This window comes from Aotus nancymaae, unplaced genomic scaffold (assembly GCF_030222135.1).
Source record: "Aotus nancymaae isolate 86718 unplaced genomic scaffold, 86718_ANA_hifiasm-v0.15.2.pri h1tg000011l, whole genome shotgun sequence".
In the NCBI taxonomy this organism is placed as follows: domain Eukaryota; kingdom Metazoa; phylum Chordata; class Mammalia; order Primates; family Aotidae; genus Aotus; species Aotus nancymaae.
The window spans coordinates 88,471,896-88,585,871 of NW_026988422.1; the positions used below are offsets into that span (position 1 = coordinate 88,471,896).

Sequence of the window (113,976 nt, forward strand, 5' to 3'; positions counted from 1 at the left end):
GACCCAACCCCGGGCTCTGGGCGTTGTGGGCGGGGCCGGGGCAGCTGAGCAGGAGGCCTGGCCGCGCAGGTGGAGACTCCAGCCCGGGACCACCCTGCTCCACCCTCCGCATTTGCGGCGCGGGCCCGGCGGTTCGCCTGGGTTCCGGAACCTCCCTGTGTGTCCCGCTGTTTCCCGTTGTCTGTTCCCCTAAAACTCCCACTTTTGTCAGTCATTCCTGGCCACCTGTGATTTCCCGTGAGTCACCTCGCTGTGCTCGCTGCCCAGAGCGGGGACCCTGGCTGCGCACGCCCTCAAATATCTGCAGAAGCCATTCACAGTCACGACAGGGCCCGTGACATACCTATCCAGGAATGAGACTAAAAAGAAATGCGCGACCAGCCGGGTGGCTCACGCCTGTAATCTCAGCACTTTGGGAGACCAAGGCGGGAGGATCACTTGAGGTCACGAGTTCGAGACCAGCCTGGCCAACATGGTGAAACCCCATCTCACTAAAAATACAAAAAAATTAGCCAGGCGTGGTGATGGGTGCCTGTAGTTCCAGCTACTCGAGAGGCTGAGACAGGAGAATGGCTTGAACCCGAGAGGCGGAGGTTGCAGTGAGCCAAGATCGCCATTGCACTCCCGCTTGGGTGACTGGTGACAAGAGTGAAACTCCGTCTCAAAAAAAAAAAAAAAAGAAAGAAATGTACAAGACCCCTCCCCCGACACACACACCCCTTATTTTTTTTTGAGACGAAGTCTCTGCTCTGTCGCCCAGGCTGGATTACAGTCGCGCGATTTTGGCTCACTGAACCTCCACCTCCCAGATTCAAGCGATTATACTGCCTCAGCTTCCCCGGTAGCTGGCATTACAGGCTTTTGCCACCACACCCAATTCGTGTTTGTATTGTCAGTAAAGACGGGATTTCGCTATGTTGCCCAGGCTGGTCTTGAACTCCTGACATCAAGTGATCCATCCACCTCAGACTCCCAAAGTGCTGGGACGTAAGCCACCGCGCCCAGCCAAGATCCTGTTTTTTAAAAACTCTAAACCTTGACTGTAGGACCTAAAAGGAGCTCAAACTAAATTTAAAATAAAAATAAAAATAAACCACCCCATTCCCACATGGAAGCAAAGTTGTGAATACGTAAATTATTCACAAGTCAGTGAGTAAAATTATGTAATCCCAATCAAAACGTCAACAGGGTCTGTGGGAGGCGGAGGAAGGAGGCTTTCTTGAGCCCCAAGGTGGAGGCTGCAGTGAGTCGTCCACTTCTGCCTGGGCCATAGAGGGAGACCTTGTCTCTAAAATAAATAAATAAATAAATAAATAAAGTCAACAGGATTTTTCAGAGAATTTGATAAGCTGATCCTAAAGTCATCTGGAAGAGATAATCCACAGGAATAGTAAATAAAAATTCTAAAAAGAAAAAACTCAGTTGAACACGGTGATTCACATCTGTAATCCCAGCATTTTGGGAGGTTGAGGCAGGTGGATCACCTGAGGTCAGGAATTCGAGACCAGCCTGGCCAACATGGTGAAACCCTGTCTTTACAAAAAATACAAAAATTAGGCCAGGCGTGGTGGCTTATGCCTGTAATCCCAGCACTATAGGAGGCCAAGGCAGGTGGATCATGAGGTAAGGAGTTTGAGACCAGCCTGGCCAAAACAGCAAAACCCAATCTCTACTAAAAGTATAAAAATTAGCTGGGTGTGGTGATGTGCATCTGTAATCCCAGCTACTGAGGGGACTAAGGCAGGAGAATTGCTTGAACCCTGGAGGCAGAGGTGGCAGTGAGCCAAGATGGCGCCACTGCACCCCAGCCTGGGCGACAGAGTGAGACTCCATCTAAAAAAAAAAAAATTAGCTGGGTGTGGTGGCAGGCCCCTATAATCCCAACTACTCCTGAGGCTGAGGCAGGAGAATCAATTGAACCCAGAATCGGAGGTTGCAGTGAGCCAAGATTGCACCACTGCACTCCAGCCTGGGCAATAGAACAAGAGCTTGTCAAAAAAAAAAAAAAAAAAAAAAAACAAAGAGGGCTGAATTGCCCTTCTGTTTATCAAAAAATTATATCAAATTCTAGCCATTAACCCGGGGAGTATTTGCGCAGGAACAAGTGGAGTAAGTCCAGGAGTCCAGAAACAAACCCAGGGATACAGGAAGTTTAGGGACCTCAGACCAGTGAGGAAAAAGATAGACTCCTCAGTAAGGCTGGGATTTCCATGTCTATGAGGAAATGGGTAAAGTGAACCCAGACTTCACACTGTTCTAAAACCAAATTCCAAGCAGCATTCAGGGCTAACAGTAAAAACAAAACCACAAGACTATTGGAATCAAATAGAAAAGAATATTTTAAAATTCCAGCAAATATCTGTCACGGGAGGAGGGGTGCTGGCATCTGAGCCCCTCCTCAGGGTGGCACCTCCTTCCCCTCCCGCAGCCGCCAGTGCCAGCCCGACACCCCCACTGCGTGGATGGGTCATGGGAACACGCAAAATATCCTAGAGGCTCAAGCCAGAAGAATTTCTCTGTTCCAAAAGGCCTAAGCTAGTGGCTTTTCTTCTTATTCTTCCTCTTTTTAAAATATATTTTAGTAAGATTTGTTTTTTTTGTTTGTTTTTGGTTTTTTTGAGACGGAGTCTGACTCTCGCCCAGGCTGGAGTGCAGTGGCGCGATCTCAGCTGACTACAACCTCCACCTCCCAGGTTCGAGCGAGTCTCCTGCCTCAGCCTCCCGAGTAGCTGTGATTACAGGTGGGTACCACCATGCCTGGCTAATTTTTGTATTTTCAGTAGAGACGGGGTTTCACCATGCTGGTCAGGCTGGGCTGGAACTCCTGACCTCGAGTGATCCGCCTGCCTTGGCCTCCCAAAGTGCTGGGATTACAGGTGTGAGCCACCGCGCCCGGCCCCCTTGGTTTTTTGATACCTGTCATCTGGACGACAGCAAGGATGAAGCTAGGGTGTGGAATGGGACTCCCCTCTACCTGAAGCCCCAGAGCTAGGAACAGGTGGCTTTCAGTTTCCCCACTCTGGAGAGGGAGCCACTGAGCAGGCCTGGTCCCTGGCACTCCCCCCGAAGAGCAGTAGACTGGCGCCACACCTCCCCAGCCCTCCGGGGTGAGACAGGCGGGAGCTGTGCCAGCCTGCGTTGTGTTCTTGGGAGCAGTGACAACTTTGGATTTTATCTTCCCCATCCCTTTGGAGAGAAGTGGGTGTCTTCCCAGATGGGCCTTGTGCAAGGAAGCCCAAGGAAGCGCCCTAGAAAACAGCTGCCTGGCCAGGGAGCCTGCCCTCTCGGCCCCTGCGGAGGGACCTGCCGTGTTGTAGAAACCTATAGTGCCAACAGCTGCCTCCTGGACGGCCGGGGGTGCAGAGTGTGGGGTGTGCCGGGGAGATAGCAGCCTGGTGAGGGCAGCTGCTGGAGCAGCCAGGGCGGCTAGAGGAGAGAAGGCCAGAGGAGGGGCCTGCACTGCCCACGCCCAGCACAGAACTGAGGTTGGTGCTGTTTGTTTTCAGCATCTTCAAGACATCATTCCGTGATCTTCTCACCTCCATCATCTCTGCTGGAAAAGTCCACCTGATAACGGTGTGGACCTTCATCCTTAGCCAAATCGCAAGAGGAATGTAATCCCCAATACGGGAGGTGGGCTTGGCAGGAGGTGACTGGATCACGGGTGTGGGTCCTTCATGAATGGCTTAGCACCACCCCTTGGTGCTGTCCGGATAGAGTTCTCAGGAGTCTGGTTGTTTAAAAGTGTGTGACAAGGCTGGGCGCGGTGGCTCACACCGGTAATCCCAGCACTTTGGGAGGCCGAGGCGGGTGGATCACTAGATCAGGAGATTGAGACCATCCCGGCCAACATGGCAAAACCTCATCTCTACTAAAAATACAAAAATTAGCTGGGTGTGGTGGTGCATGCCTGTAATCCCAGCTACTCGGGAGGCTGGGGCAGGAGAATCACTTGAACGCGGGAGGCGGAGGTTGCAGAGTCAAGATGGCACCACTGCACTCCAGCCTGCCGACAGAGCCAGACTCCATCTCAAAAAAAAGAAAAAAACCATCAGATCTTGTGAGACTTTTTCACAATCACAACAACAGCCCGATAAAGACCAGCCCCCATGATTCAATGACCTCCCACAACACATGGGAACTCGAGAAGAGATCTGGGTGGGGACATCGGGCCACATTGTGTCATGTGTGTCCCCTGAGTCCATGTGTTGAAGTCCTTGCCCCAAGGTGGTGGTTTTAGAGAGGTGGGGCCTTTGGGAGATGAGGTCATGAGGGCTGATTCCCTCATGAGTGGGATTAATGGCCTCATAAAAGTGGCTGGCTGGGCACAGTGGCTCACACCTGTGATCTCAGCACTTTGGGAGGCCGAGGAGGGAGGATCGCTTGAGTCCACCAGCCTGGGAAATATGGCAAAACTCTGACTCTACACAAACTTAGCTGGTTGTGGTGGCCACTCTCTGTAGTCCCAGCTACTTGGGAGGCTGAGGCAGGGGGATTGCTTGAGCCCAGGAGGTTGAGGCTGCAGTGAGCTGAGATTACGCCCCTGCACTCCGGCCTGGGTGACAGAGTGAGACCTTGTCTCAAAGTAAAAAGAAACAAGAAAAAAGACAAAACGTGGCGGGAGGGAGCTTGCCTGCCGTTTCCCCCATGTGAGGATGCTGGGAGAAGGTGCCGCCTATGAACCGAGAAGTGGCCCTCGCCAGACACCGACTTCGTGGGTTATAAGCCACTTGGACGGTGGTGGTTTGCCATTGCAGTGTGAACCGACTGAGGCAGGGAGTAGGGCTCCCCACGTGACATGAAGGCATAAAGAACGGAGCCAGCCGAGAGAGGGGAAGAATGCAGGGAACCGGCCTGGGCAACGCTGCCCGGTGAGGTGCCCCCAGCCGCGAGCGCCCCGGGAAGCCTGGCGAACGTTTAGGACTGACTGACAAGCGTGAGCCCAGACTGACAAGCTCAGAGTCAGGTGAGGGCAGCTGAGGGGCACCAGCGCCCTCAGAGCACCCTCAGTGGGCACCCAGCACCGGTTCCCCGTGCCCAGGGTCCTCTCTACTCCTCACCCAGCCCTGCAGGGCAGGACCCTCGCCTGCACCTCGCTGAAGAGGACGCAGGAAACCTGCAGTGATTTGATCTCTGCTCTGGCTGTAAACAGAGACTGTGGCTCCCCAGACCTGACTCCAGCACACAGCAGCAGAGCGGGCCCAGCCTGGGGACGTGGGGCAGGGACATTCCTTCGAGGGGGCCCCAGAGAGCTGGAGAGTCCTGTGGGTGTTGCACTAAAACGAGATAATTACTTTCATCTGAACGGAACATGCTCGTGAAACGTAGCCCAGGAAGGGTTTCCTTTGTCAGGGCCTGAGGAAAATGAGCTGAGCAGCGGTGAGAGTCCCGAGGGACGCGCCTGGCGCCTGCACACGGCCCTTCCTGGGGGCTTTCTTCATTCGTCGACTTTTTTTACTTTCTCTAGGTCTGTGGTGCTTGGATATCTTGGGGCCTTACGGACCTGGAGAGGGACTGCCCTCCCAGGGTCAGCTAATTCCTAGAGATAGTGACCACTTGTCTCCAAGTATCTCTTATTTATTTATTTTTATTTTTATTTTTTGAAACGGAGTTTTATTCTTGTTGCCCAGGCTGGAGTGCAATGGTGTGATATCAGCTCACTGCAATCTCTGCCTCCCAGGTTCAAGCCATTCTCCTGCCTCCGCCTCCCAAGTAGCTGGGATTACAGGTGCCCACCACCATGCCTGGCTAATTTTTTGTATTTTTAGTAGAGACGGGTTTTGCCATGTTGGCCAGGCTGGTCTTGAACTCCTGACCTCGGGTGATCCACCTGCCTCAGTCTCCCAAAGTGCTGGTATTGAAGGCGTGAACCACCATGCCCGGCCTCAACTCTTCTTTCAAAGGCAGTTGTCTCTGTGTCTGTCATCTTACCACACCTGATTAAAACAACTCCTGGGTACTCTGAACAGCACTGTCCCCCACGCAGCAGTCAGCAGGGGGAACAAGCAGGGCGGGGTGTGCGCGCTACTGTGGACTTCTCACCTTCTCTGCTGCCTGGCCTTGGGCAAGTGCTTCAGTCTAAGTTTCTATTACCTTGTCTGTGTAACAGGCATAAGCGGAGGCCACTCTGGCACTGCAGGGCATGCCGGAGGACACGCGTCTGCTGGACAGACGGCTAAGAAGGCAAGCCCATGTTCCTGTCTGTTCCCCGCAACTCAAGTGAGACGTCGTGAGGCTCCAGTCCACCTTCCACCACAGAAATCAAGGGCCAGGCAGGGACGGTGGCTCATGCCTGCCATCCCAGCACTTTGGGAGGCAGAGGCAGGAGGACAGCTTGAGCCCAGGAGTTCCAGACCAGCCTGGGCAACAGAGTGAGTTCCCTGTTTTTTGTCTGTACAAAAAATTTAAAAGTTAGCTGTGCATGGTAGTGTGTGACTGTGGTTCAGCTACTTGGGAGGCTGAGGCAGGAGGATCCCTTGAGCCCAGGTGGTTGAGGCTGCAGTGACTTATGATCACACCACTGTACTTCAGCCTGGGCCACAGAGTGAGACTGTCTTAAAAAAAAATATATTAGGCCAGGCACAGTGGCTCATACCTGTAATCCCAGCACTTTGGGAGGCTGAAGTGGGAGGATTGCTTGAGCCCAGAGGTTCAAGACCAGCCTGGGAAACATGGCAAAACACCATCTGCGACAAAAATACACAAATTAGCCAGGCATGGTGGTGAACGCCCACGGTCTCAGCTACTGGGGAGGCTGAGGAGGGAAGATCACTCGAGCCCAGGAGATGGAAATTGCAGTGAGCTGAGATGGCACCATTGCACTCCAGCCTGGGCAACAGGGATGGACTCTGTCTCTCTCTCTCTCTCTTATTTTGAGACAGTTTTTGCTTTTGTTGTCCAGGATGGAGTGCAATGGCACGATCTCGGCTCACTGCAAACTTCACCTCCCGGGTTCAAGTGATTCTCCTGCGTAAGTCCCTGAGTAGCTGGGATTACAGGCATGTGCCACCACGCCCGGCTAATTTTATATTTTTAGTAGAGATGGGGTTTCTCCATGTTGGTCAGGCTGGTCTTGAACTCCTGACCTCAGATGATCCACCCACCTCGTCCTCCCAAAGTGCTGAGATTACAGGCATGAGCTTTAATCTCATCACACCTGGCTTTTTTTTTTTTTTTTTTTTTGAGAGGGAGTCTCACTTTGTTGCCCAATCTGGAGTGCAGTGGTGTGATCTCGGCTCACTGCAACCTCCACCTCGAAGGTTCAAGCGATTCTCCTGAATTACAGACACGCACCACCATGCCCAGCTAATTTTTGTATTTTTAGTAGAGATGGGGGTTTATGTTAGTCAGGCTGGTCTTGAACTCCTGACCTTGTGATCTGCCTGCCTCGGCCTCCCAAAGTGCTGGGATTACAGGCATGAGCCACTGTGCCCAGCTGAGACTCTGTCTCTAAATAAATAAATAATTAATTAATAATTTTTAAAAAAACCCTTAGGGGCCCAGCACAGTGGCTCACACTTGTAATCCCAGAACTTTGAGAGGCTGAGGCAGGAGGATGGTTTGAGTCCACGAGATCCAGGCTGTAGTGAACCATGATGGCACCACTGGACTCCAGCCTGGTTAACAGAGTAAAACCCTATCAAGAAAAGAAAAGAAAAACAACACCTAACGAACCCAGAAATCCACCTGCTCGAACAGCACCGTGGTTGAGCGTCGGTTGACACGTGTTGCAGTAATTGTTTTGTGTCTGTGAATGTCCTTGGCTGATTTGTGCATTAGGGCCAGGGTGATTTCCTTTCCTTTCCAATATTTAAGTTATGTCCTGGTTTACTGTGACACCGTTTCTATTGTGAGAAACACAGAAGCATTAACATGTACGCACCAAGGTCCCTCTTATTGTTGGGGCTCAGGATAATCAGTCAAGAGGGGAGAGTTTTACACCTGAATCCAGGTCATGCTGTGTGGTCAACTTCACACCCTGGTTTGTCACACAATGGCCTATCCTGAGAATTACCCCACGCTGCTGAAACCGACGCAGCGTTCCATTTTGCTGTGATTTCACGTCCCATGGGGTGGATGTGCCAGGGTGCGTTTTGTCATTTCCCAGGACCGGACATTCCTTTCTGTAAGTGTTGCTGTTTGAAATATCTCACACACCTGTACCTGCGTCCTGTTGACATTTCCAGCGTCATCTGCAGGATGCCATGGGACACCCATGAGCCCCGGCGTATCTCCCAACACCACTGCCATGCTGCTCTCCAGGTCCTGCCCCAGGTGCCCCTGCGTCCAACCCAGGACGGGAGCAGCACGGAGGACACTGAGGATGTCATCACGACCCTAGGTCTGCGTTAGGTCTAGATTAGCCTACATTGAGGGGCAGGTGATGTCTGCGTTTTTTTTTTTTGAAACAGAGTCTGGCTCTGTCGCCCAGGCTGGAGTGCAGTGGCACAATCTTAGCTCACTGCAACCTCTGCCTCCTGGGTTCAAGTGATTCTCCTTCCTCAGTCTCCTGAGTAGTTAGGATTATAGGCGTGCACCACCATACCCAGGTAATTTTTGTATTTTTAGTAAAGACGGGTTTTCACCATGTTAGCCAGGATGGTCTTGATCTCCTGACCCTGTGGTCTGCCTGCCCTGGCCTCCCAAAGTGCTGGGATTACAGGCGTGAGCCACCGCGCCCGGCCTGGTGCATCTCTTTATAACTCACAATTCCTCATGGTAGTGACAACTGTCTCACTTATCCTTTAGGGAATGTTCGGTAGCTTCTCTAACCATTTTCCACTGGATCTTTTAAATGGTCTTATGGACTTGTGTGATTTCCTTTGACACTGAGAATGTTACCCTAGTGAAACAGTCAGTATTCTTACAAAGATCATCCTCGGTTTGTTGCGTGGGGTGAGGGTTCCCTTCGTACATTTGGTTTTTTGGGACAGGGTGCAGCCCCAGCCAGACGGCGCCCAACTCTCCAGCCGGTGGCAGCTTGCCCTGCTGTGGTTTGATTTTCTCTACACAATTAATATGTGTTCATCCTGGAGAAAACAGGAGGTAAAGAAAAGCAAAAGGGAGAAGCCAAGTCAAGGACTACCTGCCACAGAGATACTTCCTTAACACTTTGGATTAATATGTATCCTGTCAATATTTTTCTATACCTGAAAATAGATGTTTTACACGTATAACCACGAACATGTAAATACATACTTCACATGGACGTGCATTTTCACACAGATTTTCCTTTTTTGAGACAGAGGTTTGTTACCGTTGTCCAGTCTGGAGTGCAGCGGCGCAATCTTGGCTCAATGCAACCTCCGCCTCCTGGGTTCAAGCAATTCTCCTGCCTCAGTCTCAAGAAGAGCTGGGATTGGCTGGGCACGGTGGCTCACATCTGTAATCCCAGCACTTCCGGGGGCTGGGCACGGTGGCTCACATCTGTAATCCCAGCACTTTGGGAGGCCGAGGCAGGCAGATCACGAGATCAGGAGATCGAGACCATCCAGGCCAACATGGTGAAACCCCGTCTCTACTAAAAATACAAAAAATTAGCTGGGCGTGGTGGTGCACGCCTGTAGTCCCAGCTACTCTGGAGCCTGAGGCAGGAGAATTGCTTGAACCCAGGAGGCAGAGATTGCAGTGAGCCAAGATCGCACCACTGCACTACAGCCTGGGCAACACTGCGAGACTCCGTCTCAAAAAAAAAAAAAAAAAAAAAAAGAGTAGCTGGGATTACAGGTGCCCACCACCACGTCTGGCTAATTTTTTGTATTTTTAGTAGAGACAGCGTTTCACCATGTTTCTTGGCCTGGCTGGTCTCGAACTCCTGACCTCAGGTGATCCGCCGCCTCAGCCTCCCAAACTGTTCGGATTACAGGTGTGAGCCACCACGCCCGGCCTTTTTCCTTTTTTTTGAGATGGAGTCTGGCTCTATTGCTCAGGCTGGAGTGCAGTGGTGTGATCCTGGTTCACTGCAACCACCACCTCCCGGGTTCAAGTGATTCTTCCACCTCAGCCTCCCAAGTTGCTGGAATCACAGACACGTATCACCACGTCCAGCTACATTTTTGTATTTTTGTTAGAGATGGGGCTTTGCCATGTTGCCCAGGCTGGTCTCGAACTCCTCAGCTCAAAGGATCTGTAAGCTTTGGCCTCCCAAAGTGCTGGGAGCCCCTGTGCCTGGCCTGTTTTCAGCTACTTTTTTTTTCTTTGAGATGGAGTCTTGCTCTGTCACCCAGGCTGGAGTACAGTGGTGCAATCTCAGATCACTGGCAACCTCTGCCTCCCGGGTTCAAGTAATTCTCCTGCCTCAGCCTCCTGAGTAGCTGGGACTACAGGCACATGCCACCATGCCTGGCTAATTTTTTGTATTTTTAATAGAGACGGGGTTTCACCATGTTAGCCAGGCTCGATTCTCTGACCTTGTGATCTGCCCACCTCGGCCTCCCAAAGCGCTGGGATTACAGGTGTGAGCCACCATGCTCGGCCTCAGCTACTTTTAATTCACTATTTCTGCCAGCTGTAGAAGATCCTAAGATTCTATCACGGCTCATCTAACCCTGTTTGACTCTACAACCCTGGGGTTGATTCCAGGTCTTGCTCTCAGAAGTGATCTCAGCGGTCTGAGAGCTCCTGACCATCCCCGACACGGCTCCCCAGAAAGTGCCTCCAGGAGGAAGGCCCTGCTGTATCTTCTGTGTGATGTTTCCTCCCCAGCCTCAGGGATGGCCACGTGCTCCAGCCCTTGGAGTGGACTCGGCAGGGCCCATCTAGGTGTTCGGCAGCTTTGTCCCTCTGCCACAGCATGGGCTGGGCAGGGGCCTGGACGCCCAGGGCTGCTTCCTCAGCCCAGCTCCTGGCGAGAAGAGCAGGGCGCTGTGGGCTGGAGTCACCAACGGCCCAGTGCTGGCCCTGGAGAAGGCCCTTGCCACTCGCCTGATTGGGCTCTCACCCACTCCCGACTTCGGCAGGGCCTGCTGTGTGTCCGTGTCATCTTAGCCCAGGCTGAGGAGATGAATGCTTTTCCAAGGAGCCTGTGGTCCTGGCACCCGACTGGAAACCCCCGAGCCTTCACCCCAGGTGACGGAGGAAAGGCCTCGGCCCATCCTGTCCCATGGCCGGGGGTTGGGGCTTCCTCTCTTTAATACCACTGGAGTCCTGTCCAAGCATTTGGAACCTCGAGGCTTTAACTTATTAAATAATAATATCCCCCACAACCTCCGCGGGCCCCTGGGCCGCACGTGGTAGGACCTTGGCAGTGGCTTCCAGGTATCCTCCTGCGACCCCAGGGCGCTGAAGGACCCTCTTCTGGGACCTCCTTCCCAACTGTGCCCAGCCGCCCCAGTCACCGAGAGAGGTTTCTATTAACCCAAGCTCCTGCTTTAAAGAAAAAGTTACCAGAAAAACCACCTGTGCTCCAAACATGGGGGCGTGCTCACACCACGCCAGGGCCGTGGGGTCACGGGGAGGGGCGCTTCCCAGCCGTCCGGGATCTCCTCCTGTGACCCACAGCCCGCAGAGAAGCACCAGCACAGCATCGTCTTCCAACACAGGAGGGCAGTGCAAATAACGGGTTCTGGCTGAAAGAGGCTCCGATCACCCAAGGGACATCTGTCCGCTTGGAAAATACAGAAGAGCACAGTCCCATCGCCACCATCCCACCTTAAGAACAACGAACGCGTGGTGCACGGCATGTTTCGTGCCCCCGCCTTCCTGCCTGGCAGAAGCATTCATGCAGACCCACTGTACGGGTACTTGGGGCCAGTCTGGTACAGAATGTGTGGGTCACATCCTGACCCCTGGCAGCTGCAAAACCTCACAGGCCACCCTCTCCTCTTCCGTCACTTGGGATGGGACAGAGCTGTCATGTCCGTTAAGGGCTCACAACGGTGCCTGGCACAGAGGAGGGGCGAAGCTCAATGGTGGCAGCTGGTGCCAAGCTCCACTGTGCATGGCTTCGTCACCCCGCGTCTCCTCACTTGACCCCCCGTCATACTCCCCGCCTGACTTAGATGCTGGCGCACACAGGCACGATGCGTCAGGCGGCCCATCCGTCTGACAACAAGTGCACAGTCGCCAGGTCCAGCAGCTCTGTACACCCAGTTCTGGGGTCAATGTGTACCTGCCTCCTGCCCTCCCATCACAGACAGCCTGTCCCCCTGGGGTACAGCTACCCACTCTCTGGACACGGTCACTTCTACCCCTACCCTGTCTCAAAGGTGTGAGATCCACAGGCCCTCAGCCCACAGAGCAGCCATGTAAGACAATACCCCAGTCAGCGGGCCAGGGTCAGACAGACCCTCACGGCTCTCAGCATACCACCCCAGAGGAGGCGGGAGCATGCGGGAGACACAGACTCCCTTGTACTCTCCGAAGTGGGACCCTGGCTTTAAGCAGTCGCCGCTGTTCGTAGCTGTAGATACAGGAGTTACAGCTGGAGGCTGAGCTCTCTCAAGGGAGGAAGCACTGGCATGAGGGCCGTTGCAGAAGGAGCTGACGGGGCACTGGGCTGGCAAGTCCCTTGGGCCAGGGAAGACAAACTGTGAAACAAGGAAACAGAGAGGTGCCAGAAAAGCGTTTCCTAAACCCTGGCGCAGCATCTGTTGCCTCTGAGCAGAGCCACTGCCAAACAGATGGGGGAGGCACCCTCCCCGAGCACCGGAGCCTGGACGCCGGGCCCGGCGGCTCTAGCGACTGCCTCCTCTTTGCTTGGGTCACCAAGTTCACTGCGAACCCAGGGCCGGGACCCGGCCTTGGCCCCAGACTCTTGTTCTCCACCGTCCCGAGTAAAACTCTCAACAGCGGCGCCGACCGAGGCGGCTCGGACGCGAAGAGGGCGCCGCGGGCGTCCGGGAGCCCTGGGGGCTGAGCTCGGGAGCCCGGCCACCTCCCTGCCACCTCCCGGCCTCCCCGGGAACCGGCGCGGGGGAGGGGCTCGGGGACGGGCGGGGACGGGCGGGGACGGGGGCGCCGGGGGCAGCGGGGCGGGGAGCCTCGGGGCGTGGCGGGCTGCAGGCGGGAAGGCGTCGAGGCAGGGGATTCCGCACGTGGGCAGGCGGGCATCGCCAGGGAGACGATGAGCGTTCCTTAGGGGGCCGCGCGGGCTGCCCGGGGGTCGGGGGCGGCGCCCCAGGCTGGCCGGGACCCGGTGGACTCGCGCGTCTCTCCTGGCTCTTGCCAGCTGCTCCCGGGGGGCGGGGCGGGGCGCACCGGGCGGGGCCTGTGCGCAGGCGCGTCAGTGCGCGCTCCCGCGCGCCGGCGGGCGTGGACGCCCCGCCAGGCGCCGCAGGAGGAAGCGCGCGCGCACCTCACTTCCGGCGAGCGCTGCGCCGGCGGCGATTGGCCCCGAGGCGGCGAGCTCGCGCCTCGCCCAGCCAATCGGCGGCCTCGGCGCGGGTCGGAGGGCGCCGGGCGCGCGCGGGGCGGCCGGGGGCGCGCGGGGCGCGGGCGGGGCGCCGGGCGGGGCGGGGCGGAGCGGCCGCAGCTCGTCGCCGCCCGCGGGCCTGTCCGACGCCCGGGCCCGGCCCGTCCCCTCCGCCGCCCGCCAGCCATGTGACCGCGCCGCCGCCCTCCGCGCGCCCCGCCCGCCCGCCGCGCGTCCGCGGCTCGGCCGCAGCCCCAGGCCGCCGAGGGAGCGGCGGGGCCGGCGCCATGGCCGAGCGAGGCCGCCTCGGCCTCCCCGGCGCGCCCGGCGCGCTCAACACGCCCGTGCCCATGAACCTGTTCGCCACCTGGGAGGTGGACGGCTCCAGCCCCAGCTGCGTGCCCAGGTACGCGCCGCCTGCCGCGCTTTGTTCCCGCCCGGCACCTGCCGGGGGTGTCCAGGCCGCGGCCTCCGCGCGCCCCCCCGGCCCAGGCCGCCCAGCGGAGCCCCCGCCGCCCCCCGCGGCCCCGCCCGGACCCCGCCCGCCCGCTGGCCGGACGCGCGCAGCCGCCGCCCCCCGCAGCGCCAGTGAACGCGGCCCGGGCCCCCCAGGTCCCAAGCGCCCGGGCCCGGTGCCGCGCTCAGCTTCCGAGGTCCCCGTGGTGCTCAGGCCCGGCGGGACCTCGGGGCTCCCGGGCGGCGCTCACCTGGCTCGCCGCAGCCGCACCTGCACACCTGCCTCAGTGCAGCGCCGGCCGGGGCCGCGAGGGCGCTTCCTCTCCCGGGTACCACACGCCTCCTTTCGCGTCCGGCGACACTGTCAGACCCCAGCCTGGGAGCCAGCCCCGGCGCACGGGGCGCGCAGGTCTCGGTTGTATGGTCCGTGCAGCGCGCGGTGGAGATGCCCCGTCGTGCGGGGCGGGGTCGTCCTCGCCGGTACCTGGTTGGCGCTGTCTCTCATATGGAGACGTCGCCAAGTCAGTACTGCCCTTTGCGCCCCCCGTTGATCTTGCCCTTGCGTGAGGGCTGGCTCCTCTGCACTTCGTAGGGGGGCGCCCCGTCGCCCAGCGGTAACGACTGGACAGGGTTTACACTCCGGCCATAGCCCAGCCTCCTTTGGACTTGTAGGCTCCCTGTTTCTCCCGCTCAGTTGGAAACTTGTGTGATTTCTTCATCAAAGTGGTAGTTCCTGCTCAGGACGCTCCCGGGCTAAGGAGGAGAGAGTCACACTCTCCGGAAGAGTTCTGGTTCTAGAGTAGACAGCAGGCTGGAAGAGGAGGCAGGTGGGGATGGTGAGAGCTCTCCCCGGGGACCTCCCACACACTGGAAATGGCCAGTGTGCCTTGCGGGGGCGCCCACGTGGCATTGAGTTGTTCCACCGCTAGCTAGTCTGCTGCAGGTTGCTCTGGTGCTCTGCCGTGGCTCCCACAACCTGCATTTCCGAGCGTGGTGTTAGAGTTGCCCTCCTGCACTGCAGGGCTGGGACCTCGGGGCATTGGTTATGCTGAGTGGACAGGAAGGATGCCCACCCCACACGACTCTTGCACCTGGCAGGGCCTCCCGAGGGACCCAGTGTCCATGTGAGACCTAAGGGTCAGCATTTGCCCAAAGTCTAGGGCTGAGCACTGCAGATGTGCCTACTTGCACCTCCTCTGAGAAGTATCTAGTGCCTCAAAGCCAAAGCCATGAGCATGTCCCCAGGCCTGGCTGCCTCTCTCTTCCAGGCCTTGGCGATTGCCCTAGTGTCGGGTCTCACGGCCCCACAGCCCGTCTCCTCTCTGTCCCTCTGAGTCACTGCCTCACCCACAGCCCCAGGACCTTCTGCTGGCTGTGGGCCCTCTCCTGCCCCAGCACTGCAGCACACAGCCTGCCCTTGCTGAGTCTCCACAGCGGCTTCCTGGGGCTCTCCAAATGAGCAGCGAAGTCCTTAACCCAAGGGAGGTGGGGGCCTTAGCCCCACTGTGGAGCTGTCCTCTATTCTCGATGGGTCTAGAAAGCCCTCTCTGGTCTCTGTGAGGAGGGCATGGGTAGGGCAGGTGGGGGTAGGGTCGGGGCACCTGGCTGGGCAGCACTGCTAGGGGTCTGGGGCTCTGGCCTGGACAGGGCTGGGGGGAAGCGTAGGTAGGAGGACAGGGCTTGTTCTGTGGGTGTGGAGTTAGTTGATGGGCGGAGGGGCGGCTGGCGCAGCTGTCAGGTGGGAAGACAGAGTTTGTTCGTAGAACAGGCTCAGCCTCATGGTTAGCTCCTGCCCTTCCCTGTCCTCAAACACAGCCCCACAAGCCCCTTCGTGCTTGTTCACCTGTCCATGCACCCTCGGACAGTCTGCTACTTAGTTTTGCTTATTCGGGGACTCTACATAAAGGATTTCGTTCCTCCTGTGCTCTTTTGTACTCCTCACTTTGCCCAGACGTTCAGCTCTGGGCTGCGTCTGTGCTGACGGCTTCCGGTGTGTTCCCTGCTGCATACTATTCCCTGGCATGATAGCAGCTCGGCTCTGATTCTGTCAAGGGACCGTGGCTTGTTTCCAGTTTTTTGGCTAACTACAAGCCACGTGCTGCTGTGGGCATCCTTGTGCCTGTCTTCTGCCTGTGACTCTCTGGATGGCCAGGGCCTGTCTTAAGCATGTGCTACCAGCTAGCAGGATTAGGGTGGGAGTGTGCACGCGCTCAGCGCTACCGCTGGCAGCGTTCCAGAGGGATCGTGCCTGTGCCGGCCCCCACCGGCAGGGACCAGCGTCCCCACTGCTCCATATTTGTGTCAACATCTGACTTTTTAATTTTTGCCAGTCTGGTGGGTGTGAAATGGTATCGTAGTTGTAACTTGAATTTCTCTGATTACTAGTTTAGGCCATTTGTACTTCCTTGTCAGTGAAATTCCTGTTCTTTTGCCAATTTTCTTTCTCTTTTATTCTGCTTGATGAGTTTCAGCAGTTTCTTTAGGGATAGTCGTCCTTTCTTGGCTAACTGTTGAAAACGTCCCCGTCCGACTCTGAGTGTCTCTCTGCGCTCTGAGCAGCCTTTCGGTCCTCTCGGTGCACTCCCGTGTCGGCCTGGCGGAGTGTGCACACCGACCATTTGCCTGGCCGCAGTGCTGGTCTCGTTTTAGTTCTCCTGGGAGGCAGCTGGAGAGGTCTGTCCCCGGGAGCTTGTACCGGGGCACTCTGGGCTGTTGTTGGGGAGGCCTGTGAGCTGTGTTTCCTTGTGGCACTTTCGGCTCAGCCCTGTTAGAGATGGTGCTCCTAGGTGGGCCGTGGGGTAAGCGACAGTGCCCATCTGTGGCCTCCGCCAGCCGGGTTCCCAGAGCGTCTTCCTGGTGCCCGTGTCCCTGAGCGCCCCCACCTGCTCTTCAGCAGGGGCTGGGCAGCTTTGTGCCTTGCTCTTCCCACTGCATTGTCTTTTCTGTTGATGTTTATTAATTTGTTTTTATTTTATTTAATTAATTTATTTATTTCTGTAGCGACAAGGTCTTCCTATGTTGCCCAGCCTGGTCTTGAGCTCCTGGGCTCAAATGATCCTCCCACCTCGGCCTCCCAAAGTAGTGAGATTACAGGTGTGAGCCACTGTGCCTGGCCATCTTTTTGTTTTTTAGAGACAGAGCCTCACTTTGTGTCCCAGACTGGGGTGCAGTGGCTCAATCATTGCTCATTGTAACCTCTGAATCCTGGGCTCAAGCAGTCCTCCAGCATCAGCTTCCTGAGCAGCTGGGACTGAAGGTACGCCCCACCATGCTGTCTCATTTTAAAAACTGGTTTGTAGAGGCAGGGTCTAACCATGTTGCCCAGGCTGATCTCCAACTCCGGGCTTCAAAAGATCCCCCCATCTCAGTCTCCCGAAGTGCTGGGAGTACAGGCACAAACCACCGTGCATGGTCTAGAATCATCTTTAAGTTTCACGCAAAGCCACATTTGGTTTATAATTGGAAGTTCTCTGACTCTAGAGCAGGCTGGGGAGAATTGACATTCGAATGGTACTGAGTCTTCTAATTCATGAACAAGCTATCTCTCTACCTGGGTCTGTGATGTATTTTGAGAGTTTTATAAGATTCTGCTGTCATGCATATCTTTTGTTACATTTATTCCTAGATGCTTGTATTTTAGAAGTCGTTGGTAAAAGTCAGCTTTTTATTATGTTTGTTGCTAATATATAGAAATTCAGTTGATTTTTGAAATCAGTGATTTTACTGTTTTTAACCTAGTAACTTATCTATAGATTGTTTTGCATTTTCTAAGTGTGTGTTTTATCTTTTGCAAAAGACAAAGTAGTTTCTTTTCAGTTCTCATACTTTTATTTCTTTTTCTTGCCTGACTGTGCAGCGTTGAATGTGGATAATCGTACGGACACCTTGTTCTGCTCCGACCTCAAGGAAGGTCTCCAGTGTTGTACCACCAAGGGTGATGTGTGCTGCAGCCTTTTGTGGGTGCCCTTTATGTAGTGAAACGGCCCCATCCTATTCATGGCTTGCAAAGGCTTTTTAAAGAAACTGTTATGAACGAATGTTGACTATAATCAAATACTTTTATTAAGAGCATTATATAATTTTCTCATTTCATTGTTAGTGTGGTAAATTCCATAAATTGAGATGTTTTTATTTTTGAGATGGAGCCTTGCTCTGTGCCCAGGCTGGAGTGCAGTGGCGCAATCTTGGCTCACGCAACCTCTGCCTCCTAGGTTAAAATGATGCCCTGCCTCAGTCTCCTGAGTAGCTAGGACTACAGGCACGTGCCACCACGCTTGGCTAATTTTTGTATTTTCAGTAGGGATGGGGTTTCGCCACATTGTTCAGGCTGGTCTTGAACTCCTGACCTCTATATGCCCCGCCTCGGCCTCCCAAAGTGCTGGGATGACAGGCGTGAGCCACCGCGCCCGGCCCATCGGTTGATTGTCTAGCATTAACCTATTCTTGAAAAAATACCAGTTTAGTCATAATGTGTTACCCTTTTTAAAAATTGGTGGATATTTATTTATTTCTTTATTGTTTTGAAACAGGGTCTTGCTCTGTTGCCTGGGCTGGAGTGCAGTGGCCTGATCATGGCTCAAGCAATCCTCCTGCCTCAGCCTCCTGAGTAACTGACACCACAGATGCGTGCCACTGGCCCACTAATTTTAAATTTTTTGTAGAGACAGGATCTCACTATGTTGTTCAGGCCGATCTCCAACTCCTGGCCTCAAGTGATCCTCCCACTTAGGCCTCCTGAAGAGCTGAAACTCCAGCTCCGTCCACATTGGTGGGTTTAGATGATTAATATCTTGTTTAGGACTTTTGCGTCTGTGTCTGGGGTCTATACACTTCATTTCTTCTGTAGTCCTCATCAAATTTTGGTGCTAGGATTTCCTTGCAAAATGAGATGAGTATTTCCTCTTTTGCTATATCATGGTGTAGCTTATGTAAAACTGGAATCATTTGTTACTTGAATCTCAGCACTCTGGGAGGCTGAGGTGGGTGGATTACCTGGGGTTGGGAGTTCGAGACCAGCCTGGCCAACATGGTGAAACCCCATCTCTACTAAAAATGCAAAAATTATCTGGGTGTTGTGGCAGGCACCTGTAATCTAAGCTACTTGGGAGGCTGAGGCAGGAGAATTGCTTGAACCCAGGAGGTGGAGGTTTCAATGAGCTGAGATCTCACCATTACACTCCAGCCTGGGCAACGAGAGTGGCACTCCATTTCAAATAAATAAGTAAATAACCAACCTTGAATTGAAGTTTCTTTGTGGGAAATTAAGCTACTGATTCCATTTCTTTACTGTTTGTAGGACACTTCTTACTCCTTCAGTTAGTTTGAAAAGTTGAGCCGGGCGCAGTGGCTCACGCCTGTCATCCCAGCACTTTGGGAGGCTGAAGCGGTTAGATCACCTGTGGAATTAGAGACCAGCCTGACCGATATGGTGAAAGCCCATCTCTACTCAAAATACACGCTGGGCGTGGTGGCGCACACCTGTAGTCCCAGCTAGCTACTTGGGAGGCTGAGACAGGAGAATGCCTTGAACCCAGGAGGTGGAGGTTGCAGTCAGCCGAGGTTGCGCCACTGCACTCCAGCCTCAGCAACAGAGTGGGGCTCTGTCTCGGAAAATAAATAAATAAATAAAATAAAAGTTGTATTTTTCTGAATATTTGTTTCATCCATATTTTCAAGTTTATTGGCATAAAGTTGTTCATAATACTTGTTATTTTTTATATTCTTTTTAAAAATTTTAATTGATCTTTTTGAGACAGCGTTTTGTTGCCCAGGCTGGAGTGCAGCGACGCGGTTTTGGCTCACTGCAGCCCCTCGGCTTCAAGTGTTTCTCCTGCCTTGGCCTCCTGAGTAGCTGGGATTACAGGCGTGCGCCACCACGCCTGGCTAATGGTTTGTTTGTTTTGAGATGGAGTCTTGTGCAGTGGCTCAATCTCAGCTCATTGCAGCCTCCACCTTCTGGGTTCAAGCTGTTCCCCTGCCTCAGCCTTTCTAGTAGCTGGGACTACAGGCGTGCGCCACCACACCTGGCTGATTTTTGTATTTTGAGTAGAGACAGTGTTTCACCATGATGGTGAACTCCTGACCTCAAGTGATGCACTTGAGGCCTCCCAGAGTGCTGAGATTATAGGCGTGCTGAGCAACTGCGCCCGGCCAGTTTTTGTATTTTCTAATAGCAGCAGAGTTTCACCATGTTGGCCAGGCTGGTCTCGAGCTCCTGACCTCGGGTAATCCACCTGCTTGGCCTCCCGAAGTGCTAGGATTGCAGGGGCGAGCCACTGCGCCCAGCCTATTTATATTCTTCTAGAGACCAGGTCTTTCTATGTTGCCCAGGGTCGTCTCAAACTCCTGGTCTTAAGCAATCCTCCTGCCTTGGCTTCTAAGGGATTAGAGGCATGCACTACCCTGCTTGGCCATTAAAATTTTTTTTTTTAAGAAATAGGGCCTTGCTCTTGCCCAGGCTGGAGTATAGTGCTATGATCATAGCTCACTGTAACCTTGAACTCCTGGGCTCAAGTAATCTTCCTGCTTCAGCCCTCTGAGTAGGTGGGCTACAGGCATGTTCCACCATGCCCAACTATTTTTTTAAAAAAATCGTTTGTAGAGATGGGTCTCACCGTGTTGCCTGGGCTAGTCTCAAACTCTTGGCTTCAAGTGATCCTCCCCGCTCAGCCTCCCGTAGTGCTGGCCAGTTCTGTAGCGCTTTCCTCCGTTAATTCCTCGTCGTTACTGTTTGTGTGGGCTGAGATGCACCCACCTGATCTAGCTCTCCCAAGGGCTTATTCGTTTTGAAAAATGAATATTGCTGTTCTATTACAATTTCTTAAATACAATCAGCTCATTATTCTTCCTCTTAAGTAATGCTTTAGCTACATTTAATAAGCTTTTACATGTGGTATAATTCAAATACAATATTTCAAAATTTTTATTATTCCTTCTTTAACCTTGTGCAATATTTTAAAGGTTCTTACTGTCCAAATGTGTTTTTTTGAATTATTTTCTACTGCCAATTCTCTTCTGTTTTTTTCCCTACTTATTTCTAATTTAGTTACGTTGTAGTCAGAGAAGGGTGGTCAATATGACACGAAGTTTCTAACATTTTTTGGAACCTGGCTGGGTGTGGTGGCTCACTGTATCCCAGCAATTTGAGAGGCCCAGGCGGGCAGATCACCTGAGGTCAGGAGTTCAAGACCAGCCTGGAAAACATGGTGAAACCCCATCTCGACTAAAAATACAAAAATTTGCCAGACATGGTGGTGCGCACCTGTAATCCCAGCTACTTGGGAGGCTGAGGCATGAGAATCACTTGAACCCAGTAGTCAGAGGTTGCAGTGAGCCAAGATTGCGCCACTGCACTCCAGCCTGGGTGGTAGAGTGAGACTCCATCTCAAAAAGAAATTTTTTTCTGGAACTTGCTTTATGGTTCAGTATGGGGTCAATTTTCTTTTTTTTTTTTTTTTTTTTTTTTTTTTTTTTTAGAGAAAGAGAGAGAGAGAATAGGAAGGAGAAAAAAGGAAGAGAAAGAGAGAGAGAGAATGGGGAGGAGGGAGAAGGAAAAGAAAGAGGGAGAGAGAATGGGAGTACTGCTTTCTTGCCCAGGCTAGAATGCAATTTAGTAATGGGTATTGAAAACCTCTTTTATACTGATAATTATACTTAATGATGTAATCAGGAAGGAGTAAGGGAAGAAGATAACAAACAAACAGCCAACCAATATTTAATTTAAACCTATGAAATGCTATGCGATTACTGAGGAGTGATTTACTTCCAATTATATAGTCACCTTTGGAATAGGTGTGAGGTGGTAATGTATGTTTTGTGTATTTGAAGTGGAGAGTACTATAAATATTTATTAAGTTTACTTGTTCCGGGTCTGAGTTCAAGTTCTGAATATCCTTGTTAATTTTCTATCTCGTTGATCTATAGAATCGTTAGCTCTTCTTGTTGCATTGATCCTTTTGCCATTATGTAATGTCATTCCTCGCCTCTTTTGATCTTTGTTGCTTTAAAGTCTACTTTATCAGAGGTGAGAATTGCATCTGCTGCTTTTTGTTTATTAGTTTATTTTTACTCTCTGTTCAATTGGTAAATCTTCCTCCTTCTCTCTGAGTCTTTGTGTATTGTTTCATGTAAGATGGGCCCGGATGCAGCATACCGATGGGTTTTGGCTTTTTATCCAATTAAAATATATGTAAGTTTAATACCAGCATTTGATGCTAGCTGGCTGTTTTGCCCATTAGTTGATGTGAATTTTTTATTGTGTTAAAGTTCTTGCTTTTTGATATATTTTTGGAAAGGCTGATATTGGTTGTTCCTTTATATGTATAGTGCTTCTTTCAGAAGCTCTTGTAAAGCAGGCCTGGTGGTGGTGAACTCTCTAAGTACTTGTTTGTTCGCAAAAGATTTAATTTTTCCTTCGCTCATAAAGCTTAGTTTGGCTGGATAGGAAATTCTGGGTTGAAAGTTCTTTTCTTTAAGGATGTTAAATATTGGTCCCCACTCTTTTCTGGCTTGTAGGGTTTCTGCTGAGAGATCTGCTGTAAGTCTGATAGATTTCCCTTTATGGGTAACCTGAACTTTCTCTCTAGCTGCCCTTAGTATTTTCTCCTTCATTTCAACCCTAATAAATCTGGCAATTATGTGCCTTGGGGTTGGTCTTCTTGAAGAATATCTTTGTGGTGTTCTCTGTATTACCTGGAGTTGAATATTACCCTGCCTTGCCAGGTTGGGAAAATTTTCCTGAATGATATCCTGAAGAGTATTTTCCAACTTGGATTCATTCTCTTCATCACATTCAGGTACACCTATCAAACGTAAATTAGGTCTTTTCACATAGTCCCATATTTCCTGGAGACTTTGCTCATTCCTTTTCATCCTTTTTTCCGCATTCTTGTCTTCTCGTTTCATTTCACTGAGCTGGTCCTCGACTTCTGATATCCTTCCTTCCGCTTGATCAATTCGACTGTTTAAACTTGTGCATGCTTCGCGAAGTTCTCGTGTTGTGTTTTTCAGCTCCATCAATTCACTTATATTCTTCTCTAAATTGTCCATTCTCATTAACATTTCGTTAAACCTTTTTTCAAGGTTCTTAGTTTCTTTGCATTGGGTTAGAATAAGTTCTTTTAATTCACAGAAGTTTCTTATCACCCACGTTTGGAAACCTGCTTCTGTTATTGGAATACCGGTGTAATCTATTAAGCCTTGTTCCGTTACTGATGAGGAATTGCAATCCCCTGTAGAGGGAGAGGCATTCTGATTTTGAGTATTCTCTACCTTTTTACGCTGGTTTCTTCCCTTCATTATATATTTGTCCGTCTGCCGTCTTTATAATTACCGACTTTCTAACTGGGTCTCTGACGTCCAACTTGTTGATTCCCTGCGCCGAAATCTGAGCAATCCACTGAGCCGGCCAAAACAGCGGTGTTAAGATTGATGGTGCTTTTCTGCCCGGGAATATCCGGACTCTGCACCAAGAACTGGCGTGCTAAGGCACCAGCAAAACCGCCACGCCGGCCACAAGAGTCGCCCTGGCGACCCGTGGAGCTCCTCCACTGGGAATCTCGTGGTCCGTGAGCAACTAATATTCGTCTGAAAGTGTGGCGTCCTCTCGTTCTTTGCGCTTTCACTGGGAGGTACGTGCCCGAGCTGCTAATCATCAGCCATCTTGGATCTCTCTCTCTGGGGTCAATTTTCATACATGTTCTGTTTGTACTTAAAAGGGACGTGTGTTTGGCCGTGGATGGTGCAGTATTTGATGTCTGTCCATTAGATCAAGTTGGTTTTTTGTGATCTTCAAGTCTGTTCCTTTGTTGTTTTTTTTTTTTTTTGAGAGTTTTGCTCTGTTGCCAGGCTGGAGTGCAGTGGCATGATCTCGGCTCACTGCAACATCTGTCTCCCGGGTTCAAGTGATTCCCCTGCCTCAGCCTCCTGAGTAGCTGGGACTACAGGTGTGTACCAGGCTAATTTTTTGTATTTTTAGTAGCACGCTCGGCTAATTTTTTGTATTTTTAATAGAGACAGGGTTTCACCATGGCCAGGATGGTCTCGATCTCCTGACCTCATGATCCGCCTGCCTCGGCCTTCCAAAGTGCTGGGATTACAGGCATGAGCCACTGCGCCCGGCCCATTTTTTATTTCTTCAAGACAGGATCTCCCTCTGTCACCCAGGCTGGAGTGCAGTGGGGTGATCATAGCTCACTGGGCTTAATAAATTCTTTCACCCAGGTTCCCAAGTAGCTGAGACTGTAGGTGTATACCACCACACTTGGCTAAGTTTTGTATTTTTTGTAGAGACTGGGTTTTGCCATGTTGCTTGGGCTGGTCTTGAATTCCTGGGCTCAAGCAGTCTACCTGCCTCAGCCTCCCAAAGTGCTGGGATTACAGGCATGAGCCACCGTGCCCTGCCACTTCATAAATTTTTGAGGCGATGTTATTTAGTACATACATGTTTAGAATTATAATTCTAGGTGTTTTGAACTTTTTATCATTGTGTAACAGCTTTTCTATCTAGAAATGCTTTTTGTCTTAGTGTTGACTTTGATGTCAGCATTCTTTTGGATAATTTTTCCCTGTTATCTATTTTTCTACCCTTTTTAAAAACCTTAAAAATGTATATTCTTACATGTGAGGTGTGTCTTTGGTTATACAGGATGTGTCTAGATTTCATTTTCATTCACTCTGACCATGTTTGTTTTTAACTGGAACATTAATTTCATTGACCTTCATCTAAATTGCTGCTATTTGGATTCGTGTCTACTGTTCTGTTTTGTGCTTTTTGTTGTCATGTATTTTTGTTTGTATTTCTTTTGTGTTACCTTATTTTGCATTAATTTTTAAATTTCATTCCCCCCCATTATTAATGAAATTTATCATTACTTTTATTTCTTTAGTAGTTATCCTGTAAATTTTTTTTTTTTTGAGACAGAGAGCGAGATTTTTTTTGAGAGTGAGACTCCGTCTCAGTGAGCCGAGATCGCGCCACCGCCTCCACTCCACAGGCGGGAGCACAGTGGTGCGATCTCGGTTCACTGCAACTGCCGCCTCCCAGGTCAGGTGATTCTCCTGCCTCAGCCTCCCAAGTAGCTGGGACTGCAGGCCTGTGCCACCACACTCGGCTAATTTTTTTTGCATTTTTAGTAGAGACGAGGTTGCTCCATGTTGGCTAGACTGGTCTTGAACTCCTGAGCTAAAATGATCTGCCCACGTGGGCCTTTCAAAGTGCTGGCATTACAGGAGTGAGCCACCGTGCCTGGCTGACCCTGTCAATTTTAACGTGCGTAGTTAATTGTATCTTTACTTTCCTGCTGATGTACATTGGATCTTAGAGCACCTTATTCTAATTCGGCCCTTTCGTATGTAGATGCTTTTGTTAGGTGTATTTTAATTGTTTTCTTAAGAAGCCCACAAGATGTTGTTACTGCTTTATACTGTGAATATTTGCAGAGCTTCAAAACTCACCACTTCCTTTGTTCCTCATTCCTCTTGCAGCTCAGAAATCATTTTCCTCCTGTTGGAAATTTGTTATTGGGATTTCCTTTAGTGAGGATCTGCTGATAACTAACTAGCTTCTCTTTCTGTTTGTCTGAGGATGTTTTTATTTAATCTCACCCTGAGTGGGGCGTATGCCGGCTGTAGGGTGCTGGGGTGGCGTGTGCCCCTCCCATGGGTCCAGGCAGGGCGTCCCTGGCTTTGACTCCAGCTTTGCTGTGAGAGGTCAGCGGCCATGACATGCTGGAGGGAGGCGTCTGGGTGGCTTTGTGGTCATGTCACTGTTGCCAGTGGTCGTCTCATGCTGGGTGCTGCTGTGGGTTCTCTTGTGATTGCCTGAGTCAGGGTTACTGCGCTTGCCGACCTTGTGGATTGATGATCTTCCTTCGTCCCGGGATGTCCTCAGCCACTTTCTCGTCCGCTGGTGCCTCTGCGCTGTTGTCTCTGTCAGCTCTGGAGCAGCAATTGTACGTGTGGCTCTTCCGGCTGGATCCTCCGCGTCTGTAGATGCACAGGGTGGTGTTGGGGGCGGCGGCCGGTTGTGGCAGTAGCTTGTCCCCTCCCCTAGCTTCTGTCCACGTGCCGGCGCGTCTCCTCAGGACGCGTGTTGCCTGTTGGCCCCACCGGCCTGCGCGAGGCTCTCACGGCAGTGCTCCATCTGCCTTGCTTGGTTCCCAGAGCCACACGGTATAGCTCCTTGGCAGACGTTTCTGTAAGGGAACCAAGATGCCACGCCAAGGAGTGTGGTTTCATTTTGAGTGGTGGGGAAGTCGCTGGACTATTTTGAGCGTGTGTGCTGGGGAGAGCAGCGCTGCCGGAGAGATGGACCACAACGGAGATGGAGACTGCCCCGGGGTGTGCAGATGAACATGGGCGGGAGGCGTTGTTCCAGGCTTGGGACTGGACTTTCTGAGTGGTCTGCAGTGCTCTGGGGAAGACAGGCTGCTCCGAGGGAGGGCTGAGGAGGCCGACCTGGGCAGCTTGTGGCCTGTGGGCTGGGAAGCACTTGGGCTGGGGCCAAGGGCAGCAGGGCGGTGCCCTTAGCCTGGAGGATGCCCATAGCCTTGGGGATTGGGAGGACCCGGCCTGTCGCGGTGGCCCACACGGTGCGTCCACGGCGGCCTGTCTGCGCAGGCGTGCTCTGCTTTCAGGACGCGGGCCCAGAGACCTCTGGCCGCTCTGTCCTGCCGTCAGCACTGCAGTCGCCGGGCAGCGGGTCTCACGCTGGGGACTGGCTTTTGTGCAGGAGATGGGGGGCAGGGGCTGCAGTGCCCTTGGGCTAAAGGGTGCTTTCCTTGGATCCGGGCACTGGAACCAGCCGTCTCCCTGTCTCTGCCCAGCGTTGTCGGCATGCGTCCCAGGAGGGTTTGACGGACTGGGCAGCCATGGTGCTGTGGCAGGGAGGGGTGGGGCTGCTGCAGAGACCGGGTCTGCGGTCAGTCACAGCCATTGTGGTCTCATTGGACCCTGTGACGGGTATGTGGTGGTGGCAGTCAGTGGCGTCGCCGAGGCAGGTGCTCAGGTGCGGGTGGGAAGGGGTGGCGGGATGGGGGTTGTACGGTGCTTTCCCCAGGACTGGGGGCAGGTGTGGTGTGCTTATTCTCACCTCGACGTGGAGGGTCTCCGTAGGACAGGTGCCCACTGAGGGCGGCCCCGATGCTTGTGAGCCGCTGGCTCTGCAGTCTGGTGGGGCCTGGTTGACTCAGCAGCTGCTCTGAGAGGCAGACCTAAAAATAGCCGCGTGCGGAGAGGCCGTCCCCTTCTGCTCTACAGGGCGTAGCGATGTGTGCTCAGCTCAGGCCCGCTCTGCAGTGAGTGAGACTGTGGCTGCTGGTCATGGTGCTGGGGTCGTCAGCAGCTCCCCGAGGGCCGCAGCCTGTGGAGGCCGGCGGTGCCTGTCTCACCCGGCAGATGGGGGCAGGCGTTCCAGGAGCTCTGGGTAGCACTGGCTGCTGCTGGGCTGCTCTTAGGCCTGGGACGTTCGTGGCTGTGGCTCCAGGTCCTCTGCAGGGTCAGGGGCTATGCTGGTGCCCTGGGTTGCAGGGTCAGGGGCCATGCTGGGTGCCCTGGGGTACAGGTGCCGCTCCACAGAGGATTCTGGACCCAAAAGGGGCAGGATTGGGCAGGGGAGGACACTGGGGAAGGGGTGGGTCTGCCCTTCCTGCTGGGGGTGCACACGGGCCTGGGCTAAGCAACCCCCTCTGGGTCTGGCTGTCTCTCACCACCGCCCCAACCAGCCTTTCCTCAGCACCCCCTGGCCAAGCTGTGGGTACCCCCTGCCGCAGACACAGGCGGCACCTGGCTGAGTGCAGAGACACGCTGTGGCCCAGCCCGAGGGCACTGTCATTGGATGGGGGAAGGGGTCAGTGCTGTGGCTTGGGGGTGGGATGGGGTTGGGGGAGGGTTTGCCTCAAGGTAATGGCTCTCTTCAGGGTACAGCAAGGAGACAGATGGGTTCTAATGACCCCTGAGTCCTGAGACAAGGTAGGGTGGGCTGGAGCACGGTAGGGGGCTTGGAGGGGCCCTCAGTCCCCACACCGCCCTCCCACAACGTCTCGGGCCAGCATCCTGGGCCTTGCTCGACAGAGGAGTTCGGGCTTTGCTGGTCTCCACGGGCTTGAGGCCCAGGCAGTCAGCTGGCTTGGTCCAGTGCCGTGTCTCCAGTTTCTGTGTCTCGACTGCCCCATCCAGCCCGTATCCCAAAAGTAGCTGTCAGCAGCAGCCATGCACAGGCAGCCCGGCTCAGGTAGCCTGGCTCAGCCAGCTCCAGGAGCCGGGTGGGCCTCGAGCTGAGCAGCGAAGTGGCCACTCAGTACAGCCTCCCTTTAGCCTTCTCGAGGACGGGTCCATGTGGAGGTGAGCAGCACTGTCCCCTCCCTGGCAGGGAAGGGCGTGGATCCACAGCGAGGCAGGCCTGCAGGTGCACATCCCTTTTCTCAAATGTCGTTCTTGTTCTGGCGAGCACAGGGGACGGACCGAGCTGATGCTGATGGGAGGGAAGGGGCCTGGCCTTCGGCCGCCATCCTCTCCAACCCTCTGTGAGCTCCACGTCTGCATCAGGACAGAGGTGACAAGGGGCCGGTTGACAGCTGGGATGCCACAGCGTCTTTTGTTTAATCTGAGCCTCGTTTCCCAGTGGAATTCTGTAGTTGACCTTGCAAGAAGCATTGATGATACTTCTTTATTGCCTGACCCCCAGCCAGGACTTCCCTATTTTTAGATGCAAAAGAACTGGGCAAGGGTTTTCCTCACATCGTGCCCTGGGCTCATGTGCAGGTGTCTCTGGGCTGCCTTGAGACCAGTGCCTGCTTCCCTGGTCCTGGACACGGACAGGGCAGGACGCCCCCGCAGCAGTCGAGCTGGGCTTGCTCCTGCTCCATTTGAGGGTGGGCATACCGCATCTTCCCAGTTGCCCAGGGAGCACCTCAGGAGGGTGGGCGGCAGGAGGCTGACGCCCTGCTGGCAGGGAGTCCCTCTTGGCCAGGCCTTCCCAGAGCCTCTGGGTGCTGAGGAGAGGGATGGCTGCTCAGGCTTTGGGCAGCGCCTGCTGGTTCCTCTCGGAAGTGCTCCGTGGTGGGGCCTGGGAGGGTGGGCCTTCCACATTCTCGGGCTGCCTGTGTGCCAGGGTGGGTGTCAGGTCATGAGGCCCCTATGTCTGGCCTAGGTCTCTCCTTCCCCACCCACCTCAAGCCTGGGATGCAGCCTGGGCGGGGGAAGCAGATGGAGAGCTTTGGTGGTGAAGACTCACCCCAAGATCTGGGCTCTCCTGGCCTGAGCATCCTGGCCACCTCGAGCCCACGTTCCCCTGCAGCCAGGACTCTGCTGTCCCACCTGGTGGGGCTGCTGTGGCGGCCCTGGGCGGCCCCTGCTCCTGCAATCAGTCCTGAGCATCCTGGCCACCTCGAGCCCATGTTCCCCTGCAGCCAGGACTCTGCTGTTCCTCCTGGTGGGGCTGCTGTGGCGGCCCTGGGCGGCCCCTGCTCCTTGCCAGCGTCAGTCCTGCCGTCCCTTCGGCTCCCGCAGTTTCGAGCTTGGCCCTGGACTTCCTGTTTTCCCACCTAGCTGGACGTGAAGGTTGTTGGGCCTTGGAAAGTTAAGCCACCACACCCGAATCAGTGCACTCGGCTCGCCTGGCTACGGCTTCAGTCGGAAATGGAGCTGAGCATGGCCTGTGTTTATAAATACAGCACCTATCATGTCCAGCGTGGCTGTCTCCTGCGGAAGGCGTGGGCTTTGGGCGTGAAGAACAGCTGCAAGGCCACAACGCCAAAGGGCATCTCACCAGCTGGGAGGCTGGTGTGCCTGACCTGGCTGCACAGAGCCAGCCTAAGACGCGAGGGGAAGGGAGGGCAGGCCTTAGCGGGGGTCCAGGAAGGCCGAGAGGCCGCGGTGGTGGCAGCCTAAGAGGCATGTGCCCGGCCAGCTCAGCGCCTGCCGCCACTGCCCCTGCGCTCACTGCCCGAGTATTGGGGAATGTCGGCCTGAGGCGCGGGGACCTCAGCTCCCGTGGGCAGCTCCTCTACCAGCCTCTTGCTTCTCAGACCCTTGGCAGGTGGTGACGACGCCGGGGCGGAGTTGTTCTGCTGTGGTCCTGTCGAACTGGGCTCAGGGCAGGCTGGGAATCACGGCAGGTGTCTGCCACTAGCAGACATGGCGTGTGCTGGGGCCAGGGTGGGTATGTCTCATGCTCTGCCCCTTACTCGCCGCACTCACCCGGCGAGAATGTGGCAGGACAGAGGGTGGCAGCCAGACTCTTGGGCTGCACTTGGCTCTGGCGGGCTGTCGAAGGTTTCGGACCTTTCTTTAATTAGCAACGTGATATCCAGAGATTGCGACCGTGGCTCGTGCGGCCCCCAGCCAGGGAGCGGGAATAGGGACAGCCGGCCCGGCTCACCGGCCCAGGCCACCTGAGGTTTGCCTTCGGATTTTATCAGAACAGCACCTCCCCCAGGATTCGCCAGCCTTCAGTGCACCAGGCCCTGCGGGGGTTCCGCTTATTCCCTGGGAAGATTTCCAGCACTGATTAGGGGTGACTCTTGGCAGGTGGTTGGGTGTTTCCCTGGTGTGGAGGCACGCAGAGAAGAGGGGGTGCAGTTCCTGAAGGGTACGGCTTATGCCCCACCCCACCCGGCCCCCGGAGCAGCCCGCTTTCCTTTGACTGGGAAAGAGGCAGCTGTCCAGGGTTGTCCTCAGCTCGCCTCCTGGAGAATGCTGTCCCTAGAAAGGGGACCCGATAGTGGGACCTGGTGCACACCACCCACTGCCTCCCCTGGGCCTTCCTGGGGCTCAGCAGCTCTCGGGAGAGGAGACAGCTTGGGCTGTGGCTGCTCTGTGGGTTGGACGTGGACACTCCAGGCGCTGGATCGGGCAGTGTGAGTGGCCACAGAACAGAGACCCAGAGAACGGGGGCCCAGAGTCTGCTCTCGGGGACGCTGGCAGCAGTTGTGCTCTGGGCTTGCTGTCCCCAAAGCTGGAATATTCTGTGAGTGCCACGCACCTGCGAGAGGGTACTGCCTGGGAGTAGGCGCTGTGGCCGGGTACCCCCAGCGGCCCTACTCTTGGGGCACGGGCTGGGCTCCCACACTTGGCACCTTTCTGCTGACCTGAACACCCAGAGCCCAGCAGCAGCAGCGCCATTAGGATTTCCAACCAGCCGTTTGTGTTAACAGTGAAAAGAAAACCTTGTTTGATTAGACTCGAAAAAAAGATTCCAGTGAATCTCCTGCCTGTGTCTTTGCCATCGCCTTTACGGGTCAGGCGGCAGGGCATCCGCCCGTCCTCTCAGCGCCGGGGGGCCCGGCAGCACCTCTTTTGCATGTTATTGACTAGAGAGCGGTCAGTTGGAGTCCGGAGCTGCACGGTCGGGAAGTGTGTAGCAACAGACACTCTGAGCATTCGATGAGTCTTCTCCACCTTGCTGAGGGGTTAATTCAGGGGAGCAGTAGGGGGTGTGCTGGGAGTGAGATCAGAGGGAGGACGCCCTGAGGCCGGCCCTACGCCCCGGGGGGCCAGCGTGGCCCTGGGTCCTCGGGGCTTCCTCCTTCTCTGTCTGCAGAGGAGGTGGCTTGGGGCGAACGTGTGCCTTGGAGCAGCAGAGGCCTTTGCGGGGCCGCCTGTGGTTTTCAGGAGCCCTGGCTGCGGCTACCCTGTGTGGTTTCTGTCCCCATCTTCTCCCGGCTTCCCTTGGCCCCGTGTGCCCGACTTGGCACTTCAAGATTTGCTCCCTGGTGACTGTTGCCTTTCCCAGAAGAGAAGCCCCTGGAAGCAGGGCCAGCCTGCTGTCAGCTGCCCGCTGCTCCTGCCCACCGGAACCATCCTGAGTCCAAACTGGCTCAATGTCTAGCGGGAGCTCTGGGCCTCTGGGAGCTCTGGGAGGGTCTAGGGTGTTCTAGACCCTTGGGCTCGTGGGTCAGTAGAGTGGGGGGCTGGGGTCCTGGGTGCCCTCTGGAGAGACTGCTCTGGTGTCAGCCAAGTGGTGGGCACCTTCTGGGCTTCGTGGCAGGCTTCTCACGGTGGCTCAGGGAGTCCAGATGGCCTCCTTGTCTAGGTGCATGCCTGGAGTCTTTTCCTGGGTGGCTTGGAAGAGGCTTGCAGGGCTGTGGTGCCTCGGCTCCTGGAATGCAGGCAGCACTGAGCTCTGCCACGTGGGCTGCGTCTCACGGAAAGGAGACCACCAGGCTCCTTTTGGCAGGGCGAGTCTGTGCAGCAGGAGCGTCCGGGCCTGGGACTCGCGCCGTAGTGTGATGGTGCCAGCCAGGAGCCAAGCACAGGCAGGAGGTGGAGCTCGACCCTGGGGTCTCCATGTCCACACCAGGGCCGAATCCCCAGCCGGGATGCTCTGGGAGGGCGCAGGGTGGGCTCTGGACACCTGCCAGGGGTTTTCAGCGAGAACCAGGAAGGGTTGAGCTGCAGTCTCCAAGAAGCCCAGGGTCCACGTGTGGGAGGGAACGAAGGGCGTGCAGGTTCTGGAGGCTCACTGTGGTGATGTCCTCCCTTAGACGAGGTCACACAGAGGAAGGTTACTGTGCTGGGAGTTTTCTTTCTGAACACTAAATGTTCACCTCCTGGGAGGGAGTGGGTCACACCAGCATGACCCCTGCCCCTGACTCCACGTGGGACTCGCGTCACAGTCCTGGGGCCCCACCCGACACCCACGCATTTCCTGTCTTTTCTCAGGCAGTCACCATGGTACCCAGGGCTGGCCCTGTTTCAGCTTCCTGGCGAGTGCCCCTCGGTCATTTCTGACTTGGCCTTTGCCTAGAATTCCGCTTTTTGCCTTAAGTGCATTCCCAACTCCATCTCTGTGCCAGCTGTGCCCCGTGCAGCCTCTGCCATGGCATCTCCTGGTCATGTATTGTCAACTTTCCTGGGTCCTCGGGGCTTAGACTTGCTCTGGTGAGCAGCTTTGTTGAAAGCCTGGGTTGGCTTTTTTTGTTTTGTTTTTGAGACAAAGTCTCGCTCTGTGGCCCAGGCTGGAGTGCAGTGGCAGAATTTCGGCTCACTGAGACCTCTGCCTCCTGGGTTCAAGCGATTCACCTGTCTCAGTCTCCCGAGGAGCTGGGATTACAGGCATGCACCACCACACCCAGCTAATTTTTGTATTTTTAGTAGAGGCAGGGTATCAGCATGTTGGCCAGGGTGGTCTCAAACTCCTGACCTCAGGTGATCCTCCCACACCTCCGATTACAGGCATGAGCCACCGTGCCCGGCCTGGGCTGGCTTTTAACTGGCAAGTTTAGTCTGTGTTTCTGTGCGATGATGTATTTGCGTATATTCCTGTAATGCTGATCATTTTGATTCTGTTTTTTACCACATTTCCTTTGCTGCATTTTGTTATTTACTCTTTGGAAATTAAGGATGGATCAGGATTGAGTTTATTTTTATTTTTGCGACAGGTTCTCACTCTGTTGCTCAGGCTTGAGTGCAGTGTCCTGATCAGAGCTCACTGCAGCCTCAAACTCTGCGGCTCAAGCCATCCTCCCTTTTCCGCCTCCCAAAGCCCTGGGATCACAGCATGAGCCACTGTGCCGGGCCTGAGTTTTCTGTGTTACCCACTCCAAGAAATCTGGTTTGTAGTCCTTTGTGAACTGTTACTAATTTGCTTAAAATGTGAGAGGCCTGTTGACATTTAAGGATAGTCAGCTGGGCGTGGTGGCTGACTCCTGTAATCCCAGCACTTTGGGAGGCTGAGGCGGGTGGATCACCAGGTCAGCATATTGAGACCATCCTGGCTAACATGGTGAAACCTCCTCTCTACTAAAAATACAAAAAATTAGCTGGGCGTGGTGGCGCATGCCTATAATATCAAGCACTCGGGAGGCTGAGGCAGGAGAATCACTTGAACCCAGGAGGTGGAGGTTGCGGTGAGCCAAGATAGTGCCATTGCACTCCAGCCTGGGCAACAAGAGCGAAACTCCATCTCAAAAAAAAAAAAGATATTCAACAGCCCTACAACCCTCTCGCCCTCCAAAGGAAGGAGAGCTGGGATGCAGGGGAGCAGCCGTGCCCTTCATGGCTGGCTGTGCTGCCGCTTTGCTCGCTGCGGCCCCGCCCCTCCTGGGATGGCTTTTGTTTTCCTGGAGCACATCCTTCAGAAGCTCTTTCGGTGCCTGAGGATGGCGTTTTGTCCCCCCCACGCTTGGGGATCACAGAGTCCTAGGTTGACAGTTTTATCTCCTCGGTACTTTGACGATTGTTTTATTGTCTTCTGGCGTCTGTTGTGGTTTTGAGGAGTCTGCGATCAGCCTGCTTCTTGTTCCTTATGGGTAATGTGTGTGCTCTGCGGTGCCTTTTAGTGTTTTTCTTTGGATTTGGTGTGGGTTTGTTACCAACATTGCTTTGATCGTCCTTGGGACTCGCTGAACACGAGCATCTCTCCTCTTGTTTTGGAAGAATCCTCAGCCAGACGTTGCACCTCCATCCTCGGGTGGAAGCTGCCTGGTCACCGTCCTGAGTCTCGCTGTGCGTGGGGCTGCGTGTGCCTCTGCGCCTGCTTCTCCTTCCATGGGAGCCCTTCTCAGCTCCTCACCAGCGGCCGTAAGCGCAGCGGACCTCCCCTTGTGGCTTTGTTGAGAAATGTGGCCAGCTGGTCCCAGACTCTCAACACAGAGCACGGGGCTTTGCCTGGTGCCCATGACATCAGCGGGGAGTGAGAGGAGCAGGTGGCTCCCTTGACCGTGTTCAGGGCGTGCCTGTGTGGCCTACTACCTCTGGGGCTGAGGCCACATGGGAAGGAGCTGGGGTTGTGGGAACCCCTCTGGGAAGCTGTGCTGATCCTTTTGAAGCCTGTGACAGCTGAGAGCACAGGCAGTGAGTTGGGGCTCAGTGCCCCACCTCACTGAGTTGGGAAGTTTCTGTGTCTGACCCGCTTCTTCCCGAATGGGAGCTCCCTCCATCCACAGGTGCTGCATGACTTCTCTGTGGGGCCCACAGCCCAGGTCCCGCTTTACCCCTCTGCCTGCTCCTCTCCTGGGCAGTCCACAGACCAGGAGCCCAGGAGGTTGATTCCAAGGTCTGAGTCCCCTTCAGGACAGCAGTTCTGTCCTCTGGTCCCTTTCCCACCCCCAGAGGCCAGTAGGTTTCAGACACCTTCCTGAAACTCCTGGAGGGGCAGCCGGGGAGCAGCCTTGATTCCTAAACAAGAAGTTGGTCCTAAGTGCATCCTCTTGATGTGGGGCAGAAGAGAAATCCGAGACAGTCTCATGCACCCACCATGCACGTGCACACCCACCATGCACGTGCACACACACCGTGCATACACACGCACACACCATGCACCATGCATGCACATGCACCATATATGTACACATGCACCATGCATGTACACACACCCTACACATGCACATACACACACCATGTACGCACATGCACACAATGCACACAATGCACACACACACACACACACACACCCCCTGGCCCTGGGTTGCCCGTCCCCACCGCCTCCTGCTGCAGGTGCTCCTGGTTCCCTCTCATCACGTGACAGTCGGAGTTATCCTTGTGCCCACAGCCATGCCCCCCTGTGGAGCAGGTGTGGTTCTGCCCTCCCCTGGCCTCTCCCAGGTGGGGACTCTATGCTGGGAAGCTGCCCCGTTGCAGGCATTCCCACGGTGCTGCTGCCAGGTTAGCTGTCTGCAGCACAGGCTGGCCAGTCCTGGGGCACTGGATAGACCCTCCTGCAAGCCTGTACCTGGCCGTCCTGCCGGTTGGGGGCACGGTGTCTCAGGAGAAGATTCTGGCTGCTCCCTGGGGTGGTAGCCTGTGTGACCTGGCCTTGCAGGGGCCCCATGACATGCAGTCGGGATGTGCCTGGGACTCATTGCGCTTGTGGTAGCCACTTAGGAGAGGTGAGCACCGCAGGTGCCAAATCCTGGGACACCTTCTCGCAGGCCCAGCCTTCATCCTTTGCTCCGTGGGCCACTGGGGAGGGAGGAGGTGGGAGGTTTTGGCAAAGCAGCCCGAAGGTCCAGGCTGACCCGGGACAGGTGACCGGCCTGGCCTCTCACGCTCCTCGCTGAGAGTCACATCCTGTGGCCCATGACAGGGACACCCAGGACAGGGGCTTAGTCCCGGGGGCCTGCCGTGTGATGCCTGGCCCACAGGCCTTCCCAGAGGGGATTTTGGGAGCCTCCCCCAGCTGTCACAAGCACGTGCCTGTGCCTCGTCTGTGCCAAAATAGCCCCCACATGGAAACGCCTTTGCTGGGCAGGGCACATTCCTGCTGGGAGACACCTGTCAGGTCCCTGCCTGCCTGGGGCCATATGGAGTGTCCAGCCTGGGGGTGGCTGTGGGGTGCTGGGGCTGGGTCCTGCGTCAGCGATGCCCTGTCTCGTCCAGAGCCTTGCCTGGCTTCCCCTCAGCATGGCTGCTCACAGGCAGTGGCCCCTGCCCGTTCAGCCTGACTCTTCCTGCACTGGGCCCATCTGTCTGCCTTCCCGACACCTCCTCCTGCCAGACTTCCGGGGCAAGGGAGTGGGCTCTGGCCACAGAGGCAGTGCCAGCCAGCTGAGTGGGTCAGCCCTCAGGCCCCACCTGACCCCAGGGGCGCCCGGCCAGGAGGGCATGGGAAGGGGAGAGCTGTTCCCACCTTCAGGCCGATGCCGACCAGATGTGGCTCCGTCTTGAGCAGTGGAAGTATGTGCAGGGCCCCACCCTCTTCCCTCCGTCTGCGTAGCGTGCCACCGAGGGCTGAGTGTGTGTTCCGTGCCTACAGCAGAGTCAGCCCAGGCTGGTGGTCATGCTCACAGGTGCACGTGGCCACACAGGTCACTGAGCACAGACCCAGACGGGACACAGCTCAGAGCGTGCACCTCGGGGGAGCCAGGGAATCCCTTCCCAGAGCCCCTCTCGTCCGGCAGCCTCGGGCGTGTGTGAACGATATGGGAGGTGGGAACAGAGCTGGGCGGGGCTCCCCTCCATGGGGGTGGGGTTCCCCTCCTGCTGTTGGTGGGGCGCACCTGTACGCCTGCGCACCTGTGCCTGCGACTGCTGGGCTGGAGGTGGAGGAACAGGGAACTGCCTCTGGGCCTTTGGGTGACTGAGACAGAGGTGCGGGCCCAGCAGGTCTAAGGCCAGGGCCTCCTAATGGCTGGACCCAGCTTGGGCAGTGGCCACAGGTTGGCCGGAGTGCGTTGGCAGCGCTGTCCTCACAGCCACCTTGGAGGCCTCCCTGCCGTGGGGCAGGTGCTGTTCCTGGAGCCCTGGTGCTCAGCTGGGCTCCTCTAGGCCAGCGCCTGGCGTGGCTGTGCTGCGCTCTGACTCCAGCTCCACCGCGTCGCTTCCCCGATTCTGGGGCAGGTGGGGACTGCCTCTTCCCTCTCCGTCATGGGCAGGGCTGGCCTCTGCTGAGGCAACCCCTCACTGGGGCCAGGCTTGGAGACCCAGTGGTTCCAGACCTCAGTGCGGTCCATCCGCAGGGCACCTGGCTCAGCCTGGCCCTCTCACTCCACGGCAGCCGCCCTGGATCCAAGCACTCACTGGCTGGCGGGGACACTGAGAAGGCACCGTGACCTTCTGTCCTCATTAGCAGAGAGCACCCATGTCCAGATAAGGCTGGACATTCAAGAAAGTGGAGTGAGGCTGGCAAGAGCTGGCAGCTGCCCCAAGCAGCCCGGGCAAGCCTCAGGGCAGGCTGGGTGGTAAGTCTGCAGGGGCAGAGAGCCCTGTGGAGGAACTCTCTCTGTGAGGATGGCAGTACCCTGGGGCCCAGCTGCAAGGATGGCCGGCAGGCACCTGGAGCTTGGGCGGAGATGGCAGGGCGTGGGCTGAGCACTTGGGGCACCAGCCTGTGACATTCCTCTGCCCAGGGCAGCAGGGCATGGGGCGCGTGTGGCCAGCTGCCTCCATAGGACCCCAGCTCCCACGCAGGCAGGCGCGCGACTGCACCGAGGGGGCAGCTCCTGGAGACAAAGGCTCCTCAGTATTCCTTTCCAACAAAACAGAGTCAGCAGGTTTGGGACCAGCTGGCTGGGGTCTTAACCATCTGTGCTCTGCGCGCCCCCCCCCGCCGTGCCTGCCTGGAGGGAAATGGGGGGTTGACATGGGCCTCGAGGGCCAGCCGGCTGTGGGTGTGTTTCTCAGAAATCCATGAAGTGCTCCCTTGTCCTGCTTGGGTTCTGCACTGTCCTTGGGAGTGGCGCGGCCGCGTGCCAGGGTCGCAGGGTTGGCCATGCAGCCTCTCCTGGAGGCCTTGGGCCAAACACAGGATTCAGCCCAGCCGTGATGGCACCCAAGGAGTGCGGAGTGGCTGGGTGGAGGAGATCCTGGTCCACATCCCTGTGTGGAGGGCAGGGCCCTCAGGTGACTGGAGTCCGTGCAAGGTGCCCACCCCCACCGCAGAGCGGCTGGGCAGAGGAGAGCCTGGTCCACACCACCGTGTGGAGGGCAGGGCCCTCAGGTGACCGGAATCATGCAGGAGTAAGGACAGGGCTGGGCAGGCAGCTGGATGGGTCCACCCAGAGGGGCTTAGCTAATGAGTAAAAGAATGAGTGAAAGCATGCACACCCCACGCTCCATCGGGGCCAGAGTGTGCTGTTGGGTGGGCTGGCTTCCTTCTTGGGGTTGTGATCCTACCTGTGAGAGGCCCCTATGGGGAGGGCTCCTTGCAGAGGTATAATCAGAGTGAAAGCCGGTAGCATGGTGCAGCAGCTGCAGGGAACAGGATGGCAGCCCCTCGGAAAATGGGACACAGTTTCCGTGCAGTCCAGCAATACCGCTTCTCAGTGGAACCTGAGAGCATTGGAAGCAGGGCCTCCTGGGGAGCTCTGCACCCCATGTTCACAGCAGCGTTACTCACGGCGGTTGAGTGATGGACGTGGCCCCTCCACTCCATGGAGTATTACTCAGCCCTCAAAAGGAGGGAAACGGACACAGGCTGCCACGTAGATGGACCTTGAGTACATTGTGCCGAGTGGAATCAGCCCGTCACAGGAGGACACGTACCGTATGATCCCTTTTGCGCCAGGCCCGTAGAGCTGTTGCATTCATGAGGACAGAGGTAGGATGGTGCAGCGTGGTGAGCGCCGGGGCTGGGGAGGGTGGGAATGGGGAGTTGGGGCCGAGGGGCAGAGTTTCGGTTTTGCGAGGTGAAGAGTCCTCTAGACGGGCAGCAGTGAGGGCTGCACACGGCATCCATGCACTGAGTGCCTCTGGCCTGCACCCTGGAAAACGGTTACAATGGCAAGTTTAACGTTACGCATGCTTACCCCAGTAAAAATGAGAATAGACATTGTCAAGCTGTTCTCCAAAATAAGGCTGTAGCAGTTTACTTTCCTACCAGAAAAGGGACAGTTACATCCCGAAGCCGTGGGGTGCACTGCTACTAACCTCCTGGGCAGGGCTGTCTGAGCCCTTGGCGGCGCCTGCCTGGGTTGGATGGTGACCCAGGGAGGAGCTCAGGCCTTGCACCTTTGGCTTCCTGTTCAAGATGGGAACATCCCCACCTCCTCACCTCCCCAGACCTGCCCCTGAGAGCCTGTCCCACCCCGGGCTAGGGCCTCTGTGCCTCTGAACAAAACTGGGGGCCTGGCGCAGAGTTCCAGCTCAGGTTTCAGAAGTCACTGGTTTGAAGGGGTGCCCACCCTTGCTCCATTGGGACATAGGAATGCAGGTGCCTGCCTCGGCCACCACATGTGCACCCCACGGGCAGCAGGGCCCCCTCCAGCCTCTGGTTTGCATCACACACAGGAGTGGATGGGTGGGTGGAGGGTTTCAGTCTCCCTGAGAGCATACCGCTGGGCTGTGCTGTCTCTGGCCTCCTCACCCACGGACGGCCTGCCCCGCCCCCATCTGAGGCTGGGTGGCTGGAGGGTCTGTTCTCGGACTGGGCCCTGGTGTGGTTTCCCGGAGGAGGTGGGGAGCGACCTGAGGAGGACGTCCAGCCTCCCCTTCCCCCTGCTGTGGGCCGTGTGGAATCGGGCCTCTGCTCAGCCCTGGAGAGTGCTGGCTGCCCTCCTTCCAGCTGAAATGGAAATGCCTTGCCGGACACTCACATGGGGCACTTTCTGCTGAGTCAGGTTTCTCTGACCTTCCTGAAATGTCACTTGTTCTGCAACTCACAAAAACTGGGTGCAGCTGGGCGTGGTGACTTACACTTGTAATCCAAGCACTTTGGGAGGCTGAGGCGAGTGGATCACTAGGTCATGAGTTCGAGACCAGCATGGCCAACATGGTGAAACCCCATCTCTACTAGGAAAACCAGGATGGATAATTTAGTAGAAAAAATACGAATTCCTTAGTGATAGACCTAGTAAAACAGAAAACCCGAAGAGACCGATGACGTTAAATGACTAGGATTGGCAATCCCCCTGCTCCCCTTCCCTGAAGAGCACCAGAGCCTTCACTGTTGGACTTTACCAAACCTGCAGTAAACAAGCATCTTTCATGTGATGCGTTCCGGAGATTGAAAAGAGGTTAGGAACGAGGCTAAGCTGTCGGGCTTACGTGGGCCGTAGAATCCTGAGCGCTCCGAGGGAAGCGTAGAAAGCATGGGACCGCGTGTTTTCACGTCAGCCTCTGTCTCCCAGGTTCAAGTGATTCTTCTGCCTCAACCTCCTGAGTAGCTGGGACTACAGGCGTCCGTCACCACACCCCGCTAATTTTTATGTCTTTAGTAGAGATAGGGTTTCACCATATTGGCCAGGCTGGTCTCAAACTCCTGACCTCATGCTCCACCCACCTCGGCCTACCAAAGTGCTGGGATTACAGACGTGAGCTACCGCACCCAGCCGTGAGTGATTTATTTGATATTAGAATGTCATTTTATTAGACTGAAAGAAAAATTTGGTTGGCCAGGTATAGTGGCTCATGCCTGTAATCGCAGCACTTTGGGAGGCCAAGGCAGGTGGATCACCTTAGGTCAGGAGTTTGAGACCAGCCCAGGCAACATGGTGAAACCCAGTCTCTACTAAAAATACAAAAATTAGACCGGGCATGGTGGCTCATGGTTGTAATCCCAGCACTTTGGGAGGACGAGGCGGGCGGATCATGGGGTCAGGAGTTTGAGACCAGCCTGACCAACATGGTGAAACCCTACCTCTACTAAATATACAAAAATTAGCCAGGCCTGGTGGTGGGCACCTGTAATCCCAGCTACTCAGGAGGCTGAGGCAGGAGGATGGCTTGAACCTGGGAGGTGGAGGTTGCAGTGAGCCGAGATTGCGCCACTGTACTCCAGCCTGGGTGACAGAGCAAGACTCTATCTCAAAAAACAACAAAAAAATTAGCTGGGCATGGTGGTGGTGTGAACCTGTAGTCGCAGCTACTTGGGAGGCTGAGGCAGGAGAGTTGCTTGAACCTTGGAGGCAGAGGTTGCGGTGAGCCAAGATTGTGCTACTGCACTCCAGCCTGGGCAGCAAAGTGAGACTCCATCTCAAAAAATAAAAATAAAAAATAAATAATAAACATATAGTAGACTGAGAAAAAGCAAATTTGAAGAAACTTGACATATTTTTAAGAATACAGAACTAGGAATGTCTTCATCGTGTTGCAGGGTACCTGTTCTGAATCCGCAGACCTGTGGCACCCAGCATGGCAGCCTGCATGTGGCCCTCGATTAATTCACCTTGGTGATCCCCGTGTGTGGCAGTGCTGGCAGCATGTCGAGTGCCGGCTACTGGCTGCGCATTAGGGCAGCCGTGGGGCATTTTCATCTTTGCAGGAAGTCCTGCTGAACAGCATTGCTGAGACGTTGGTGTGGACGTGCTGAAGACACAGCATGCTTCTGTTTTTTTCCCTTTCCCTAAGGCATCATTCCTAATGGCAAAATAGTAGAAGTGTGACCTTCAGAGTCAAGAGCAAAGGCAACTGCTTCAGATCATTCCTGATGTGCTGGGCAGCGCAACCAGGCCCGGGAAGTTTGAGTTGAAGGAAACCCAGTTCCCATTTGCAGATGGCATTGTCGTTCACACGGACAATATAAAAGTGTTTCCAAGTTATTAGAACCAGTAAGAGTTCTAGAAAGCTGACTGATACAAGATCAACACGTAGACTCAGTACTGTTAAAAGACCTGCAGCAATCAATTTGAAAATAAAATACTGTTCATAGGCAGCTGGTAGCTCTATAGAAAGAAATCAAAGATTTTTTTCCCTCTTTTTTTTTTTTGAGACTGAGTCTCGCCCTGTCACCCAGCCTGCAGGGCAGTGGTGTGATCTCAGCTCACTGCAACCTCCGCCTCCTGGGTTCAAGTGGTTCTCATGCCTCAGCCTCCTGAGTAGCTGGGGTTACAGGAACCACCACCATGCCTGGCTAATTTCTTATTTTTAGTAGCGATGGGGTTTCACCATGTTGGCCAGGCTGGTCTTGAACTCTCGACTTCAGGTGATCTACCTGCCTCAGCCTTCCACAGTGCTGGGATTACAGGCATGAGGCACTGCTGGCTCCTTTTTTTTCTTTTAAATTTTTTTTTTTTTCTTCAAGAACTTTTCCTTTGCAGTCAGAACACAGAGTATTAAAGACTTACAGGAGAAACATCTAACTATATTCAAGAACATTAAAAACACTTGGATTAAGACATGTAAAGACTCATTGTTGCCAGGTGCGGTGGCTCATGCCTGTAATCTCAGCACTTCGTGAGGCCAAGGCGAGCGAATCACGAAGTCGGGAGTTTGAGACCATCCTGGCCAGCATAGTGAAACCCCATCTCTACTAAAAATAGAAAAATTAGCCAGACTTGGTGGCTCGCACCTGTAGTCCCAGCTACTCGGGAGGCTGAGGCAGGAGAATTGCTTGAACCCTGGAAATGGAGGTTGTAGTGAGCCAAGATTACACCACTGCACTCCAGCCTGGGTGACAGAGTGAGACTATGTCTCAAAAAAAAAAAAAAAAAAAAGTCACAAAGAAGTTAGTTTTCCGTAAATGCAATTCAATTTCATGAAATTCTACAGAGGAATTTTTTAATTGAACTTGGCAAGTTGATTCTAAGATTTATAGGAAATAGATAAGCAACTTTAAGGAAAAGTGAAGTGCCTGTGTGCTGAGGGAGCCGTAGGCTGTCCTGCTGCTGTGACTCGGCAGCATGAGCTCCAGGCAGGCGATCCTCACAGGTCTGGAGGCTGCGGAGCCTGAGATCAAGGTGCCGGCAGATTTGGTGTCTGATGAGGGCTGGCTTTCTGGTCCTTGGACAGCTCTCTGAGGCCTCTTTTACATGGGTGCTGTTCCCACTGAGGTACTCTGCCCTTGCGACCTCATCACTTCCAAAAGACCCCACCTTCTAAAACCAACACATTGGGGTTGAAATTTTAACATGGCTTTCTGGGGGTTGTGTGGGACACAGACAGTACTTAAGGAGTATTTTCTTTTTTTTCGTTTTTTGAGGCAAGATCTCACTCTCTCTCATTGCAGCCTCAACCTCCTGAGTAGCTGAGCCTACAGGCAGGTGCCATCACACCCAACTAATTTTTGTATTTTTTTTTTTTGGATGGAGTCTTCCTCTGTCACCCAGGCTGGAGTGCAGTGGCATGATCTCGGTTCACTGCAACTTCTGCCTCCTGGGTTCAAGCAATTCTTGTGCCTCAGTCTACCTGAGTAGTTGGGATTACAGGCATGCGCCACCAGCCTGGCTAATTTTTGTATTTTTAGTAGAGATGTGGTTTCACCATGTTGCCCAGGCTGGTCTCGAAGCTCCTGGGCTCAGGTAATCTGCCTGCCTTGGCCTCCCAAAGTGCTGGGATTACAGGTGTGAGCCACTGCGCCCAACTAAGAAGTGGTATTTTCTTTAGCAGGTACACATTTATTTAAATTAGCTATGCTAGTTGAAATAGTATGGGATTGGCAGATGTATAAACATTGACTAATGGAACGTAACAGCAGACACACATGATCACAGCATGCTTCAGAAACGGCCCCATTCATCCGTGAGGACAGGATATGCCTGTAGGTAAACGGTTTGGTGACAATTGAACATTCATGTTGGAAATGAAAAGGAATCACTCACACTACACACAACTCCAAATGGATGAATAATCTCATTGTGAAAAGAGGAGGGAGCACAGTGGAGTGGGATGGGTTAAAGCAGTGGTCCCCAGCCTTTTTGCCGCCAGGGACCGGTTTTGTGGAAGACAGTTTTTCCACAGACTGGGTGACGGGAATGGTTTCCAGATGAAACTGTCCCACGTCCGATCGTCTGGCATGGGACTCTCATAAGGAGCGTGCAGCCTAGATCCCTCGTGCACAGTTACGGAAGGTTTCTCCTATGAGACTTGAACGCCTTGCTGATCTGATGGGAAGCGGAGCTCGGGCGGAAATGCTCTTCGCTCGCCGCTCACCTCTGCTGTGCGGCCAGTTCCTAACAGGCCAGGAGTCCTTCCTGGGGTTTGGGGATCCGTGCTCTACGGCACAGCTGACTTTTCTGTACCAGAGCCGGGGATAAAGGGCTTCCTGAGCTGGTGCTTCCTGCCACCCGTGACGCGGGGCAGGTGTCTGTGGTCCCGGGCCGGCCAGCGGCATCTCCTGTTCTGGGTTTGGTTTCTGCGTCTGGGTCCATGGTGGCTGCCTGGGACCTGCCCTTGCAGCCAGGGGGAAGGGAGTGGGCAAGGCCTGCGGCCCAGGGTCAGCATGCTGCCTCTGCTCAGGGCCCCCGTCTCTGGCTGTGCAGCTGTCACCCAGCTAGCACCGGGAGACGTGCTACCAATGGGGGGCTGGAGAAGGGAGCTGGGAGACAGCTGGCGGTCTCAGCCCCGAAGAGACACATGCCTGCAGTCCTTCAAGGGGAAGAAGCGGGGCTGACGGGGAGAGCGCGTGGCGCAGTTCTGCGGTCTGGTCCCTTGATTTCTTTAAACAAATCCTAAGTGTGGAGAACATTTCTTCGTTCTTGTTGGCAGGCCCGCGGGCTTTTGTGTATCACTCTGAACTTTTCCCGTATGCCTCTCACTTCTCTCTGTCAGAAAACAAAACGGAAGGCCGTTCTCTAGGACTCGGATTCCAGTTGGCTTTTTTGTTCACCTCTTTCCAGCAGACACAAGGAAAGAGGAAAGAGAGGATACTGTGGGCGTTTAGCAGGTGGCGTTGGATGTGAGCCTTGTTTCGCCTGTCACTGCGATTTTATTTTATATTGAGTTCTTTTAAAATAGGCTTTGCTTCTCTCTGGTTGCTGTCGAATCTGTTACAGCTGCAAGGTGCCCTTCTGAACACGGCAGCAGGTTGGTGATGAGTCATCTCCTGCAGGTTTTCTGGTGTCTTTGTCATGATGTTCTCAGGTGTGCCTGGCCTAGGCAACCTTCAGGTCTTGCTGTCAGAACCACCTTGGATCATAAGCAAATAACTTCCTTTTTTATCTGCGCAGTTTCTGAATGCAAATGATTCTTTTTATTCCTTGTTTTATTGATCGACGTTTTAGACACAGAGTCTTGCTGTGCCGCCCAGCCTGGAGCTTTTCATTCTTCCAGTGTTGGCACCGTGGCTGTAGGGTGTGCAGTGGCAGCACAGACAGGCCCGGGAGGGGCAAGCGTGTCCCCCTCGGGCAGGCTCTGTCTACCGCAGGGAGGAGCCCCTCCCTAGGAATGGGGAGCCAGAGTCTGCTGTTTCTGTGACAGGAATCTTGGGGGAGGGGGCACTGGGCTGTGCTGCATAGATGGTGAGCACTGGACTCACCCCCAGCCTCAAGTCAGACAGATGTAAGGAATGTGAGCTTCTAGAAACAGGAGTGTGAAAGCTTGAGTGATAAAGAATGGAAGTCTTGCACACCCTGCCCCTCCCCCAAATGCCTATCGCGGGATTTGTTTGTTTGTTTAAATTAGTTCATCCACGGCAGGATCCAAACTGCTGCGTGTGTGTGTGTGTGTGTGTGTGTGTGTGTGTGTGTGTCAGGGTCCTCTGTTGCCCATGCTGGAGTGCAATGGTGTAATCACAGCTCATTGCAGCCTCCAACTCCTGAGCTCAGGTGATCCTCCCACCTCAGCCTCCCAAGTAGCTGGGACTGCAGGTGTGCCCCACCACGCCCAGCTAATTTTTTTTTTTTCTTTTTTGTAGAGATGGGGTTTTGCGATGTTGGCCAGGCTGGTCTCAAACTCCTGGCTTCAAGCAATCCACCCACCTTGGCCTCCCAGAGTACTAGGATTACAGGTGTGACTCTGCCCAGCCAGAGTAGAATTTCTCGTTTGCAATTGGTTGATAGGTGTCTTGTCCCATCTTTAATAAAATAAAAACTTTGAATATCACCTGGTAGGCCAGGTGCAGTGGCCCACATCTGTAATCCTAGCCCTTTGGGAGGCTGAGCTGGGCGGATCACTTGAAGACAGATGTTCAAAACCAGCCTGGCTGATAGGTAAAACCCCAATCCTAGTAAAAATACAAAACAGTAGCTGGGCGTGGTGGCACACGCCTGTAGTCCCAGCTGCTTGGAGGCTGAGGCAGATGAATTGTTTGAACCCAGGAGGCGGAGGTTGCAGTGAGCTGAGATCGCACCACTGCACTCCAGCCTGGGTGACAGAGCAAGACTCTGTCAAAAAAAAAAAAAAAAGTATTGTGTGGTAAAAGCTCACCCCTCACACCTCTCTGCATATGCAGCTCTGGGCTTTAATGTCCTCCACACGACCAGGCACAGAACACTGGACAGTCCGCAAAAAAAACAGTCCCCAGCGGCCACCCGGTTCCTAGCACCCACCTGCCCTTCTGACCTGGCCTCATCCCTCCAGCTCTGCGTTTTCCAGAGTGCCACAGAAATGAACAGAGATGGCGTGTGCCCTCTTGACACGGCTCTGTCACTCCGCGTGCTGCCCTTGCGATCCGTGCTGTCGTGTGTTGGGGATCCGTTCCTTGCTGTTGCTGAGTACGTCCCATTGCACCACGTACCCAAGTGTCCTTGTCTTGGAGGGCCGAGGCGGGCAGATCACCTGAGGTGAGGAGTTCAACGCCAGGACAGCTGGGGTTCCAGTGGGTGCAATTGTGACTAGAGCTGCTGTGACTGTGCGTTACAGATCTTTGTGTGGACACGCGCTTTTATTTCCTTTGGACCGGTTCCAAGGGGTAGGATTGCTGGGTGCTGTTTGTCTAGCTCTGTAAGAAGCTGCCGAGCTGCTTCAGGGACGCTGCCGTGCGGCGCTCTGCTCCTCTCCAGCACTTGGTATTTGCTTTTTTCATCTTTCGTAATTTTTAAGCCATTCTAACATGTGTAGTTGGTATCTCGTTTGGTTTTAATTTGCATTTCTCTAATACCTAATAATTTTGAGCACCTTTTCATGTGCTTATGTGCTATCAATGTGTATCTTCTTTGGTGAAATGTCTCTTCAAATATTTTGCTCCCCTTTTTTTTTTTGGATATGGAGGCTCACTCTGTCACCCAGGCTGGAGTGCAATGGCGCGATCTCAGCTCACTGCAACCTCCGCCTCCCTGGTTCAAGCAACTCTCCTGCCTCAGCCTCCCGAGTAGATGGGATTACAGGCGCACACCACCATGCCCGGCTAATTTTCTCACTGTTTACTAGGTTGTTTTCATATTGTTGAGTTCTAAGAGTTCATATATTTAAATATTCTGAATAAAATCTTTGTCAAATACGTGATCTGCAGCTGGGTGTGGTGGCTCACGCCTGTAATCACAGCACTTTGGGAGGCTGAGGTGAGTGGATCACTTGAGGCCAGGAGTTTGAGACCAGCCTGACCAACATGTAGCTGGGACTACAGGCGCATGCCGCCATACTTGGCTACTTTTCATATTTTTCGTGGAGACGGGGTCTCCCTATGTACCCAGGCTGCTCTCAGACTCCTGGGCTAAAGTGATCCACCCACCTCAGCTACCCAAAGTGCTGGATTACAGGCGTGAGCCACCCTGCCCTGCCTTTACTTTTAACATATGGTTGAATTTGCCTGGAATTGTTTTTTTGAAAGATTTTATTTATTTATTTATTTATTTATTGAGACAAAGTCTTACTCTGTTGCCAGGCTGGAGTGCAGTAGTACAATTTTGGCTCACTGCAACCTCCGAACCTCCACCTCCCCAGTTCAAGTGATTCTCTTGCCTCAGCCTGCCAAGTAGCTGGAATTACAGGCATGCACCACCATGCCCAGCTAATTTTGTATTTTTAGTAGAGACGAGGTTTCACCATGTTGGCCAGGCTGGTCTCAAACTCCCAACCTCCAGTGATCCACCCATCTCAGCCTCCCAAGTGCTGTGAATACAGCCGTGAGCCACTGTGCCCAACCCAGAAAATTTTTAAGTATTAATTCAATTTATTTAATAAGTATAGGACTATACCAGCTATCTCTAACCATCATGGTGAGTTTTAGTGGTTTGTGGCTTTCGAGGAAAATGAAAATTGGTACCTTTTATTTAAGTAGTCCAATTTTTGTGCATGAAGTTGTTTATAGCATTTCTCAGTAGTCCGTGAGGTCTGTGGTTCCTTCTTTCACTTCTGATAATGGCAACTTTTGTCTACTTTTTTCTTTGGGTGGAGGTTTTATGAATTTTATTGATCTTCCCAAAAGAACTAGCATTTGGATTTATTTTATTTATTGTTTATCTCTTTTCAGTGTAGTTGTTCCTCTTTGTTATAATTTTCTTCCTTTTGCTTACGTGGGGTTTAATACGCTCTTCTAGTTTCTTAAGATGAACCTTAGGGCCAGGCGCAGTGACCCAGAAATCCTAGCCCTTTGAGAGGCCGAGGTGGGCAGATCACCTGAGGTCCGGAGTTTGAGACCAGCCTGGCCAACGTGGTGAAACCCCATCTCTACCAAAAATATAAAGAAGTAGCCGGACACAGTGGTGCGAACCTGTAATCCCAGCTGCTTGGGAGGCTGAGGCAGGACAATCGCTTGATCCTGGGAGGTGGAGGTTGCAGTGAGCCGAGATCTCGCTGCTGCATTACAGCCTGGGTGACAGAGCGAGACTCCGTCTCAGGCCAGATGGAATCTTAGATTGTGTATTCGAATCTTTTTCATTTTCTGACGTAAGTACTTAATGCCGTACATAATCCCTCCAGCCCTGCTTAGCTGCACCAGCAGGTTCCTCGTGCTGTGTCTTCATTCCCGTGACAGTCAGCGTGGTCTCCGGTTTCCTTTGATCCGTAGGTTATTGAGGAACGTGTTTTTTGTTCTCCAAGCCGTTGTGCATTTTCCAGCCATCTTCTGTGACAGATTGCTCGTCTGACTCCATTTTGGTCAGAGAAGGTGCTGAATGCCGTCAGTTAGTTTGTGTTTGTGATGGATTTGTGGTGTGACCCAGCATGCGGTCGGCCTTGGTTCACGTCACCTCTCTCAGTCTCTCTCCTGCCTTGTTTCCTCTTGCATTTTGTTCCGTAAGAGAGCGCCTATGAAATCGGTGCAGCCCCGGAGGAGTGGTGGAGCCAGGGCCAGGGTCCCCGATGGAGGAGCGCCCCTCAGGGCACTCCTAGCAGGCTCCGACTCGATGCCTGACGTGTTCTGTGATAAAGTGAGGGTGAGAATGACTTTAGAGCTCCCTGGTAGCCTCAGAGTGTGATGCAGACACTGGCGGGCAACAGTGGACGGGCAGACTGCGGCTGGGAGAACGACCTGAGGGCCTCTAATGGAGACGTCTGTATTAGGCTTTTCATGCTCACTCTTTAAGCTCCATGCCTGTTTGCCTAAAAACCTGACTTAAAAACATCTAACTTGGAACTCAGAAAAATACAGCATCTGACCTGGGTAGGCCCGTCGTCCAGTTCTGGAAAGCAGACTCATTTCTGGGTTAGTCCAGGGCTGCTTCATGAGCTACAGCGATCCCATCTTGTTGGAACAGGCCACCCTGTGCATGACTCGGTCCCATGCACCTCACACAGCCCAGCTGGTGGCTTTGGCGGCTGTCAGGCGCTGCTCAAGTCTGCAGCTCTGTCTGCGGAGAGCACCCCAGGGCCCCTCCCACATGGTTCCTGCATCCCTGTCCACACAGCTCCCCACCCCATCACCCGCGTGGCTCCCCCGCCCCTTCCGCGTGGCTCCCCCTCTGCCCGTCCGCGCGGCTCCCCCTCTGCCCGTCCGCGTGGCTCCCCCTCTGCCCGTCCGCGCGGCTCCCCCACCCCATCGCCCGCGTGGCTCCCCCTCTGCCCGTCCGCGTGGCTCCCCCTCTGCCCGTCCGCGTGGCTCCCCCTCTGCCCGTCCGCGCGGCTCCCCCTCTGCCCGTCTGCGTGGCTCCCCCGCCCTGTCGCCCACGTGGCTCCCCCTCTGCCCGTCTGCGTGGCTCCCCCTCTGCCCGTCCGCGCGGCTCCCCCTCTGCCCGTCCGCGTGGCTCCCCCGCCCCGTCGCCCACGTGGCTCCCCCTCTGCCCGTCCGCGTGGCTCCCCCTCTGCCCGTCCGTGTGGCTCCCCCGCCCCGTCGCCCACGTGGCTCCCCCTCTGCCCGTCCGCGTGGCTCCCCCTCTGCCCGCCGTCCACTGTCCTCCATGTACCTCCCACCCGCTACCCCGATGTCAAGTCAGGCACATTCCACCCAGGGAACTCTCGCGTCTGTCCTTGGCTTCTCTGAGCTCAGTGGAGTGTAAACGATGTCACCATCATCGCTGGAGCAGCCGGGATGGGACTGGGGTCTCCATGGCCTCCATTTTACGCATGGGCTAACAGGTGCTGAGGAAGCCCTGTGACGTCCTGGGGCCGCCGAGGCAGTCATCCCCGAGGTGCAGGGATGTGTGGAAAAGGGCCTAGGCACCTGTGGTGGCTGCATTCGTGGCCTGGCTGTGGCCGGCGGCTGTTCTGCTGTTTTATGTTCATACTTTGAGGGCCAAGCACCAGCCCAGGAGGTGGGTGCCCAAGTCCAGACTTCCCGGAGGGAAAGTGTCCCCAGCACAGACACAGCCACTCAGAGCTCGCTGGTCTTGGAGCCTGAAGCTGGGCGGGGCAGGCAGTGCCATCCCTATCTGGAGGGTGGTGCCTTCACCCTTCTGCTGTCCTGAGCAAGAATAAAAATGAGCCAAGCTTCAAAGAGAGCTGTGCCAGAGTTTCCGGAACGCTTGCCAGCACAGCTGTTGCCCACACACCTTCAGGCATGGGCAGGCGGTGTGGGCGTCTTCACGGGATGGAGTTGGGGCCCTGGCGTGTGTACGGCCAGTCCCCCCCGGGGAGATGCTCGTTCACTCGGGGCAGCACTGGGCAGAGTGGTGGGGCCTGCACCCGTGCCACTCCCCAGGGACAGAGCCCTGGACACTGTGAGCGTGTCATTCAGACCGTCCCTGGCATCTCCAGGACTCCTGTGGCCTCAGGACAAAATGACGGAGGTGAAACGAGCAGAAAGAAGGTTGGGGGAAAGCATGTGCCAGCCACGGGCAGGGGGCCTGGGGTGGGCAGGATCGGGAGGCTGGGCTGGATGGGGCTGTGGGGAGGGGAGGTCTATGCTCTTGCAGCTGGGAGCTGGCTCAGGACTCTCAGATCTTCCGTGGCCTGTCATCTCCCCCTGCCTGCCTGTCACACGCCCACTCAGTCAGTTCCAGGGCAGTTAGGCTCGTCCTCAGGGCCTTCAGGAGATGGGGCCACTGGCCTGGCAGCCACAGGATGCTGAGGGGCGGGCGCTCACCACAGGCAGGGACCGCCGGGCTCCTGGGGTGACGCTGTCCTAGAACGCGCAGGCCACGTTGTGATTAGGGGCGGAGCCCCGAGGCTGAGCTGTGCCTTGCTTTGCAGGTTGTGCAGCCTGACTCTGAAGAAGCTGGTCGTCTTCAAGGAGCTGGAGAAGGAGCTGATCTCCGTGGTGATTGCCGTCAAGATACAGGTGAGGCCCCTGGTGCCCTGGCCGTGACTGGGCGCCGTCGGCTTTCCACGTGCCTGGGAGACGAGTCAGCCAGTGCGCCAGCGTGAGGCCTTGCGCCAAAACAGCGGGTAGCCCATGCCGTCTCCAGGAGCCGGGGGGTGGCGGAAATGACGGGACTGTGGTGCTCCTGGGAGCGGTCCTGTCCCGGCCTTCTGGGATGTGGAGGTCAGGTGCACGGGGCCTTCTCAGGGCAGAGGTGCCCTCGGGTCACCTCAGTGATGGATGGGCCCTGAGCGCCTGGAACCGGGGCTTCCCTGCTGCACTGAGCGCCCACTTCCTGCCCAGTTTCCATGGACGGAGGGTGTTGGTGGGAGAGAGGAGCCGACGCTCTGGGAGGCGAGGACCCAGCCAGAACTCTCAGCCCCTGGTGCCAGGGCCTCTCTTCTGACCCTAGTGGGGCCTGTGACCTCTCGAAGCCTTTGAACACGTGGCTGTTCCAGAGGGGTTGTGCCATTGTCTTCCACACACCTGGCCCAGGCCCCCCGCCCTCCACGGGGTAGAGCTGCCACGACCCTTGTTGTAATACTGTCTCCCAGTGGCCCAGCCAGGAGGTGTCCCCGCCAGCTGTCAGGGCGGTGAGGCTCCAGGTGTGTGGTCTGTGTGGGGCCACCTGCAGCGGCCTCTCCCTGGCTGGCACCAGTCATGGGAAGTTGTCACCCGTGTCCTCAGCTTACAGGAGTGCCCTTCTGTGTGGCTGTCCAGCATGACAGGGCGGGTCTCAGTGGCTGTCGTGCTCCTGACCCCACCCCATCAGCCCCTTGAGGACGGGGCCCTGCTCATGGAGCCCACGTCCAAGGCCCTGCATAGGTCCCTGGAGCTGGCTGGATTCCTGACACCACTGTGGCTCTGACACGGGGTCTCCGGGCACCCAGACCTGTGGAGCAGCACCTGAGCCCCGGCCAGCGTGGCTGAGGTCACCGGCCAGCAGCGGGTCTGGAGTGCGAGAAGCCCGGAGGCATGTCGTCCTTCCCAGGCGGCTCCCGTACGTCTTAGATAAACGTCTGGAGAAACCCTTTTCCTCGCTGAAGATGCTCGTGGGTTATCAGCAGCCTGCGTGTGCGGCGCATGCTGGTGGCCGGGTTCCCAGATGGTGGAGCCTTCCGGGAGCGTGTGGCCGGTGGCGTGATGGAACCAGCCACCCGCCTGCCTGTGCCCAGGGTGCCGAGGAGCTGCTGCAGTCTGGCTGGGGGTCATCCCTGGGGCATGAGGAGCTGTCTGTGGGCTGTTGGCACCAGGCCGTGAGGTTGTGTCTGGGCCTCTTGGCTTGCAGGGGGGTGGCAGGGCGGTCAGGGTTCTCACCGGGTCTTCAGAGCATGAGGGCAAGAGCTGGCCCCTCACTGGCTTCTGAGTCGGTGCTGCTGACCTCTAACCCCTGGCATGGGACCCCTACCTCACAGCGACACTGTTCCTTGGCTCCCTTTCTCCCTCTGCCTGTCTCTGGTCCTGCTGCAGCCTGCGTCCTGACTGAGAGCTTGGCCCAGGGCCCTCAGAGCCCCACCTCTTCAGCCCCTCTGTATCCCGTGGGCTTGTTGCCCATGCCCACCCTGACCATCCCAGCTCAGCACCCATGTGGCCCTTGGCCTCCCTTGCTCACCCCCAGCTCCTCACCTCTTCCCTCTTGGGCAGTCCTCTCTGCCCAGGTCCCCTGTGGGAAAGCAGCCAGCCTGGCCCCCATAGCCCCACCGGCCCCCGTAGCCCTACGTGCCCTCGGCCTTCTCTGGCATGCACCTTTGCTGCCCCTGCTTGTGGCACACGCTAGTCTTTTCCTGTCATAGCTGGGTCCCTGGAGTCCTCTAGGGGGATGCTGAGCGGGGCTTGACGCAGAACACATTTGCGGGGAAACGTCTCTGAAGGGTCAAGGGGATGAGCCCGGAGAGCCCAGAGCACAACGCAGGGGCACCCAGGGAGACGAGCGGGGACAGGAGGGCTGGCCGAGGACAGCACCTGAGGTCCCAGCTCAAGGGCGGGACCAGAGCCACCACGGGTGCCTCCTGGAGCCCGAGCGTGGCAAGCAGGCCACACACACCTGTCCTGAGGCCCTGCTGCTCCACCCGAACCTGGGCGGGCCCCCCCGCCCGCCTGCCAGCTGCCTGGCACCCTCATCCGTTGTGTCCTGCACGCCGACCGCTGGGAGCTCGTGCCTGCTGCCCCACTGTGTCTGCTTGTTGCTTGGAGCACGCAGTCCCCGGGCTCACCCTTGTTGGGATGGCCTCTTAAAATAGCACTACGATAAGCACGGTCAATCTATTAGGAATCTACTTGGATATAAAGTTTGCGGTTGGGGTCCTGTTGTCTTTCATGAAAATGACCCATTACCCATTTAGCACAGGTGTGTGCAGATGCCTCCTGCTGGCCTGAAGCTCGCTGGGTATGACCTCAGCGCGTTTTCACGTGGCCATGCATTTCCTGCATCTGTACCAAGGCTCCTGCTTGCCTCTTTAAGTATTGTCTCTGTATATTTTATTCTCTGAGAGGACCAGTCAGCCCTGCTCATTCTTCTTTTTAGAAAATGCTTTAGGCCGGTCGCAGTGGCTCCAGCCTGTGATCCCAGCACTTTGGGAGGCCGAGGCGGGTGGATCACCTGAGGTCAGGAGTTCATGACCGGCCTGACCAACATGGAGAACCCCATCTCTACTAAAAATACAAATAAATCAGCCAGGCATGGTGGCGCATGCCTGTAATCCCAGCTACTCGGGAGGCTGAGGCAGGAGAATCGCTTGAACCTGGGAGGCAGAGGTTGCGGTGAGCTGAGATCACGCCACTGCACTCCAGTCCGGTCAACAAGAGCAAAACTCCATCTGAAAAAAAAAATACAAAAATTATTGTATTTTTTTGTGGTGGTACATGCCTGTACTCCCAGGTACTAGGGAGGCTGAGGCTGGTGATTGCCTGAGCCTGGGAGGTCAAAGCTGCAGTGAGCTGAGATTGTGCCACTGCCCTACAGCCTGGGTGACAGAGAGAGACCCTGTCTGAAAAAAATAATAATAATGGTTTAAGCCAAGCATGGAGGCACCTGCCTGTAGGCTGAGCTACTTAAGAGGCTGTGGCAGGAGGATTGCTTGAGCCCGGGAGCTCAAGTCCAGCCTGAGCAACACAACGAGACCTGTCCCTCAAAACCAAAACCAGAAAAGGCTTGGCGCCTCCCAGATTTGTTCTTCCAGACTTACCTGGGCAGCGCGGTCAGGTGCCGCTGCATCTGGGCATGGAACCTGTTTTGTGATCGGTTACCTTCAGCAGGCACCACTCCCGGCTTCTCTCTCAGGTCCTGGGGCAGATTCCTAGAGGTGGGAGCTGTGGGCCCAGGGGTCTCAATGTTTGTGAGGTTCTTGGGATGAAGCCAGGGCGCCTCTGGGGATTATCCCCGCCTGTGCGACCGCCCCCCAGTTTGCTCTGAGATGAAGTCCTTTCAACTAGAACAGCTCTTGCTTAATCACAGGGCTCCAAACGGATCCTGCGGTCCCATGAGATTGTGCTGCCCCCCAGTGGACAAGTGGAGACAGATCTGGCCCTGACCTTCTCCCTGCAGGTGAGTCTTTCCCCAGTGGTGACCACGCCCTCTTCAGTGGCCCCCAGGGAGATGGGCACCCCTCATCGCTGTCCCCTGGGCTGATGGGCACCCCTCATCTGTGGCCCCTTGGGTGATGGGTACCCCCTCATCACTGTCCCCTGGGGCAACGGGAACCTCTCATCAGTGTCCCCTGGGGTGACAGGGACCCCTCATCACTGTCCCCTGGGATGATGGGCACCCCTCATCAGTGTCCCCTGGGCTGATGGGCACCCCTCATCTGTGGCCCCTTGGGTGATGGGTAACCCCATCACTGTCCCCTGGGGCAACGGGAACCTCTCATCAGTGTCCCCTAGGATGATGGGGACCCCTCATCACTGTCCCCTGGGATGATGGGTACCCCCTCATCAGTGTCCCCTGGGGTGACAGGTATCCCCCATCACTGTTCCCTGGGGTGACAGGGACCCCTTATCACTGTCCCCTGGGGTGATGGGCACCCCTCAACACTGTCCCCCGGAGTGATGGGTACCCCCTTATCACTGTCCCCTGGGGTGACAGGGACCCCCCCATCAGTATCCCCCAGGGTGAGAGCACTTGTCTGGTCATTGCCACCTGTGTCCTGTGTTACTGCAGATCTTCTGTTGATTATGGTTTCTTCTTAAATGATTAGAAAATTTACTTTGGTTTATTAGGTTGAGTTTTTCATTCCTCATCTATGATAAAGAAAATGTAGGCCGAGCACAGCGGCTCACGCCTGGAATCCCAGCACTTTGGGAGGCCGAGGCGGGCGGATCCCCTGAGGTCAGGAGTTTAAGACCAGCCTGGCCAACATAGTGAGACTGTCTCTACTGAAGTTACAAAAATTAGCCAGGTGTGGTGGCAGGCACCTGTAATCCCACCTACTCGGGAGGCTGAGACAGGAGAATCACTTGAACCCGGGAGGTGGAGGTTGCAGTGAGCTGAGATCGCGCCAGTGCACTCCAGCCTGGTCGACAGAGTGAGATTCCGTCTCAAAAAAAAAAAAGAGAGAGAATGTAATAATGAGGGCAAAAAAAAGCCACTTATCAAGTCAAGACTATTTTGCTCTTCTATTTAAAAAGACGGGAAAACGTATGCAGCCTCAGTGTTGTAAGTTCAGAGCCTGGAGTCTCTGGCTGCGCCCTGCAGCTCACACGGCCTGTCCACTCAGTGTCGCCCAGCTCTGGGCGCCTCTGAGGCCTGCCCCGGAGTGGAGCAGAGAGGCCTCCCCTGGACTGTTCGGGTGCTAGCTGGAGGGCCCACCCAGATGGCCACATGCCCTACCTTTGTTTTTTCTCTGCTTCATTGTGATGAGGTTGGTGTTGCATAGATTTTGCAGGGTATTTTCTCTGGCTTCATACACTTGCTTTAAGGTGAATAGCTCTGCACGTCTGCTCATTCCAAATTCATTAGAAGTCCTCTTCTCAGTGTAAGTGTGTGAGCCGGGCTGGGGCTCCGTGAGGTCTGTGAGGACCTGCTGGGCTTGGCCCTGGTTCTGAGGCTCCCAGCTGGTTACACAGGAGCTGGGGTGTCCTGGCGGACGTCACCAGAACAGCTTCTGGATTTTGGAGTGAGTTTTTCTCTGTCTTGAGCAGTCAGGTTTATGGAAGGATAGTACACAGTGCTCTGTGTGTGTTTTGTTTTTGAGATGGAGTATCGCTGTGTTGCCCAGGCTGGAGTGCAGTGGTGCGATCTTGGCTCACTGCAACCTCCACTTCTCGGATTCAAACAATTCTCCTGCCTCAGCTTCCCGAGCAGCTGTGATTACAGGTGCCTGCCACCATGCCCAGCTAATTTTTGTAGAGATAGAGTTTTGCCATGTTGGCCAGGCTGATCTTGAACTCCTGACCTAAGGTGATCTACCCGCCTCAGCCTCCCAAATACAGGAGTGAGCCACCGTGCCCAGCAGCCGGGGCTCCTTTTTTTTAATTTTTTTTTTGTGAGACAGAGTCTTGCTCTGTTACTTAGGCTAGAGTGCAGTGGCACAATATTGGCAGTCTTGGCTCACTGCAACCTCCGCCTCCTGGGTTGAAGAGATTCTCTGCCTCAGCCTCCCTAGTAGCTGGGACTACAGGCGCTCACCACCACGCCCAGCTAATTTTTGTATTTTTAGTAGAGACAGGGTTTCACCATATTGGCCAGGCTGGTCTTGAACTCCTGACCTCATGATCCACCTTCCTAGACCTCCCAAAGTGCTGGGATTACAGGTGTGAGCCACCACGCCCGGCCCCAGGGCTCCTTTTTAAAGTGGGTGGTTCAGTGTGTTTTCACAGGTGTGCATGGGCATGTCAGCACCACCACAGTTAAGGTGGTGAACAGCGCATCTTCCCCTAAGTATTTAAACTGATTTTTATTTGTGAACTCTGAGACTTGTGAACACCACTCCATGCCCACTGCTGGAGCCCTGCTGGTCAAGGGCCCTGCGGTGAGACGTGCAGGAGAGGTGGGCGCACTGGGGGCCTCGGAGGGGGAGCCCTGCCCGCCCTGTGTACCCCTGTGCCCCTCAAGGGAGAGTGTCCTATCAGAAGGGGATCCCTGCCCGCCCTGTGTGCCCCGTGCCCTTCTCAGGAGAGTGTCCTATTGGAGGGGGAGCCCTGCCCACCCTGTGTGCCCTGTGCTCCCCGAGGCACAGCGTCCTAGGTCATGCCTCGCTGATCTCCTCAGGCGGATGAGCCGCCACCACTGCCCTGTTCCTGAGCGTCCACAGGTGCGCCCGGCCATCCCAGACACCGAGGCACATAGTCCTCGTCTGCCTGCCGAGGCTGTTTGCGTGGAGCGGGGCCCTCGGGTCCTGAGCCCTAGCGACTGGCTCACTCTTGGTTGTGTTGGGTAGAGGATGGGCCCTGGGGGCCGGCGTGCCCTGGAATGACCTCAGGGGCCGTCCGTGGGTGCCCTCCTGACTGCGGGCAGCAGGTTGCCCTGGCTGCAGGGTGGCTGGGCCGTCAGAGGGCATGGTGCTGCCTGGGCCAGGTGCACCCTCAGCCACAGCTCGCTCTTGTGCCTACAGTATCCTCACTTCTTGAAGAGAGAAGGCAACAAGCTTCAGATCATGCTGCAGCGCAGAAAGCGCTACAAGAACAGAACCATCCTGGGCTACAAGACGCTGGCCGCGGGCGCCATCAGCATGGCCGAGGTGAGTGCTCCGGCCGGCGTGGCCCGCGTTGGGCGCCAGAGCATCCGCACGGTGGGGGTTTCTTTCCGGGGTCCAGATGTCCGGGGATCCGATGAGAATGTTGTAGGGTCCAGCCCTACAGGGTCCTGTGAACCCCTCTCTGCTGGTGCGGAGATGAGAATCTGGAAATAAAACTGTGGACACGTGATACCGAGATAGCGAAAGAGAAGTCTGCCCCAGGGGTCGACTGCCCAGCGGTACACGTGGAGGCCAGCGCAGGGGGCGGGGCAGGTAGGGCGAGGCATTGGGGGTCAGTGACAGCGAGGCCCAGGACTTTCAAGCAGTCAGGGTGAGGAGAAAACCTGATGCCTCAGCGCTTTTTCCATACTTGTCAAGAAAGAACAAAGACATTGAGATGCCTGTTCCTCTTACCGATTCTGTCTTCTGAGATTAGAGGAGGCAGGTAGGAGGCGGAACACGAGAGCGGACGTGGAGCGTGACCGCTGAACTGCAGCGCCATCTAGCGATGGTCACGCTCCGGACGTCCGCCAGCCTCCCGACAGCCGCCAGGCCCACCACCAGAGCTGGGGAGCGGAGTTTCCCCCTAAGTCCTCCGAGGAGGGAGACATCTCGGACATGTCCTTCCCTGGCTGGCTAATCAGCGGGCACTTTCCCAGCGCTGGCGCTGCCACACAGCCGAGCGCCCTCCAGCGGCGCTGACGTGGGCGTGACGGGGCTTAGAGCATCTTGCCTTAGGGTCACTTCTTTCACAGTGGCACCTTAGGTTCACACTTGGCAACCCGAGAATCGTTAGCGGAATTAAAAGGTTATACTGCATATATCTCTAGGTATCTCTATCTGTGATTGCTTATGAATAATTATGTGATTATCTAACTCTTCTCTATTTCATTATTTATGTGGGAACAGGCTGAGGCTCCAGACCCTCACCTGGCGCTTGCGGGGTCTCACCCATGCGCAGTGAGGGGCCTGGCGGCTGGGCTCTGTCGTGGGGCTTCCTCTCTGACCCTCCCTCCCGCCCAGCATGGCTCCCCGTGTGCCTGCAGCACCGCGAGCTCCCCTTTCACCAGCCTGCCCTGCCCTTCAGTGGAGGCTGGGTTTTTGTCGGGCTGCTCTGGAGCCCCTCCCAGGAAGTGTCGCTGCCATCCCCGCCCCACTGGTGCCTCCCATGACGGGTCCGTGTCCATGTCCTCCTCAGGACGTGCTCTGGCCTGGGACTGGCTGAGCAGGAGCAGGACAAGCCTTAGCTCTGGGCAGGGGCTACTGCAGATACCCGAGCAGGGTGGGAGCAGCACCCAGAGGTCAGAGGGGGTGGCTTGAGGGTGAAGTTCCCTGGAGGGGAAGGCAGGGGAAGCACCTCAAAAGGAGAAGAAACAGCCAAGCAGCAGCCCGCCATCCCAGAGGACCCAGCGCTCCGAGGAGGCCATGTGGGCCTGGGGGCACAGGAGAAGACACCCCAGGCGGAGGCCTCAGACTTTCTCACGAACCCTTTGGGGCTGCAGGATTGGCTCTGGGAGAAGGGGCAGTCCAGGGCCGGCCGTCTGTCTCTCTCTTCGGAACTTTCCCTGGTGTGGGGTTGCGCTCGGGTGGGGGTTGCGGCGTGAGTGGTGCTTGGGGCGTGTGAGGCCGTGTCGCTGCCTGCCTGGGGCCGGGGAAAGTCAGCCAGGGCAACCCTTCATGGGGAGCCGGAGCTGCCAGAGCCCCCCAGCCCCTCTTCGTCCTGCTGAGTCCCTGTGTTCCTGGGGTTCAGGGCCAGGTCATTGAGGGTGCCCACCTGTAGCGGGTTCCCCCACACCCCTCTGGAGCCTTCGGGCCTCCTGTCTCCCAGGTCCAGCCCTAGGTCCCCCGGATCCTCACACACCCCACCTACCCACCCAGGACAAGTGCGAAGCACCGCTCTGGGCTCAGCCCCTCCCCTCTGCCCCGGGAGATGGGAGCGTGGAGGGTACAGAAAGGCAGTGGGGTCCCAAGGCCTCGCCTCTCGGCCTCACAAGCCTTACAGTTTTCCAGGTTTCTTCTGCATACCGTGGGCAGCACGGGTGGACCAGGCCTCCAGGCTGCACTTCCCAGGGCCCCAGGACTCCTCTGGTGGCCTGGAGCTGCCTGTCATCCCAGCCTCCCTCCTGCAGGCTGAGGACAGGTGGCTCAGCGATGCTGTCGAGGCCGTGAGAGCCTCGTGGGAGCCGCCACAGGCTTCCTCTGGAGCAGAGGGGTCCCTGTGAGCTCCCGCCCACACCTCTCCGCTGGGGCTCCTGGTCTGCCAGCCCTGCCTGCACCTCAGCACGCAGCCGCTCCCCCCGCCCGTCAGCGCTGGTGCTCCTGTGTTTGGCACCCTTGCCCTGGACACTGGCCTCTGCTCCCAGCCCCTCCCTCGCCTGCCCTCCCAGCCCTGGGCTCTCCCCTGCCGGAGCGACCTTCCCCCAGGGTACGGCAGCCACGTTGCTTGCTGCCTGAAAACCCAGCATCTGTTCTTTCCTCTTGGAAGAAAGGCCCCGCCCCTTGACTTAGTCCCACCCCCACCGCAAGGCTCCCTCCCCCTGCACCCATGGCTTCCAAAGCCGAGGTCATCTGCCTGCCCCTTGCTCTTCCCTCCACTGGCTCCTCCAGGCCCTCAGGGCGTCCCTCCACCTTCCACAGGCACCTGGTCCCAGAACCTCGCTGCGCCCTCGCCTGTGTCTCCAAGCACCGGGCTGTTCACGTGCTCACTGTGTCTTGCCACCTTTGGGGTCCCCACCTGTGGGCGCTGCAGTGTGCTGAGAGTGAGCACGGGAGATTGCAGGGGCAGGGCAGCCCTGAGGGCACAGGTGGAGGCAGGTGGAGGGGCAGGGGCTCTCGCTGGGTGGCTCAGGCAGCTGTGCCGTGGGGGCTCGCTGGCTCCAAGGCTGCACACCTGAGGCGGGGGTGCGGGAACGGATGTCACCATAGGAACTTGTGAGAGTGGGGTGTCAGGCGGCTGTGCCGTTCCTTTGAGAGGAGTGCTCAGCTGGAGGGAAGGGTCCTGGAGGGCACAGTGCGGGGTGGTGTGGGCTGCTGGGTGGAGCTGGAGGCCAGGGCTGGGAGTGTGGTGGGAGAGGATGTGGGGGGTACCTGCCCAGGACCTCCGGGCTGCGGGGCGAGCAGGAGGCGATGGCTGTGGGGACACGGGGATTACCTCCCTTCCAATGAGTGCACACGCAGGGGGCGGAAGGGGCTGGGAGCAGCCTGGGCCTCTGCCACACCCTAGCTCTGCCCCCGCCGGGCGCTCGTTCCCAGTGAGCTGAGACCCAGAGCCCAGCCTCTCCAGCCCTTACTCCAAGGTGGCGCAGTGTAGGGGCTGGACCCTGTGGGTGCCATTAGCTGGATGCCAGTGTGGGGTGGCTTGGGTCTGCAGGTTGACCAGCAGTTCTGGCTGAGAGCATCAGGAGTGACCGACCACATCCTCAGGGCCTGCTTGGTGTAGGGCTGAGGGCCCCACAGGGTCGTGGGGTGAGCCTTATGCTGTGCTGAGGCGCAGGATCCGAGAAATAAAGAGACAGGACACAGAAGTACAAGGAAAACGCAGCTGGGCTCGGGGGGGCCACGCCACCTATGAGCGGAGTCAGGCGAGGCCCCGAATGTCCAGAAGCGTGAGTATTTATTGTGTACAGGTTAGGGGGCAGGGCAGTGAGTGAAGTCATCTTTGTGGATAGTGATAGGGTCGTGAGCAATAAAACATGGGGTCCACCCCCATTAGGCCAGGAGGTGGACAGTGTGCAGCAAGGGGCCCGTTCCCATGAAGTCAAGGGCGGTGTGCAGTAAGGGGTCCACCCCCATTAGGTCACCGAGGCTTGAAGGTGGGCCGTGCGCAGTGAAGAGGGTGCATGTGCAATACTTCTGTCTATGGGAAACTACTTCTAAGAAGATTTATAGGAGGATGCTTTAAGTCACACAGCAGTGACAGAGCTGTCAGGGTTACCGCCACCTTCTGGCCGCTTCCAGTGGGTTCTATGGGAAGATGCTTTTCAAGCAGCACAGTAGCAAGAGCTGATAAAGTTCACAGTCACCAAGGTGGATTGCCGGTCTGAGGACAGCCTTCCACAAGAACTGGAGCAAGGTCCTACGACTCCTTTATCAGGAGGAGTGGCTCTCGCCCCGAGCCTGCCACACAGCGGGTATCTTTACGATACTGAACGCTGCCGCCTGGCCCATGGGTTCTTGTCCTGGTATAACTGTTTTTCCCTAAATCATGCTCTGCACTGTGTCTGCTCCAGACATTCCTCCCACTATAAGCTGCTTATTCCTTAATTCATGCTCTGCACTGTGTCTGCTCTAGGCATTCCTCCGATTATAAACCAAGATAGTTTTACATATATATACACACACACACGTATGGAAATAACTGAGTGGTAAGATATTCTTCAGGCGCTCATTCTGTGAACTAATATGTGATTACATAGAGAGGATTGTATAAAGGGAAATCACTGGGTGGTAACACTGTAACTGAGATATTCTTCAGGCCTTAATTGTGCCAGGGTTCTGCTTGGCTCTCCTTCCCGGTGCCTGTATGCAGCGTTACCCACGGCTTCACACTGTGTCAGGGCGGCCCGCGGCCATGAGCCTCTGTCTGCCACCTCTCAGGAGAGTCGGGCTGACGGCAGGTGGTCCCCCGCAGAGGCAGGTGTGCGGCGGCAGCAGACGTGGGGCCGTCTCCTGTGGTGTGGCTCTCGGAACACCGTTCCCAGTCAGGGGTGGGCTGCGTATCCCAGGTGGCCCTGGGAGACTGTGATGGCACAGGACACTTCCTGTCGCCTGATGACTTGTCAGCCATCGTGACGCCTGAGGCCAGTTGCCGTGTTCCTGCATGAGCTCAGCGTGGCCCAAGTGCACAGGACCTGTGAGGCTTACAGTGGGCTTGGCCACGTCCCAGACCGTCGCCTCGCTCAGCAGCCAGCTCGTCCAGAGCCGCCTCCAGCCCCACAGGCCCTGCCATGGCCGGTGTTCTCTTCACAGGCACCACTTTAAATCTTTTATTCTTTGGTTTTGTGTGCTTTTTCTATGTTTGTTTTTCATTTGTGTGTGTGACAGTCTCACTCTGTTCAGGCTGCAGGGGAGTGGTGTGATTTTGGCTCCCTGCAACCTCCACCTCCCCGGATCAAGTGATCCTCGTGCCTCAGCCTCCCGAGTGGCTGGGATGACAGGCACTTATCACCACGTTGAGCTAAGTTTTGTATTTTTAGTAGAGACAGGTTTTCACCATGTTGTCCAGGCTGGTCTCAAACTCCTGACCTTAAGTGATCTGCCCACCTTGCTCCCACAGGGCTGGGATTACAAGCGTGAGCCATTGTGCCCAGCCTGCTTTTTCTATCTTTAAATGTGTTTAGACGTGAGCCTTTGGGGAGTTGTAAGTTTTTGGCTGATGGGGTCTTGCCTCTGTGTGGACGGCTGCTGACTGATCAGGATGTTGGTTGCTGAGGCTGGGGTGCCCGTGGCAATTTCTTAAATAAGACAACAAAACCGGGCGTGGTGGCTCACACCTGTAATTCCAGCACTTTGGGAGGCTGAGGCGAGTGGATCACAAGGTCCGGAGTTCAAAACCAGCCTGGACAAGATGGTGAAACCCCGTCTCTACTAAAATACAAAAATTAGTCGGGTGTGGTGGTGGGTGCCTGTAATCCCAGCTACTTGGGAGGCTGAGGCAGAGAATTGCTTGAACCTGGGAGGCAGAGGTTCCAGTGAGACAAGATCACGCCTCTGCACTCCAGCCTGGGCGAAGAAGTGAGACTCCGTCTCAGAAAATACATATCTTTAAAAAAAAAATGACATCAAAGAAGTTTCCCGCATCAGTTGACTTCTTTTCACACAATCGTCCTCTGTAGCGTGTGGTGCTGTCTGGCAGCATTTTCCCCGCCGTTATTTCAGAATTGCAGCCAGTCCTTTCAAAGCCGGCTGCTGCTTTACCAGCCCAGTTGATGGACTCTTCTAAGTCTTGTGTTGCCATTTCCGCCATGTTCACAGCAGCCTCACCAGGAGCAAATCCCGTCTCAAGAAACCACTTTCCTTGCTGATCCAGAGGAAGCCACTTCTCACCAGTTCAGGTATTTTCATGAGGCTGCAGCAATTCAGTCCCACCCCGGGCTCCATTTCTAATTCCAGTTCTCCTGCTGTTTCCACCACACGTGCAGTTCCTCCCTCCACGGAAGCCTTGAACCCCTCAGAGTCATCCAGGTGGGTTGCAATCCACTTCTTCCAAATTCCTGTGGGTGTTGATATGACTTCCTCCCATGGATCGCAGACGTTCTTCATGGTATCAGGAATGGTGAATCCAGGCCAGATGCTGGCTCGTACCGGTAATCCCAGCACTTTGGGAGGCCGAGGTGGGCGGGTCAGTTGCAGTCAGGAGTTCTAGACCAGCCTGATCAACATGCTGAAACCACCGTCTCTGCTAAAAATACAAAAACAAAAAATTAGTGGGGTGTGCTGGCAGGTGCCTATAATCCCAGCTGCTTAGGAGGCTGAGGCAGAAGAATTGCTTGAACCTGGGAAATGGAAATTGTAATGAGCCAAGATCACGCCATTGCACTCCAGCCTGGACAATAAGAGTGAGAATCCCGCTCAAAAAAAAAAAAAAGAAAAAAAAGGCCAGGCATGGTGGCTCACGCCTGTAATTCCAGCACTTTGGAAGGTCAAGAGATCGAGACCATCCTGGCCAGCTTGGTGAAACCCTTTCTCTACTAAAAATACAAACATTAGCCAGGCATGGTGGTGCACGCCTGTAGTCCCAGCTACTCAGGAGACTGAGGCAGGAGAATCGCTTGAATCCGGCGGGGTGGAGGCTGCAGTGAGCCGAGATCGCACCATTGCACTCCAGCCTGGCGACAGAGCAAGACTCTCTCAAAAAAAAAAAAAAAAAAAAAAAAGTGACTCCTTTCCAGAGGGTATTCAATTTACCTTGCTCAGATCCATCAGAGGAATCACTGTATGTGGCAGCTGTAGCCTCATGAATGAGCTGTATTCCTTTAAATAGTAAGACTTGAAAGTCAGAATGACTCCTCGGTGCACGGGCCGCCTGATGCTGGGTGAGCAGCCGTGGAAACTGAAAGTCAGAATGACTCCTCGGTGCACGGGCTGCCTGATGTGGTGTGACCAGCCGTGGAAACAACATTTGTCGTCTCGTGCGTCTCCATCAGAGCTCTTGGGTGACAGGTACATGTCAAGGAGCTGTCGTATTTTGAGAGGGATCTTTTTTTTTCTGAGCACCTAGGTATCAACAGTGGGCTTAAAATATTCATCCAGCCGTGATGTAAACAGACGTGCTGTCATCCAGGCTTTATTGTTCCATTTTTGGAACACAGGCAGTTGACGTTGCCTGATTCTTAAGGGCCCTAGGATTTGGGGAATGGTAAATGAGCACTGGCTTCAACTTAAAGTCACCAGCTGCCCTCACTCCTAACAGGAGAGGCAGCCTGTCCTTTGAAGCTTTGGAGGCAGGCACTGACTTCTCTCTAGCTATGAAAGTCCTAGCCGGCCTCTTCTTCCAATGGAAGGCTGCTGCTTCCGTGCTGAAAGGCTGTCGTTCAGTGTAGCCACCTCCGTCGGTGATCTGAGCTGGACCTTCTGGAGAACTCGCCGCGGCTTCTCCGTCCACGCTTGCTGCTTCCGCCTGCACTTCTGTGTTCCGGAGACGGCCTGCTTTACTGAAAGCTCGTGAACCACCTTCTGTCAGCTCCGGTCTTCTGCAGCCTCTGCACCTCTCAGCCTTCACAGAAGCGAAGGGAGTCACGGCCTTGCTCTGGACGAGGCTTCGGCTGAGGGGAGGGTTGTGTCTGGTTTGATCTTCCATCCCAGCCAGTCACTCTCTCGCCACATCCACGCTAAGGCTGCTTTGCTGATTCTCATTCATGTGTTCACTGGAGCAGCACTTTCCTTTCCTTCTGGAACTTTCTCTTGGCATTCGCTGCTTGGTGGTTTAGTTTAAGAGGCCTCGCTTTCACCCGGTCTTGGCTTGGACGTGGCTTCCTCACTACGCTCAGTCATCTCTAGGTTTTCATTGAAAGAGATGTGCATCCCTTCCTTTCACTTGAACACTTTGGGGTCATCGTAGAGTTATTAATTGGCCGAATTTCGATATTGTTGTGTCTCGGAGTAGAGAGGCCCGAGGAGAGACAGAGACACGGGGACGGTGGGCTGCGCAGTGCCCCAGAGCAACTGCAGCAGGCCCGTCGCTGCTCACTGATCACAGATCACCATCCAGATACAGTAACAGTGAAGAAGCGTGAAATATCGGGAGAATTACCGAAAAGTGACACAGAGACACAGAGTGAGCACTTGCTGTTGGGAGAACGGCACCGGCAGACTGGCTTGATGCAGGGTTGCCAAAAGCCTTCGCTGTAAAAAACCACAGCAAAGAAGGCACCACAGAGCGAGGCCTGCAGCCTTCGCGTGCAGTGGGAGGCACCACCTTCGCCCCGGCCGGCGTGCTGTGGTGTTTGCAAGACGATGTCTCACTGTGCGCGTCTCAGAACGTATCCCTCATTACGTGGCCCCCGGCCCGCGTGCTGCGGTGTTTGCAAGACGATGTCTCACTGTGCGCGTCTCAGAACGTATCTCTCATTACGTGGCCCCCGGCCCGCGTGCTGCAGTGTTTGCAAGACGATGTCTCACCGTGCGCGTCTCAGAACCTATCTCTCATTACGTGGCCCCCGGCCCGCGTGCTGCGGTGTTTGCAAGACGATGTCTCACCGTGCGCGTCTCAGAACGTATCCCTCATTACGTGGCCCCCGGCCCGCGTGCTGCGGTGTTTGCAAGACGATGTCTCACCGTGCGTGTCTCAGAACGTATCCCTCATTACGTGGCCCCCGGCCCGCGTGCTGCGGTGTTTGCAAGACGATGTCTCACCGTGCGCGTCTCAGAACGTATCTCTTATTACATGGTGCGTGACTATTTGTTTTCGCAAAATTTTTATCATGCTATTTATACAATTAAGTTTGACACCCTGGCCGGGCATGGTGGCTCACACCTGTAATCCCAGAACTGTGGGAGGCCAAGATGGGCGGATCACAAGGTCAGGAGATCGAGACCATCCTGGCTAACACGGTGAAATGCTGTCTTTACTAAAAATACAAAAAATTAGCCAGGCGTGGTGGCATGCACCTGTAGTCCCTGCTACTTGGGAGGCTGAGGCGGGAGAATCGCTTGAACCCAGGAGGCAGATGTTGCAGTGAGCCGAGATTGTGCCACTGCACTCCATCCTGGCAACAGAGTGAGACTCTGTGTTAAAACAAACAAACAAAAATAACAACAACAAAAACAAGTGTGACATCTTGAGCAATTTTCTTTTTTTTTCTTTTTGAGACAGGTCTCACTTTGTCACCCAGGCTGGAGCGCAGTGCTGCGATCTCGGCTCACTGCAGCCTCGAGCCCTTGGGGCCAAGTAGTCCTCCCACCATGGTCTCCAAGTAGCTGGGACTACAGGCACACACCACCACACCTGGATAACTTTTTATATTTTTCGTAGAGACAGGGTTTCACCATGTTGCCCAGGCTGGTCTCAAACTCCTGAGCGCAAGCTATCCACCTGCCTCTGCCTTCCAAAGTGTTAGGATTATAAGTGTGAGCCATTGTGCCCAGCCTCAGTTTTCCATGTCACTAAAATCTATTTGAAAATGGAATTGGGAGGAGCCTGTCAGGGTCAGGGGCAGAGGGAGCTGGGCCCTCGGGCCACCCTCCGTGGTGAGGCAGCTCCGGCCCTTTGCTGTGGGTCGCTGAGTATCTGCAGAGCATGTGCTGGACTAGCCCGGGAGGATGGCCTCAGGGTCAGCAGGGGCAGAAGTGGGAATGGCCACAGTCCAGGACAGTGACCTGCCAGCCGGCATTACCCCAGGGGAGTGCCCAGCTCAGGGGTGGCCGGCCCCTTGCCAGGAGGACACATGCCCCGAGGAGCACTGCCAGGAGGAGAGGAATGCGCAGCCCGGAGCGTGGGGGCCTGGGACTTCCAGGGCCTGTGGAAGTCAAAGCAGTGCTCACATAAAGGTCGGCGACAGGCTGAGGGGAGTGGGGGGGCTACTCAGCAACCCCCACCCCAGCTGGCGGCAAGAATGCTGGCAAAAGCGTCTTTGATAAGAGGCCCCGTTCCTTTCTGCCCTCCCGCCCGAAGGAGGGAAGCAAGCAGGGTTTTCTTGGGAGAAAAAGGGCCCGGACCTCTCTGACCCCATGGAGGTGGGTGTGAGTAGGTGCAGTGCCGCCTGAGCCCCACCCCAGTTCCTCCAGGAGCCCGGCCCAGCAGCCCCTCCCTACTGAGCTCATTTTATTGGGATGCCCAGCAGGGGCTCAGCCTTTCCGAACACGGTCCCTGGCATCGGCTCCTGCGGGTTGGGTGGCCTCCTTGGTCCCGCACAGAAGCCAGGCCCTGGACATTGGCTCCTGTTGGGTGACTGTCTTCACACACTGCTTTGCTGCTGCTGAGATCGTGGGTGGGTGGATGGGTAGGATCTGCCTGGGCAGCTTTGCGTGGACGGCAGGCGTGCCTGGGCCCAGGAGCGCTGCGGACACTCCTCTCTGTCCATCTCAGTCCCTCGTGGCCTCGCCTGGCACTGGCTCCCCAGCGTAGCCCAGTGCCCCCTCCTCGTGGTCCGTTCGTGAGAGCTCCCATGTGTTCCTCCTGTCTGTCACCTGGCTCCTGTGTCCTACTCTCAGATCCGTCCCCCTCTCCCCTGTGGCTCCGCTCCGGAGGGCCCCCCTTGCTGTCACTGAGAGCCCTTCAGAAACCCTAGCCCACTCACCATGGCACCGGGGCTCCTTCCCATCGTGGAGTTTTCTAGAACCGTCGCCCCGGCCTGCAGGTGATGCAGCACCCATCAGAGGACGGCCAGGTACTGAGCCTCTGCAGCAGCATCAAGGAGGCCCCCGTCAAGGCGGCCGAGATCTGGATCGCCTCCCTGTCCAGCCAGCCCATCGACCACGAGGACAGCGCCATGCAGGCCGGCCCCAAGGCCAAGTCCGCGGGTGAGTGCGGCTCCAGCCCACTCCTGCCCCTGCTGTGGGGCGGCTGTTCCTGGCCACAGTACATTGGGCAGCAGAATGTCCAGCCTGGCCAAAGGAGGGGGGTCCAGAGCACGCGTCGGCCACTTTCCTGTTTGGAAGCCACAGCAGAGGCGCATGCTCTTGGGGTGCCCGGGCTGCCACAGGTCCCTGCTGTGCCCCTGTGGCTGCAGCTCCTTGGTCCAGAGGCCTGAGCCCAGAGTGTCTGTGAAAAGAGGGTGTGGGATCTCACTGTGATGCCTGTGCTTGTCTGGGTGCAGGCCCCAGCATGGGCAGGGGCTCGGGCTGGCCGAGATTGCCGCCATCCCAGTCGGGTCACCAGCACATCCCCAACTCCTGAGGCAGGGGGCACCCAGTTGGCAAAAATCCAGGCTGAAATGCCAGACTGGCAGGAGGGCCGTGTGGGCCGAAGCAGTTCGTGTGGCCCCCCTTGCCCTCCCTCCCCCACCTTTCTGCCAGCCCGGACGTGGTCTGTTGCCAGTGGACTGTGGGGGCTTGGGGCCACGGCGCCTGTGTCCAGAGCCTCTCTGTGCCGCGCGGATCCACCTCCTCGCTGCCCCGACTCTGTGTCCTGGGAAGCTGGGGGGTGGTCACTGCCTGGTTTCACAGGTGGAATCTCACCGCACTCCCCTTTCTGTCTGCTCACTCCACAGATAACTACTCGGAGGAGGAGTACGAGAGCTTCTCCTCCGAGCAGGAGGCCAGCGATGACGCCGTGCAGGGCCAGGTGACCTGGCGCCGGGGCTCCTCACCAGCTGTCACCAGGGTCTTGTGAGGCGGGCAGGGGTGGGTGAGCCACAGGCCCGGCCCTCAGTTGGCTGTCCATCTCCCATCTCCCGACCCCAGGGGCTGGAGTTTGTGCGCAGGTGGCTCTGAGGGCCTTGGGACGCAGGTTGGTCTCAGGGATGGGCCTCTCCCACCGCCAACACTGAGGCTGGCAGGGACCTCCTGGCGCCGTGCAGGCCGCCACGGCCTCAGCCACTGTGTGTGTTTCTGCAGGACTTGGATGAGGACGACTTTGATGTGGGAAAGCCTAAGAAGCAGCGGAGATCGATTGTAAGAACGACGTCCATGACCAGGGTGGGTGGAGACTGACTCTATGAATGTTGGGGAAGGTGGGGGTGGGGAGGACGTGGGGAGCCTGGGCGTGGTGGTGGGGGGTGGGCGTGGGGGGAGTGGGTGTAGGGGGGCACGGGCGTGGTGGGGACGCAGGTGTGGAAAGTGAGATTTCACCCCAGGTCACAGCAGCATGTCCTGTGGTGGACCCCTTGGCTGCCAGTCTCCTGCTGGGTGCCACTGTCTCCCACACCCTGCCACATCTCCTGGCTCCAGCCTCGTGTGGCCACCAGGATCGGGGCGCTCAATGAGGCTGAGAGGCTGCCTGGCTGCCAGGCTCACTCCACGTGTGGAGCCCCAGGGATGCCGTCCTCCCCTCTGGCCTGTGAGGCGCCCACGTACGCCTGAGTGTGCTGGTTCCCCTGTTTTTGTTTGGGATCTGGCCTACCTGGCACCACAGTCCCCAGGAGCTTGGTGAGGCTGTTGGGCATTTTTTCCCTGAGGAAAGCTTGGGCAGCTCTTTTCTCAGAGGCCACACCTGGCACTGGCACAGAGGGTCCAGCCCCTGGTGCCTGGAGTCCCTTAGAGAGTGCACAGTTCTGGGAGCCCTGTGCCTGGTGCTAACAAGGAATGTGGCACAGCCCAGTCCCCGGACACCACCGCCTCCTCTGGCAGTGTTCGAGGGGAGCCGTGGGCAGACAGTGGTAGGGGCGGGCGAGCTGCTCCCCACTGGGCAGCCCCCTGCTGGGCAGAGCACCAGTTTGAGCCTGCATTCCAGGGCCCCCTTGGACCCACCTGCTGTAGGGAGGGAGGGCGTAGGCTGCCTTTGTAGGATAGGCCCCTGAGAGGGTGGGTAAGGGGAGCCGAGGCCCTGCAGCCCAGGGTGGCACGAGGTGCCCACGGGGCTCCCCTTCGAGCATGCGCCACCCCAGGCTCGCTCACCTGCCCACCCCACATGGGTGCCCGGCACCTGCCTTCTGGAGTTGGCCGGGGCCTCTCCTGGGGGCGATGCTGAGGGAAGGGCCCCGTGAGCCTGGGAACGGCTGCGTAGGCTTCTGGAAGAATCATGGAGTCCACACACACCTCCCCAGGTCCCCCTTGGCCAGGTCTGGAACTGTCAGACCTCAGGTCTGTTGGGACGCTTCTGGGAGCCACGTGCGAATCCACTGCTGGTGCTGCGGCCTTGCCGCCTCCCACTGCGGGCCCACGTGGCCTCCCTGTGGCCTTCCCGTGGCCTGAGGAAGTGGCTCCTGCTCAGGTCTGTGGGTCTGACTCTGTGTTGCTTGTCTTGCAGCAACAAAACTTCAAGCAGAAAGTGGTGGCGCTGCTGCGGAGGTTCAAAGTGTCGGACGAGGTGAGTGCACTCTGCTCGCAGCCCCCGCGCGCGGCAGCGCCTGGTCAGGAGGAGGCTCTGGGGCCCACGCCCGGTCACTCGCCGGGTCTCTGCTGAAGTACACGTTGTGAATACACTGGAAGTTGGGAAGTCATCTTCAGGCGGCTGTAACCGTTAGTTTGTGTGATTGTTTTTTCATAAATAGACTTTGTTTTTTAGAGCAGTTTCAGGTTTATAGCAAAATCGAGCAGGAAGTAGAGTCCCCATGGACCCTTCCTGCCTCAGCCCCTACTGTTGACATTCCGTGGGTTTTTCACATTCATCTCGTAGCTTTTCTCTACTCTCTGAATTTTCTACAATGAACTTGCAAAATTTTTATGCTGAAAAAAAAAAACAAAAAAAAACATAGCTGGGCCTAGTGGCTCATGCCTGTAATCCCCGTACTTTGGGAGGCCAAGAAGGGCAGATCACTTGAGCCCAGGAGTTTGAGACCAGCCTGGACAACATAGCGAAACCCCATCTCTACAATAAAATACAAAAATTAGCTGTGGGTGATGGCATGCACCTGTAGTCCCAGCTACTTGGGAGGGAACCTGGTAGGTCAAGGCTGCAGTGAGCCGAGATCAAGCCACCGCACTTCAGCCTGGACAACAGAGCGAGACCCTGTCTCAAAACAAACAAAAACACTCAATCTCGGCTCACTTCAACCTCGGCCTCCCAGGTTCAGCAGGGTTTCATCATGTTGGCCAGGCTGGTCTTGAGCTCCTGGCCTCAAGTGATCATCCGCCTGCCTCAGCCTCCCAAAGTGTGAGGATTATAGGCGTTAGCCACCGCACCCCGCCTTTGTTGTCTCTTTAATGTCAGAAGAAAATTGTGCCTGGGTTCAGGACCCACGGTGGAGAGGGCATTTAAACGATGCAGCCCTGGAGCAGTGTTATCACCACCGTCCTGACAGCACGCTGCCTGTAGATGGCGCCGTGTCCTCTCACACTGGGGAGGCTCAGGCGCGTGGCTCCAGGTGCCTGTGCTGAAGCAGGTGCTTGTGGCCTGCGGGCAGGCAGCGTTTCTGGAAACACTGTAGCGTCACCAACTGGCTGCAGGGGAAAGACAGCCCCGCCACTGGGGTCGTCATCAGGCCCGTGTCTTGATTTGCATCTTGGATTGGAACGTACCCAAGTCCAGCTGAAGATGGGACTTAGTCGGCTCCCTGGCCCAGGGCTCCCTTGAGCGCCTGTGGGTTCAGGGGTGGCTGCTGTTGGTTGAGTCTTGACCGTGGGGTTCTGCACTCACCTGGGCAACTGAGCTGAGTCTCAGAATGCATTTCACTTACACAGATGATGGTACTGAGACTCACAACCCAAACCGTGAAACGATGGGCCGGCACCACAGACGCTGTTCCGGGAGAAGACGTCGTTTTCACAGGAATAATTGTGCAGTTTTGTGTAAAATTCACGCAGGTCAACACGGTGCTTTAATGGAGCGACGGGATCTCTCATTTCCACCCATCACTCCCTTTCCTGCAAAGACCAGACCATCCCCACTGCAGCTCTGAACCTGTGTCTCGGTTCCCTGCCCAGGACTTCTCAGCAACCCTCAGGGGCAGGAGAGGTACACTGAGGGGAGGTCACCTGCCTGGGTTACAGCTCTCTGAGATCGTTCATGCCACTATAACAAAATACCTTTGTCCGGGAAATTTATAAACACCCAACACGTGTCGCTCACAGTTCCGGGGGCTGCAGGTGCGAGATGAAGCTGCCGGCAGACCTGGTGTCGGAGGGCCCGCGTCCCAGAGAGGGCCCGCGTCCCAGAGAGGGCCCGTCCGTGTCCTTGTGTGGTGGAGGGGGCTGACAAGTTCCCTCAGCCTCCCTCGCCAGGGCCTGAGCCCGTTCGGCAGGGCAGAGCCCTCAGAGCCCTGACCACCTGCCAAAGACCCCACCTCCTAATTCTAGCACCTTGGTGGTCAGGTTTCAGCATGGTAATTTGGGGGGCAAAAACGTTCACAGCCCCCAGGCTGACCACAGAGTACCCACATCTGGGCTGCCCTGTGCCCAGGTGCCACACGGCGTGTCTAGTGAGGAGGAAAGCAGGGCTCTGCTCGGAACCCATCCTGCGAGGATGAACCGGAGTGAAGTCTGTTCCCTGCAGCCCTCAGCTTCAGCTCACAATGAAAGCTTCCACTAAGGGCTGCCTTTTATATTTTTCACCGTAAAAGGTGGCATACCTGGATAGTATCACAGGAAAAATATTTTTGAGCTTGAATTAAGCAAAGATTTGTTAGGACTCAAAAAGCATGTACATAAAAGAAAAGCTTGGCACATTGGACTTTATGAAAAATAGTAACTGTAAAGTAAGCCCCCAGGCACAAAGGACAAACACTACATACACCCACGTAGGTGAGGGCCCGAGAGCTGGCACATTCACAGAGGCAGAAAGGAGAACGAACAGGGCACCAGGGTCTGGGGGAGGAGGGCGGGGAGTTAGCCTTCCATGGAGGCAGAGTTGCGGTTTGGGAAGCTGAGAGGAGTTCTCGAGATGGGCATGGTGACAGCTGCCACAGCGTGAGCACACCAACGCCACTGACCTATACAACCAACACAGATGCAGTCGTGAATACTGTGCTTTTTATATTTTAACACAATAAAAAAGCAGAAATTTGCTTTCTGAAAGAAACTGTTAAAAGAATGAAAAGACAAGTTGACAAAATATTTGCAAGTCACATGCCTGGTAAAGATTTGTATCCAATATATACATTAAAGACTCTCAAGACCCAGTAAGAAAAGCAACCTGATTTTTAAAATGAGTAAGACTCATACAGTGAAACTGTGAACCATTTTTTAAAGAAAGAAGATACAAAGAAGCGGAAAGATGTCGTACGTCCGCGGATTGGAAAACTCGGTCTCGTCAAGCTGGCAGTGCTCCCTCAATTGCTGTAGAGATTCGGCACGGTGCCTGTCAGATTACCAGCTGTGTTTCTGTAGGAATTGACCAGCCAAAGTTTGTATGTGAATGCAAGGGACGCAGAGGAGCCAGAATGGTCTTGAAGAATGAAGATTTACACTTCCCAATTTCAAAACCTGCTATAAAACCACAGCAGTACTCCGGAGCGTGTGGGGCTGGCCCAGGGGCGGCATGGAGAGAGGCGATTATCCAGAAGTGAACCCTTCCGTTTGTGGGCAAGTGATGGTCAACCAGGGTGTCAGGATAGCCACAGGGGAAGAAGAGGCTTCACAAAAGGGTGCTGAGACCACTGGATATCCACATGCAGCCGGCTGTGGCGGCTCACACCTGTGATCTCAGCTCTCTGGGAGGCTGAGGCTGGCAGATTACATCAGTCCACATAGTGAAACCCCATCTCTACTAAAAATACAAAAAATTGGCTGGGCATGGTGGTATCTGCCTGTAATTCCAGCTACTCAGAAGGCTGATGTGGGAGAATCACCTGAGCCCGTGAGGTGGAAGCTGCAGTGAGCTGAGATCACACCATTGTACTCCAGCCTGAGTGAGACCCTGTCTTAAAATAACAAATGAAAAAAGCAAAAAAAAAAAATTTGGACCCCTGCCTCACACCATATTCAATAATTAACTTGAAGTGGATTGGCCGAGTGCAGTGGCTCATGCCTGTAATCCCAGAACTTTGGGTGACCAAGGTGGGCAGATCACTTGAGGTCAGGAATTTTGAGACCAGCCTGGCCAACATGGTGAAACCCCATCTCTACTAAAAATACAAAAATATTAGCGAGGCGTGGTGGCAGGTGCCTGTAGTCCCAGCTACCCGGGAGGCTGAGGTGGGAGAATCACTTGGACCTGGGAGGCAGAGGTTGCAGTGAGCCGAGATCACACCATTGCACTCCAGCCTGGGCAACAGAGCAAGATTCCATCTCAAAAAAATAGAACAAAAACTTCAAATGGATCAAAGGTCTCCATATATGAGCTAAGATTATAAAACTCTTAGAAGAAAATGGACCAATCTTACGACCTTGGGTTAGGCAGGGCTTCCTTAGATATGACACCAAAAGCAGGAGCGACAGAAGGTCAGTTTTCTGCATTACAGCAACATATTACACGTTTGTGCCCCAAACAGTGCCATCAAGAAAGCAAAACAGTAGAACAGAAGAATGTTTCTCGCAAATCATATATATGCTGAGGGGCTTGGATCCAGAACACGTAAAGAATGCTTATAACTGAAAAACAGAAATACAACCCAGTTAAAAGCTGAATCGTCCATTGCTTTGAGAACGATACAGTCTCAGGTGCCACGGAGCTGGGGGCCCCCACTCCTGCCCTGACTCACCGCTGTTCACTTGGGCCGAGAAGTTGACCAGGAGGCCGCCTCGTGGCCGTGGCTTTTAAAGGACACCCTGAAGCCGGTGGGTGATTGCTTGAATTAGAATTACCCTGACCAGCTGCAGTGTAATCCCTGGAGGTGTGTGCGGGCTTATGAGAGGCATGGAGGAAAAGAATCTCAGAGCGAAAGGACCAGCTCTGATCCCTGCCAAGACTTTGGGAATTACTAAGAGAAAACGGCCTTGTGAGGGTTCTCAGACAGGGGTCACTTCCAGATGAGAAGCCACAGGTGGCTCGTTGACCTGCCTGGTCCTTCTGGGATTATAAGGCCAATTGCTCTGTTCGAACTGAGCTGCTAGCTGTGGTGGATATCACCGTTGAAGATGCTGAGCCGACTATTTTAATAAAGTGATGATCACTTGTCAGAGAACCAGGCGCAGTGTCTCACACCTGTAACCCCAGCACTTTGGGAGGCTGACATGGGAGGATCACTTGAGCCCAGGAGGTTGAGGCTGCAGCGAACTATGACTGTGCCACTGCACCACTGCACTCTAACCTGGGCAACAAGGCAAGACCCTTTCTCAAAAACGAACAGTGAATTGTCCAGTTAAAAAATGGGCAGGGATCTTTGTGAATAGACTTCTTCAAAGAAGACACACAAGTAGACAGTAAGCGCAGGATCGTTGTCACCGATCGTTCGGGAAATGCAAACAAACGCAGCGAGGCACCGCGTGACCCCACCAGGATGGCTGGGACGAGTGCACTGCCACGGGGTGAGCTGTCGCAGCTGGAACCGCACACTGCTGGGGGCAGGCCAGACATCCAGCACCCTGTTCTTCAGTGTTGGCTTTGGGGAGGTGAACACACATGCACGGACCCCCGCAGACGTTCACAGCAGTGTCGTCTGTGATAGCCAAACAGCCGTCAGCTGGTGATCCGTTAGACTGGGGTCCATCTACTCGGTGGCGCGCTGCAGAATCATCAGAGGAAGTTTATAAAGGAAAGGTTTAGTTGACTCCCAGTTCAGCACAGCTGGGAGGCCTCAGGAAGCTTCCAATCATGGCAGAAGGTGAAGCAGGCACCTTCTTCATGGGGCAGCAAGTCAGAGTGAGTTCCAGCAGGGGAAATGCCAGACGCTTATACAAGCATCAGATCACTCTTATCCTGAGAACAGCGTGGAAGAAGCCTCCCCCATGATCCAGTTACCTCCACCCGTCCCGCCCTTGGCACGTGGGGCTTATGGGGTTACAATTCAAGGTGAGATTTGGGTGGGGACGCAGAGGAACGTGAAGTGTGCCACGCTGGGGGGATGAAGCCCACCCCGGAGCTGCTGGCCACGTGACCCCTCTTAGGCAGCACTCAGGAAGGGGCAGGACATCCAGGGACGGTGAGATCTGCAGTGCGGGAAAGGGGGGGGACACACTAGGGGAGGGCAGAGGGGAGTCCCCTGGGTGTGGGGAACACGCTGTGTCTTGATTGTGGTGCTGGCTGCACGGTGGCCCACCCCGTCAGAGCTCACCTGCCTGCACCCGGGCCCTCCGTGCGTCCTGGCGGCCTGGATGACTGGACCAGCCCAGGCGAGGTGGAGGAATGCCACATACGCCCAGTGCCTGGGGACCTGGGGTCCTCCGTGCTCACCCTGAGCTCTAAGACAGGAGCTGGACTACAGCCATGCTGAGCAGAGGGGTTTGATGGCCGAGCACCCACCTCCTATTGCTCCTGTAGATTCTGGGGTCTCAGGCACCCCCAAGGGGGCAGCGTGGGCCACTGCAGTGAACTCCCACCTGGCCCTCATGCTCTCCTGGCACCCCTGCAGGTCCTGGACTCGGAGCAGGACCCCGCGGAGCACATCCCCGAGGCAGAGGAGGACCTGGACCTCCTGTATGACACGCTGGACATGGATCACCCCAGCGACAGTGGCCCCGACATGGAGGACGATGACAGTGTCCTCAGCACCCCCAAGCCAAAGCTGCGGTGAGCCCTACGGGGCGGGGTGGGGTGGGGAACAGCCATTTCAGATGCTGCAGCCACTCTGGCAGACCCACGTCCAGCCCAGGGGGTGTGATGGGCAGGGCCAGCTGCCTCGAATCCTGGGAAGGCTCTGATGGCCAGACCAGTAGGGTGGGCCTGCAGGAGAGGTGTGCAGCTGCCTGGTAGGCCCAGGTCATGGCTGCACTGAGCCAGGCAGCTCTCCTGTCACAGGCCAGGCCAGGGGGTGCGAGCTCCGGGCTGGGGAGGACTTGGGGGGTGCCCAGGGTGCCAGCTGGGCTGGGCGTGCCACCCTGTTTTAGGGGATCAGTCGTTGGGGGATACCCTGGGAACTGCAGAGGACTTCCGCCCACTCAGGTGGGGAGTGGGGCCCCTATGCTGGGTGCCCCTCCCTGAGGAGGAGGAGGCAGAGGCAGGTGGAGATGGGGCGGCAGGTGTCTGTGGCGGGTGGGAGGAGGGGCCTGGCTGGGGCCTGGCCTGGGCAGGAGGGAGACTCAGAGCATCTCTGCTCGTGGGTCTGGGCGAGGGGCAGGCATACCAGGCAGAAGTCACGTGCCAGGATCTGGGCAGCTGCTGAGGAGCCAGAGACCCCAGTTGGAGATGGGAAGCTTGGGACTTTTTTTTATGCTTTTTTAACCTGAGCAGCATGTAGACACGGGCAAGGCGGCCTTGCTGTGTGTCGGAGGCGAGGCCCTGCAGCACGCAGTAGCCTCCCATCTCGCCTGACATTGCCCGATGGCCCCAGCCCCACCTGCTGCCACTTCAGTCACCAGCAGCCACCATAACAGGTGACTGCGGATGTGGCCATTAAAAACAGCCTCTGTTCCTCCTGTTCTGGAGTCGCCATCCCGAGGCTGTGGCTTCATTCTTTGCTGGGGTCTTGCTGAGCTCGGGTGGAGGTATCGGCCGCTGCCCTGACTGGGCTTCTGTGGTCACGCGGCAGCCTGGCGTGATTGTTGGTGGAGTTGGGCTCCGTTTGGCTGCGGGACTGGGGTCTGGCTACCCTGCCGCCTGGTGGCCGGCGGTCATTCTTGCCTCTGGCAGCTGTCCTCAGACTTTGGCCCAGGGTCCCTCCTCCACCTTCGGAGCCAGCAAGGCCCGGTCCAGTCCCCTCACACTTCAGGTCTCCCTGGCCTTCCGGCCTCATCTCTCCCTCCTTCAGCCGGAAAAAGCCCTCTGCCTTTAACGGCCCATGTGATTCCTTAGGAGATACCCATGTGGCCCAGGTCGTCTCCCATCTTAAGCTCCATGGCGTTGGCCTATCTGCAGAGCCCTGGCCAGCTTGCGTTCATAGTTTGGGGAGCGGCGTGCGCCCTCGGGGCCCTGCTGTTGATGGTCACACACAGCAGCAGCGAGTTTCCGTGTGGCTTTGTTGCCCAGCATGGAGCACCAGACGCTGCATAAGTCCTGTCTGTTTTTTTGTTTTGTTTTGTTTTCTGAGACCGGGTCTTGCTCCATCACTCAGGCTAGAGTGTAGCTGTGCAGTCACGGCTCGCTGCAGCCTGAACTGCCGGTGCCCAAGTGATTCTCCCACTTCAGCCTCCTGAGTAGCTGGGGCCGATGGTGTGCGCCGCCGCACCCAGCTAAGTTTTATATTTTCTGTAGAGACAGGGTCTTCCTTGCCTGGAGCCAAGGCTGAGTTTCAGGGATATGTGTTTCCTGCAGCTGGTATCAGGGTGGGTGGAGGAGCCGGGAAGGGGCCCGGCGCTGCCAGCCCCAGAATCGTCCTCCCCATGCCCCGTGTGAGCGGATGGGCACTGACATGGGCTCTTCTCTGGACCCAGCTCTACTCTGCTGTTGGATTCTCCAGTCTCTTCCTCCAGGTGTGGTGGGAGAGCCGTGCTTTAGTGCAAGAAGGATCCTGGGAATTAACATGTCCCCACCCCTGTTCCCTGAGCCAGGCCATACTTTGAAGGACTGTCGCACTCGAGCTCGCAGACAGAGATCGGGAGTATCCACAGCGCCCGCAGCCACAAGGAGCCCCCGAGCCCGGTGAGTGGGGCCACACTGATCCCCAAGAGTGGACCGTGGCCTGACTGGACTGTGGCGTGGCCCAAATCTCCCAGCATGTCCTGGGCCCAGGGCCCTGTCCAGCTGTCCTGGAGCCACTTTGCACCCACTGTCCAGGATCCAGCATCCCCTGAGCCTCGGCATTCCCAGCCCAGGAGTCAGGCGCCCCAGGATTCCCAGCCCAGAAGCCTACCCTAGCCCCTGCATTCCCAGCCCAGGAGTCAGGCGCCCCTGCATTCCCAGCCCAGAAGCCTACCCTAGCCCCTGCATTCCCAGCCCAGAAGCCTACCCTAGCCCCTGCATTCCCAGCCCAGGAGTCAGGCGCCCCAGGATTCCCAGCCCAGAAGCCTACCCTAGCCCCTGCATTCCCAGCCCAGGAGTCAGGCGCCCCAGGATTCCCAGCCCAGAAGCCTACCCTAGCCCCTGCATTCCCAGCCCAGAAGCCTACCCTAGCCCCTGCATTCCCAGCCCAGGAGTCAGGCGCCCCAGGATTCCCAGCCCAGAAGCCTACCCTAGCCCCTGCATTCCCAGCCCAGGAGTCAGGCGCCCCAGGATTCCCAGCCCAGAAGCCTACCCTAGCCCCTGCATTCCCAGCCCAGGAGTCAGGCGCCCCAGGATTCCCAGCCCAGAAGCCTACCCTAGCCCCTGCATTCCCAGCCCAGGAGTCAGACGCCCCTGCATTCCCAGCCCAGAAGCCTACCCTAGCCCCTGCATTCCCAGCCCAGGAGTCAGGCGCCCCAGGATTCCCAGCCCAGAAGCCTACCCTAGCCCCTGCATTCCCAGCCCAGGAGTCAGCGCCTTGGCCCCTGCAGGTGAGCAAAACTGATCACATACCCTCCCCACAGGCTGACGCACCCGAGAAGACGCGGTCCCTGGGAGGCAGGCAGCCAAGCGACAGTGTCTCTGACACGGTGGCCCTTGTAAGCAGGCTGGGGCCGTACCCACCCATCCGCACACCGGGCACGCCAACGCTGCCTTTAAGGGTCCGACCCAGTGCGGGGGGCCCACATGTAGGTCTCACGTCACACCCGGCGAGCAGAGGTGGGATCAGCTTTCAGGAGTGGCCAGGCCACCGGATGGTCAGAGTATCCGAAAATCCACTCCGCCTTCGGGGTCAGGGCACCCCAGATTCACCCCACCTTCGGGGTCAGGGCACCCCAGATTCACCCCACCTTCGGGGTCAGGGCACCCCAGATTCACCCCATCTTCAGGGTCAGGGTGCCCCAGATTCACCCCATCTTCGGGGTCAGGGTGCCCCAGATTCACCCCATCTTCGGGGTCAGGGCACCCCAGATTCACCCCATCTTCGGGGTCAGGGTGCCCCAGATTCACCCCATCTTCAGGGTCAGGGTGCCCCAGATTTACCCCACCTTCGGGATCAGGGTGCCCCAGATTCACCCCCCCCTCAGGATCAGGGTACCCTGGACCTAACCCACCTTCAGGGTCAGGACACCTGGACTTGACTTACCCTCAGGTGAATGACTGCATGGCCCCTGCTGCACTGTTGCCCACAGGCACCCAAGGATGCCTGGTTCCCTCCTGCTGCGTTGCCTGGGGTCTTTTCATTTAGGGGGTTCTGGGCCCAGGGCAGGTCAGGTTCTGGGCCCAGGGCAGGTCAGGTCCTGGGAGGTTGGGTGCTGGTTGCCCTCATGGCCTGGATGGAAGCCCCGTGGTTGGAGCTGAGCTAGCCAGGTTCCCTGGGCAGCATGTGGCCAGGTCCACATGTAGGAGTCACAGCCTAGGGAGGCCTAAACCCTCACTCGAGCCAGAGGCCACACAGCTGGAGAGGGCCCAGCACTGCTTCGGTTTCCACGGGAGGCTCCAGCCTGTGTCTGCTCAGCAGGGTACGCCAGGCCCACGGGCGCAGCCTGGACAGCCTGAGGACAGCCCTGAGGCTGAGGCCTCCACCCTGGACGTGTTCTCGGAGAGGCTGCCGCCCAGCGGGAGGATCACCAAGACAGAGTCCCTTGTCATCCCCTCCACCAGGTGACGGGAGCTCTATGCTGTCGGACGGGTCGGCCATGCAGCCATCAGGGGAGGGGCCGTTGGGGGCCTCTGTCAGGATGGGCTCCCTCAGACGCAGACAGCAGGTCCAGGGCCCCGTCCCTCTTCATAGAAAGGAGGAGCAAACCTGCTGCCCAGTGCCGGGTGTGGCGCCTGCAGCCTCAGATTCCACCCTACTGCTCGAGGCCTGCGGCCAGGCATGTCTGCCCTCCTGCAGGCGCCCCCTCCCCCACGGCCCCCTGAGTAGCCCCCGCCACAGCCAAAAGACACACATCCACCAGCTTGATTCTGTCAGGGTCTCAAGTTCATGTTTCTGTGACATTTGGGACTTTTTCCAAAGCAGTGAGTCTGGGCGCTGGCATTTACCTGGTGGCAGCAGCCAGGGACCTGTACCCAGGCTCCAGAGCGGTCACCCTGGCAGCCTCCATGCCCTGCACTGTCCTGCCCCTGGCTCTGGCCAGCTCTTGCCCTGGGCAGGGAGGGTGAGCCCAGTCCTCACGGTGACTCCAAGGCTCCCAGCCTGTCTCAACAGCCTCACAGGGAGAGCTGCATGGGGTCCCCTCGAGGTCATGGTCTCACTTGTACTCAGCTGCCGCTGTGGCCCTCCCGGGGCTCGTGGCCCCCCGGCCATCAGTCGGCCCTGTGCTTGTCTTTCCCTGTCCCCACCACGACGTGTAGGCCACTGCAGGCCTGCCCCAGCCCCTGCCCCTGTTCCTGCTACAGCCACTTACCCTGTCCTGGTCCCCAACAGGTCCGAGGGGAAGCAGACTGGCCGACGGGGCCGGAGCACATCCCTGAAGGAGCGGCAGCCTGCACGGCCCCAGAACGAGCGGGCCAACAGCCTGGACAACGAGCGCTGCCCCGACTCCCGGAGCCAGCTGCAGGTGCAGGTGCAGGTGGGGTGGAGGGAGTGGCCCGCCCGGGGCAGGGCTCGTGGTCACCATGGCACCAATCAGGCCAGGGCGGAAGGAGAAGCACAGGGGCCGAGGGTTCCAGGCCATAGGGCATGGGGGCTTTGGAGGGCACCTGTTACACAGCAGGGTGGGTGGGTCCTGGGTTGGTTTGTCAGGAAGGCCGTGTGGACCCCAGGGTAAGTTCGAGTCCTCCTGCTGCCCTCCTTGGCCCAGGGGTGGTCTCCAAGCTGGCCAGCTCTCTTCCTGCTGCTGAGCCTCTGTGGCTGCAGGGGGAGCAGGGTTACGGTGGGCACCGGGGCTGGGGCGGTGGGGATGGGCGCTGTGCTGCTCTTCTGGGTCTGGACAGGCCTCTTGTGCCTCCAGATCCCGAGGAAGACTGTGTATGACCAGCTCAACCACATCCTCGTCTCTGACGACCAGCTTCCCGAAAACATCATCCTCGTCAACACCTCCGACTGGCAGGGGCAGGTGGGGGTGCGGGCTCATGGAATGGAGGGCTAGGGTGGAGGACAGAGGACAGGGGGCTCCTGTGCCCGCCCCCCGCCCCCGGCACACCCGGGTGCTGCAGCTGCTGGCTGTGGTCTGCCTGGCCGGGCCTGAGGTCTCTGGAGCCCCTGAGAGCTTTGATGAGGGTTGGGTGCTGGGTGGTCCGGGAGGCCGTGCCGAAGTCAGCGGCTGCCCATCCTCCGCCAGTTCCTCTCTGATGTCCTGCAGAGGCACACGCTCCCCGTGGTGTGCACGTGCTCTCCCGCAGACGTGCAGGCGGCCTTCAGCACCATCGTCTCGCGGATACAGAGATAGTGAGTTGGGCTCCACCCTGTGCTCACCGCCCTCGGGGTTGCCACACCCCAGCCTCTGCCCCTGGCACCAGGGCCGGGCTGTGGCTGGTGTCCACGGGGCCTGACCCTCAGGCTCCTTGGAGCCTGGCCTCTCCTCATTGCGGGCGGGAGCAGCAGCCTGGCGGGTGTCCGGTCACACTGGAAGGGTGACCACCTGGCCCGTCCTGGGAAACCTGGACCGAGGCTGTGATTATGTGGCCCTCAGCCTGGGCAGTTTCGGGCATGTGGCGTCCTGGGTCTGGGCGGCACCGGGGCGGTTGTGGCGTGAGCGGCCAACGGCACGGGGCCCCCAGACTCACACGGGCATCCTTGGATGGAGGACGGCTCCCCTGAGGCGTCTGTCCCCTCTCCGTCCCACCTGCCTCTGGCTCGCAGCTGCAACTGCAATTCCCAGCCCCCAACCCCCGTGAAGATCGCCGTGGCGGGGGCGCAGCATTACCTCAGTGCCATCCTGCGGCTCTTCGTGGAGCAGCTGTCCCACAAGACGCCCGACTGGCTCGGCTACATGCGCTTCCTGGTCATCCCGCTGGGTGAGCGGCGCGTCCGCCTGGGCCTGGCACAGCCGCGGTGTGGCGCCCCGGCTTGCTGTGCGTTTGTTTTAAATGTTTGAGACAGTACCACTGTTAATTCTAATTATACGCAAGATAACTTGATTGCCCTAAAACAGCCATTTGGGTCAAGGTAAAGCCGTCACCCTCTGAAGGGGCCAAGCCAGGCGTCCCCGCAATCCGTCGCTGTGGTAACTCGGCCGGTTTCCATTTCCAAGGTCAGAAGTACAAAGCAGGGCTGGTCATTAATCCTCTCCGCTCGTCCAGGTCCTGTGTCGTGGAACTCCATGACTTCTTTAGGTCCGTGCAAGGTGTCTTATTACAAACCCTATCCAGCCCGAATCTGTGACCAGCCGCAAGGTCTGGAGGCGGCGCCTCTCCTGTGTGGCCCTCGCGATGCCGACGCCACAGCCCTGAGCCAGCCAAGGCCTCCAAACGGTCATTTGTGCCCTGCTGGGCCCTCGTCGCTGGCACTCAGGGCTGTGGGGCCTCAGCTCAGGGCCATAGCTCCTTCCGTGAGGCCACAGGTGTCCACCAGGGAGGGGCGGTGGCGGGGTCAGCGGCAGGAAAGTAGGCTTGTCTGGAAGGCAGCACAGCAGGCCCAGGGTCAGGGGGGCCAGGTCTTGGACCACAGTGGGAGCCTTGTGGCCCCAAGTCTCCCGTGGTGACACTGGCCCCACCCCTGGCATGCAGGGTCGCACCCCGTGGCCAGGTACCTGGGCTCTGTGGACTACCGCTACAACAACTTCTTCCAGGACCTGGCCTGGAGAGACCTGTTCAACAAGCTGGAGGCCCAGAGTGCGGGTGAGGCCCGGGCGCGCCCCAGCCCCACGCCGCTGCGGGAGGAAGGGGCCCTGGTCTCCCCAGATGCCGTGCCCCGGAGGCCCTGCACCTGCTCACGCTCGGCCTCAAAGAAGAGGCCATGACAGGGCCCGCTGGGGCCCTGGCCAGGACGCCTCCTCTCCCCGAGCCTTAGCATGTTGGGAGCCGTGGGGCGTGTCTGGGAAGAGGCAGGTGCAGCCCTTCAGGTCTTGACACGCTTGCCCTGGTACCACCTTGAGAGCAGAGGACCAGGGCCCCTCAGCCGCAGCCAGCGAGCCCTGCTGCACTTCGGGGTGTGGAAGGCCTGGGCGGGGCAGCAGGGACACCCAGCTCAGCCCCGCTTGGAACCCCACCTGGCGCCAGCCCAACCTCCCCGCTTCCTCCCCCTCCTCCCCCTGCAGTACAGGACACGCCGGACATCGTGTCACGCATCACCCAGTATATCGCAGGTGCCAACTGTGCCCACCAGCTCCCCATTGCAGAGGCCATGCTGACCTACAAGCAGAAGAGGTAACGAGGTGGGCCCGGGCACCATGCCACAGGCTCCTGCCAGCCACCAACCCTCCACGGGCCTCCCCACCTGCTGCTGGGCTCGGCCTGGTGGCCACAGAGCCCTGCACTGGGCTTAGACCAGAGCCTGGGTCAGCCAGGCAGCTCCGGGGCCTCCCTGACCGTAGGCACTTCCCCGCACCCCGGGTCCCTCGTCATAAGCGTCATGTTTCCACCATTTCTGCACATGTTGAATCCCCGAGTGATGAGAAGTTGACAGGATGGATAGCTGTCACGGGGCCAGGGTGGTAGTGGCCCAGCCCCTCCAATCTGGGCACCTGTTCCTTCCACAGCCTGAGTTTCCTGGGATGGGGAACTGAGGGGTCCCTGGGCCCCAGGCCCCGGGGGTGAGTGATCAGCTCACATCCTCACCTGCCCAGAGCAGGACGGTGCTTAGGAGCTCCAGGCCAAAAGCCCCGTGGGAGACCCGTCTGTCCCACCTGTGCCTCCGCCCTGTACATCTGGCGCCAGCTGTCCCACCTTTCCCTAGACTGCCTGGGACAGAGCCAGCACCCATGGGCTCTCACGCAGGAGACCAAGCGAGGCGATCCCCGGAGGGCTTCTGAGGGCGTCGTAACATGTCTGTGTTTTCTCTTTTGATGGCTTTCTGAAAAGGAAAAAGCATTTTCATTTTGACTTTACCCTAAGGTATGGCTCTCTGGGTCTGCCTCCCACCCTGTCTGTCCCCAGGCTGGTCTTTAGGGCTTGTTTAGCAGTCGCCGTCTGCATCACCCTGCCGTCCTCTGTCTGGGCTGGGAGTCAGGCCCTGAGGGCCGCCAGCTGCAGGCGGAGAGCCAGCACAGGGGAGGGGACTTAGCCCCATAGGAGTCACTTTGCGCTGACGTGGACCCTTTTCCTTCGTCCGGCCTCACAGTGGGTCAGGAGAGCAGCACACCGGCCTCCAGTCTCCGGGCCAGGCCCTTGTGCTGGGACTCCACCCCAGAGCCCCGAAGTCTGCAGGTCAGCCAGCCAGGCCTCTCCTCCCTCTGTTTTGACCCTAGGTTTGGTTTAAGAAGTGGCCAGGTTTAGGCTGGGCACGGTGGCTCATGCCTGTAATCCCAATACTTTGGGAAGCTGAGGAGGGTGGATCACTTGAGGTCAGGAGTTTGAGACCAGCCTGGCCAACATGGTGAAACCCCATCTCTACAAAAACGCAAAAAAATTAGCCAGGCGTGGTGGTGCATGCCTGTAATCCCAGCGACTCAGGAGGCTAAGACAGGAGAATCACTTGAACCCAGGAGGCGGAGGTTGCAGTGAGCCAAGATCACGCCACTGCACTCAAGCCTGGTGACAGAGCGAGACTCCATCTCAAAAAAAAAAAAAAAGGGGGCCAGGTTTAGCCCCTCCTTGTTTTAAACTAAGAGCAAGTGGCCAATGTGGACCCCAGGGTCACATGGGCCAGGCTGTGTCCCAGGCCCTTCCCGTTTGTGAACTTGGCAGCAGCCCGGCAGGGACACTGGTGCTCCCTACACGTGGGGATGCCGAGGCCAGCGGTTAAGGAGCTAGCCCGGTGACGTGACAACCGGCGGCTGTGCCTCGGGCCACCTGCACGCTGCAGAGCCTGGCTCCCGGGGCCTCTCAAGCTCCCAGGGCCGGCAGAGAGGGTGTTCCTCCATCTCCTGTGGCTTACCTAGAGACGTGGCCAAACTACGAAGACCTCCAAATGGGGGTAAAGAGCTTTTGTGCTGAGACAGCTCCACCCCCTAAAACCTTTCATGTTTAGAGCCCAGTCCCAGGCACCCTTGGAACTGCCCTTTCAGACAGAGCCACCCATTTTCCTTGGCCAGGTGTATCCTGTGGCAGGGGGGCCCTGCTGGTCCTCCCGTGGGGCTCCTTCTCTGCCCCATCTTCTGCCTGAGTGAGGTCATTTGCTGTCCTAGGAAACCTGTCCCCACCCCCACCCCCAGTGCAGGGTAGCTGGGTCCCTGGGGCCCCCTTGCTGGAAACAGTGCAGGCCTAGGAGCTGCTCGAAGTGAGCAGCCTGGGACCACCCTCAGCTGCAGGGCTGGGTGCTCGGAAGACACAGGAGCGGGGCTGGGCATCCTGCGTCTTATCCTGCTAAACAAGCCTTTGCAGGTGAAAGACCAGCCATGGGGGCCTCCCTGCTGACCCCCAGTGGCCTGTGCCCTTGCCCCTGGCTGTGGCACGAAGAGTCTACAGCATGCTCTGGTTGCCCGGGCTGCCACAGGCCATGGATGCAGCTTCTTGCCTGTCCCAGATCAGCTCTCCCGAGCAGCAAGCCAGGGCCTTAGGAGACCCTAACACCTGCTCCCACCCCGTGCCTCCTGCCCCTGCCTCCGCGTTACAGGGGTGACACTGGCTGCCTGGGTGGGGCGGGCTGGAGCCCTGGAAGGCTGGAGGGAACCCAGTGAAGACACTGAGTGTCTTACCTGCTCTCTCTACCCAGAGGAGGGTCAGTCGGGAGGACAGGAGAGGTCAGGTGGTGGCACAGCCTTGTGGCTGGGACCTATGCAGAGTCCTCTCCAGCCAGGCTCCCCGTGAGAGCCCCTCCAGAGGTGACCTCCGCTGGCCCGCCCTCCCCTGCCCAGGATGGCACTCCTCCTGTGAGGGCAGGCCAGGCCTGGAGGGCGGCCACAGCCCCAGCCTGCTCGTGCCAGCCTGCTTGGGTAAAAAGGCTGCTCAGGCATCCAGCAGCTTCCCCAGGGCATCTGCACTCTCTGTGCCCCTTATACCCCTGACCGCTTTGCCTCCACGGAGTGTGTGACTCCAAGCTCAGGGTGAGGTCTCAGTGGCCAGCCGGTGTCACCCCTGTCATACCGGCCCACGTCTGGGGCCGAGTGCTGTCTGCATGGCCCAGAGGCGCAGCTTGGCTTTGAGAGTTCCAGCAACATCCCTGTGTTGTGATGTCTCCTGCGTTCGGCCCTCATCTGCCACACACTGCCCTGTGGGCCTCGGAGCAGAGCATGGACAGGAGGCCACCCTGCTGTGGCTGTTGGGGAGTCTGGCTTGGCAGAGGGCAGGTGGCCCTGGGGATGGGAGCCACCCATGCCCTGGGGACCAGGAGCCGCCTCCTGCCTTCTGTGCCTTCATGTGCCTGGAAGGACACTGATGTCACTGAGATTTCCAAACGCCGATCTGCCCGGTGAGGATAGCGGGATGTCCAGGACACGTCGAGGTGCTCCTGCCTGACAGCTGTGCACAGAGCCAGGGTGCTGCGGGGCCAAGAGGCCGCCCTGGGGCAGAGGCAGTCCTGAAAGCAGGATTCGCATCGCCTTATGTTATCTGAAATGGACAAGAGGGGAAAGTTTCTGTTTCAACTGTCTTCTCCTTAGAAGTGGAACTGGGCCGGGGGCATCTTTAATGGGATGGACGGAATCTGTAGGTGGTTTTACCAGGCCTTCTGCCGAGGTTAGGGTGGAAACTGTCCACGTTAGCGTCCGGGAAGGGTGGGTATTGCCTGCTGCTGTCCCCTCACGCTGGCGCAGCGAAGACTGGGAAGGGACCTGCTGGGACCAGCTGCAGGGGCTGCCTCCTGGGAGTCTGTTCTGGACCGGCCCTGGGCAGGGCTGTTTTGCTCGTGGACACACTGTGGGGACTGCTGGGATAAGCCTCTGCCCTGCAGGGCTCTTGGGGAGACAGTGCTGCTGGTCTGGGAGCTGGTGCTCCCGGCAGAGGCCAGGCTGGGCCTGTGGCATCCTCCCCAGGCCTGGTTCGGCAAGGGATTCTCCCTCAATGACCCTGTTTGGGAAAACAACCCAAGGGAGGGCTGGGGCCACTGGGCGGACCCATGTTCTACACCTGGTGCAGGGCTGTCCCTGAGGGAGCACCCTGCTGGCCTGGCCGTTCTCATCCTGGGTGTCGCCCTACACCGTGTGTGTGCCCGATGCCCCAGGGGCAGTGGCCACTCCTCTGCACCACGTGTGTGCCCGGAGCCCCAGGGGCAGTGGCCACTCCTCTGCACCGCGTGTGTGCCCGGAGCCCCAGGGGCAGTGGCCACCCCTCTGCACCGTGTGTGTGCCCGGAGCCCCAGGGGCAGTGGCCACCCCTCTGCACCGTGTGTGTGCCCGGAGCCCCAGGGGCAGTGGCCACCACTCTGCACCGCGTGTGCAGAGTCTCCACCCGTAAGAGCCACCTGCTACATCAGACTGCAGTTTGGGGATGCGAGATGGAAGAAACAGCAGGGCGAACTGCCCAGAGACAGCACCAGCCGCTGATGTGGTCTGGCCGAGGAAGCCAGGTGGGGAGGCACCTCCATGACAGTGCAGGCCGCGGGGAGCCTTGAGGCCAGGGGAGAGCAGGAAAGAGGGGAGCCAGAGCCAGCCCACCACTCAGGATAGGCCCTGCCCTGTGGGTCTTCCGTGGGGCCTAGGAGGAGATATGCCCCCCGCTCCCAGCTGTCTCAGGACCCTGTTCTGTGCTGACCCCTTGTCTTGTGGGAGAGCTCCGGGCCCAGCCCAGGCTGCAGTGGCACAGCCAGCAGGAGCCTGCCCGAGCTGGACCACAGGACAGCCCTGCCTGAGCCGCCCACGTCGGAAGGGAAGACAGACGCGTCCTCTCTGCAGCCCCACGGCTCTGGCTTCTTCACATGGATGGGCTGTTACTGACTTCCAGGAGAGGCCGCTGTTCTGCCGGATGTTGTGTGGAGTCAAGTCCAGGCAAAACCTCCACCGCTCACCGAGCCCATCAGCTCACTCAGGCACGACCGGCCTGGGCATGCTGGGCCCGCCTGCAGGCCACGCGTGGGGCATTCTGGTAGAACACGGAGGTCTACTGCGGTCCACGGCAGCCAAAGCCTGGCCTCTCCTGTGGCGTGGACATTACCCAGATGGTCTGGAGGAAACCTCCCTGCCCTGGCTTTGGTGCTGCTGATCACTGGAGAAGGCCCCGGTTGTTCCCGACAGTCCCGGGGCACAGGCAGCTGCCCTCCTCCCAGTGGAGCAGGGAGCGCCCAGCTCGGTGGGGCAGTGGAGGCGCAGGCTGGACGGGGCTGAGCTGGCTGTGTGGCGTCAGGCACTGAGGATCGCAGAGTGAATCCCTCGGCGGAGCTGTGCCTTCTGGCCTGGCCGCCTGCCCATGGGTGCACAGAGGCCCATTTGTCCTTCCCGCATGGCGGCATGGCAGAAGGGGCCAGGCCAGGGCCGGCAGTGGTTGGGGATGGGTGAGGCTGGGGCACACTGGGCAGGGCCGACTGGGGCAGGGCTGTCTGGCGGGGCCACGCCAGGTTCTCAGGCCAAGAGGGAGCTGTGCCCACCGTGCGGGGCTGTGCCCTGAGGAGAGCTTAACTGTCTGTTTCCTTGCTCTTAGCCCTGACGAAGAGTCCTCCCAAAAGTTCATTCCGTTTGTTGGGGTGAGTACTGGCCAGCTGTCGGTGACGGGAAACCACTCACCCGCCAACACATCTTATAGTCAGAGTGTTTGGGGATTGACGACATTCCAGAACCCTTCCACAGATGTAGCTGGGTATTTGCCTTCCCATGCGGCCTGTTTCAAGCTTGCTTCCTTCCCCTGCTGGAGCGGGTGTGGGCCCGGAGGTTGCTGGTTTCCCCCAGCGCTGCCTGGGGGGCCGATATGTGGAAGCAGAGACAGGTTGGTGGGGCAAGGCCTCAGGGACACCCAGCGGGCTTGGCCCAGCGTCTCGGGAGAGGAGACTGCCTCCCGGGTGGGGAGGGCGCCTCTGTCCTCTAGGAGCCCAAGGCCACGAGGGAGCTTCTCTTTGCCCACTCTGGGGCTGTGGCCTCCGGGTGTGTGGGCTTCGGTTCCTGCCCAAGGCAAGGGCTGCTTCTGCCAGTCAGGCCGATTCCTGCCAGGCCTGGGTTTCCACACCTGCCTCCTGTCCATTTTTTCATCCCATTGTGTGGCCTCCCTCCCGCCAGGTGTCTGCTGTGAGATCCATGGGGCCTGGCAGATGAGTTGCCCAGGCAGGGGAGGGGTCTCTGGGCCTCAGTTTCCCCACTGGTGGAACAGAGGCCTTTCCATGCACCGTACAGCGGCTGGGTCTGCTGCGGGCTCTGGGGCGATGGCCGGCCCTCTGAGAGGGCAGAGTTCATCTTGAACAGCAGCTGCTTAAGACGCTTTCTGCACTGACGAGTACCTGTGCTCAGGCACGCAGGCCTTCCCTCAACCGAGGCCCTGTTCTGTCACTGGGATTCGTGGTGGATCTACGCAGCCACCTGTGGCTTGTGGCTGCCACGTGGGGCCTACCAGGTCCTGGGTCTATCCTGTCAGCCCACCAGGGTCCCTCCCGCCAGTGTCCTGGTCTTACTGGACACATGGTTTGCTGCTGCCCTGAGGGCTACCCTTGGGAGAGGGCAGTCCCTCCTGCTGAACCCATGCTCCCTGAGCGCTGTCTGTCCCCACGTGGCTGCCCTGAGCTCGGCTCTGCTCCACAGATGGGGAGAGAAGGCAGGAGGGACCCAGCGCTGTCCTGGCCCTCCTGTATCATGGGAGCGGTGGCCACAGGGGGAGGGCGCTGGGCAAGCTGAACCGCATGGCTTCCACCAGCCAGTGCCTGTCACTTTCCAGGTTGTGAAGGTTGGAATTGTGGAGCCATCCTCGGCCACATCAGGTAACCCCATCCTACCCTGAGGCCTTGTGAGTGGCCCATGGGTAGCGGTCCTGACACCTTCATGGGTGCCTTGAGCCCTGGGGGAGCACTGTCACTCTGGTCCTGCAGACCAGACCAGCCCTTTGGGGCCTGACAGCCGCCGAGTCCCAGTCTGGCTGTGGTGCTTCTGCTCCACACGGGGTTTGTCCTTCAGGGACCGCTGTCCTCCTGAAGCCCCATACCAAGGCCAGCAGGGCCTTCTTCCCAAACCCAGGAGAATCCGAGACCTTCCCATTTCACACAGGCCACTGGGGACTCCCACCCTGCACTCCCAGGGGCTGCCTGGCCTTCTGGCCACATCCTGGTGCCACCCGGGCAGAGCAACAGGTGGGCTCAGCCTGCTCTGTGACTCCTCCCCAAAGGCGACTCGGACGACGCGGCCCCCTCGGGCTCTGGTGCGCTCTCTTCCACCCCACCGTCCACGTCTCCTGCGGCCAAGGAGGCGTCACCCACCCCACCCTCCTCCCCGTCGGTGAGCGGAGGCCTGTCCTCCCCCAGGTAAAGACGCGGGTCAGTCTCTTTCACTTGCCCGCCCCATCACGTGCCGCCTGATTCGGTCATCCCCACGTCACTTCCACCTCCCAGGGCACCTGTCCTGTCAGCTGCACAGGTGGAGGGGCTCTGCAGGTCGGCTGGGTCCTCTCCTGCCACAGCGGGGGTTGGAGGCAGGACCTCTGGGGGACGGAAACTGCTGGACGGTGAATAAATGTGGGTGCTGTGCTGCGCTGTCTCTTGGCTCTGCACACAGTCAGGGCTTTTTTTTTTTGAGACGGAGTCTTGCTTTGTCTCCAGGCTGGAGTGCAGTGGCATGATCTCAGCTCACTGCAACCCCATCTCCCAGGTTCAAGTGATTTCCCTGCCTCAGCCTCCTGAGTAACTGACTGCAGGCGCATGCACCACACCCGGCTAATTATTTGTATTTTAGTAGAGATGGGGTTTCACCACGGTGCCAGGATAATCTCGATCTCCTGACCTCGTGATCCGCCCACCTCTGCCTCCCAGAGTGCTGGGATTACAGGCATGAGCCACTGCACCCGACCCTACACAGTTGGGGCTTTTAAAAAGCAAGCTGAGGGCAGAAGGCGCAAGAGACGGGAATCTCTAGACAGTCCCATGGGGTTAGCTTCGACAGCAATGCGGTGGCCCCGCTAGCCTGCCTGGGTCTCTCCAGAGCAGGCCTCACTCAAGTGGAGCTACGCCGTTGGGGGGTGTGGGGCCCGAGGCCAGGCGTGGTGTCGGTGCTGTGTGCAGGGCTCCCACCACAGGCCCCCGGCCCCCGCCTCCAGTGTTTGTAGCCTCCAGCTCCTTCCAGGCTGAGCATGAGGGAGCTGGTTCACGTGGGCCCTCAAGACTATGAGGGGCAGCGCGGAGAGTGGGTGGACAGGCTGCCCAGGCCGAGGGCTCCTGTCACCAGGCTCCCTGTAATTTGTGCAGGACCCTCCTGGGGGTGACCGGGCTGTGGGCAGTTCCACAGAGCAGGCTTCAAGCCCCCGGCCTTCCTCTGCTGGCAAGTTGGGGCAGGTGCTGGCCGTCACCCCCTGGCCTGTCACAGGGACAGTGACGCCCCCATCACCAGGCGCAAGGATGCAGGTGTGAGCACCTCCCTCTGCCTTTCCCAGCCAGGGCGTCGGTGCCGAGCTGATGGGGCTGCAGGTGGACTACTGGACGGCAGCACTGCCCGCGGACAGGAAGAGGGACACCGAGAAGAAGGACCTGCCCGCCACCAAAAACACGCTCAAGTGCACTTTCCGGTCCCTCCAGGTCAGCAGGCTGCCCAGCAGCGGCGAGGCCGCGGCCACGCCCACCATGTCCATGACCGTGGTCACCAAGGAGAAGAACAAGAAGGGTGAGGTGGGGCGACTCGGTGGGAGAGGGTGGCTCGAAGCCTGCAGGGATGGCAGCCCCCAGCTGGCCTTGGGCGACCCACGTGCACAGATAGGCAGGGCCGGCGGGGTGAGGGAGCATGACCTGAGGGCAGTGAGGGTCAGGCAGTTGTGACCGGAGCCTCAGGCAGAGGCCAGCTGAGCCGGTCACCGTGGAAGGCAGGTTTCCTGGGTGTGCAGGGCCGAGCCTTCCCCACACACCCCGGGCCTGGCCCTGCAGGAGCAGCACGATGATGGCGCGGCGTCTCTTCTCCTCCCAGTGATGTTTCTGCCCAAGAAAGCCAAGGACAAGGACGTGGAATCCAAGAGCCAGTGCATCGAGGGCATCAGCCGGCTCATCTGCACCGCCAGACAGCAGCAGAACATGCTTCGGGGTGAGCACTGTGCTCCCGGGCACTGGGGAGCGGGGTGCAGGTGGGAGCACGGCAGGGCCGCTGCGGGGCCTCCGTGTAAAGCGCGCCTGCCACGACCTGAGGTGTACGCACGTCCGATGAAGCCCTTGGTGAGGCTGACAGCTTTCTAAATGCTGAGAAAGAAGTGTTCAACCCTTTCTTCTTTTTTAAGAATAATGACTTTATTTTTATTTTTTTATATCAGCAACTGCATCTACAGACTTCTTTTTTTGTTTTGAGACGGAGTTTTGCTCTTCAACTGGGCTGGAGTGCAGTGGTGTGATCCCGGCTCACTGCAAACTCCGCCTCCCAGGTTCAGGCGATGCTCCTGCCTCAGCCTCCCAAGTAGCTGGGACTACAGGCATCCGCCACCACGCCTGGCTAATTTTTTTGTATTTTTAATACAGACCGGGGTTTTGCCACATTGGGCAGGCTGGTCTCGAACTCCTGCCCTCAGGTGATCCCCCCCGCCTCGGCCTCCCAAACTGCTGGGATTACAGGTGTGAGCCACCATGTCCAGCCTAAAAATGATGACTTATAATTTTAAAGTGTTCTAGAGAAGATGCTCTGCAATTAACTGTTTGAGAAACGGAGCTCAGGTCAGATGACCTCCGGGTTGATGTGGCTCTGTCTCCCCACAGGGGTCTCTGTTTTAAGGGGGCTCCCAGTGTCTTCTCCCCACACCTGTGCAGGTGGAGGCGGATGTGTACAAGTAGCGCCTGGTGGAAGGAGGTGGGGTCTGATTCTTCCATCTGCAGGCAGCCCTGGGGGAGATGCCAGCCCCAGGGCTCTGAGGTGCGGGAGGGTAGGGGGCAGAAAGGGTATCCTCAGGAGCCAGCGTGGCCCTGGATCCCTGAGTCCCTGAGGAGGGTGCCAGTGTCCTCCAACATGGGGCTCCTTCTCATCCTGCACCCCGGCTGCTACCCAGCCCGGTGGGCTAGGCAGGCAGGTGGGCAGGCCAGGCAGGCGGGCAGGGTAGGCAGGCTGGGCAGGAAGAGTGGACTGGTGGGCAGGCAGGGTGGGCAGGCGGGCAGGCTGGGCAGGAAGGGTAGACCAGCGGGCGGGCAGAGTGGGCGGGCGGGCAGGCTGGGCAGGAAGGGTGGACCAGCGGGCGGGCAGAGTGGGTGGGCGGGCAGGCGGACAGGTGGGCAGGTGGTCAGGCAGCCCTCTCCCACAGTCCTCATCGACGGTGTGGAGTGCAGCGACGTCAAGTTTTTCCAGCTGGCCGCGCAGTGGTCCTCCCACGTGAAGCACTTCCCCATCTGCATCTTTGGACACTCCAAGGCCACCTTCTAGCCCCGCCCCAAGCGCCCACCACGCTGGGAGGGGCCCAGCTGCGTGTCTGTTAACATTTCAGTCTACTACAGAGACAGACCCTTAAACACAGAGAGAAACAGTCTTAAGTATGAACGTGCTCACAGCCTGGAAACTAACGGGGCAGCTCCCGCCGGGAGCCGAGTAACTGCTCTGCTTATTAACCTGAGCGCTGGGCCCGGGCTGGGAGGCCAGAAGGACCGTGCCGACCGCGGACGTGGAAGGTGTGCTCTGGCTCCACAGGCCGGGAGGGTTCTCGCCTTCGCGTCCTGTCCTTCCTGGAAGTCGGGACTCTGCTTCCTCAGGGAGCCCGGGCCAGGCGGAGCTTGGTGGCCACAGGCCGCTCGGTCCCCTTGGGGTGTCCTGAGTTAAGCCTGGGGGGCCATCCTGCCTGCCTGAGAGACGCCCCCAGCACCGCACACTCGTGGTTCCCAATAAACTCCTGCCTGTGGCGGAGGTTTTATAGCAGCAGATCTTTTTAATGCTTTTAAATACATGTTATAATGTAGCTGCCAAACATGTTGCTCTTCTGAAGTCCCCCTGGGGCTGGGCAGAGCCAGCAGAGCCAATCCCCGCTCCCCAGCCCTGCCCACCCGCCTCCCACCTTTCCTCAGCAGAGCCTGCCCCAACTCCAGCCCTGCCCACCCCGCCTCACACCTTCCCCTCTTAGGCTGTTCTTGAGATACTGTGACGCCTCTGCGTGTAGTCCCTGCCCCAAACTTAGCACACACAGGGGCCTCCAGGCAGCCCCAGAAAATGTTCCAGAGCCCAGCTTGGGACACGGTGAGAGCCGCTGGGGTCGGCCTGAGGGTGAGGGCTGCTGCTTCCTGCTCCTGCTCCAGTGGGCATATCTGAGGGTGGCCACATGGGTGTCTGGGTTGAGATCCAGGTTTTGGTGAATGTGGGGCAGGCGTCCAGGTGTGTGTGTGTCACCTGCCGCAACACTGGTCAGTGAAGATTGCAGCAGGATGGCCTGACCACTGGGGCCGGCTCTTTGGAGCTGTGGGTGTAGCCAGGTACCCTGTCCAGGGCCTGGGAGCCTCTCCAGTCCACACTCCTCAGTGTGTGTCGGATTCCATGCCCTCCACACAGCAGGAGAGGGGCCTCCCCAACTGCACCTGCTCCTCAGTCCTGCTTCTCCCCAGCAAGCCTGCACTCTGGGGTCTCCATAGGAGAGAACCAAGGAAGCCAGGGACCCCCAGTGACTCTGGTTGCCCCTGGGGGCCTCTGGGCCTGGTTTCGTAAGATGGAGCACTGTGCAAGGCCACGCTCAGAAAGCTGACAAACAGGGCAGGGTGGGCCTCGAGCCTGGGCTGGAGGGGTCGCCACCCTTGTTGGCCTGAGAAATGGTCCATGTTTCTTGTGATTGCCCTGCTCTTCCCATGCCCCCCCTCCCCCGCCAGGTGGCTGAACAGGGTGCTTTTGTTGTGGCGAGGTGCCAGGATGTGACCTGGGGTGGGACCTCAGCCCCCTGGGTTCAGGGCTCAGAGGTAGCTGATGTGCAGCGCCAAGTCGGAGCCCCTCCCAACCAGAACCCCTCCATGCCAGGGCCCCTCCCAACCAGAACCCCTCCATGCCAGGGCCCCTCCCAACCAGAACCCCTCCATGCCAGGGCCTCCAGCTTCACCTGGGACCAGGAGCCTGAGGCACACCCTGTCGGGAGGGGGTAGGAAGGCCTCTCACTGAATCCGGGCTTCAGGCCCTGTCCCGAGAAGGGTCTGGGGTGAGGGTGTGGGTCCCTGGGTTGGTGGCCTCTGACCCTGGCAACACTCAAAACAGGTGGGACCCTGACCTCCCCCTCATTCCAGCTGCCCAGTGCTGGGCTCCAGACCAGAGCGTCTGTTTTTCTTCTCCTCCAGTCTCTTTTTTTTTTTTTGAGACGGAGTCTCGCTCGTGTCACCCAGGCCAGAGTGCAGTGGTGCAGTCTCGGCTCACTGCAGCCTCTGCCTCCTGGGTTCAAGTGATTCTCCTGCCTCAGCCTCCTGAGTAGCTGGGATTACAAGCGCCTGCCACCACACCTGGCTATTATTTTTGTATTTTTAGTAGAGATGGGGTTTTGCCATGTTTGCCAGGCTGGTCTTGGACTCCCGACCTCAAGTGATCCACCTGCCTCGGCCTCTCAAAGTGCCGGGATTACAGGTGTGAGCCACTGTGTCGCCTGCTCTTCAGTTTCTTTCCCAAAGATGAAGGTGGAAACATCCTTGCCGTGGCTTTCTGGCCTCGGAGCAGGTTTTAGAGGAAGGGGCCACAGGCTGCCTAGTGCATCCTGGCTGTGGGTGGCCCCTTTCCTGGAGCCCTCCTGCCTACCCCACACCTCCCCATCTGGCTCTGCAAGGGGATAACATGGCAGACTCTCCATCCAGCAGCTGGGGGTTCTGGTGGCACTCCTGCGCCCCTGCCACTGCTGGTCTGCAGGTCTGCCTTGCACCCAAGAGCCACCCCATGCCCAGTGCCACGGGGGTTAGGCAGACGAGACCTGGGCTGGGCTCGCGCCCTGTGCTTCAGTTGTCCCACTGGTTAGGATAGTGGCGCTTCCCCTGCCTACCTCACAGAGCTGTTTGAGGGTGCATGGTGGAGCACTCTGCCCCTCCAAGGACAACCAAAACCAAAGCCATCTGACAGCCAGTGCGGTAAGGGCAGCGGGTATGTGAGGTGAGCACACCCGAGACCTTGGCCGGGGACTGGCCCCGCAGGATGGAAGGCAGCCCTTGTAGAGTTGGGCTCAGCCCCGTCAGCCTCAAAGGTTAGGCCGCCGGTCACCACCGAGGCGCCCCTCCAGCCTGGTGGCCACCTTCCACTATTACGTAGACAGACTCCATCCTCCATCCTCGACGAGGCGAGTCGGGGGCCAGTGGCCCGCTGCCTTCATCTTCCATGTTGGTCTCTGGGCACACAGGCCAGTGCCCTGGGTCAGTGCCTCGGCCACAGCTGGGGCCGGAGAGGGCCCCTGGGTGAGAGCTGCGGGGGTGGTGGTGAGAGCAGGGCGCTGCAGGGGGCTGGCAGCCTCGTCATGCCGTCCTCATTCCCGGAGGGAAAGACCTGAGTGCCTCCGGCCTTCCTCCGGGAATGAATTCCTCATGAAAACCACCAGACCGCTTGTTCCGAGCGCCGCGGCCAGACCCCTCCTGTTCCTGAGCCGCCCCTCCCCAGCCCCGTCCTCTCGCCTGCGGTGTGGGCTGCGGGTACCCCCGAAGCCTGACCCCGCAGGCGCAGACCCCCGTGCGGCTCATTGTGCATTGTTTGGTTTCTAGGCTGTGTGTGTTGCTAGTTATTCTTTTTTTAATGAAACCCGGCATTGATGTAAATAGCTTTTTGGGGAGCGGACTCTCATCTGTCACGTAGTGACCGTGTGGACTATTTTAAGGTGCTGATGCGACACTAATAAACCCGGAGGGGCTGCCCGTGCCTGCGGTGTGATTCTCTCGGCCGTCCGCCCCTCGGGGGCTCGCGCAGAGCGGCCGCAGCGCCTCCCTCCCGCCCACGCGCCCCGTTCCGGGTCCGCCTCGCCGCAGCCCTGCGGCACCGCGCGCGGGGAGGCGGCCCGGGGCGAGGCGGCCTCGCGCCGCGGGAAGGGTGCGGGGCCGAAGGGGGCTCGGGCGTTAGAGCTCAACGCTCAGGTCTGCGCCTAGGGAGACCCCAGCGGCGGTTGCGCCGGGGACCACGAGGCCGCGCCCGCCCACATACCCCGAAACGGAGCCCAGGACGCAGGCGCGGAACAGACCGGAAGCGGAAGCGGAACCCTTGGGGGCGGGGCCTGCATCAGCGGAAGTTCCGGAGCGAGGCGCCCACCCCTCGGGCCGCGGTGCGCCCCACCCGTCACCTTGCGGCCCCTCCGTCCGCGGCGGCTCCGCCCCGCGTCTGTCTCCGGGCGCCCGCGTTCCCCCCACCGCTGACCGCCTTCCTGTGTGCCCCGCCCCGCGGCGAACCCCAGGGTGCCCCGGCTTCCAGCGCGTGTCCTGAGCCCTTCACCCCCGGCCGCGCACGCGCCCCAGAGAGGGCGGGCACGTAGGGGCTCGGGCTGGGCCCGCTGCGGGGAGGCGTGGAGGTCTCGGGGTCGGGGGCGTGCGGCGGCGAGAGCGCTGGGCCTTTCCTTCGCCCCGGGCGTCGCAAGGCCGGGCCTTGGCAGCGTGCCCGCAGTGCTGGCTGAGGGCGGACGCCCCTGAAACCGGGTCTGGCGGGGGCGTGGAGTCCGTGCGGGGAGGCTGCTGAAGGCTGACCGGGCTCCCGGGGTGGGGAGGGCAGGGGCACAGAGGACAGTTCGGGCGGCTGACGTGCAGAAGAGCTGCTGGGGGATCCGCTCCACCCAGAGGGGTCGAGCGTCGGGCTCACTGATGAGCCCCACCCAGTGATGCCTGACCACTGGCTGGAAGGCGATCCTAGCAGACCCTGACACTGCCACCATCTGACCCCAGGGACTCAGGTACTGGTGGGCACACGGGTGGCCTTGCGGGCCGCGTCCCACCTCATCCTGCTCCTTCCCCGGATCTTAGAGCTGTGGACAAGCAGTCTGCTAGTGTTAGAGATGGACAGCAGGAAGCTGGCCCCCCAGGGGAAGAAGCTGGAGTTGCACCTCTCCCAAGAGCACAGGCGGCCCGCACTGGGCCCTGCAGCAGCCTTGGGCCAGCCCAGTACCAAGAACAGCGCTCATCAGGGACTGCAGACTCAGGACTGGGTAAGCAGAAGGAACCCTGGCTGAGGCCACTCTCCTGTCCCCAGCCCGCCTGAGGCCTCTCTCTGGGAACTCCAGGCTGGCCCTGATGGGCAGCCTCAGGGGCGGGCTGAGTGGGGCCTGACAAGAAACAGATGCTGGACTTGGGGTCTGTCTTCCCATAGCCCTTACGAGCACCAAGGTGGACCCGCACCCCTCTTGCCTCCAGAGCTGTGGGTCACAGGCCTCTGCTGGGCTCTGTAGAGAGGTCTTCTAAATCCCGGAGAGAGGCAAGACGACACACTTGCCTCCGCCCTCCCCAGTACCTCCTACCTCAGGCTGAAGGTGGCAGGAAGTGGGAGGGAAAGCAGGGTCTCCAGCAGGGGTGGTGTCCTCCCAACCAGCTGGGTCAGCTGTCAGGAGAAGGATCTGTCACTGAAAGTTGACCCAAACAAAGTTGAGGGTGGCTCTGCTTGTGGCAGCCCCAAAGCAGAAGCATCTCCTGGTCTCTCCACTGCTGGACAGCAAGCTGCAGGCTCGTGCCTGGCGCAGTAGTGAGAGTGGCGGGACGCAGCTGCTGAGCCCCAGGATGTTCTCTGAGGGCAGAGGAAGCCAGACCCTTTTGGAAGGTTGAAAGCCAGGCTCAGATACGGTTCTAGGCTATGCGAGATGGCTGCAGGGGCTCCTGGGCACTGGCAACGCTTTAATGGCTGGTGCTGGCCATGCGGCCAGGTCAGTGTGGGGAGCTCATGGAGCCGTGCACACGGGCATGTCTGCGTGTATGTCCCATGGCTGCTCACTGAGCCCCCTTTGTACCCTCCCAGTCATGCCCTTCAGGCCCAAATGCCTTCAAGTTCCTATGAGGGTGTCAGGTGCCGGGGAGTGGGGTGACCCAACCAGCAGCTGCAGTGACTTTTGGGAGGTGAGCATCTTCTGACAGTCCAGACTGTAAACACACAGAGGTCACATGTCTAGTGAGGGCTGCTCGTCGGGGTGTGAGGCTTCCATCCTGCGCAGGGCTGGGGTCAGGGCACTGTGCCTGAAAGAGTAGGGATGTGGACGCAGGAGGAGCATGCATTGGTCCCAGGTCCTGCAAGGACACAGGGACCTGGTGGCTCCTGGGCAGGGGCAGCCAGACTGCGTCTGTAGTTCCCAGAGATGGACTGCTGTCTGTGGATAATGGCTGTTGAGGATGAGTCTGGGAGGCAGGAGAGTGGGCTGAAGGGCTCTGCGGGCAGGCGGGCAGTGGAGGAATGAGGGAATGAGGTTGTTGGCCAAGGGTGGGAAAGGGCATGGGTACATCTCTGCTGACTTGACAGGCTTTTAGTTTGGGGACAGGAAATCTTCCCTTAAAAATGTGGGTGCCCAGATGACTTTACAGGTGGACGACACTCCCAAACAAGAAATCAGTCGTCCTCACTGGGGAAGCTTCACCTGCCCAGAGCCACTTCTGGTATGCACCGGTACCAGTGCCAGAAGAGAGCAGGGGAGAAAAAGAAGGAAAAAACGGCGTGCCAGCCTACCTGTGGCCCTAGATGGAAAAGTCCTGAGTAAATACTGGACCAAATCCAGTAACACCTGAAAGGCTGAGTTTCACAGCCATAAGGCTGGGTTCTGCGCGCTTCCGCCTGCGAGGAGAGCAGGCGTGGGTGTCTGTTCGCAGCTCTGTCCCAGTGCTTAGGATGGGGCCTGGCACAGAGCAGGTGCTCCGTGAACGCATATGGAATACGTGAAATTGTATGTAAATCCAAGAAGACTGTAACCCAAGGGCACAAGAATTTTGAAATCTGTAAATAAAGTTGATTAACAATAAGTGGAAAATCATGATTATCTCAGTGGATGTTGAAAAGTAATAATAAATTCCAGTATCTTTCCTTAAGAACAGAAGAAGTCTAGAAACCTGTAGGTTCTGGATAAAGTGGGAAGAGATGGACATCTCTTGCCTGGCAAAGGGAAGCTCTCGAGCTGGCAATGACCACCATGGAAGTATTTCAGATGGAAGCAGACAGGGATGCGTGGTACCACCGTGACGTTAATATTCTGGAAAATCACCCAGTGCAGTGTGTCTCGTGCCTGTAATTCCAGCACTTTGGGAGGCCAGGGTGGGTGGATCTCCTGAAGTTGGGAGTTGAAGACCAGCCTGGCCAGTGTGGTGAAGCCCCATCTCTACTAAAAATACCAGTTAGCTGGGCGTGGTGGAGAGCGCCTGTAATCCCAGCTCCTTGGCAGGCTGAGGCAGGAGAATCGCTTGAACCTGGGAGGCGGAGTTTGCAGTGAGCCAAGATTGTGCCACTGCACTCCAGCCTGGGCGACAGAGGGAGATTCCGTCTCAAAAAAGTAAATAAAAGAAGTATAGAAATCTGGAAAATGGAAGCCTGTACAGTCAGTCAAGAAAGTGAGATGTAGAAATACCTAAGAAGTTGAAAATCACCATTGGCAGGTAATACGTTACCTCCTTGGAAAATCCAATGTGAGAAACATGAGTAAGGATAAAAGGGAGTTTGGATATGTGATCCATTTACAACTTTTCGGCACAGTAAAAATAACCGGAAAATGGAATAGAAGAAAAGGATACTATTCCATTTAGCAAGAGTAACTATGAAGTCCTTGGAAATAAAGCTGTTATTGTTAAATTCCTTTATGAAGAACACCATAAAATGTACTGAATAACAACACGTAGGGCTCCTCATGGAAATGTGTGTCTCATCATTTGATGGTTAGAGTTCATGTGTGTTTTTGACAGGGTCTCACTGTGTCACCCAGGCTGGAGTACAGTGGCGTGATCACAGTGTTACTGGAAAAGGGGTCTCGATGCAGATGCCAGGAGAGGGTTTTCGGATCTCATGCAGGAAGCAGTTTGAGGCGAGCCGCAGAGTGCAGTGAGTTCTTGAAAGCCACTACATTGCAGAGCAAGCATCCTTAGCCAGCAAGCAGTTTTCCTTACATCGAGGTCTTAGCTATGCAGAGACCAAACTAAGCTGCGCCTACGTTTGGGGGGGCTGACAGCGTGACAGAATGTATTATTCCGTTGATTAAAAGTGTGCAAGTACATTAAAGCGTAACTACAGTTACCTTGAAAGCATATATTATTGTGGGTATTGGGACATCTGAACTTCTTTCATAGGAGTTTGTCCTTGCAGGCATTACCAAGCTGCTTCCTTAGCTGTAAACATCTCAGGACAGTGGTTATGACCTGCAAGGAATGTGCTCTGTTAGTCTCAAGGCGGAGCTGAACAAAAAAGACGTTACTCTCCTAGGCTCCTGCTTCTCTAACGACCGCTCCCTGCAGCGTGGACCTCCTGGACTGAAGCTGTCCTCCCGCCTCAGCCTCCCAAGTAGCTGGGACCACAGTTGCGCACCACCACGCCTAGCTAATTTTTAAAATTTTCCGTAAGGACAGGGACTTGCTGTGTTGCCTGGTTTGGTCTTGAACTGGGCTCACGTGATCCTCCAGCTTCAGTGTCCCAAAGTGTCAGGACTATAGGCATGAGCCATTGCGCCCAGCCAGGTTTAACCTTTTAAACGTGCCAAACCTCCCAAAAACAATTCAGTGCAACCTCTATTTAAAACTAAAACAAAAATAGACTTTTCGGCCGGGCACGGTGGCTCACGCCTGTGATCCCAGCGCTTTGTGAGGCCGAGGCAGGTGGATCATGAGGTCGGGAGTTCAAGACCCGCCTGACCAACATGGAGAAACCCCCGTCTCTACTAAAAATACAAAACTACCCAGGCGAGGCGGTGCATGCCTATAATCCCAGCTACTCAGGAGGCTGAGGCAGGAGACTCGCTTGACCCTGGAGGTGGAGGTTGCAGTAAGCCGAGATCGCGCCATTGCACTCCAGCCTGGGCAACAGAGCAAGACTCTTGTCTCGAAAAATAAAAAAACACGACTTTTCATGAACCTTGAAAATTTAATTGTAAATGTACATAGTGATTCTGGAAATGTATTACTAGTTTACTTTTTTAAAAAATTAGAGGGTCTCACTGTGTTACCTAGGCTGGTCTCTTAACTCCTGGCCTCCCAAGGAGCTGGGATCATAGGCATGAGCCACCATACTGAGCCTGTGGCAATGTATTAGTTACCCATTGCTGCAAGACAAATTTCCCCAGAGCTTATCAACTTAGTAATTATTTTTATCCCAGTTCTGTGGGTCAGAAATTTGCTTAGCTGGTGGCTTTGGTTTGAGATCTCCTAGTAGCTTATAGTTGAGGTGGCAGTCAGAACTTCAGTCATCCCAAGGCTTGAGGAAGGCTGGAGGCTGCTTCCATGGCAGCTCACTCACGTGACTGATGGGTCCAGGATAGGGCTGGCAGGCCACCTCAGCTCCCCACCACGCGGATCTCCCCCGAGGACCTCTTCAGTGTCCTCACTGTATGGTGGCCGGCTGCCCCTGGGGTGAGTGCTTGGAGAGGGAGCGAGCTGGAAGCTGCAGTGGTGCCTTGGCACTCACACTCCCTTTTTCTGCAGCATCTTTTTGTGACGCACAGGTCGTCCTAGTTAATGTGGGAGGGTACAGCGCAAGGGCGTGAGGATCGCTGGGTGCCGTCCTGGAGGACAGTGCTCACAGGCAGTCACTTAGTCTATAGGGCTTTAAAAGATGATGTACTGAGAGGTATGCCAGAGACAAAAACCTCAGAAGCCATTTGAGCGGGAAGACGGAAGCTTCAAAGGAGCCACGTGAACAGCCGTGGGAGCTCCTTCCCGTGGAGCAGTCGTGTGCTTGTGCTCAGGGGAAGTCGTGTCAACCTTGAATATTAGGCCCAGCAAAAATGCATTCCATGAAGAGGGCTAAAGGTTTCAAATGAGAAGCAAAAAAGAATTCGCCCCCAGCACACTCTCAGCTTGGTTCTGAAGAAATGATCTCAAACAGCATGAAGGTGATCACAGAAGGTCTGAAATGGATAAAGAATGAGAGGAAGTAGGAAGTGCGTAATTTGAAACTGACAGTCACTGGATGTCACTCATGCACCGAAAAGGATTCAGTTGCTATATGCACCTGCAGTGGCGTAGATGGCAGGATGGTGCCTGTAAGTGGAACTAAAGTGTTCCAAGTTTCTGTGTTTGAGAAGAGGATGGAGGTTGGCCACGAATGCTCACACCTGTAATCCCAGGACTTGGGAGGCCAGGATTGCTTCAGCCCAGCCTGGCAACATGAAAACCACCATCTCTACAAAAAATACAAAAAGTTAGCCAGGCGTGGTGGCACGTACCTGTAGTCCCAGCTACTTGGGAGGCTAAGACAGGAGGATCACCTGAGCCTGTGAGGCAGAAGCTACGGTGAGCTAAGACCGCGCCACCGCACTCCAGCCCGGGTGACAGGAGCCAGACCTCGACTCAAAACAAAAATGATGGAGTTGCCGTGTCAACTTCAGATTTAGATGAGTTTGCCTGCCCTCACTGACTGCAGCAGCAGAACAGAAAGCGATACGGTGGCAGAATCACCAGTATGTCGTTTAATTCAGTCAAGGAAAACGGACTAAGTGTTCCAGTTAAAAGGCAGACGTGGGCTGGGTGCAGTGGCTCACGCCTGTAATCCCAGCACTTTGGGAGGCCAAAGTGGGTGGATCACGAGGTCAGGAGTTCAAGACCAGCCTGGCCAACATGGTGAAATCCCATCTCTAAAAAAAATACAAAAATTAGCTGAGCATGGTGGTGCATAGCTAATCCCAGCTACTTGGGAGGCTGAGGCAGGAGAATCACTTGAACCCAGGAGGCGGAGGTTGTAGTGAGCCAAGATCACACCACTGCACTCCAGCCTGGGTGACAGAGCAAGACTCTGTCTCAATTAAAAAAAAAAAAAAAAAAAATTAGCTGAGCATGGCTACTTAGGAGGCTGAGGCAGGAGAATCGCTTGAACCCGGGAGGCAGAGGTTGTGGTGAGCCAAGATTGAACCACTGCACTCCAGCCTGGGCGACATGAGTGAATTGTTTCCCAGGCTGGAGTGCAATGGCGCGATCTCGGCTCACCACAACCTCCGCCTCCTGGGTTCAGGCAATTCTCCTGCCTCAGCCTCCTGAGTAGCTGGGATTACAGGCACGCAACACTGTGCCCAGCTGATTTTTTGTACTTTTAGTAGAGACAGGGTTTCACCATGTTGACCGGGATGGTCTCGATCTCTTGACCTCGTGATCCACCCGCCTTGGCCCCCCAAAGTGCTGGGATTACAGGCGTGAGCCACCGCGCCCGGCCCAAGACAAGTTCTTAATGACTTATAAAGAGACTCGGACTCCCGCACAATAATAGCGGGAGACTTTGACACCATATTGTTAATATTCGACGGATCGACGACATAGGAAGTTAATAGGGACATCTATGATTAGAACTCAGACCTGGAATAAGTAAACTCAGTGAATATTTATAGAATTCTCCACCCCAGGTCCACAGAACATACATTTTTCTCAGTATCACATTACACCTATTTTGAAGGTGACCACGTAACTGGAAGTAAATCACTCTTCAGCATTTGCATAGCATTTCACAGACTGAAATGAAATATTGGTTGGCTGTTTGTTATTTTCTTCCCTTATTCCTTCCTGTCTCCGCTGTTAAGCACAATTATCAGCAAAAAAGAGGTTTTTAATACCTATTTTTAGATTGCATTCCAGCCCGGGCAATAGAGAAAGACTCCTGTTCTCTCTCCCGCTTTCTCTTTCTTTCTTTCAAAAAAAAAAAAAAAGAAAAAAAAAAAGAAAGGTGAATGTCAGACAAAAAAATAAATAAAAAATACAAAATAAGTAAGTTGGCATTTCAGTCTCGATTTTCTTCTTCACTCCGGAGGTGATCAGAGGGTGTTTTGGAATGTCCGTGGCGGTAGGAGCGTTTTGTTATCCTTCCGTTGTTAACTTCTGTGTCACTTGGTAGTCGCAGAGCCCTGTATTATGGGCATCTGTGCCCTGGGGTCTGTTTCGTCTGTGGCCTGAAGTGTGGCCAGTTCACGTGCCTGTGGGGTGTGTTTGGTAAGAGCGTGGATTCTCTGTGGGTTCAGGAGTTCTGTGCATGTTCTCCTGTGTCTGCTGGATCACTCATGACTTAAATAATTACTTTCGTTAAAACATACACATACATATTTAGAACAGGAGCCCCCAAAGCCACTCTCAGCCCTTGCAGGCGCCCCCCACCGCACACGGAGGTGAGAAGTGCGCTTTTGCCCCTCTGCTGCCTCCTTTCATTCCTCCGTCTTGTGTTCCATCCATGCCCCACGGAGACCACGGGTGGCCGGCCCCTCCGCATCCACGATCCTTCTGCCAGCGTTCTGTCAACTCAGCAGAAACCCAATTCCACCGTTAGCTTTACAGTGACCATTTTGCATCGTGACCATGGGGTGCCCGTGTTTCCTCTGTGCTCTTGTTTTTTTCTGGAGGAAACCATTGTTTACCCTCCCCCTCCTCCTCCCCCCCTCCTCTTCCCCCTCCTCCCCTCCCCCTCCTCCTCCCCCCTCCTCTTCCCCCTCCTCCTCCCCCTCCTCCTCCCCCTCCTCCTCCCCTCCCCCTCCTCCCCTCCCCCTCCTCCTCCCCCCTCCTCTTCCCCCTCCTCCCCTCCCCCTCCTCCTCCCCTCCTCCTCCCCCTCCCCCTCCTCCTCCCCTTCCTCCTCCTCCCCTCCCCCTCCTCCTCCCCCCCCTCCTTCTCCCCCCTCCCCCTCCTCCCCTCCCCCTCCTCCCCCCTCCTACCCCTCCTCCTCCTCCTCCTCCCCCTCCTCCTCCCCCCTCCCCCCTCCTCCCCCTCCCCTCCTCCCCCTCCTCCTCCTCCTCCCCTTCCTCCCCCCTCCTCCCCTCCCCCTCCTCCCCCCTCCTACCCCTCCTCCTCCTCCCCCCTCCTCCCCCTCCTCCTCCTCTTCCTCCTCCTCCCCCTCCTCCCCCTCCTACCCCTCCTCCTCCTCCCCCTCCTCCCCCCTCCTACCCCTCCTCCTCCTCCCCCTCCTCCCCCCTCCTACCCCTCCTCCTCCTCCCCCTCCTCCTCCTTCCCTCCTCCTCCTCCTCCTCCTCCTCCCCTTCCTCCCCCTCCTCCTCCCCTTCCTCCCCCTCCCCCTCCCCCTCCTCCTCCCCCCATCCTCCCCCTCCTCCTCCCCCTCCTCCCCCCTCCTACCCCTCCTCCTCCTCCCCCTCCTCCCCTCCTCCTCCTCCCCTCCCCCTCCTCCTCCCCCTCCTCCTCCTCCCCTTCCTCCCCCTCCTCCTCCCCTTCCTCCCCCTCCCCCTCCCCCTCCTCCTCCCCCCATCCTCCCCCTCCTCCTCCCCCTCCTCCCCCCTCCTACCCCTCCTCCTCCTCCCCCTCCTCCCCTCCTCCTCCTCCCCTCCCCCTCCTCCTCCCCCTCCTCCTCCTCCCCTTCCTCCCCCTCCTCCCCTTCCTCCCCCTCCCCCTCCCCCTCCTCCTCCTCCCCCTCCTCCCCCCTCCTACCCCTCCTCTTCTCCATTTTCTATGAACTGATGATTCTTTCCCAAACTTTCCAACAAATCTGGGACTCTCCTCTCACAGACCCCTACACATCAGGTCTGGAGCTGCATCTTCTCCTGGGCAGTGGCCTTTCTGGAGCCCTGGGCCGCCGGCAGCCAGCCCAGCCGTCAGGGCCCCTTAGCAGCCCCCCACTCCCTCCCGACGCCCCCGACAACCCACCTGCCTCCTGTCCGCAGGAGCCCTTGATTCCTGCCCCTCGTGTGCTCCTTGGTTACTCCATTGTTTTGCTACGATACATCTAGCAGCTTCCTCCAAAAAGGTTCAGAGGATGTGACAGTTTTTATTCTGCCTGTAAGCTTGAATGATGCCTTGCTTGGGTAGAAATCTAGGCGGGAAATCATTTTCCTTCTGGATTTTGAGGCATTGCCCATCGCCTTATAGCTTGCAGTGCTGCTGTGTGATGCCCTTGACTATTCAGAATTTTTTTTTTTTTGAGACAGAGTCTTGCACTGTCGCCCAGGTTGGAGTGCAGTGGTGCAGTCCTAGCTCACTGTGGCCTCCAACTCCTGGGGTGTTCAAGGGGATCCTCCCCCCTCAGCCTCCCAAACTGCTTGGATTACAGCTACTATGCCCAGCCAGAATTTTCTTACATTTTATCCTTCTTTCTCCCTTTCTTCCTTCCTTTCTCTTTCTCACTTCCTTTCTTTTTTTTCAGTCTTAACTCTATCACCCAGGCTGGAGTGCAGTGGGAAAATCACAGTTCACTGCAGCCTCAACCTCCTGGGTTCAAGCAGTCTCTGCCTCAGCTTCCCCCATAGCTAAGACTGCAGGCATGTGCCACTGAACATGGCTAGTCTTACACTTTTTCTGTAGAGACAGGATCTTGCAGGCTGGTTTAGAACTCCTGGCCTCAAGCGATCCTCCCGCCTTGGCCTCCCAAAGTGCTGGGATTACAGGCGTGAGCCACCACGCTCAGCCCAGCCCCTCCTTACTTTTTAAGGCTCAATATTCCATTTTATGCATCTGGCACATTTCTTTTATTCATCCGGATGGAAACCTGGGATCCTTCCGCATTTTTGCTGTTGGGAATGATGGGGGCTGCTGTGAACGTTCCCAGTCGGGTTTGTGTATCTGTTCGCCTTCGTGCCTCCAGCTCTTTTCGGCATACACCCCGAAGTGGAATTGCTGGATCCCGCGGCAATTCTGTGTGTAATTTTGTGGGAGTGAGAGCTTCCCCTTGAGTTCGCATTAATCCCACTTTTTGCATGGGACTCCCTTCCCTCCCATCTCCCCTTCCCCCGGGTGAGGGAGGTGGGGGATGGTGGACTTTTGGCTGGGCAGAATCTGGAGGAACCTTGTCATGCAGCCCACGTGGGAGGCTCCCCGTCCCCCGGGGGTCATCCTGGGCGACCCCACCTGTGTGTGGCCTTCCCCTGGGGCCCTCCCATGGCTCCTCCAGCTGGCCCCTCCTGCCAGTCTCCTGTGCTCTGCCAGGGCTCCTCGCCCACTGGCGCTGGTCTTTTGTCTGTAGGGGCTCATGATCTTTTATTTTCTCCCTAACTCTTTATGATCATTTCAGACGGGTCTGGGCAGGCTGGAGCTGGCCTTTCCCGAGGCACAGGATTCCTGGAGCTCCGGGGGTCCCCCTGCCGGCCAAGCCGGGCACCAGCTGTGAGGACTTCCTGGTCCAGGAGCAGCCCCGCTGTACCTGAACTGGGGCGGGTACCGGGTGGAGGGGGTTGTAGCACAGATCACTGGGCAAAGCCGCAGAGGGCCACACGGCCAGAGGCCCCGCGCTGGGAGCTGGCGCTGGAGCAGCGGGAGGCTGAGCAGATGGCGCTTCAGAAAGGCCCCCGGCCGCCGAGGAGGCGAGCGCCGAGGGTGTGGGGTGCTGGTTAGGGGCAGCGAAGGGGAGCTGGCGCCGAGGCCCGCGCTGACCCGCTGCCCTGTCCCTGCAGGTGAGCGAGCCGCCGGAGCGCAGGCGCCCGGGCCGCCACTGGAGTGTCAGCATTGATGAGCACCGGCGGCTGGCCATGCTGGGCGGCTGGGAGAGGCCGGGCGCCGCCGGGGGCCCACACCACTGCAGGGTGCGCGGGGGATGGGTCCTCCCTGCCTGTCCCTGCCCCGCCTCGCCCATCCCGCCACCTCCCCAGTCCCACTGGGCCCTTTGCCCTGGCGCTCCCGGGCCCCACCCTTGTCCCCTTCCCACTCCTTGAGGTTCCCCAACCCACCCTTGCCTGCAGGACATCGTGCAGATCGTGGCCCAGCTGGTGTCGGAGGACGTGGACAAGGACGTGCTCTTTCCCCACCCGACGAGGTCCAGCGAGTCCACCAATGCCTTCCAGGCCTTCCTGGCCCAGAGTGCCCCTTTCTGGCATAACGTGACTTTCAAGGCCCAGGCCTTGAGGTCACTCCACTCCTAAGAGCCTGACTCAGACCAATGTCTGTCTGCTAGTGCCTTTCCTTGGGGGCCCCGGGTGGGGGTGGCCTCTGCACCTTCTCTGTGCCCCACCAGGGGGTCACGACCCACCTACAATGGTAAAACAGGCCTGGCAGGACCTGGCTCCAGACAGCCTGCAGCTCCTGAGGCCTTGGGGATTGGGCCAGGGGCCATGGGAGGCCACCTAGGGGAGGGTTGCACTGCTCCAGCTCAGTCTAGGGGGGCCCTGGCAAGGCCTGGGTGGCAGGAGCTTGCCCTCTGGGCTGCTGGGAGGAGGCCTCGGGGCACCTGGATCTGCCTGGGGTGCACTGGTATCCCAGGAGACCCCCCTGGCAGGCGCTGCCTAGAGGCTCAGCTCCTTGCTGGCCTGATCTGGGGAACTGGGCACCTGCCTGCACCAGGCTGTGAGATGGGCCGGGCAGAGTTCTCCAGGGGCAGGGTCTCACAGTGGTTCCTGCCTCTGAAGACCCAGCAGGGCACACGGGCCCCCAGGGGTGCTGTGGTGGGAAGCAGCAAGCCCAGGGAGGCTTCATGGAGGCGGAGGTGCCCCCTGGCCTCTGGATGGTGGTGAGGGTGGTGGACAAGGGCCAAGAGGGCAGCCTGCATAGGAGGGCTGGGCCACTGTGAGGAGCCGGCTGGAGCAGGGGCCTGTGGGCTGTGGCCCCTTGTTTACAGGCCGTAGGGTCCTCAGGAGGGTCCTGAGCTGGGGTGGTGTGTCGCAGCTGCATTTTGGGGACACTGAGTTGCAGGGGGACTGTGAGCATGGGTTCCCAGCCTGGGGTGGGTGGGGGTGGGGAAAGGGCCCTGGACTCTGTGACTGTTAGGGGCCTGACTGGGCTTCTGTGGAGGTGGCTGGGTGGAGGAGGCTTTGGGGCAAGCGGAGGTGATCACTCCTGAGCCCCAGGTGAGGGCAGGAGCCAGGCCCGTGCGGCAGCCTGGACACTACCCGTCCCCTCCTGCTGCTGAGAAGCCACCTGACTGCTCTGCCAGCCCCTGCTTCCCTGACACTGGATCCCTGGCCTGACTTGAATCCTCTGCACCTGCCTGTCTCCCCTTCTTACTGTAAGACTCAGTGAAGTTCCCTCCTCCTTCAGGAAGCCTTCCAAGATGACACAGGCTGGTGCCCCCCTTCTCTCCTGAGTCCTCTGAATGTCATTTGCTGCACCCTAGGGATCCTCTGCATTTCTCGGGAGCCCTAGGGTGCATGGATGGAGGGCAGACTCTCCAGGGGTGACGGCAGGTGTCCTTAAGGATGTGGGGGAGTTTTAGGCAGGGCTTTGGGGCCATCATGATCCCCTCTCTGAGGCCCCTGATGATGAAGTGGGGAATGGGGTCCCATGGACCCAGCTCTATGGCAGGCAGGAAGATGTGGGTGCGCCCTGCACCCCGAGGCGTAAGCAGGGCAGAGTGGAGCTGACAGGTAAGCAGTTGCCATGGGGGTGACGAGCTGGGCCGTCCTCTGTTGCTGAGTGGCTTTAAAGGATCCTGGTTGTTATGGCTGTGATGTGGGGGTTGGCTGGGCTCATCCCACCGGCTCTCCTGCTCTCATTTGGGTGCCTCCTGTAAGGCCGCTGGGGATGCTGGGATGCTGGGGACGCTGGGATGGTTGACCCTTCTGCTCCATGAGATCTCCCTGCAGAGCACCTTCCTCCTGGCAGCAGCAGAGGCAAAGCCCAGGCCTCCTTCAGGCTGAGACCCAGAGCCGGCCTCCTGGTGGGTAAGGTGGCCACAGGGCCAGCCGGCAGCAGGGGTCCTGGCACTGAGCACAGGCCTCTCCAGCAGAGGTGGTGCCGGGACAGGGCGGGGCCTGGAGACTGCTTGGCTTGTCACAACTGGGATCTGTGTACTAGTCTTCTGTGGCTGCCATAAAAATGGCCACACATTCAGGAAATTTCGTCTGTCTTTGTTTCTTTTGTTGGGGGGGTGTCTTGCTATATTGCCCAGGCTGGTCTTGAACTCAAGTGATACCCTCACCTTGGCCTCCTGGGTACCCGGGACTGCAGGTGCATCCCACCACACCTGCTCTTTTTTCTGAGATGGAGTCTCACACTGTTGCCCAGGCTGGAGTGCAATGGCGCAATGCAATTTCCGCCTCCTGGGTTCAGGCAATTCTCCTGCCTCAGCCTCCCGAGTAGCTGGGACTACAAGCGTGCGCCACCATGCCCCGCTAATTTTTTTATTTGTAGTAGAGACAGGGTTTCACCGTGTTGGCCAGGATGGTCTCGATTTCCTGACCTTGTGATCCGCCCACCTTGGCCTCCCAAAGTGCTGGGATTACAGGTGTGAGACACCGTGCGCGGCCTTTTTTTTTTTTTTTTTTTTTTTAAGAGAGACAGTCTTGGTATGTTGCCCAGGCTGGTCTTGAACTCCTGGACTCAAGCAATCCTCTTGCCTCGGCCTCCTGAGTAGCTGGGGCTACAGGACTGTTCCGCTGGTGCCCAGCTTTGAGTGTTTTAAAACAACACAAATTCATTCGCCAAGTTTTGTAGAAGTTCAAAGCGGGTCTCTGGGCTCGGGGCGAGGGGCTGGCGGAGTTCTGTTGCTTCTGGAGGCTCCAGAGGAGACTCTGTTTCCCTGATTTTTCCAGCCTCAAGAAGCCACCCACATTCCTTGGCGGGTAGTCCGTCTGCCCACCTCTCCTCTGCCTCTGCCCTGCATCGTGAAGCAGCCTTGTGGTGACGCTGGGCCCAGCTGGAAGACCCCGGATCGCCCCCCTGCTTTCGGCTGCACTGTCAGCGCCCTTCCTTGCTCTCGGCCTCCCAACCCAGCCTGCTCAGAGGTTCCGGGGATTTGGGCAGGGCCCCTGTGGGAGGGCGGCACCTGGTGGGTGGAGGCCCGGGCGCTGTGCCGCTCAGGACCCCGCAGTGCGCGGGCAGCC

General features: G+C 57.2%; 2 protein-coding genes and 1 pseudogene across 7 annotated transcripts; all 3 read left to right on the top strand.

Annotated features, from left to right (window-relative positions):
• The first annotated feature begins 13,638 nt into the window (after nucleotides 1-13,638).
• PACS2 (phosphofurin acidic cluster sorting protein 2) lies at nucleotides 13,639-96,091 on the top strand. 6 transcript variants are annotated; one of them, XM_064375270.1, is made up of 25 exons: nucleotides 13,639-13,757; nucleotides 51,344-51,431; nucleotides 54,907-54,996; nucleotides 58,001-58,126; nucleotides 68,920-69,082; nucleotides 69,772-69,845; nucleotides 70,118-70,198; nucleotides 71,469-71,528; nucleotides 77,608-77,765; nucleotides 79,682-79,772; nucleotides 80,636-80,710; nucleotides 81,634-81,776; nucleotides 82,546-82,684; nucleotides 83,072-83,176; nucleotides 83,402-83,508; nucleotides 83,923-84,077; nucleotides 84,789-84,899; nucleotides 85,319-85,427; nucleotides 86,082-86,114; nucleotides 90,732-90,774; nucleotides 91,950-91,992; nucleotides 92,394-92,529; nucleotides 93,651-93,877; nucleotides 94,175-94,288; nucleotides 95,484-96,091. In XM_064375270.1, exons 1-25 carry the CDS (start codon nucleotides 13,639-13,641, stop codon nucleotides 95,600-95,602), a joined length of 2,709 nt encoding a protein of 902 aa, XP_064231340.1. In that variant the 3' UTR covers nucleotides 95,603-96,091. The 6 variants fall into 6 exon arrangements, with proteins under 6 accessions (XP_064231340.1, XP_064231341.1, XP_064231342.1 ...); XM_064375271.1 differs by having other exon boundaries at nucleotides 82,546-82,678; XM_064375274.1 differs by having other exon boundaries at nucleotides 13,683-13,757; nucleotides 81,631-81,776.
• A 285-nt stretch (nucleotides 96,092-96,376) lies between these two features.
• Nucleotides 96,377-99,025, top strand: LOC105730079 (uncharacterized; annotated as a pseudogene).
• Nucleotides 99,026-99,833: 808 nt separating this feature from the next.
• TEX22 (testis expressed 22) lies at nucleotides 99,834-111,875 on the top strand. Its single transcript, XM_012471118.3, has 3 exons — nucleotides 99,834-100,292; nucleotides 110,617-110,745; nucleotides 110,902-111,875. The coding sequence occupies exons 1-3, from the start codon at nucleotides 100,143-100,145 to the stop codon at nucleotides 111,079-111,081; spliced, it is 459 nt and encodes a 152-aa protein (XP_012326541.2). The 5' UTR covers nucleotides 99,834-100,142; the 3' UTR covers nucleotides 111,082-111,875.
• Nucleotides 111,876-113,976: the final 2,101 nt, after the last annotated feature.

Excerpts from the sequence above, each read along its gene's own strand:
- PACS2 (XM_064375270.1), top strand. The coding sequence starts at position 13,639 with ATGGCCGAGCGAGGCCGCCTCGGCCTCCCCGGCGCGCCCGGCGCGCTC. Across the intron at positions 83,177-83,401 it reads CCTCCGACTGGCAGGGGCAG|TTCCTCTCTGATGTCCTGCA; the intron begins GTGGGGGTGCGG and ends ATCCTCCGCCAG. Across the intron at positions 84,078-84,788 it reads CTTCCTGGTCATCCCGCTGG|GGTCGCACCCCGTGGCCAGG; the intron begins GTGAGCGGCGCG and ends CCTGGCATGCAG.
- TEX22 (XM_012471118.3), top strand. The coding sequence starts at position 100,143 with ATGGACAGCAGGAAGCTGGCCCCCCAGGGGAAGAAGCTGGAGTTGCAC. Across the intron at positions 100,293-110,616 it reads GACTGCAGACTCAGGACTGG|GTGAGCGAGCCGCCGGAGCG; the intron begins GTAAGCAGAAGG and ends CTGTCCCTGCAG. Across the intron at positions 110,746-110,901 it reads GGGGCCCACACCACTGCAGG|GACATCGTGCAGATCGTGGC; the intron begins GTGCGCGGGGGA and ends CCTTGCCTGCAG.